Source organism: Tympanuchus pallidicinctus, unplaced genomic scaffold (assembly GCF_026119805.1).
Source record: "Tympanuchus pallidicinctus isolate F22 unplaced genomic scaffold, pur_lepc_1.0 scaffold3, whole genome shotgun sequence".
NCBI classification, from domain to species: domain Eukaryota; kingdom Metazoa; phylum Chordata; class Aves; order Galliformes; family Phasianidae; genus Tympanuchus; species Tympanuchus pallidicinctus.
Genome location: NW_026294747.1, coordinates 102,173,814 through 102,305,997, shown reverse-complemented (window position 1 = coordinate 102,305,997; position 132,184 = coordinate 102,173,814). Strand labels below are relative to the sequence as shown.

The 132,184-nt window shown below is 43.9% G+C and overlaps 6 protein-coding genes and 2 non-coding genes across 9 annotated transcripts; 4 read left to right on the top strand and 4 right to left on the bottom strand.

Annotated features, from left to right (window-relative positions):
- Positions 1 to 6,503: 6,503 nt before the first annotated feature.
- On the bottom strand, positions 6,504 to 8,451 carry CCR4 (C-C motif chemokine receptor 4). Its single transcript, XM_052694320.1, has one exon. It carries the CDS (start codon positions 8,419 to 8,421, stop codon positions 7,345 to 7,347), a length of 1,077 nt encoding a protein of 358 aa, XP_052550280.1. The 5' UTR covers positions 8,422 to 8,451; the 3' UTR covers positions 6,504 to 7,344.
- Positions 8,452 to 23,512: 15,061 nt separating this feature from the next.
- Positions 23,513 to 33,107, bottom strand: CX3CR1 (C-X3-C motif chemokine receptor 1). The gene is made up of 2 exons (XM_052694315.1): positions 32,829 to 33,107; positions 23,513 to 24,738 (listed from the first exon to the last, which is right to left on the bottom strand). The coding sequence occupies exon 2, from the start codon at positions 24,722 to 24,724 to the stop codon at positions 23,660 to 23,662; it is 1,065 nt and encodes a 354-aa protein (XP_052550275.1). The 5' UTR covers positions 24,725 to 24,738; positions 32,829 to 33,107; the 3' UTR covers positions 23,513 to 23,659.
- A 9,163-nt stretch (positions 33,108 to 42,270) lies between these two features.
- LOC128086084 (C-C chemokine receptor type 8-like) lies at positions 42,271 to 44,482 on the bottom strand. 2 transcript variants are annotated; one of them, XM_052694313.1, is made up of 3 exons: positions 44,321 to 44,482; positions 44,168 to 44,230; positions 42,271 to 43,444 (listed from the first exon to the last, which is right to left on the bottom strand). In XM_052694313.1, exons 2-3 carry the CDS (start codon positions 44,219 to 44,221, stop codon positions 42,365 to 42,367), a joined length of 1,134 nt encoding a protein of 377 aa, XP_052550273.1. In that variant the 5' UTR covers positions 44,222 to 44,230; positions 44,321 to 44,482; the 3' UTR covers positions 42,271 to 42,364. The 2 variants fall into 2 exon arrangements, with proteins under 2 accessions (XP_052550273.1, XP_052550272.1); XM_052694312.1 differs by having other exon boundaries at positions 44,168 to 44,482.
- A 1,007-nt stretch (positions 44,483 to 45,489) lies between these two features.
- SLC25A38 (solute carrier family 25 member 38) lies at positions 45,490 to 52,367 on the top strand. The gene is made up of 7 exons (XM_052694318.1): positions 45,490 to 45,602; positions 45,853 to 45,974; positions 46,194 to 46,278; positions 47,053 to 47,232; positions 47,648 to 47,816; positions 48,425 to 48,591; positions 49,760 to 52,367. The coding sequence occupies exons 1-7, from the start codon at positions 45,582 to 45,584 to the stop codon at positions 49,880 to 49,882; spliced, it is 867 nt and encodes a 288-aa protein (XP_052550278.1). The 5' UTR covers positions 45,490 to 45,581; the 3' UTR covers positions 49,883 to 52,367.
- A 7,096-nt stretch (positions 52,368 to 59,463) lies between these two features.
- RPSA (ribosomal protein SA) lies at positions 59,464 to 64,140 on the top strand. Its single transcript, XM_052694317.1, has 7 exons — positions 59,464 to 59,565; positions 59,786 to 59,953; positions 60,487 to 60,605; positions 62,001 to 62,246; positions 63,074 to 63,202; positions 63,417 to 63,585; positions 63,999 to 64,140. Exons 2-7 carry the CDS (start codon positions 59,821 to 59,823, stop codon positions 64,091 to 64,093), a joined length of 891 nt encoding a protein of 296 aa, XP_052550277.1. The 5' UTR covers positions 59,464 to 59,565; positions 59,786 to 59,820; the 3' UTR covers positions 64,094 to 64,140.
- Positions 61,202 to 61,360, top strand: LOC128087430 (small nucleolar RNA SNORA62/SNORA6 family). The gene has a single exon (XR_008209845.1). It is a non-coding gene; the product is annotated as a small nucleolar RNA SNORA62/SNORA6 family (small nucleolar RNA).
- On the top strand, positions 62,410 to 62,565 carry LOC128087431 (small nucleolar RNA SNORA62/SNORA6 family). Its single transcript, XR_008209846.1, has one exon. It is a non-coding gene; the product is annotated as a small nucleolar RNA SNORA62/SNORA6 family (small nucleolar RNA).
- An 11,087-nt stretch (positions 64,141 to 75,227) lies between the features above and the next one.
- TMC2 (transmembrane channel like 2) lies at positions 75,228 to 104,830 on the bottom strand. Its single transcript, XM_052694300.1, has 20 exons — positions 104,785 to 104,830; positions 104,458 to 104,505; positions 102,241 to 102,562; positions 101,496 to 101,648; positions 99,735 to 99,825; positions 98,782 to 98,863; positions 98,388 to 98,494; positions 96,269 to 96,367; positions 94,119 to 94,261; positions 93,044 to 93,191; positions 92,344 to 92,532; positions 90,507 to 90,686; positions 89,529 to 89,678; positions 88,703 to 88,831; positions 85,531 to 85,598; positions 84,494 to 84,733; positions 82,828 to 82,953; positions 78,696 to 78,774; positions 77,050 to 77,170; positions 75,228 to 75,484 (listed from the first exon to the last, which is right to left on the bottom strand). Exons 1-20 carry the CDS (start codon positions 104,828 to 104,830, stop codon positions 75,228 to 75,230), a joined length of 2,778 nt encoding a protein of 925 aa, XP_052550260.1.
- Positions 104,831 to 132,184: the final 27,354 nt, after the last annotated feature.

Genomic DNA, 132,184 nt, shown 5'->3' with positions numbered 1-132,184 from the left:
AAAAATACAACCATGTTGTGTCTGTCCTGCAAGGTGGATGAAAGAATATTCAGGGGTTCCCACCATTTCTGCTGTCTCTGTGTCATCAGTTCAAGGGCTTGCCCCATCCGTGTAGCATATAAAAATGCTTTTGTCTTAGAAGCTGAGGATTTCTGTCATAAATTAAGTGTGCATTGCTCAGCCCACATCACTTGTTGTCGTCTTCTTTTTTCTGATTTAACAGCAGTGTGTTTTTTCATAAAGGAATAATGGTACTTAGCATGATGAATTTCTATCTCTGAACTTTCTTTGAAGGTGAGCTTAGCAAGTAGTTTCTCTCTAAGCTTATGCACCTGAAACTTTCAGGTAATGTCTTTTTTTTCTTTTCTTATGAAGTCGAGGTGGCATTTGAGTACTTTTATACTCTTTTCAGTGGAAAGGACACAGCTTTGACTGCTGATTTAGCTGTTTCGCTCAGTTGCCTTGACTCAGTTTGCAAAAAGTCCCCCAAGCCCTAAAGCTCACACTGTGTGGCACATACTGGCACTGAGTAGATTCAAGATTACTTCAGAATATTACCTCTTGTAAGTGCTTTAGTCTGTGCTCTGTTGTATGTTTTGGTTTTGGGGCTTGTTTGTTGTCAGCCTGGATGTCCCTTGGTGTGAAAATCTGATGCTGCTTTTACATGGAAAGAATGTTCCTATTCTGCTCCTGTTTTAGTGCATTCATGCAAATTGCTGAAACCCCCTTATGATTGCAAATGTCAAAATGTGAAGTAAATTGGGCAAGCAAGTCAAGAAGGGGTAGGGTTTTTGTGTGCAAACCTCAGTGATTCAGGCCAGCAACCACCTATTGACGGAGAAATTTAAGGAAGAAATTGCTCAAAACCAAAGGCTTTTTTTAGAACCATCCCTTATGAAGTTGTTTTTATCTTCTGTGGAAGGAGGTGAAATTTTGTGTGTGTAGTTCTTGATGTCTTGGTGCAAGGCAAGACAGATAGCAGTGAACACACAAATTTTTGTCTCTGTAGTAATAAATAGTTTCACTATAGCATTCATCTACAAAATGCCTTTGTTTTACAAAGGGGGCACAGTCTTTATTTCTGTATAGCAGTCATAAGATCTAAATTGTCTGACATCCATGGCAAGGCTGAAAACAGAACCTTAAAAGCTCTTTTTTTTTTTCTTTTTTTTTTTTCAGAGAGATGGAAAGGATAAGGGTGCTGTAGTCTGTTTTGGTCATATTGACTCTGACAGGTAGCAACAGACCTGGTTAGGCTACTGGTTTAATTCTGCAGCTCAATACACTAAGACAATGGAGACAAGGAAAGCTGTCCAGTAAGCAGCACTTCCCGCTACCCTACCTATTGGTGCCTTGGCAGCTGCTCTTTTTGGAGCAAAAAAATCTAGCTTGTCTTGTGCTCCACTAGGGAGATGTGACTCTTGCTGTGAGGGATTTCTCAGACTGCTTTTTTAAACTGTTTTGTTTTTGCCAAAGCAGTAATTATGGGATCGTGCAGCTGCAGGTCTAGAAAACATGACAGATTTTGCTAGGAGGCACTACTAAAATAGACATTGTAACAAGCTTTTTATTTATTCCATTATTGTTGGCTATCAACTTTTCTACAGCTAATTATGTACAAATACTTGACATTTCTGGAGCTCTTTTTACCTTTTTTTTTTCCCCAGGATCTGGGAAGCCAGCGTTTTATATTAGCATGGCTGTTAATGAATTGGGCATAGGTAAGGGCATGTACCCTTCAGAAAATCCAGGCTACATTTACTCATATTATATAATATGATTTAATGTTATATTGCGGTGAAGACGGCTTCAGTCATACCAAATACGAATCAGCTTTTTATTATGAATCACCTTACAGAAAAGTTGTTGACACGATTGATAGTTGTCCTGAATCTGTGCAAAACCATTCCTTGTGTTTCAAAAAAGAAAAAAAAAAAAAAAAAAAAAAAGGAGAAAAAGCTCCCACCCCCAAAAATTTTCAGAAGCTTATGTATCTCGTGCTAAGCTTGCTTATTCGCGCATACCTGTTGTGATAGGGCACGCAAGGCTCTGTAGGTTTTTTTTTTACGTGAGTTTCATAAGGAACTTTGAAATTGTTTCCCTCCATCAGAAGATAGGAATTGGGAGCAAATATGTTGAAAAATTAGCTGCACTTCTTCTAAAATAGTTTGAAACAAAATCAAGACAGCATAGTAGGATTAAAAAGTGGTGGTCTTTCACCAGTGCAGATCCATTTATTGCAGATCCATTCTCCCCAGTGCTCAGATGTTTATGAAACTGCCATTGGTATGCAAAACGTGCAGGTAGTGCGGTCACAACACAAACATCCTGCCTGTGTGAGCACTGCACAGGGAGAACTTGAGCGTTAGCTGGCGAGGAGGTGAATGGATTTACTGTGACCTCTGTGTGACTGCGGTGAGGAGGGCTGTGGCACATGCGTTCATGTGAAAAGCAAGAGCGTGAGCAAGTAGGAACCAGCTTCCCCATGGGGGATTTTGGTGGTTCCCTAGTATTTCTGATGATAAGGATCAGGTACTGACCTGAATGATGTATGAGTAAGTCAACAAAGCAGAGCTGAGAAAGAAACATCCAACATCCGAACTTTATTCTTTCCTTTTGTAAGCTCTTCAGGCCCATCTCTGTAGTAGCATGGCAAGTTTGTCTAACGCTTTGCGCTCAGTTTCAGATCCCTAGAAGCGCAAACAAGATTTCTGAAAGCAAGGGTAGACTTCTGCTGTGCAACTTCTCAGCGCTGCTCGTCTTCAGGACCTACAGACAGCACAACTGGTCCTTGAAGCCTTGTTTTCTTTCCACTTCAGTCCTTCTAAGTGTGCATCAGGGAACTGGAGTGCATAAGCAGCAAGAGAAGCCATTCTTCTCTCTTTGTTCTCTTCATGTTCTTTGCACCTTCCCCACATACTTTAGGAGCGGAAAAGACAAGTCACTCTGTCTGCGGTCATGGTCTTACTTGTGGTCAAATTTCAGTTTACCAGTTATGAGTAAACACAAAGATCTGTTGTGGTCTTTCTTTGATTAAGATGCTTTCGTGCTACAGCTAGGTGGTACAACACTTTCTATTTGTGTGTGATGGAAACTGGCTAAAGTGAGAGGTGGATCTCCTCCCCTACCTGTCCCAAACCTCGATACTTCTCTGGGGAGCTTAGGGGGAGTGCCCCAGTGCAGAAGAGACAAATATGCTTTTCACACAGGATTGTGCAGCTGCTGTTCCCGTCACCTGTCCCAGGTACTTAAATCTCATCCTGAATTTGGCTGCTTAGAGCTTCTTGTAAAATGCTGATCAAATGCTGCTGACCTCTTTGAGAAAAATTGAATCTGGTAACGTCTTTGTTGTCTTACAGGATGCTAGTAGCATTGAAAGTGTCTTTTATGAGAGTTTCTTATCTGCGGAAACATATCAGATTCTTGATTACTTACTTTCCTTGCAAAAGCAAGGAAAAAGGTTTTTTTGTTTGTTTTGCAACACTTGAAACTGTGAGAAGCTTGCGGCATGCTGTTACTGAGCTCTGTATACTGACTGCACGCTGTTGCTCAGAAGCAAACCCAGAAAAACTCAACCCCAGAGAAACTTCAGCCCTTCCACGATGACCTGAAACAAAAACACCAGCAGAAAAACTAAAGCAGCATGATACTCTGATCAGTCATGTACTTGCCTTGTGTTTACACAGAGGATATCATTTATTTTTTTTCCTTTCAAGTTCGTTTGCAAACATTAACCCTTGTTCTCACCTATTTTGAGACAGATAACAGCCTCTACATCAATTAAGAACGTGGAATCATAGAATCCAGTTAAGAACATAGAATCATTAAGGTTGAAAAAGACCTCTAAAATGATCTAGTCCAACTGCCAATCTATCCTCACTGTGCCTACTAACCACGTCCTTCAGTGCTACATCTGCACATTGCTTGAATGCCTCCAGGGACAGTGACTCCACTGCTTCCCTGGGCAGCCTGTGGAAATCATTGTGAGCTCCTGGAGTAAAGTGTGTGAATGTTGACCACTGGAAGCATCCTGGTAGCAGAGCAGCACAACAGGACCTTTTGAATTGCACTGTCTTTCACACCAGGTGTCCAGACCTGTTGCTGGAACAGTGGCAAACAGCAATAGGAAGAAGAAAGACGAATCCTGTTTCTTTCCAAGGCTGATTCTAATAACAAGAGGAGTACTCTGGGAGAAGGTGGCCTATCATGATGCCTTCTCTGCACGAAGGGGATAACGCCATGCTCCAGAGTAGCTGATTGTAGAATTATTTGACTTGAAAGAGACCGTTGAAGGTCAACTAGTCTGTCACTCCAAGATAAGTGTGTAATTCTTATGCTTAGGGAATGACTGCACTGACTTACGTGTTGTGTGAAAACAGGACTATCAACTTTTTTAAACCTTTTCATTGTTATTTATAGTTAATGTAATTATGCTTTTTTTTTTCCTGGTCTGCACTTCTGTGGCAGCTTTGGGTCCTCTCAGTTGCTCTGAATGGCCTTCCAAGGAACCTCAATGTAAAAAATGTGGGTTTAAGAATGAGTCAGCTTTGCTTCACTCAAATACCTATTTATTGTTTCTCATAGTTCAATAGGTCTGTCTGTACCTCATTCATCACTTGGAAACTCTTCTTCAGCTAAAATTATACCTTTGATCATCTGACATTATGAAAATCCCTGCTTTATTTTCGTCTGTGTTAATAGTATTATCTCATCCTTTCTCATCAGCGGATTTCAAAGCCCTCTTTCAAAAGAGGAGTGGTGTTATCCACAGCAGCTTGGTGCCTGGGGGAGCAGGGTTTGTTCCAGGTGGCAGAGAAGCTTTGGTGAGCTGTGGATTCCTGAGCCCGCCGCTAATAATGAGCAGCTGATTCAGGAAGCCCACTCAGAGCACAGCTTCCATCCTGGTGGCTCATCCTTTGAGGTAGCTGTGAGTATTACTGGGAGGGTTGGGAAAGGCTCAGTGGGAAGAGAGGTCACTGTTCACTGGGGGGGAGCTTGGCCTGCAGCAGGCACTGCCCGAAGCACAGACGTGCACAGAGTATAGGGCAGAAAGCCTTGCAGTGACTAGGAGCACCTCTGAGTTTTGTGAGAAAAAGGCCTCCTTGCTGTCTCTATTTAGAGAGGCGTTGGGCAGCCCTATAATTCCACACATGAATGGACTCACGTCCTCCCTCACTGCAGGGTGTGTGCCCAGGGCTGCTGCCATCTTGGTGCTGTTCCTGAGCATCCTCCGAGCTCCAGGCCTTTCGTATCTTGCCATCACCAAGAGCCTCTTATGGGTTGCTTTTTGCTTGCTGACCTTCACTTTTGCCAGTCCAGCACAGGGAGCCTTTGCCCTGTTCTGGAAAGCAAGATCTCAGGTTTATCTAAAGGACCTGCTTGATCTTACTGACTAGAAGGTCACAGAATGGGACCAAGGAGAACAAACTACTGTATTGCACCGTATTGCTTCCAAATTAGTGTAGGCACTTGACTGATGTTTAGCTCAGCAGATCACAATGCCACTGTGTCACATCTGTGAGGTTGACATGTCATGCCAGCTCACCAGTGATATCATTATGTTCAGTGGCATCCATGAGACTTTCCTAGACCTGATACTTATAATTTGTCTTGCTCTTCCTTATAAAAATGGGTAATAGATGGACTAACCCACTCCTTGAGGCAGTTTTTCATATCTGATATATTTAGTGACTTGTACCGAGTAGTGAGAATTACACACTTTTTGTAGCAAGGAAGATATCTTCTTAGTGCAGTAATGCCTTCCACAGCTATTCTCATTGTCTGCATTATTGCAGTTCCTTGCCCAAAGTTGCATCAGCAAAGTGCTGATGGCAATGCATTCCCCACAATGAGTTGTGGAGGATGTATGTGTGCTTGAGCATTTAAGAGTGCTGGTTTTTACTTTGTCTGTTTGTTATATCATGAGGGATGTGATGTGGAGGTGAGCTTCCTCTTATATTTCTAATTTGGAGTGAGCATGACAACAGAGCTACTATATATATATGCTTTAATACTATATATGTACCTTAATGCTCCTTCTCACTGCCTGCCCATGGATATTTTTAAGTTTTGTCTGCCATTTGTAGCCACGTTTGAATGCTGGGTGATTGTTTCATTACCGATGGCCTAAGAAAGATGACAGTCTGCTGAGTAGCTGTCATTTAGCAAAAAAAAAGGAGCCATCAGGAATATTTTCCATGCAGGTTTTCCAACTCTTACTTTGGCTGCTACTACATCACTGATTTTTGCCTTTTAAAAAATCATTTTTGTGCTAAAATCTAGATGTTGCTTTGAGACTTTTCTTCCTGTTCCAGACCCGACTAACAATGTGTAGATCTACAAGCAGCTACTGTGGCATCTTTCTTTGCCTTCTGCTCTGCAATCAAATGCAACTATTCTTTGTGTGGTTTCTAAATTATGACAGACCTTCCCTATACAATCTGTCTTTGCTTTCTTTTACCTTGCCAGATGTTTATATCGTAAACACAAATTCAGTCTCAGAGTTAGGTATTTTTCGAACAAAGAACACTCATTTTAAAAGATACTTTTAAAAGATGCTTCAAATGTGTTAATGCATGCTGGAAAAATTATCTTTTAAAAGATTTATTTAAAAACAACAACAAAACAAAACAAAACAAACCCACCACATTATCAATGTTAATTAAAAAAAAAAAATTGCCATCCTGAATTATGGTAATTAAATCATTCAAAAATGCATATATATATGTATGCGTAGACAGTTTGGATACCTGAAAGAAAACAAAGCTTGATTATAGCACAGGATAATGCACTGGCTTTGCATCTTTGTACGCAGTGTGTGTTCTGTGTCCTTTTTTTCTTAATGGCAGAAGATGTAGCCTTCCCTGAGATTAAACTTCTAACAGCAGCTGCTGTTGTTAATAGATTGCTACATGTATGAGCAAACAAAAGCTGCACAGATCAGCTGAGGATAAAAAATATTGTAATAACCACCTACTCCTTGAATAAACAAAGATACTTTTCAAATGCGCTTTGAGATAGCAAGTTGTTTCTCCTCTGCCCTTCATTGAGTCCAGTCATTTCTTGGTGCTGGTGAAAAACACGCAACAAGCGTAGCACTCGTGAGTTAAGGCTGCTGTGAATCTGAGCAGTGATTTCTAATTGCAGCAGATGCAGCGTACGGGTCCGACTGCCAGATCTCACATCTAGGACAGCTTCTGTCATAGTATTCAGAAAATCTAAGAGGCAGAAATCAAAGATGAAGTTATTATCAAAGACTAGCTGGCTTAAATGCTTGTGCATTTTCTGAGCTTTTTGAAGTTCCTGCTTTTGTCATTTTATTTTTGTCAGTCGGTGTGGAACACGTTACAGAGCTTCTTGGTCCCCGGTTGACTGTGTGTGGAACGATCCTGTAGACTCGGTGTGGTAAGTGATATGGAGTCCACACCACTTACAAATAACTCCAGGTAACTGCCAGTTCTTAAAGAGCATCTTCAGGTACTTCTTAAATTTTTCCCCCATGAAGAAATAGATGACTGGATTGAGGCAACAGTGAAGAAGGCCAAGGGTTTCAGTTACTTGAAATGCATAGTCCAGGTTCTTACTTGTTTGACAGTTTCTAATGACTCCAGTAGCTTCCAGCAGTTGTAGTAAAATTACGATATTGTAGGGGGTCCAGAAGAAGAAAAACACGATCATGACAGCAAAGATCATCCTCACGGCCTTATTCTTTTTCTCATTTCTGCAGTGTAGTAAAGTTTTAATAATCATGGAGTAACAAAATGCCATAACTATAAAAGGGAGTAGGAGCCCAAGAATATTGATTTCCAAAGTGTAAAAGAGTTTCCATGTCATGTAGTTGCTTGGATATCTCAGCTTGCAAGTAGTATAATTTTGTTCAACGAAAGATTCTCTAAATACAAGTTCTGGAGCTGAGGCTAAAAGAGCTACCAGCCATACAATAAGACTGGCAATCAGGCCATGGAAGGCAGTTCTTGCTTTCAAGGAAAACACTGCACGAACAATTGCCAGGTATCTGTCTATGCTCATAAGCATAATAAAAAATATCCCACTGTAGAACCCAACCAGATAGAGCCACGAAATAATTTTACACGAGGGAGTTCCAAAAACCCATTGGTCTATCATGAAATAAGACCAGAACGGCAGGGATAAAACAAAGAGCAAATCTGAGATGGCGAGGTTTAACAGGTACACATCAGTCATACTCTTCAGTCTCTTGTATTTAAAGAGGACCACGATGACCAGAGTGTTTCCTATTAGCCCAACCAGGAACACCAGGGTATATAGAACAGGGAGGAAAGAGGCTGCAAACCTCTTGACGGTTTCCTTACTGCAAGGTTGTGGAGCATCATTATAATTAAAATAAAATTCATAAAAGGTTGAGGTGTCAGCTTCAAGGGACTCCGTACTTGATAAAGTCATGGTTTTTTCCCCCCAGTTCCTGAGAATGAAAGAATATAAAAAGGTCAGTCACTCTCTGCATGATGATGATCGTGTGGTTACTCAGCAAGCCTGAATCGTGTTGGGAAGTCTGCAACACTCAATGACTAACTTGCAGATTCTCAAACAGTATTTAAGTATTATAGGATTCTTACGCAATGCTTGCAAAAGTACTGTCCTTAGCATGCATGTCCTTCCAAAACTGCAAACAGACATGTCAAGAATGCTGAATGCCACTGAAGCTGCAAAGAAGAAAACAAACAGGAACGAAAGATACAGACCAGAGATATCAAATCAGAGAGAGAGAAATTCTGTGTGGAGTAAAGTAAAAAGCGAAGCCACTGTTCATAGAAGTTTGAGATGCTACCCATCTTTCCAATCAGACAAACATTACTGAAGGCAGACAGAAACAGAATGCATCTGACCATCCTAATAAAATGAAGCTCACTGAAAGGTGACAGCAGTTCTCAGTAAGTGCTGTCTGTAGTAGCAAAGTGAATTTGTCATTTTCATATGTATGTTCTTTTCTGATAGACTGAGAGTTTTAAGTGATGTTACTTTGAAGTTGACTAGATCACATAGTGGGCGCAGTGCAAATATGTTGTCAGTGTGAGTAATCACAGCACAGCAAACTTCATTTCTTAGCCTAACACATCAGAATTTTTGCAGGCTGGGATTACGGCTTTCCCTTTTGTCTTTATTTTATGAATGGGAATCAGAGGAAAAGTGAATATCATCTCTTTATTTGTCTTCACACTGTATACTGTTGCTGATTAGCAGCAAACATAGACTGTCGTTAACCTGTCCCCTTCCATGCATAGTAACTGTCGTGACACCTTTCCAGGCTACAGCTCCGTTCTGTTGTACACAAATATAATGTGAATTACAAATCATGGCTACAAAACTATTTGGCACCAGTGGCCTAAAGATGCAACAACAGCAGCTAAACATACCTGACTCTAATACACCTTCAGAATGGCTACTCAGGTATTTTAAACTGAAAACATATGCTTACATAATGCACATACACATCATTCTAATTATGCAGGATTTCTGAAAATTGCTTTTAAAATGGCTAAGCAGCAACTAAAGGTAGAAGCATCTACAATCATATACATTATAAGCAGGTATGACAGACAACTGCTTCTGCCACTACATTTTGTAAACATTACCTTTTCTCCTCTTTCTTTTCAAATGATGCAAAGAAGCTCCTCAGTTCTGGTAGAGCAGAATTGCTTGCTTCTGACCAGGTATCTCTGCCAGCGACGTGCTGCCTACGCTGTGATAGCCAGCAGCTGCAAAAAGCAGATGTCAATAGGTAGCTGCGTCTGTCGGCGGAAACTCTGTATTTCCTTGCAGATCGTATCACAAGTGGTTCTCTCGTTGATCCTCCTTTAAATGCAGAACAGAAATAAAATGCATTTTACAGTGTGTAAGGCCACACAAAGTTTCCAGTGAGAGCCTGATTACTGAGTTGAAGCCGCGTCATCTTAATGATTAATAAAAGTAGGTGCCACTGAGGAGCTCTTGTTCAGCAGAACTTTCGTTCTTTTTTATGAGTTGTAAAAGTGTACCTCAAACTCAAGTAATGAGTTTGTAGTGCGTGAGTAGTGAGCAGTGAGGAGGTGGGCACTCAGTGGTTGTGTGGAGGTGTTTCTAGTACGATAACCAATTCTCAAAGTTATACCATGTAGCTGCAGAAGAAAAGAGCTGTCTAGACTTAGTGTAAGGGAATCTCTTTTTATTCATTGTTCTCCGGTCTTCCTAATGTCTGCTTTGTTTCTGCTAGGGAAAGAAATGAAGGCATGCCAGTTCGTGCCTTTTTGCTTGATGTCTCCCACAGCAGGTTTTATATACAGCAAAGCTACTGCTGATCTTACACAAATGCTGATAATGGTCAAAATACAAATGAGAAGTAGGGTGTGTGCGGTGTAAGGGCAGGGGGAGCCGAGGTTTCCTATGGTTCTTATTGCGGCAGGAAGCCCAGCTATTGCAACTAATTTCACTATAAATCCCCCAGCTCTATTGTGGGGAGTCTTGGGAAGGAGAAGAATGCACAGGACGTGTGCTGGCTAAATAGGATGGTTCTGAGTCCCTCTGGCAGAGCAGCTGTGCTTGCAGCCTGCAAATGCTGCTCTCCGTGTCCCACAAAAGGCCAACTGAGCAAAGGTAAAAGCAATTTCTCAACAGGGAAGGCTGCTTGCTGGATAAGATAAGAGATGCTGGATAAGAGAAACGAGAGTCAGAGTTAGAAGCAGAAACAAGAAAGCTGCAGAAGTTGTCTGGGAAGGGAAAAAGACTTATAGATCCCAGCAGAGCTGATGTCTTCTATGCCAAATTGTTTTATTCTGGACATAGCTTTACATTCAATTATTCTATCTGCTGCCGTCATATCTGCCTATGACATTGTTACTCTGCCCAATAACTTACATTTGGGTGAAGTGTTTCCTCCATACAAGCTTTACTGCTTTACTGTTCTCCAGAATAAAACACTCATACAGAAAGTAGCTGCTCAGTCATCTTTCACAAACTGCATCTGTGGAGCATTAAATTTATCGCTGGGAGATCACCGGTGCAGGTTCATGTATGTCTTCTCTTCGGTGTGCTAACAGCCCTTTAAAGATGTGGCTATCAGATGAGCAGGCAGCACTGTGGCACCAGTTTCATCAGCCCTGTTCTCAGAAAGTAGAGGCTGTTCCTCTTGCTCCCTGAAAGGGCCTCTTCTTTCATGTGTTGTTTCCCATGGTAACACTGACATAAAGCCTCATTTTTTCAGTGATATGAGCATCTGCCACAAGTCGATGGGGCCAGATGGGATCCACCCAAGAGTGCTGAGGGAACTGGCAGAGGTGATAGCCGAGCCGCTTTCCATTATCTGTCAACGCTCCTTGTTGACTGGTGAGGTCCCAGAAGACTGGAGGCTTGCCGATGTGACTCCCATTTATAAGAAAGGTCGTAAGGAGGATCCGGGGAACTACAGGCCTGTTAGCCTGACCTCGGTGCCAGGGAAGGTTATGGAGCAGATTGTCTTGAGGGAGATCATGCGGCATGTGCGGGGTGACCGGGGGATCAGGCCTAGCCAGCATGGGTTCATGAAGGGCAGGTCCTGTTTGACCAACCTGATCTCCTTCTATGATCTAGTGACCCATCTGGTGGATGAGGGAAAGGCTGTTGATGTGGTCTACATAGACTTCAGCAAAGCCTTTGACACTGTCTCCCACAGCATTCTCCTGCAGAAGCTGGCAGCCAGAGGCTTGGATGGATGCACTCTTGGCTGGGTAAGGAGCTGGTTGGAGGGCCAGGCATAGAGAGTGGTGGTGAATGGTGTCAAATCCAGCTGTCGACCGGTCATGAGTGGTGTTCCCCAGGGGTCGGTGCTGGGGCCTGTCCTCTTCAATATCTTTATTGATGACCTCGATGAGGGCATCGAGTGCACCCTCAGTAAATTCGCAGATGACACCAAATTGGCTGGAAGTGTGGATCTGCCTGGGGGTAGTGAGGCCCTACAGAGGGATCTGGACAGGCTGGAGAGCTGGGCTGAAGCCAATAGGATGAGTTTCAACAAGGCCAAATGCCGGGTCCTGCACTTCGGCCACAACAACCCCAGGCGACACTACAGGCTTGGGGCGGTGTGGCTGGAGGACTGCGTAGAGGAAATGGACCTGGGGGTATTGATTGATGCTCGGCTGAACATGAGCCGACAGTGTGCCCAGGTGGCCAAGAAGGCCAATGGCATCCTGGCTGGCATCAGAAACAGTGTTGCAAGCAGGAGCAGAGAGGTGATTGTTCCCCTGTATTCAGCACTGGTGAGGCCGCACCTCGAGTGCTGTGTCCAGTTTTGGGCCCCTCACTGCAAGAAAGATATTGAGGCCCTGGAACGTGTTCAAAGGAGGGCAACAAAGCTGGTGAGGGGTCTGGAACACAGGGCTTATGAGGAGAGGCTGAAGGAGCTGGGAATGTTCAGCCTGGAGAAGAGGAGGCTCAGGGGAGACCTCATTGCTCTCTATAACTTCCTGAAGGGAGGCTGTAGTGAGCTGGGGGTCGGCCTCTTCTCTCGTGTCATCAGTGATAGGAGCAGGGGGAATGGCTTCAAGCTGCGGCAGGGGAGATTCAGGCTGGACATGAGGAAGTATTACTTTTCAGAAAGGGTGGTCAGGCACTGCAATGGATGCCCAGGGAGGTGGTGGAGTCACCGACCCTGGGGGTGTTCAAGGAAAGACTGGATGTTGTGTTGAGGGACATGGTTTAGTAGGAGCTATTGGGAATAGGTGAACGGTTGGACTGGGTGATCTTTTAGGTCTTTTCCAACCTTGGTGATTCTATGATTCTATGATCTGTTTTTAAGGAAAAGAAAAAAAAAGTGCATCTCCTTACTCTGTAGGTTCAGAGTTATTATTCATTAGCTTTGGCTGCAGTGCTTTAGCCTCAATAAACCACCGAGCACCTGCATATCTACCTTGCCCTGTGATTATTTTCCATTCCAACAAACTGGTTGCTGCCTTTGGATTTCTTCAGTAGTGACTTTTCTGGATTTCCAGATGAAGCAGTGAACAGAACTGAATTTAATCTCCTTTCTACCTTCCTACAGCCCACCTTGGCTAAGGGTTGATTTCCCATCACCAGTAACCTTCTGAGGACTGTCCAGCTCTCATTAGTACCGCGTCACACTTCAAATATGTTTTTGATCTTTCAATCACATCAGCAGGAATCAAGCTTGCAGCCTTCAGATTGCAAGTTTAACATGGCACTGGCTTGAAGAAAGAACCTGTTGGGCAAATTATCTTTTGCCCAGTCCTCCCTTAGAAAAAAAACTTTAAAATAGCAAATGCTTCCTAGCTCTCTGCATTTTTCATACTTCTGCTCACTCTCTCAGGTAAAGGCAGGAGGGAAGGAGGAATTGTCTGTCAATTCAGGAGGAGGGCAGCACAGGCTCCTTGTCAGAGTACATTTCTGTGGCTGCGGGGAGGGCTGGTTGTACTACAGCATCTTGTAATGCAGCAGCTGCACTGCAGGAGCCTACTATATCAGTATTTTTCATGTTATATTAGCAGATGGCAAGGGCTGTTGGCGAGGAGACTTTGAGAAAGAGCGTGTCTCCAGGAACAGGAATGCGGAGCTACAAGAAGAGCAGAGAAATCGTGGCTGCTTAGGATGTGTGAACTCCAGAAAAAGAAGCTAAAAAATAGCTGCCAGTTCATGATAATGGAAAGGATAAAAATGAACTCTGAGACACCTGTTAGTCTGTTGATGAAAAGAATCCCTATGGGAACCTGAAAGGAAAAGTGCAGAAAAGCTGGAGAAATGCATGAAATCTCTGATCAAGTGAGATGATGCAGAAAATGAATGAAAGTTATTGCTGTTGGAGGGTCTGCTGTGACTTGGAGAGCAAGAGATAGTGCATAGCAGGGGAACTCTGAGGTCCTGGATAATGTGTCACGGTGTCTTTTTTCTGCTCCTCCTCAGAGAACCTGGCAGGGAGTGTCAGGAGACCACGAGGCTAGGAGGAAAGGGAGAAGGGATCTCCGTGAGGATGCTGCTGTAAAACTAAGAGGTTGGCAGGGGCAGGAGGAAAGAAAGAAGAGGTCTTACCTCTTTGCTAGATGGTATGAGGTCTGTGGTGCCAGCCAAATAAATCATAGCAGCACAGAGAAGGGGTCCCAACCTGATCAGTCTGAGTGGGAGGAACCAACCCTTTATATGAGCGTGCATTAAAGCCAACAGAAGGGAACTTATTAAAAACTAAAAGCAGAACAACACAAGCCAAGAAGGCCTTGCCTCTTGCCAAAGATTTCAGCTCCACCCCCCCTTTTGTGGAAAGCCTCATCTTTGACTTGCCGCCTTGCAGGCTGTGTGCACATCTCACCAGAGGAAGGACTGGAGATAGATGTCTGTCTGACCCAAGAGCTAGATGCTGTCACTGAGAGGTGCTTTTCTGCACCAGTGATTCAGCATTAGACACAGGCAAACCAGAGAAGTCCTTGTACAGAAGGGCCTTAGGAGAGAGGCAGGTGGCAGTGACTAAAGAGAAACTGAAGTTAAACCACTCTTTTCATCCAAACTACCAGAGCAACACCACGCAGGCAGTGAGAGGCCTTTTTTGGTAACCAGATATCCCCCTCACAAAGCCTATTCTCCCAGTCACTCTCTTGCAGTTCAAGTGAATTGGAGTCACAGTTTGCTTATCTGTAGTGCCAAGCCTTTCTCGTTAGCAGAGTGCCTGTGTCATCTGTTTGCTGTGCAGGTGTCTGCCTGCCTATTTTCACTGTAGTCCAACCTTAATGCACCTGACTAAAGCTGAAGCAATCTGACAAGTGAACTAGAAGCGGAAAGTGAATTCTTTTCATAGTGTTAGAAATAGCCACCATCTACACTTTTCCCAGGTACTTCATCCATAGTTTATCTTGAACGCTTTGAATGCAAGAATTCCTTTTAGCTAAGACAGCTGCTTGTGCTGGCATACAAAAGATTTTAGGTCTTAAAGAATCATGACTGTTTTCTGTGCTTACCAGTCATAGAATCATAGAGTGGTTTGTGTTGGAAGGGACCTTCAATATCATCTAGTTCCAATCCCTCTGCTATAGGCAGGGACACCTCCCTCTCAACCAGGCTGCTCAACAAGGTGAAGGTTCCAATTCCCTACATCATTCTTTTCCTTTCACTGGTCTGGTCCTTTGCATTCTGCTGTTTGTATCCATTGTTTTTCTTGGCCAAATCTGTTCACTTTTCCTGTCCTGTGCTAGCATAGCTGCTATTTTCAGAAATCCTCATTAAAAAAAAAAAAAAAAAAAAGAACTGAAACTTTAAACCTTAAGCATGACAAAACAGTCACTGTGTATACTGAATTCTTCTTAAAATAAAAATCACTGATGCAAAAAACCATGAGTTGTTTTCTTGTTAAAAGTGAAATGACGCTACAAGGAGCTTTCTTTGTCTTGTTCAGTGATCTAGCAAATGTTCCCAAGCTCTTTCTACAGGAAGATGACAAATTTATGCCTTTTCCAAGTCTGAAGAGCAGTTGATACCTGAGACAATTTTTTTCATACATTTCTCAGCTGTCACCCAACCGCCGCCGTGATGTCCTGGCTACAAGGTGGTCTTTCCAAGGGAAAAAAGGCCAAGGCAGCAGGGAACAGCAGAGATCTCCTCAGGCCAGTTTGTCTAGCATTTATTGTAATGAGTTTACATTAAAAATAAATAAATAAAGGTGATGTTCTGGATTAAAGGCTGTGTTTTGTTTGCTTCCAAGTCTCAAATACTGTAGTTCTTGGTAGTCTTCAAAAGCTTGCCAAAAGGCTACCCTAAAGATTTACACAACTGATCGCTTGACACAGAATGGCAGTTGTAACATTAATTTAGTTAGAAAAGAAAGTATTCACAGAGGATCAGGACTAAGAACCAAAACTTGCTTTTGTCAGTTGCTACAATAGCCACCTTTCTATGTTTGTAAGATCCAGGCGTTCTGACATCACAAGAGGAAAGCTTCACTGGCGAGCTGTATCAACAGGTTATGCAACACTCATTTCACTTTTCATAGAAGTGGAAACTATTCAGGCTGCAGAAATAAAACTGATGGGAGCAAAAAAAATGGTCTGGATGGCTGTTATCAGTTTTCACTTGAGTTTATCTTAAGTCTTTGTGATTTAGAAGATATTCGGGTGTGCTTTGTGGTTAATTTAACATCCACAAGCTTTCATTTGCTCGGTAGCAATGTGCACATTAGAGAACTGGGAGAAATTGATGTTTCTTCCTGCAGCAAGGTTTCATAGCTATTTTTGTTCTTACTTCTCTCAAACATATTTTTCCTGCTTTGTGCTTGTTCATCAGTGACTCTAGTTGCTAGATTGTGGTGTCCTGCTCGATCATGAATGATTTTGAAGTACGTGGAGTTGCACAGTGCCACCTTGAGGGTGATATGAAAAGACTGCCTTGCCACTTGAGATGGGCAGAAGAAATGATGAAGCAAGCTCAGGGCAGAGAGCCTTACAAGGCAAGCGAGAGTGATCACAAGGATAGCAAGAGACTATGGTGACTGTGGAGAAGGCCTTTAGTCTTGTGTAAAAAAGATGCACGCCACTGCTTCCAGTTGCCTTGTTTGAGTCTGTCTCGATCTGTAAACTCTGACTTCTGTGTTGAGTGTTGTCTTTGTTGTAGCTTGTATTTTTTCCTTCCCTTGCATTATGACATCCTTAAACCCAAGCTTCCAGGAGGCTCTAGGGAGAAGGGGTCATCAATAAGACCAAGAAGGAACCGAAAAAGAGACCGAGAGGTAGTGATCTTTAATGATTCAAATGAGGGCTCCCTTTGAAAAATGATCTGACTGCAATCTGAGGAAACCTGTTCCCTAACAAAGGACCCTGAGGAGAAAAGGGGCTGGAATAACGCAAAGACTCACTGGAGAGGAGCTCTGAAGCTGGTGGGGGGCATATCCCTGCCAAATTTTAGTTGGCTGTAATGCTGCCCTGCCACTGAACAGGCAAATGCAGCCCTGAGCCTCCTCAGACAACTTCCCTCTGTAGCAAATATCTTGGTAGAGGTCCTTGGTCTGTACCAGGAGGCCTACTGAGATGTCAACCCTGTGAAGACAGCCTGCAGTAGCATGAAAGACCAGGGAATCTGCCCCCAGAGTGCTCCTGTGCAACACATACAAGGCTCTGGGGACAGAGAAAATGAATGTGTGGGTAGCAGCCCACATTCATGGTATCGCGAAGAGACTACTGTCCCTGGTAAAGCAGAAATGCTATTCATTCCTGCTCTTTCAAGTCAATTCATATGAGGCTGCAATAAAAAAAGGTAATAAAATATCAAGAGACTTCATATCTCTTGGAAAGACAGTGACAGGATTGGGAGCGCAGGTCTTGTTCTCCTCTATCCTGGTTGGAAACTGGGACGTAGGAAGGAGAAGGTATCAGTTGAGTGGATGGCTGCATGGATAGTGTCACACTCAGGATTTTGGGTAGATTTTGGGTACAATGATTTTGGAGACACCCTTGAAAGAGTGGCCATATTGACATAGAATGACAGCTGACCGGGAAAAGCAAGAATGTTCTGAGAAGTAATCTAGTTGGAATGATCAGTAGAGCTTTAAACTAGATTTGATGGGGTAAGGGGATGTACTTCTGAGCCGTAAGCTACAAGGGAGCTGCATGGCATGTGCCACCTACCACGAGCCATGTGTCATGAGCCACAAGCACTCTCCTGTGAAGAAAGACTGAAGGAGCTGGGATTGTTCAGCCTGGAGAAAACTGGGGAAAACTGACTGCAGTCTTTCAGTGCTTGAAAGGAGATGATAAACAGGAAGAAGACTGACTTTTTACAAGGCCTAATAATGATAGAACAAGGGGGAATGGCTTTAAACTAAAAGAGGAGAGGTTTAGGTTGTATGTTAAGAATAATTTCTTTACTCAGAGGGCGGTGAGGCCCTGGTACAGAGAAGCTGTGGTGCCCCATCCCTGGAGGTTCTCAAGGCCAGGTTGGATGGCAGCCTGCTCTGGTGGGTGGCAGCCCTGCCCACAGCAGGAGTTGGAACTGGGTGGGCTTTCAGGTGCCTTCCAAACCAAACCATTCTGCAATCCAATGATTCTATGATCAGGGCTTCAAGCAATTATTATTATATTATTATTATACCAGCTGTACTGGTAAAGTCACTGGCAGAGGAAATTGCCCGTAGAAATAGCAGCTCGTCTCTGTCACTCAGGAGAACTGACTCATCATCAGAGGCATGGAGCCATCTACTGTTCTCTTTCATTGGCTTCATCATTATCCTCTAGCCCTGCCAATCGTGGCCATCACAGACTTTTTCTTTGTGCTGCTAATTTTAATTTGTATGTAGCATTTGTGGGCTAAATTAAATTACCTTTTTTAAAATTTTATTTTATTTTATTAGCTTCTCTCAGTTGCCCAGGTATCTCAGCAAGTGGATCTGTAGTCCTAATGCTTGGTAGCCTAACTGTTGAGCTGCAGCTGAATATGAAGCAGTGACAAATGCGTATATCAGATCAGAGACTTCCAGTCTGGGTGGGATGTGAAGACGACTGTTGTAACTACAGGTGAGGATGGCAATATCTCCTGTGTAGTGGAAGAGTTTTGTATGCCCAGAGTCTTTGCTTGCACTCTCCATCCCATTCACTGATGCTGCCTTCAGTGGCATAATGTTAGTGTGCTGCTTCCTGCTGATCAAATGGTCACTGGTGGAAATATGGTAAATACAAACCTCAAACCATTCTTCACTAGTAAAAAAAGTTTCCATGGGAAGCTGTTTTGCAGTATTTCAGTATTTGTGTACTGATTATTAATGGAACAAATTTATACAGGAGCTGTTGGTGGGTATTTTTTGTATTGTTGTAAAACAATGTGTTAACTCTAAGTCTGCAACACCCACATCTTGAGGCGTGGGTGTGAATATGTGTGAGTCAGACTCTTAGAATAGTAGCCAAGTCAATTAGCAGCCAATTATTACAGCAGCAGCAGAATTGTTACCAGGTTCAGCAAAAATTGTATCTATGCGACAGAGAACATCTTTTAGCTTCAAATACTAGATTTGAATTTGAATCATTATTCTGGAAGTCACCGTTTTTTTCCAGAAAAAAAAAGAAAAAAGAAAAAAAGCAGTTGTTCTGTCAACCTAATAAACTGGGGTGCAAAACAGTAAATCTTTGAGCGGGACTGGGTATGTATTTAACGCAGAAAGTACTTCATGCACTGCTAACATGTAGCTATTTTGGAAGTGGTATGTCAATGGCCTTTGGCAAAGCATGGCACAGTGCTGGGGCAGTGACTGCAGAACAGAAATGCTAGCAGCTAGGAGTGAAAGCAAAGGCGAGCAGAGACAATGTGGTTCCTACAATTCAATTTTGACAAGAACGCAGCTGATAACTTGAGTTTTTCTTTGGAAAACTCTCCCACAGTTTTTAGGGATGACAGAACTTGGGGCTTACATGAAGGGGACTTGTCCTGTCTTTGGCAACAGCGTCCTGCTAGGACAACAGTTTTGTGTAACCTGCAGGAGTTCAGTGAGGCATCTTGCAAAGGTGATAAAATGGAAATGATAGAGCTTAATCCATAGCCAATGCATTTATAAATAGTTTCTCTGTGGAATGTGGCCCTTAAAGCTTCAGGGTACCCCAGAACCAGGAGTTCTGACCCACTCCCAGCAAATTCTAAATCCAAGGGAATATGTAAACAGCATCTTCTTCTGATGTTGGTGCTGAAAAGTCCAGCTTTCACCCCTAAGCAATTTCCCAGCTCAATGTGATACTCTGACCAGTTGCATTCCCAAGGTTTTTGTACAAATTATAAACCCCAAGAGTTGATGAAAAGAATTAGAAGCTGTCATCCTTTGCTTGAAAGTAAAGACAATTTAGATGTGATTATAGGACTGCGATGTGATATTTGAATGAGCAGGATTAGATTTTTTGATGACAAAAAGTCCCCAAAACACAACCTTCTACTGAGCCCAGAGGATACCTGGCCTCCATTTTGCAAATCTTTTCAGTCAATAGATATTACAGGTGTGTGTGTATTTTCATCTGCAAACTGTGACTGGCCAAGTCTAATTTTTATGTCATGCAGACCTTTGGCTTTTCAGAGAGCACAGAATCACAGAACTGTAGGGGTTGGAAAGGACCTCCAGAGATCATCGAGTCCAACCCCCCTGCCAAAGCAGAGAGCAGTGAACGTGGTGGGCAGTGTGTGTGTTACATCTGCAGACTGAGCCCCCTGACCATGGTTCCTGGGAGGAACTGTGGTCTCCTTTTTGGTGGATGGGAAACAGCTCCAGAATCTATTTTGACTTTTGGGACTCTACGATTACGCATTCCCAAACGTATATTATTTTTCACCTAAAAATTGATGGAGGGAGAGGGGAACTGAGGTGATGAAATTCAACCAGGATCAATACAAGAAACACTTGGAAAAGTCTATGATGTAAAATAGCTGAGTGGTTAGAAAATACCATTTTCCTGCTGCAGAGGTTTTGATAGAGAAGTATCATCTCTGAGTCAAGGCTCCAATGAATTGGAAGTCCAGCAGAGGGACACGAAGAGACATCAGAGGGCTTTCAGTCAGGCTCAAATGGTGGAAAAAATACCTCCAGGAGTGCAGTGTGCAAAATAAGCAGAAACCTGGGGAAGTGGTATGGTTCATGGAGGCTAAGATGTTTTTTAAGGGGCATTGCAACAAAACTCTTCCTGCTAATGCAAACCAAGCAAAAATGATGATCTTGGTTTTTATCATGTTTTCGAAGTTTTACCACTTCTGCTCTGAGGAGGCGCCTCAATAGTTCTGTGTAACAGAGCCAGGAAACCCCCACAAAGCTTACAAGCATTAAAATGTCATGCAAATGCTAAAAAAAAGAGCAAAAAGACATTGTGCATAAACAGCAATTTATATATAATGACTTGCAAATAAATGACATAAAAATTGAGCAGAGAAAGACCTGGGTGTCCTGGTGGACAACAGGTTGGCTATGATCCAGCAGTGTGCCTTTGTAGCCAAGAAGGCCAAAGGTATCTGGGAGTGCTTTAAAAAGAGCGTGGCCAGCAGGTCAAGGGAGGTGATCCTCCCTCTCTCCTCCGCTCTCGTGAGACCACATCTGCAGTACTGTGTTCAGGTCTGGGCTCCCTGGTTCAAAAAAGACAGGGATCTCCTAGGAGGAGTCCGGCCGAGGGCCACAGAGAGGTTGATGGGCCTGGAGCATCTCCTGTACGAGGAAAGGCTGAGTAACATGGGTCTGTTCAGCCTGGGGAAAGGAAGGCAGAGGGAGGATCTGAGTAATGTTTATAAAGATCTTAAGGAAGGTGGGGGCCAAATGGATGAGGCCAGGCTCTTCTCAGTCGTATGTAGCAATAGGACAAGGAGCAATGGCATAAATAACTTGAACACAGAAAGTTCCATACAAACATGTAGAGGAACTTCTTTACAGTAAGGGTGACGGAGCGCTGGAACAGGTTGCCCAGAGAGGTTGTGGAGTCCCCTTCTATAGAGATATTGAAGACCTGCCTGGATGCCTACCTGTGTGACCTACCTGCTTCAGCAGAGGGGTTGTACTCAAGGGCCCTTTCCATCCCCTGCCATTCTGTGATCCTGTGATATTATTCTGACAATCCTTACGTGCCCTGTATCTCATGGTGTAGCAAAGGAGACAGAAGAAAAGCAGGAGGAGCACATGCAGTTTGCACAAGGTATCGTTCAGAGAGCCCAGGCTTGCCAAAGGTTTGACTCACAGCAGAAAGACTGCTTTGCTGGGGCTGGGGGGCATGTTAGTGGGCATGGTGGTGATGTGTCAGTGGTTGGACTAGATGGTCTTTGAGGTCTTTTCTCACCATGGTGATTCTATGATGAACGTGCAAGGTGATGTGCTGTGAGGTGAATGCTGTGTGCTGAGTTCCTGTGAAACCTCTGAGGATGGACAGGAACATGCTCCCCTTTCCCAGAGAGCTGGCCAGCTGCTGGGGCTTGAGCTTGTCATTCTGGATCGTAGTTAAAGCTGCCTTTTACTCCTTGCACTCAGCAGCTTACCATTTTCTGAAAAGCAAAGCAAAGACTGAACAACCCAAGTGAGATTGCAGTGCTCGGCCCTGCAGTAAACCCTCTCCAGGCTGATTTCATGCAGACGACTTCTTGTTTGGTCTCAGAGCACCTTCCTCTTAATTCCTGCACATCTAAGCATTTCTTAAAATACCACTAGTAGGCAGGGAATCACTTGCTGGGGTGGGGGCAGGGGGAGTTTTCTTGCCTAGGCAGACTGAATTCTGAAAAATAATTTAATTCTAATTGATGCTCGCATTATTCTTATTAGCCAAGAGATCTGAAAGTTCACCTATAGCTGAAACTTTAAAAATTGAGTGTGTATAATCTGTACACCTAATACAAGGTGCTTTATGGAAAGGCGTTGTTACACTGTAGACTGTGCTGAAAGTTCAGCAGAAAAAATCTTGATCATTTCCTATTTGCTGAATGAATGCTTATGGAAAATTGGTCAGTTACCGAATGGAGAAGCTCAACTCCAAGCTTTCTCAGAAAATTTTACTGAGGCCCAGAAAGAGCCTATTCCTCTCACTGATGCTCTTTTGTGTTACTCAGGAAATGAGAGGGCTTTGTATTCATTGGTTTCATCAGTGTGTTATAATGTGTCCCATTGGCATGGATTTGTTTCGCAAGATTGATCTTTGATTTTTCTTTGTATGGTGATCTCAGCATAACAGATGGCAACAGGCCATTTCCCATTCCCATGTCTCCTGCCCACAGACACTAGAAAATCTCACCTGTGGCAGATAATGGCAGCAGCTTTCCAGGGAAGCCCTGGTAAGGCACATTCTCTTGTCTGATTGACATTTACCACCCTGACGTGCTGTCATTGCATGGGTAAAAGACATTTGGAGGCCAGAGAGCACATATGGTAACATACATCCCACAGTTGGTGTTTACAAAGTGGGGCAAGCAGAGTGTGGTTGTGAAGCACACACCTGCTCTGTACTGCAGTGGCCAAGCATGACGACCCCCAGCTACACCCCAGTGCCACTTGTGCCAACATTTCACCAACTCTGCAGGCACTCACTCTGCAGAACTCTTGAGGTTGTGCTATGTGAAGTGCTCTGCCAAATGATGCCCAAAGAAATCAGGAGAGGTGCTGCTGGTGCAGATGAGCTCCTGGTTGGGTCCCGAGCTCTTCAGGACAGTCCTTGCTCCGGTTATTACATGTTGTTGAAAGTATGGTTGGCACTAAATGCATATTCAGAAAGAACTCTGTTTTTTAGGGTTTTATTAGTTATGAAAGCACTGGTAAAACATTTGTTGCAATCAGTAACTCCCCAAAATTTCTTCCACATGGACATAGTTCAATATATAGCAACAAAAACAGTCAGCTACTACTAATTAAAGGGATTATTTTCTTAACAAGGAGTTGAGGTCTATGTACATTTATACCACATGCACATACAGACATGGAACTGTAAATGACAAAACTGTGTAACAGTGTCCTTATCCTGAATTCTTCTCCGTTGCTGTTCTGGGCAGAGGATAGCTTTGCTTCTACTTTACCTCTCTCTTGATTCACTTCAATGTTCAGCCTTGCTTTAGAATATTTAATGCTTAGCAAGAAGCACGTCAGTAATTCAGTGCTGTCATAGGTCTTTCCCAGTGGGTAACATCAGCCTCTTGGCAGTGCTAGCCCTGCAGAAGGCGTATCTACAGAGATTTCTTTTCCCAAGGAGGGATTTTTGCTTCAGAGGAAGACAGTTCCATCCTGATCACTGGTGTTGAGGGTAATGTTGCTGTTCACCATGCTTTCTGCATAGCTGGCTGAAGGGCGGACTTCATAATGATTGCAGGGCCCACAGAAGCACAGGCATGGGCAGTACTTGAAGCAGACACGGTGAAGATACTTCCTGAATTTTTCCCCAGCAAAGGCATAGATAAGAGGATTAAGGCAGCAGTGGCTGAATGCAATGGTTTCGGTCAGGTGCATTGCATAGTCCAGTGATTTAATTTGATTGCAACTTATAAACAACTCGTAGTGCCTTAAAGTCTCAAGAAAAATCAGTACATTGTATGGCGTCCAAAACAGAAAAAACACAATCACCACAACCAGAGTCAGTTTTATGGCTCGTGCTTTTTTCTGGTTTTTGCAGTACAGCAGGGTTTTGATGATCCCGCAGTAGCAATAGCATATGATGCAGACTGGGATGAAAAAACCAACGGTGTTCAGTTCCACATTGCAGAAAACTGGCCAGATGTTCATCAGCACCTGGGGTAACACGGGGATGCAGTCATTTTCTAATATCTGGGAGAACACAAAGTGTGGCACCGAAACAAGAAGTGCTGTTGCCCATACCCCGCAGGTTATCAGAATGCTGTGCTTCATCGTTCTGGATTTCAGGGAATACGTTGCCCGGACAATGGCCAAGTATCTGTCGATGCTGATCACAGTGATAAAAAACATGCCCCCAAAGAACCCGATGTAATACAGCGAGGACACGACTTTGCAGGGGATGGTGCCGAGGGTCCATCCCCTCACCGTGTTGGAAGCCCAGAAAGGGAGAGAGATCACAAAAAGAAGGTCAGAGACAGCCAAGTTCAGGAGATAAATGTCAGTAATGCTCTTTTTATTGCCTTCTTTCACGATGGCCAAAACCACCATTACATTCCCTGCAAGGCCAACAGCAAACACGGCGATATAAAACAATGGCAGAAATATTTTTCCAAACGCTTGGATGTCAGTTTCATCACAGGTGAGAGCAGTTTCATCGTAACTGTATTCGGTTGTCACTTCAGGCAGTGCTTCTGTCATGCTGAATTTTCCAGCTAGAGACAACACAAAAAGGGGAAGGAGAATAACATTAGAGAGAGATCCTGGATGTGGTGTGAGAGGCCTCACCAACGCTCACTTTGGGGTTATGTCACTAGTTGGGTTAGTGAGAGTTTTAACGCTGTAGAGGTGTGTATGGGAACTGCTGAATCACAGCCTGAGCCTCTGATTGACCACCTGAGGCGAGCACTGAGTCAGCCATGAGCACAGGTGAAGGCAATTCAGCTGTGTGATGGAAGGGCTGGAGCCTGGCTGCACCTCTCCTAGACCCATTTAAGGGCTGATTGCCATCAGGGAAGGGTCTCTTTTGGAGGTCACTCTTCTTTGAGTCTTCTCAATGAGCCTATCACAAGGGTAAGCTTTCCATCTATCCATTCTTCTTTACTGCTAGATCCTGTTTAGCCTATTTTTTTGATATACTTCTTAATTATAAGATCTATATGTTCATTGATTATACGTGGTGGTAGATACTAAGATAAGTACGCTCTTCTCATACATGTACTTCATTAAAAATTAGTTCTCTAGTGCAAGAAAAAGGTGAAAATGTTAAAGGGTGCACGAGCAGCTGAGTAGCAGCAAAACAAGCAGTGCAGATGGTGCATCGCTGCGTGACAAATGTAGGCACTCTCCCACTTTGCTGGGCAGCGTTCAGCAGGAAGCAACATTCTAAATGGAACTATGATCAGCAGGAACCAAGCCTAACCCTAAATGCTAACACCAGGGTGGAAGTGTGGTAAGACACTCAACTTGGCCATGTCTGAGCAGATGCATGCTGATGTGGCAGGAGCAAAGATTGGGAGCGAAGCAAGTGGAATCCCAGCCTAGGTGTCCGTGTTCCCCTGCCAGCAATAACTGCTCCAGCCTGTTTGCAAAAAGCCTTGCGTGGCTAAGCATGAAGTAAAAATGCTCCAAGGTGCGAGACAGTCCTTGCCTAAGAAGTTTCATACGATGCAGTGGTGACTACAACAAACTCCCCTACGGATGGTTGATCTGACTATACTGGTATTTTCTCCAAATGCCTCAGTGCTAGAGTGTCATTTGTGGTGTGGCCCATCAAGTTCTGCCCTCTCATTTTGTAGTCATTACTCAAAGGTGCCAGCTGGCAACAGGCAGTCTCTGCTTTAAAACACTTTATTCTTTGCTGTCCCTCAGGCACCTAAATGAGAAGTACCCACAGTCATTAGCAAACAAGCTCTGTGGTTTGGCACAGGAAAAACAGGGCAGGCAGAAGGGCTGTCTCAGCATGGGTGCTGTGGGGCACTGGCAGAGGGCTGGGTTGTGTGCAGCCTGCAGGAGCACCCACGGCTGCACGGCATCTGGAACTGAGCCTTCTGCCTGCTGCCTGGGTTGGTTCTCCGATGGCAACGTGCAGAATTCATGGCAAACAATGAGAAATCAAGGTTTTAATTTTCTACTGGTGATATAACTAATTGGAATTGCCTGCGGAGATGGGGGAGGTGTTGCCTATCTCTTCCTGCATCTGCCTAGTTACTGCTTTATCTACTCTGCTAAGGGGTACAGGAACAAGCAGCAGATGCAGTATAGAATCGTAGGTCTTTTCCAGCCTTGGTGATTCTGTAAGTTTATCCAGTCCAACCATCCACCTGTCACCAGTAGTTCTCATTAAACCATGGCCCTCAACGTAATGTCCAAATGTTCCTTGAACACCTCTGAGGTCGGTGACTCCACCACCTCCCTGGCTGGTGCTTTTCCATGCTGACCTTTTCTTTCATCTCTTCAGAGACTAAATGTCTGCAGCAGGTCTCTTTAAAATGGAAAAACGTGTCAGTGGTGCACCAAGGACTCTTGTGCTGCATATGAGTCACTAAGAGCCCACCTGGCTCCTTGCAACCTCTCTGCACTGTCCCACAGCATCCTTCTTGCTCACAGCTGTCTCTTCACTGATCTAAATGGAAGAGGCTGTGCACAGGGTTTGATCAACCTTGGCAAGAGATAAATCAAAGACTCAAGGTCCCAGCCTGTCCTGACACATCGATAGCTCTCTTATCCCCTTAGCAGCTCTGCTATTCATGCACCCAAGGAGAACTGTTTGGTGGTGCTGGAGTGTGAACTTCAAGTGGAAAGAAGGAGCTCACACTGTGTTGCTGTCTCCTCTCTGAGGGCCCCTACTTGTGCTCATGGTTCCCATGCTTGCTGCCTCAGTTCATGCCTAGAAAGGCAGCTTGTTCCTTTGGAAGTTTTCTATATGAGCCATTGCATGTCAATATATCATGCTGGGCACAGGGAAGGTCTCATACTTGTCAAGAAATGCAGCTTCTGCCATGGGATGAACCTAAGCCCTGGTGGTCTTCTCTCACTGCTAGTCATCCTGCATAGGTAATGTGGTCAGCTCTTTTTGAATGTTTAGCTTGTCTGACACCACTTTGCTCAGTTTAAGCTTATATTACCCAACAGATGGGCTGCAACCAACCAAAAGCCTCACAGGAAACAACTGATATGTCAGATGTGCATAATGCAATAAAATTTCATTGCATTCTGGATTGAGAACCAGAATATGGCCGCTCGCATCCTTCCCAGCCAGGTGTCCACTGCCAGTCTTGCAGAACCCACCCCACGCACTGATAGTCTTCTCACTGTCTGACTCAACACAAATTACTCTCTTGTGCTTACAATAAATGTTAAAATAAGGGGAAAAGTTAACTGAAGGCTGCAGAGCATGCTGAGTAAGAACGATGTGGCTGCGATGTATCTCTGCCAAGCATTCTCCCTTGCTGAATACAGGAAATAGTAGATTCACTTCTGCTTCTCATGGAGCTGTTCAACTGCTTTTCTCTCTCCAGTCTTACGCACAGCTTTGGGCTCTACTCCCCACAAACACTTCTGCTTTTAAATATGTTTCTAGCTGTCTAAAAGACGATACTTAGCAGGATGTAAACCGTTTCTCAACCCAGATATTCCCAGCCAATTTCTGTCATGTGCACTGTATATAATATATAGGGAAGTGAAATTATGAGAGATTCATCAAACTCCCCTAAGCAACAGATGTTGTGTTTCAGCCTTCAAACAGCCTTGACATTAGACTGGGTGACACAAGAGCCAAATCCTGCCTGCACATCTGATCCTTCTCATTATCAGCCGGATGCCATGCTACAAGCTCTACTGTCGAGATGCCAGATCTGCTAGTTCTTTGGCTTTCCGCTGTGCCTCTGCTGTGATTGAAAGAAATGAAGAAATAACCCAAAGCAGACCTCTGCCAAAGAGTCACACTACAAATTTGCAAAATAAGCTGATGAAGTATTCAAGATTTTTCACACCTTAGTCAGCACTTCAGGGCGAGGTTGACTTAACTTGCTTTTCCCATGTGGACAGGGCACGCTCTTGGCCCCACGCACCCAAGCTGCACTGCAGTGATTCAGCCTGGTGCTGGCCTAGAGAAGCTGATAGGTTTTGTGGGCACCCCTGTGAAACCCAATCAGCACATTTGCCTTTCTCACGCCTTGATCTGAGCTGACACCACCCTACCCAAATACAAACATCACTGCTTTTGTGCTGTTGTAGCTACACCCATCAGCTTCACACCTGCTGGTGAGTCTTGGCAAGACTGTGGGCATGTCCTCCAAACGGAGTAACCTAACTACTGGTGGCCCTTCTAGCACACACCACAAAGATTTAATGGAATTAATTGGGACTGGATGGAATTGAGCAGGAGGGAAGCTGGCTGTAAGCCTTCCTAGCACTCTAGGTGACACTCTGGCACCACTCTGCATACAGTCACCAGGATGCTGCAGATGCTGCTAATGGTAGTTTGGATGGTGCCTAAAACAAAACTGAGATGTGAGAGTAACGCACTGAGCGGGGATAGTGCCCAGTTTCTAGTCTTACATTCAACTGGTTGGTGCAATTGTTGTGATTCAGCTTTCAAAGCTGGGCGGCTCTGTCCTTAGGGGATGCTGTCTAGAGTTACTTGGTAACGTGTTAGCTAGCCAGGGTCTGAAGCAGACCCAGCCCAGCAAGTGCAGTTACTTTAAACTGAGTCTTTTGTTCAGTCTGGAAATGGGGACTCTTTCTACAAGTTCTGGAAGGAGACGAGAATGCCAATACTGAAAAGCAGGAGGCAAGATAGGACAGTTCATACAAGCTGATGGCAAAATAAAATTTAAACAGTAAAAAGGGAGAGTGCAGCTAATGCCACTTCATGTGGTTTTATAGCAAAAAACAACAACAACAGTTACTTTGATTTGGTCGTCTGATGAGATAACAAAGTTCAGAATAGATGCTGTGCAGGAGATTTGCAGCTTTAGATTGCGCTGCCTGCTGTTGTGACTGACACTCTCCAGCCCAAGGCAACACAAGTCTCATACAGCAGTATGATTGGATTTGGACTGATGGGCTGTTGAATTTAAAAAAAAAAAGTTTCAGTGAAAGAATCCTTACCAAACTGGATATATTGGATATATTGTTTGTAAAAGCTTTGTGAATGAATTCAAATCCAAAAACTCTTCAGTGCTACCATCGGCGGAGTGAAAGCAGATTGGGAATTAGAGCCAGTAGGGTGATCAGACAACTAGATGTTGGGCAGCAGTTCAGCCAGCTCTGAGTAATCTGGGGTTTCTGGGATGATTCACCCTCATGTTTATTGTAGCCAACATTACGTGCTGCAAAGATGAACGCCACAAACCGTGCCTGGAGCACAGGGTCTATCCACCAGGCAGACGTTGAACTGAGCATCTGGCTGGATGTCTCAGTACAAAAAGCTGATGCAATCTTTGGGTGTTACAGCTGTACTATGTGAGAAGGAGCACAGGAGGGAAAACTTTATTGCTGTAGGGCTCACTGCTGGGGCTGTAGGCATGCTTCAAGTGTGCGAACTCATAAGGAGTGGAGATAATAGAGGAGAGAAAGCAAACCACTGGGACACTGTCAGGTGCACCCTTGCTCTCTGCTCCCACAGTCCTTCTTGATGACTTTAAGGTGACTTTCTTTGGATTTATTCTTTATTCTGTGATTTGTTATCAGATCATTTGGACCATTTCTGTGGCCAGGCAGAGTTCTGTAAACTTACTTATTGCTTATCAGTTTGAGTGCTTTAATTTATGGAGGCTCCCCCCAAGGCTCTGAGGTTAAGGTTTTCAAAAGCAAGTAGTGCTCAGGGCCACTTCGTTCTTAGGTTTTTCAACTCAGTGTGAAGATCAAGGTGAAGAGGAAGCACACTGAGTGCTTTCCAAAAATCAGGGCACTTAAGTTACAAAATAAAAGACTTAGAAATGGAAGATGATCAAACCACTTCAGATTAAGATAAACCTCGAAATTGCAGAGGCTTGTAGCCCCTTAACAAAGACACTTAGGTCAAAAAGATTTAAAAAGAAGCCCCTTCCCTGAACTAGTTCTATAGTTTTTATGTCACCGTCACGTTAAGTTAGAAGCAGTAGATTCTGTAACTTAAATTCAAACCAATAGCTGGAGATGAGCAGCATGTAAATACAGAAACTTAAACCAATACTTCTGGGTAAAAGGAATGTACTTGAAAAATCTGGGCTTGGGTTATGGAGGAAAGGAGGGGATAGCATTGAGTCCAGGATCTTTGTCACTGTAACCTAAGGCTTTATAAAGCAACTGGAAAATGCTAAATCTGGAGATAACTGCAAGGCAGCAAGAAACTAAGGCACAACTTTCAGCTTAACCACTGCATCAGAATTAGCTATACTCTGATTTTATAAAGCAAACAAAACAGAAACATGGAACTCTTCCTGTTTACCAATGGGGAAGGCTTCACCACCTGTGCTGCAGAGCAAACACAAGGGTCTTATTTCGACCAAGAGCTGGAGATGCTCATACCCTGTTCCCACCCAGCTGCTGCTCATGCTAACTTCCTGGCAAGGGGACTGAGCCTCGGTGCCAGGACTTTGTGCCTCCAGCCACATCCCGCTGCTTGCACCAGGCTCTGTGTGGTTTCTGGGGCTGTGGCAGCTCGCCCCTGCGGTTATTGAATGTATTTATAATGCAAGCTGTGAGATGAGGCTTTTAACACTTTGAGCTCCCTCTCTCAAAGTCCCCCAGAGGCTGTGGCCGTGCAGGAAATATGGTGCCCATGTGCCAAGGGTCCCACGTGCTCCCAACATCTTGCTCTTCATATTTTTTCCAGGCCATTCTGAGGGTCTTCTGTCACGCTGTATCCTCAGGGAGCTCTTTAAACGTTCAGATGTTTTGCTGGAGCATATCAGTTGTTGTTGTTGCTGTTACCCTTTAGGCAAAACTAGAAATGAACGTGGCCTTGATGGAGTGGGATATGGGCTCAACTTTCATGACATGACCTGTAAGGGCTCTTGAGCAGCTGAAGTTGCAGATAACCACATCAAAGCATTTTACTGAGATGCTGTCACTATTGGAATAATTCTTCTAATGGGAGCTAAGCACTAGGGTACTTCCAAGAACATCACAAGGCACCAGTCTGAGCCTTGGCAGTCCAACTACTTTAGAAACGTGGCTCTAAGAAGCTCAGAGCACTAGGTATCTTTTTCAGAAATGACTTAGGAGATTGTGACCTGACAGTGTGACCCCAGATCCTATGTCTCCCATGGATCTTACAACTGAGGTTCAAAAACCATTGAAAAATGTTCTGAATTTTCCCCCCGTGCCTCTAAGTCATGGCTTTGTGGTCCTGATGCTGATGAATTGACCCACTGACACAGATGCTGGGGTCCTCTGCAGAAGCTCTGCACGCTGAGCAGACTTCAAGGCTGTGTACAGTTCCAGGGACCTGCCACAGGACAGTAACATATGTGAACTGTGGGCTGGAAGAACCATGGTTTTGTCCTCTAATTTTTACATGTATTCTGCCCTTGTTTTCTTTGAACTGCTCTTCCCCAGTATTTCTTTTTCCCAAGCCTTCTCTACTTGTGTGGCATTCAGATTTTCTTTGTATTTTCTGTGGGAGGGACTGTGGAAAGAGACAGTTGTTTGCAGCAGCGTGCACTGTTTGTGCCTTGTTTACAGTTACTGGTGGCACCATCCTCCCCTCACCTTTATTGTTGTGCCTATGTATTTCCTGTCCCCTTTTTGTTATTAATAAGATCTTTTAATCATGGAGTCTTTGAGAAACTCGAGAAATGTGAGATCTGTTAAATTATCCTCTTCACTGTGCTTTCAGAGGGTAGCACACATTTCTCTATGACAATGTCCTGATGAATATTTTCCTGTCAAGACCACGCTATCCCCTAGCAGGATTCCCAGCTCGCTGCACGTTCTTGCATCCCCTTTTCCCAAATTTAGGTTTATTTATCCCCCTTTTGGACTTTTTCTGCACTGCCCAAACTTTCAGAACTCATTGCAGTCGCTTTCCTTCTTTCATCCTGTTGCCCAGTTCACTGTCCTGCACCCAAGCTTTGCCCCAGCAGAATAGATGTTGGGAGCAGCTGTTTCTGCATCTGTATTTATATCACACGAGTACTTAATGGGCTGCTGCAACCAACTCTACTACACGAATGTCTCACCAAAACTGATTGTGTAACACCCTTCCCATGGAAGGCTGAGTCACAGAGAAATTAAATAATGCGGTCATACAGAAAGTTGATTTCTCAAATTTTGGGATTTCTGTCATTACCTTGCCAGTCTGCCCACTTCCTATCATCTCTAGCAAAATCCTGTGTTGGGCTGTTTTTCACTGCCGTTGATGTTTCTGCTCTTGGTTCAGGAGCCAAAGCCAAAAGCAAGCAGTGCTGGAAAGTGTAATGTTTGAGAATCCCTGCAGGCTTCCAATAAAGTGCACCTAATGAAGTAGAAGGGCTGTATCCTCCTGGTCCGTCCTTGGGTGCTGATGCTGCACACTGTTCATCTCTCAATGTTTTGCTTTAACCTTGAGGGATCCTAGCAGGGTGAACGTTTCTTTTACCACAAGATGCCATGAAAAATCAGCCACCAAGTAAAATGCCTTTGCTCTGATTTGCTTTGACTGGTAAAAGTGTTCTCCTTTCTGCCTTCCTGGCTTGTAAGCATTGCCCCATCACCTTAATCCACAGTAAATCTCACTTAGATTCCCAGAGTTAAGCAGTGAGGAGATTACCTAAATCATGAGGTGCCACTTGTCATCCTGACCTGTCAAATTATAGGTGAAATAATTGTCTCTTACCTTAATTCGTTGTTGACTTGAAAACCAGTGTTTTCTTCAGGCTGAACCTGATTGTTTTCAGATGTATATTTCCTCTTCTCTAGCATTTATGCCTGCCCTATGAAACCTGAACTTTGGCAGAGCAGCTTCCTGGGCTGAGCTTCAGAGCTGAGCTGGGTACTGATGTGCTCAGCTGTGGTCCCGCTGTCGTGTTGTGAAATAGTGAGGCAGGACACGACTAGCCTGTGGGGCTGAAGTGCATGCAGAAGCACAGCAGAGGAGACAAGAAATCCTTTGGGATCTTCATGCCTTTCCCCTAGTGCACAGTGCTAAGGGTGACTCTTCTGAATGCTGACCCTCTCTGTGAGGACAGTTGGGACCAAGGAGATGGCATGGACCAAACCTCTCAACAGGGGATGGTCTCAGATGCCAGGGGCTGGGGGAGTGTGGGCAGCAACTTTTCTCCAGCGATGTTCACAGCTTGCTGTGACACCTCCATATCACCACTAGAGTGATGCCACCAGCATTAGGACCCAGAGGAGCAGGGGAAGGAAAAAGGCTAGAAGGTACATGCAAAATAATTTCAGCTGCATTCGTATTCTTTCTTCTTCTGCAGCCAATAGATCTGGAGTAATGTTTAGAGCCTTGAGACTACCTTTATACTCACAATACATTGTGCTGCTTCTTCGCCCACAAATTGGATTTTGAGCACATCTCCCTGCAGCCCTCTGGGCTGTAGAATTCTGAGAGTTTAAGCATGTTCATTTTTCCAGGAGCCTTTCTGGGTCTGGACTTGAGCATGGGATGCTCAGGGTTGTATCAGAGGTGTCATGGTTTAGCATGTTTGGGGTGCCAGCAGCTCCATTCTTTTTCTTCTTTACAAACAGAGATAAGGAATTCTGCATTTTTTTTGCAGGAAAGTATCCAAAGCTGGTTTCTCCCCACACACTGAAAGTAGAAGCTCTGACTGCCAAAATCACAAACTTTCAGCTTTCAGAAAGATGATTTCTAATATACAGCATTAAGGAAACCTCACTGCGAGAAATGCCTGATTGAGAAAGATGAATTAATCTTCCTTGTTGCCAACACTGCTTTGAAGTTATTCCTGCAGCACTACAAATGTGTCAAAAGAGATACCCACAAAGTTGTAATGCAGGGCTTCAAATGAAGAGAAACTAAGTCATGCAGACTTACTTCCTCGACAGATCCCTCCGGGGAGCAGAAAAGACTTTTTGTTGTACTCTGATGTCAGTGATAAGCCTAGATAAGAGTGTTACTCATTATCATAGCATGCATTTTCAGTGTAACTTGAACACACATGGAGTGAATGCTGCCCAAAAGACAACTGTGCATTAAGAAATATCTTTCTGTTATCTGCCTCATTTCACGCACTGGTGCTTGGGACACAGCTCAGGGATAAGAAAAGCTGAGAAAGCTGTTGGAAAAGCTCTCATCCTTTCCACACGCAAGGGGGAAAAGCACCTTTTGCTTCTCCAAGCTAAGAAGAAAGGCAAAGCAAAACCCAGCAGAGGGAGCCTCGTCGTCTTCTGTCACTTGACACAGTAGCTTTCCAGCCTGCCGGTAGGAGATGCAGTTGTTCTTTGTTGCAGATCTGGAGAGGCAAAAATTGAGAGAGATGGAGAAAAGCTACATCTAGGTGTGGAAATGTCTTAGCTCAAGGGCTAGAGAAGGGAAGAGCCACAAAAAGCTGGCACACTTTGTGCAAGCAAAAAGAACCTCTCTCCTGAAATCTGCTCTGATGGCCGTGCCCTGATCTGTTGGTCTGCAAAGACCTGCGCAGCCCTTGACTTGAGTGGATGCTGGTGTTGAGAGATCAGCACTAAATGGGTATCTCACCTCAGATGGTGATTCATTTCATTTTTCTGAACCAGCCTCCACAGCAAGCAGTTGGTAAGCCCAGCATCAGCATTCAGGTTGAAGGATGAGTCAGACTGCGGCCATTCCTCCATGGCACCAGGCTTCAGAGGGGACTGGTGGGTCTCTGAAATCGAGAGGAGCCAGGGTGTGCTGTGCTGGTATCAGTGCTGGATTACTGGGGTGCTGCATGGAAGTAGAGAGGTGAGTGGAAACCCACAGCTCTGCTCTGTTTCTTGGTCTGTTTCAGACCCTGCTTGGCACATCTGAGTTGCCACAGTTTACAGGGTGCAGGTTGTGCCTTACATTTTTCACAAAATATCCAGATGGTAAAAAAAATCCCTTCTAGTCTTCAGTTCTCAACTACCTCTACATTTTTCTTTTGCTGTCTACAGGGAGAAACCTTTCCAGGCCTATTAACCTACTTGTACACAGATTCTCTACTCACATGTAACAGGATGCTCCCTAGTTTTCATTTTTGGGTGTTTTCTTTCCTTCGTATTTTCATTGAGTTCACCCTCGGTCTTTTTAATATTTTCCATATGTCACCATTGCTGAACCTGCTGTCACTTCCTAATTTACAGCTCAGCGTTATTTTACAAATTCACCAGGGTAATTAAAAAAATATAGCTTTTTTTTTTTTTTTTTTTAATTGGGAATGATTTGCATCTTCAGCTTCAGTCTCAGGTGGGGAAGTGAAATTATCGAAGCATAGTTATAGCTGTGGGCTTTTTGTTGTTGTTGTTTGGGTTGTTATTCTTCCAGGAAAAAATATCCACATCATCTTACTCCAACAGTAAGATACCGAGTCTGTGTGCAGTTAGAGACTTGTCATGTTTTCAGTCAAATAAACCAACTGTTTATTTCCCAGCACTTCAACCTTAAGCATCTCTTTATCGATGACAACAGTTTCCAGTGTGATCCCACCGAACTCATCTTCAATTGGTCACTTTCAACCAGTTGCAGAGTTTCTGTGGAAAGCTGAGGGCTGAGGAGGCGCTGGCTTTGCTCTCCTTGGAAGAAATGCGAGGGAAATGCTTGGCTTCCTCTTCATCAGAAGATGTTAGTGAATCCTTTTCTTTATCCATGCTGCAGCAGCATCCCTAATTGCTCCTTGATCTTGTCGCAGAGGATGAGGACAAGGACACAAACTAGAGAGAGCTTGCATCTCTCTGCATAGCACCTCCTGTTTATGCCATCAGCAAAATGCATTTAGTGTCTTTTTCTAGTTGGACCTACAAGCAGCCTCTGGGACACTGCTGACATTGCAAACCAAAGATTTAATCTGATATTTCACTGTTAAACAAATGAACGAATGAATGGATGACTAAAAGGATAAGACAACAGAATTGGTTTATTATTCAAACATTTCATTTCCAGTACCAGTAAATAAATAAACAGATAACTAGGTAAATAAATAAAATGACCTGAGAGCAGAGGCTTATTACTCAAACATCTTTCCAGAACTATCTATGTCCTCTCAACTTATGAATCTGTAACCTGTGCAGCTTGATGATCCTTGTGGGTCCCTTCCAGCTCAGGATATGCTATGACTCATTTAATATTCAGCAGTTCATTTCACGTGTTCTGCCCACACCTTGGCACTCCATTCTTGTTTGCTAGAAAGATTGCGTTTACTTCCAAGTGTGGGTCAGCAAAGGGGTAGGACTTTGGGGCATCATTCCCTTGCTGCTCTACATCAGTAAACAGCCTGTTTTTGTTTCATTTGCTTTCTCCTGTACAGAAAGGAGAAAATAGGGGACCACTGTTATATGCTGGTCTAGCACACAAGTCCCTCCTGAACCTGTGCTGCAGGATCCTTGAAGTCAGGAATAGATGCCCAGGCAGCCAGTGGGGGCAGATGGGATGTGAAGACCTCGGGGCTGAAGTGCCCTTCCTCTCAAAATGCATGTGCTTTACCTTCCCCAAAACCAAGCGTGTAGATGATTTTGGAGGCTCTGAGTGTTCTTGGAGAATGCGAGGTGAAGAAGGGCTGTGTGAATAAATCTTTTTGTGATGTCCATGTGCAAGCACATGGCACATATATTAATGTCAGTGGAAAGTCTGCCTGCATAGCAGTGCACGGAGTGGAAAAATACCTCAGTGAGAGATATTACAGCAGGCCTTGCTGTTGCCTTGGTAGCACTGGTCTTTTGGAGGTATCTTGTCCTACATGGTGTCTGACAGAGGTGCTCACGACAGAGGTGCTCACACCAGAGCTGGCCTGGCGTTCTCTGACTGCACTAATTAGCCCTGACTGCATCAATTAGCCAAAAAGCACAGTAGACCCATGCAAGTACCAGCCAGCTCTGAAATAAGAGAGGTGTTGGGTGGAGACGACAGCTCAGCACGAGTCAGCACTCTGTGGAAACCCAACTCACGTTTCCACTGTGCTGAGTGAAGATTTCTGTGATGTGCCTCTGCGCATTTTGGCATTTTAGCTCAGCGAAGAGAAACACAATTTTATGCAAAAATGTTCAGTCAAGCAGAAGCACACCGTGCAAGTTGTGCATCGGAACTGCTGCGGTTCAGCAGCTGCTTTGCTTTGGTTAGCATTACTTGCCCAGACTGCAAGGCATACACCCAGGAAGAGCCCCGTTACAAATGTGAACCATCCTATCTCTGGGCATAGCTGGATGTTACCACAGCAGAGAAGAGATGGAGAAGCACTTCTAGGTAGGAGGAGTCCTTCTGGAAGGATCATTTCTAGTAATTCCCTATAGTGGAGCCATCCCACAGAGTGCATGTCTCAAGGAGAGGCATGAACAAAGTGATACCTCAGGCTGAATTTACTTTTAGGGTGGATACTTCCTAAGGAAAACAAATAAACTAACAAACCTTGCAAAACATGGGGCTGCACACCTTCACCAGAATCCCAGCAGTCGTACTTCTTCCTCCCTGATGGTGGTGTGAGGCACATGGTGAGCAGCTCACAGATGTGTGGGGCAAATCGCAGAACTCTTCCATTGACATTCTACAGATCTCTTTGCTGACTGAAGCTACATTTCAAGATGAAGCTGAGGTTGCTGTTTCTGTATGAATCTCAGGTAAAAGAACCAAGCTCATAGATTTGTGGTTGGCACAGGTCTTCAGTGAGTCACTCCTTGGCTACTACCCTGCTAGCTGAGCACAGCAGCACATTCAGAAGCTTTGGTCTGCACCTGGGTTAACAGTTTTTAAGAAAGCCAGGGCCATGACTGACATCTATCTGCTGAACATTGTCTTTTCCCTCCCCTTCTTGGCTCAATACTCCATTTTGGTGGAATATTCCTTCTGCTTGGCTGCCTGCCCCAAGGAAGCAAACATCTCCTGGAGTAAGAGTGATGTGGCTGGGCTACTGGTGGGAAAGTGGTGCAGAGCCCACCCTCAGCCTCACAGCCACATTATGGATAAGAGCTAATTTGGTCAGCATGCTGTCTGCAACTTCCCTGCTGCTCCCCTAAGAGGGTGATTGAAAAACCGTACAGGCATATCGAAGATACATAGGAGGATACAGGTTACCAGTAAAGTCAGCCTCCTGCACAGGAGCTTGTAAAAGGAGTTACATTGGGCATAGACATATTTCCTCCAGGAACACAGCTTTTACTCACTCCTTTTTACTCTGTGTTTTACACATACCAATAGTGAATCAAGAGGAAACAAGACTGAATGTGAGTGACTGTTACTTTTATCTCGGTTTTAAGATGATACACATGAGAATATCTGACTATGTGATGTGCCCAAGTTGTTCTGACTTCCCTTCAACCTGTCTCACTACAGCAAAAAGACCAAGATCAGGATGTAAAGCTGAGTAGCAGAAGTGAGTGGGGACCAATGCTGAAACTGTGGCGGGCTCCTTTTGAGCAAACAAGTGACCATGCACTGTGTCTGTGCAGAGCAGACGAGCTCAGCCAACCTGAGCAGCTGCTGGGACAGCCCTGCAAGTTGGAGTCACTGTGATGCTGTTCAGGCTCAAGGAAGATGCAGAGGGTTTCTTCTGCTGTCCTGCGCTCATAGTGCCCTTGAACGCAGCTCAGAGCAGGCAACTCCCAGGCCTGTCCTTTCAGAAAGGAACACAGAGAACTGCATGTTCTGCTGCCCACACATCATCAGGATGTGGGTCTCACCTCCGCCCCTGCGGCAGCAGCAGCTCGCAGCGCCAGGCTGCAGCGGGGAGCTGAGGTTGGTCCGACTCCCAGCGCTGCTGCTGCAAGGAGGGAGGCAGCTGCCTTGGCAGGAAATCTTTAGCGCTGCAGAGAGCTGTGTGCAAGGAGAAAAGCAGCCCCCTTTCAAAACACAGAGAGCTTTGGTGAAGCCCATGGTACTTGACATCTACCAGCTCCTTCATGCAGCGTAACATCGTCCTGACTTGGTTTCTGGTGACCTGCAGCATGACATCTCAATCAGCACCAGAAATTAAAATTTTAATGACAGCAAAATGAGCCCATTTTTGCTACACTGTGGAATTCCAGCTGGGAGGATGCAAAGGAAGAGCACAGCAAACATACCAGCTCACCTGAGCAGCAGAGGATAGGCTGCAGGAGCACCGTGGAGGCACTGTGGGTCTTTGAGTGGTTTCTTTGCTCGAGACTCACTTGAGACTAACACTATGCATAGATCTAAAAGTTCACAGTCACCTCAGAGCATATCACACAAATACAGCACATCCAGAACAAAGAAAACCCCAGCACCCAGGGTGAGCTGCACCCTGTTGTCCTCTCCTCACACCTTTCTGCTCTGCGGCAGAGCCTCACTGCAATCTGTGCACCTCTCATTTTGGTCACCATGCCTAAGCTACCACCTCCACACAGCTTTTCCTGAGATGCATGGAGAAACAACTTCTTGTTTGATTATTTTTGCTATTACTGGAAATTGTCCGCTGGGAGCACGACCTGAGAATAAATAGCAGATATTACTGGGCTTCAGAAGAGCGAGCCTGATGTGGTCCAGGGAGGGAGGGATGACTTTCTGTCAAACTTCGAGACACATACTTCAGAAAAAAATATTTTGCTCTCAATCTACGTGGCTTGGATCCCTTTTAGGCCACAGGTTAACTTGCTGAAAGATCTCTGTCCTGTTTTTGCTAGGTCAGGGGCTGCTTTACTCTACTGCAAATGATGTCCGTTTCAGATCTGACTGCAAAACCTGATGTGCAGGGGCTGGACAAGACAAGTGTTGGTGAAATTTAGCAAAAAAAAAAAAAATGCTTTGTTCATACATAGAGGAGGAAGGGGAAAACGTGGAAATGGACAACAAGCATTTGATAAGGAGCCTCCTGTTACTGAAGGGACATTTTTCCAATGCAGATACCCAACTCCTGAGCCTGCTTGTCTGTGGGTATGAAGGGGGTATAGCTCTGAAGGGTGGCACAGTGGTAGCATGGGCAGACAGAGAGTGTAGGCAGTGAGAAGGGATGGAAATGATTCTGCATTTCCCATTATTCTGTTATTTGAAGGTACTGCTATTTTCCTGCAGTGATCTTGTGATGGAAATTGAATGACTGTGCCAGCTGCTGGGGGGAGAGCTGTGCCATGCAAGGAAGGCTTTTGTCTGCAAGTCAGTTTTACAGAATCCTTTATTGCAGGATGCATGCCATGAAATCCTGCAGTGGTGCACATACAAATATGTGCTGTGGGAAAGCAGAGGTTGTTGCCATCCTTGTGCTACGAGCAAGGTATGATATAGAGCACTACTGCTGCAAACCTCCAGGGGATAAAGATAGCTGGTGCTGGCATCCTGTTCACCACACTTCAGCTTCAACCTTAATTTCTGTGAAACCCATTCTTGGGCATTTAAATGCTTGCGCATACAAAAAAAAGAGTCATGTTGAACAAAGGTGGCAAGTTGCCCAAATGGCAGGAGCTGCAGTGCAGAGCTGGTATTGAGGAAGTGGTTAAAACTCATCTTTTCACAGTCTTCGCTTTATCATTTGGGGAATCTGTCACTGCCCACATGAAGGAACATTACCTGTAGTATACATTGTTATCAACCTGTTCTTGTAAAAGACTGCATTTTGCAGATCACCAATATGGATGCACATTAAAATAAACACTATCTGACGATCAGCAGCTAAAGAGAATTGCCTTCTGAGTTTTGTTCTGATCTTCTCTAGGAAATAACCTCAAGGGTACTTGAAAGGTGTGGGGATTTTACCAGGGGAGGCTGACTTGCTAGAAGATAACCTGCCTGAAGACAACCTGCTCTCAGTCTCTTTCTCCCAGGGAGAAGGAAAGAGGGAGAAAGAGAGAGGAGGTGGCTGGAGAAATGGTCAGTTATGTGAATCTGCCAGGGCAGATGAAAATGTGCAATCTGAAATAATCAATGATAGGACAGGGGAGTTCCTCAGATCTTGCATTTACACTGCAGGAAGAATCTTTATTATAAAACTTAAAACAGGGTGATATCCTGTAGAGAAAAATATACAAGGAACAAAAACTTCAAAGCACCATTGCATTTATCTGTCAATATTTGTGCTACCTCCTGCAGATCCCCAGGAAGATTTTACCCATCACTCTTACCATATAACAGTAATTTATTTGCTGCTTGCCTAATTCACTCATTCACTAAGCTCTATCTGGAAACTTTGCTTAGATATCAGGTAGGAGCTAAGCCCTGGAGTGATTCCTTAAACTGAGGGACTGTTTCCCTTCACAAAGCATGCTCTCAACCCTGCGATGAGCACAGTCACCACCTGTAGGATAAATCCACTCTGCTGAGACAAGTGAAAGAGCTGCCTGCTGTCCCAAGCTTGGAAATGAGAGCTATTCCTCCCGACACCAGGCTCTCATCCACTCTCCAAAATTAGACATTTGTTCATGCAGACCAGAAGACGGTGGCTTTCAGCCCCAGTGCCATAACCATCATCCATTTGGTATTAGTATGCAAACCACTGACCTTTCCTTAGGGGAGACTTAGTTGTCTCCCTCAGAGTGGCAGCTCACTCAGGATGCGTGAGGAATTAAATAAGCATTAAAAAAAAAAAATATTATACATGCATTTTGTCAACATCTAGGTGAGGAATACTGAGGTGTGACTTTGACACCCTATCTGCATAGAGAGGCTGCGTATTCCCATCCTTCAAGGTTTTCATCATTTCATTAGGAATATTGGAGGACCGTGTGTCCTGTGCTGGAGGGACAGGGCATTCCTCTTGGTGTGAAGTCTGTTAATAATTTTTCAGCCTCACTTCCACAAAGTCGATTGGGCAGAAGGAGCTACTGGAAGGGGAGGAAGATGATAAAAAAGATGCTAAAAAATAAGAATCCCAAATAATACAAGCAGGCTTAAGCAAATGATTCTACTTTTCTGGTACCTCCTGTCCTAAAAAGTTGTCTGAACAGTGCATCCCCATACTTCCCTGTGATAGAGACAAAAGTCTTCTTTGATAAACTATTCAGCTGGTGGGCAGGGGGTACCTGATGAATTTTGCAAGGTGATTTTCAGTGTTTGAAGTTCTCATTCACATTTGCTAAGCATGGGACAGAATAGTGTCCCTGTTCAGAATGGTGTCAGAGTACATGAAAGAGCAAGGTGCACTACAGCTTGCTCTGGTATTGTGTGATTTCCTAGTCTTACTTTGATAACAGGCCATTGCACTGAAACCTCCCCCTACAAGGAAACAGAAAGACTGTTTTTATTGAAGTACAGGGAGAATTTCTCGGTTTCAAATCAAGTCTAAAGTACGGAGCTTCTGCCTTGCAGCTCTACAAGATGCTGCCGACGAAAGAGGACTGCGAGGATGCTGTGTACAGAGAGGTGCGTCTGTCCGTGTTGCGTCTGTTGAAGGCACTGTGTCCTTTGCAGATCAAGAGAAAATGGGTATATTTGCCAAAAGCCTCACAGAGGTACTTCTTGAACTTCTCCCCAACAAAGGCGTAGATGATGGGGTTGAGGCAGCAGTGCACAAGGGAGAGTGTCTCGGCCAGCTCCAAGGCCAGGTCAAGCCTTTGGCTAGTCTGGCAGTCATCGATGATATGCAAGCTCCTCATAGAGTCCAAAAAGAGCACGATATTGATGGGGGTCCAGAACAGGAAGAACACAATGACAACGATAAAAACCAATTTCATTGCTTTGTATTTGTTCTGAGTATGGCACCTCTGCAGGTTTCTCAAAATGTTGTGGTAGCAGAAAATGAGGATGCTCACAGGGAACAGCCACCCCATGATGTTGACTTCAGAATTACTGAAGACCTTCCAGCCATTACCGCTGCCAGGGTAGAGAGGGATGCACAGTGTCTTGTTATCATCATCCACTTCCTGGAAGAACACAAGGCCTGGCACTGATGCTAAAATGGCTACTGCCCAAAGGACCAGGCTTGCAATGATTCCATGGGTGGTTGTCCGGACCTGCAGGGCATACACAGAGTGCACAATGGCCAAGTACCTGTCAATGCTCATGATGGTTATGAAGAAGGCGCTGCTGTAGAAACCAATGAAGTAAGCAGAGCTGACAATTTTACACATGGCGTTGCCGAAAGTCCACTGGCTTACCAGGGAGTACTGAGTCAGGAAAGGGAGGGAGAAGACAAAGACGAGGTCAGAGATGGCGAGGTTCAGCAGATACACGTCAGTCATGGCCCTGATTTTCTTAAAGACTGTTAGGACCCAAACAACCAAAGCGTTTCCCGTGAGGCCAACCACAAACAATATAGAGTACAGCACTGGAAAAAATGAAGATGCAAATGATGGAATACTTTCAAATTCACAGTCAGTGTCCAGTTCAGGGTAGTACATGTTATCATAGGGTGCAGAGGAATTAACTGCTGGTGACAAATGGTAATCCACCTGTTCAAGGACAATGAAATTTGTGAGATCCTAATCTCAAATTACATTCCTAGTAAAAATATAGTTCATCTCACATGGAGCCCACAAGTTAAAATCAGGTGTGCCTTGGCCAGGTCAGATGACACAAATGGGGAAAATGGAGAATGAACATGTGTGATGGCTCTGCCCTGACAGGATGAGGGTCTTGAGCCAGAGGGGCAGGGAAGATGAAAGGAAATGCAGCTGCTGTGGTAAATCAGCCTCCTTCCACAGCTTCTTGATGTGCCTAGTTCCCATGTTTGTATCCAGCCTGATCGGCTGGTCCAAGTGCTGGAGGGAGCACCACCAAAATAGCAGTCAAATGGACCAGGGTGCTCAGAGAGCCCTCAGCAGAGGTTTTGCAGCTCAGCTCTATGTTCTGTCGAGATCTTTGTCCAGCTCATGGAGTCAGCTGGGTGCCCACGGCTCCAAAGCCATGCAGCTTCCTGGCAGTGCCCACCACAGCCTGCCCAGCCCACTGAGAGTGGTGAGGGCACATCTCCTGCACAGGGACTTCCCCTGTGACTCTAGGGAGGGCTGTGTGAGCCCTGACAAAAGCAGCCTCCTCTGCAGAAGGTGCCTTCACATACGCTGCTTTCAAAGAACCCCAACCACTGAGATTTGTTCCACATCCTCACTGTCCCCGCCAGAATGACCTCTCCCAGTGACAGCCCCTCAGGAACAAGCCCAGATGCATCCACTCACCAGCAAGTCCTCCTGCTTTCCTCCGGCCAGCAGGCTCCTCAGGTCCCCATCCATAATCCAGTACTGTGTGAAGTGCCAGAAAAATGTCTCAGTGTATAAAGCACATCTGAGAGGTAAGTGTATCTTCATACATATATAGTGGCAAGTGCTTACCTTAGTTTACCTTTCAGCACCAAGCCGCCAGCAAAGTCTTTACCCTAACAGCACAGAATCTCAAAGTGCCTCTTCCTCTGGGTGACAGATGTTATATTCAAGGTGCACAAACCCACAAGGCAGTCAGTTCATTCTCTTCAGTTCATGCTTACAGAAAAGGAAACGTGTGTCAGACTTATCTCCTGGATGATCAGTACGTCATTTCACATGAGCAGGAACGTCAATGAAAGAGCTCTGTCACTCACCCCACGCGTCTGCCAGGTGTCCTGTCTACCACTGGGCGCCCAGCACCGTTGCCCTGCATCACCGTGAGGGGGAAGCAGCACTGCTGTTCTTGCACACCAGGGACTATCGGGGAAGATGTCTGTGGGGGACGTCCCAGTGATGCAGATGAACAGGAGCCTGCATGTCACCCTTGTCAAAACCTGCACCAGTGGAGGTGACCCCACTGTTACTGTCCCCATCGTGCTGGGTCACCTCCTCATTCATCGTGATCATAACGAGAGAGCAAAGCTCCTCCAGCCCCACAGCAAGGTGGGCACCAGGATGCCACAGTACTGCCAGAGCATCCAGCTCCTGCGTGGGCTGTGAGCTGCTCGGCTGCCATTGCCGCAGCCTCTGGTTGGCTCAGCAGGTCCCGGTGTCTGCAGCCGCCCCACGGATGCCCTGGTGGCTCCACGTGGGGATGAGGACGGCTCTGCCAGGGGGCAGCACGGCTGTGGGGTCTTTGGAGCCAGGGGCACCCAGCTGCCGCCATGAGCTGGACAAAGCAGCCTGACGCACCACCCCAGCACCACAAAAACCTCCACACAAACGCACCTCACTTGGGTTTGCCAGCTTTATTGGAGGTGAAAGCTCACACCACTAGGCCAGCACTTTGAGACACGTGTAATTCATTGTGTCCTCAAAGCAGGAGCCAAACAAGGTGCCGACTCACAGAATCACTGATTCGTGACCCCTCAGAACGCGGGGTCTCAAACCAGAGAAAGAAGCCCAAAGCAGCTTTCTAAACACAGCGCTCATCTCCAGGCCGCTCCACCACACACACCCGTGCTTAGTGATGCCCGCAGCACCGACCCATCACACGCCCGGGATGCAATAAGCCATAACTGACGCATCCCTCGGCACGCTAAGGGTTAAGCGTTGCGCATGCGCGGCTCGATCCCGCCGCCGTCCGAGCCCGCGCTGGGATTGGCCGTCGGCGGAAAGGTCCGCGCGTCATTGCCGCCCGCCGCGCTCACTGGTTCAGCGGGGCGCTGGGATGCCGGGGCGAGAGGACGAGGTAATGACGTGCGTCCGGCCCGCTGCGGCGCACGCGAAGCTCGCCGGGGTCCCGCGCGGCTCCCCCTGCATGGCAGACGGGGGGGGCGGCCCGCGTCGCCCGCTGCCCGGCGCCCCGTGTGCGGGCGGGGTGCGAGGTGCGGGACCCGGCCGCGCGGCCGCGCCTGAAAGGAGCGATTTTCCGCCCTTCCCGTTCCTTGCGACGCGGTTTAGAGGCGGATAAAGCAGCCATGTCCCCCGTTCCCCTCCAGATGCACCCCGTGCTGAAGGCCTTCGTCTGCGGCTCCATCAGCGGCACCTGCTCCACGCTACTCTTTCAGCCCCTCGATCTGCTGAAGACCCGCCTGCAGACCTTGCAGCCGGCCGTGGGAGGGTGAGGGCTGTGGGGTCGCGCCGGGCGCCCTTGGAGGGTAACTGGGTGGGTAATTGGACGGGTAACTGGTTCCGAGGCCCTATGGAGCAGCGGCGTGTTCTGGAAGGAGCGGCCAAGGGGCCACGAGGAGAGTATGAGGGCCGGGGTGACACGTGGAGGTGCGGCGATGGGCCCGGTGGTGCGGGGAGGCATTGGAGTGCTGTCTGGTATTCCTTCCAGGTCCGGTCGTGCTGGGATGGTGACGGTGCTTTTCAGGGTGGTTCGAACTGAAAGTCTTCTGGGGCTGTGGAAAGGCGTCTCTCCCGTAAGTGGCTCTTCCGACCTTGACTTAATAATTACATGCACAAGCAAACCTGCCGTTTATTGATAACTAAGGACTGGATTGAAGTGTCTGGCTCCTGTACAATTATGAACGAAATCATGTGATGTGGATGGTTAAATCCCCTTGTAAGAAGTTAATGGTTAATGTGGTGAGTGCCACTGGTGCATTCACTGCGCATTTGCAATCCAGAGCAGCTGAATGCACGAATAAACTTTGTAAACATGAGTGGCAGCTGCACCAACCTCATTCTGTTTTGGGATACTGTCTTTACTATGAGAGTGGTGAGGTGCTGGAACAGCTGCCCAGAGAGGTTGTGGATGCCCCGTCCTTGGAGGTGTTCAAGGCTAGGTTGGATGGGGCCCTGGGCAGCCTGGTCTGGTATTAAATGTGGAGATTGGTGGACCTGCATGTGGCAGGGGGGTTGGAGATTCATGGTTCTTGAGCTCCCTTCCAAACCTGGCCGTTCTGTGATCCTGGCCCCACTTGAACCCACTGCATCTAAGTGGCATTAGTTTTTCCTCCTCTTCTTTCCTTAGCCTCTGTTGACTTGACTCCTGCCCATTAGATTTATGAACAGTGATGAGATCCTTGCTCTTTCAGCCTTTCTTCATAAGGGAGGTGCTCCAGGCCCCTCATGACCTTTGTCACCATCTTTGTGACACTCTTCCTTATGCCCCAGGAAACCATTGGCTTTTAGTGATATGTTTTGTCTAAAGTATGTTTTTTCTGTCTTTCTTTGCTTCTGCTTCTGTGAAGTCCTTTGCAAGATGTATTCCTGGGGTCGGGATTTACTTCAGCACTCTGTACACCATGAAGCAGAAGTTTCTAGGGGACCGTTCACCCACAGCCCTGGAGTCTGTCTTTCTGGGTGCCACTGCACGTGCAGTATCTGGGATTTGCATGTTGCCAGTAACAGTGGTGAAGACACGGTATGAAGTGAGTATGACTTTCTAATTAGTTCACTGTTAATGATGTCACATTCCTTTCTCCTGATGACAGACATTTTTGTCAGGAGGAAATTGCTGCCCCTTGGTACAGCCAAGGATTGTAGTCGTGGTGTCATCCTGCTTCACACATTAGGCCACAATTGCCAAGCCACACCACTGATAACTAGGCAGAAAGTGAATGTGAAACTCACACTGAGATTTTCAGGTTCTGTTTGTATGCAGTGCCTCTGTAATTGTAGGATACTTTTTGTTTTACCTTCTAGAGGCTGAGGTAGGTGGAACACAGTTTTTTGCCTTGGCCTGTCCTCTCTACTGCCATCTCTTGTATCAGATGAGAACACTGGCCTCAGGGTGTGAGTGGAGCTCCTTGGCATGTGATGACTGACTCTTACCTACCTCTGCAGAGTGGAAGATTTGGCTATGGGAGCGTGTATGGAGCTCTGAAGAGTATCTATCAGACAGAAGGGGCTCGTGGCATGTTCAGTGGGCTCACTGCCACCCTGCTACGGGATGCACCTTTCTCTGGGATCTACCTGATGTTCTACACGCAGACCAAAAAACTCACACCTCAGGGTAAGGCTGAACTTTGGAGGCTGTGACATAAAACATTGCTTTTCTCTCATTGTGCCCTAAAATTCCCTGCTCTGCTTATTGCACGCATCATCAGTAGTTCAGTTACTCTGTTGTGGGGCTTTAGGTGAGATGTTTGCCTTTTGGTTGTGGAGAGCTAATAGATCTCATGTCAGTATAGAAATGGAAATTGGACCAAGATTTACTGTCTTTTTGAGGACTCTTGCTTAAGGTAGGTGAGTGATGCATAAGTTAGGGTAGTGAAGAACTGAAAGAGGGGATGTGTTCAGCAGTGGTTTCTGCTGCTGGTTGTATTGTATACTGATTAGTTTCCACTGAGCTGGGGTTTCTGCTTATGGAACTGGCTGAGGCAAGACTTAAACAACTTTTCCTTATCTGAGTTCTTGTTACATTCAGTTCCTTAGCAGTGAGTGCTTTAAACTGTTCTAACTTGTAGCCATTTTTCCCCTTCTGCTCTACCCTCAGGAGATTTTAACTTCTGTCATGTTCTGCCATTGATTCTATGGTTCAGTAGATTTTCACTTCATTACGCAGTGAGGGTATTACTGGCCTCTTTTGTATCTGAGTGGGTTCCCTCTTCTCTGTCACAGTCCAGCTGGATCCAGTGCTCATGCCTGTGGTGAATTTTGGCTGTGGGATCTTCGCGGGAATCTTGGCTTCACTGGCAACGCAGCCTGCTGATGTCATCAAAACACACATGCAGCTGTCCCCTAAAAAGTACCGCAGGACAAGCCAGACCATTGCCTTCATCTACAGGGTAAGGCGAATCTCTTCTAATTGGTGCAGCTGCAGCCTTGCTTCTGAGTCTTTGTGCCCACAGCACAGTTATGCTGAGTAAGTTGTCTGTATGCTCTTGCAGTCTGGCTATTCAGTGTGAGCGTTTTCAGAAGATGAGGGGGGACATTCTGGGGGAGTCTGAGGCTGAATCTCTTGTTACTGTTTTTTGCGTGGGGAATTTTGCTCAGGGAATTAACTGGATGGGTGCTGTGGTTGATGGTTTGAAGGCAGATGTTTCAGTCTGTTCCTTGAGTTTCTTTGTATTTAATAGGCTATTAGCACTACTCAGATTATTTCCTGCTCCTCTTGAATGGATTACAAGGGAGTGGAACTTGCTCCCCAATTACTCTTGCCATTCCCAAATCCTTTAACTGTTTGCACAAAATTACAGAAGATAGGCAGTTGAAGAGTAAGCTGTGCCCACCTTTGTGCTCTAATTCCACGAGTATCTCTCCACACAGATCTGCCTCATGCATCAAGCTGCTGAATGATTACGCTTCAGTTGTCTGCTATGCCTTTGTCTTAACACTGGTGGTTACTTTAGCATGGAATGTGAGCTTGGAGTAGCTGTGCTTGCAGCTGCTGCCACCTGTGTAGGCACATTTGTAATTACCACACTAAGGCAAAGGGTTTCCTTAGAATGTAGTAGATCTTAGCAGCTTTGCTTTGTTTTCTTTCCTAAACAAGAATCTCTATTTGTGTATGGATTTTTTTTTTTTTTTTTTTTTTGTGCATGAACTGTTTCCTCCTAACAGATGTATTTATTTTCAGTACTTAAAAATTTCGGTTTTTAAAGAACAGTTATGTTATTTTTGTGTACAGGAATGAGCACTAAAACAAGGACAAGTCATTTTCCTGAAGCAGATTGAAACGATTGCTCCTTGACGTTTTCTTTGTCAGGCTAGAGTGTGGCTTTCCCTGTCCTTTGTTATTTTGGCATACCCTTCTCCTTTTTTCAGTGGGTGCCCTCTAATTGCACAGTGTTTTGGGTTCTTGCTAAAGGTTGAATGTAATTTAAGCCTGGATCTTTCAGAGGCTGATCTGAATCTGAGCTGAAATACATGCTGGGCTGTTCCATGTAATAAATGATGAGGATTTAAAATGCTGGAGGTAGATGGTAATGGATTGCTGTTTGTTTTCTGCTGCAGGACTTTGGGTTGGTTGGCTTCTTCCGAGGCGGTGTGCCTCGTGCCCTCAGGCGTACTTTGATGGCAGCAATGGCGTGGACTGTATATGAGCAGATGATGGAAAAAATGGGCTTGAAATCCTGACTGACTTGCACTGGAACTGCCCAGCCTCACTCCTTCTCCTGCTTGCTGTGACCAGCTGGCACTGGAAAGCTCCCAGCTCCAAGGAGGAATAAGCCTTGCTCAGCTGGGAGGAAGAAAGCCCTTCTGAGGCAGAGGATTAGGCCTTTAGGGAAGTAGAAGGAAGAAAGATCAAATCTTTGCATCTTTTGATCAGTGCATTCCAGAAGGACTGTACTTGGGACTGCCTTGGGCAGGGTTTCCACAGCATGGTATCTATGCTGAGAGAAGCCCATTTGAAAAATAGCTCTGTGCTCGCCGCCTTTATGCAATGAGAAATTGCTGAGTGTCTGAGGAGAAAACAGTGAGGGCAGTGTTGACTGCTGAACCTGCTTGTGTTTTCCTTGCTGTCTGGCCAGTAAGGCCATCATGGTACACCATCTGATGCAGATCCTTCTTCCTCATATGCTTTGTTCTCCCCGGGAGCACTGCAGACCACAGTAGGAGACTGGATATGTGTCTTGATGTTTATAATGCAAGAGTGGATGGAAGAGAAAAGAGGCCCCGAGGGAAAACTAGGAATACATCTTCTGTCATTATTTTTGTACTGTGCTTGATAGCAGAGAAGGTAATGTGCACCTCCCTGCTGTGTTGCCTCATTTGGTAACTGAGCATCTTAACACTTCAAATACATTTCTGTAGCTACAACAGCATTTGCAGTGGAATTAGAAAGAGTAAGGCACTTTAAACCAGAAATAGAGAGCGCATTAGTTGCTACCAAAGTTCTCCTGATTCCCTGAAAGACATTTTTCCTGCTGGTCAGACTATATCAGGAAAACTCAAATGTTTTTCATCCAGTTGTACTGGAGACTTACTCGCTTCCTGTTGCTCATTTGCTGATCCCTCTGCTCCTTAGACGTAGCTTTTAAGATCATAGCTTCTGGAGCGTAAATGTATGATGGAAGCAGGTACAGATACTGACACTTTAAATTCCCCTGAGAAGCCACTACTGACTGCATGTGGAATATCTTTGGTTTGAGAGAAGAGGCTGTTCTTTTCTCTAAGCTTTCTCCAAAGTTTGAGGGGTTTGAGTGTTTGGTAAGGACAAAGAAACCCTGGACAGATTGTCAGACGTTCGTTTTCTTTTAGCAGGTAGCCTGTTCTTATTTTAGTATTCCTGAGTTTAAACTTGGAGATGAAATGTGTGTGTGTGTATATTCCCTATGCATTTTAGTTGCTGATGTAGCAATGGGAAAGCACTGTACAAATTGTGCACATAGAGGCATAATGAGGCACGTGAGCAAGGAAAGCTAGGTGACAAATCTTGTATTAAGTTATGTCCTCATTAGAAATCTAAAATGCAGGAATACTTCAGTGGCTTTTAGGCCCTCTCCTTCTGCCTGGTCAAGTAACAAAGACCTGAAGAATCTAGTTGACTGCTGGTGTCTTCAAAGTCAACTGATTTTTATCTGGGTTCTAGGCTAATGCTGTGTTAGATTTTTCTTCTTCAAAGCCCTTCCATTGCCTGCACTTTCTGGAGAACGAGGAGGCTCTTCATTGTTGCAGCAGTGTGAAAAAGTGTGTGCTTCTGACATGTGAACTAGCCTGGGCTCTTGGCGTTTAACAAACCTAAGTTTCACCACCTGTTTCATCAGTGGTTGGTGTTGTAAATCCAAAGACCTCTCTAGACATGAGCCAGTGAGTTTTGTCATGCGAGTTTGTTTTTATTATTTCTCTTGTTGCTTCCCTTACATATGGGGTAAGAGAGAGCCTGAGGTTCTGCTTTGCCATCTGACATCTGTATCAGTAGGCAGGAAGACTCAGCTTCCTCAGCTCTGATCCTTACTACCCCTCACCCTTTTACTCTCTTCAAAAACATTCTATTTCTAGAGTGATTTGTTGAAGTTACTTTTTGATAGTTATACCAAGTCAAAAACAATTTTTTGGGTATATTGCTTGTGATGTTCTGTGCTTCTAATGAACAACAAATTATTGTTGTGCAACTTAAATGCAAATAAAAACCAAAGAAAATTCCAGAGGCAGGTACTGAGTCTCCTGTCTGCATAACCCCTGCAATTCAGTGCTAACAATCCCAGCAGATAATCACTGACAAAGTCATTTTAGCCTGGATTTTGGAGAAGCTAAGGTGACAGTGTGAGCTATTTAGATTGCCAGATCACCATCAGACCCCTCTCCCAGTGACCTCACTTGTTGGCAATTCAATGTTAGTGAACGTGCATTGATTCTGTTATTCCTGCAGCTGTGCTCTAAGAACACAACTGGTTAACAGATGGAGGCAGTCAGTATTTACTTGAAAATTATAAAGATACAGGAGAAATAGTCTGATTGTCTATTGATTTTGTGTTATTTCCATGCTGCCTGTAGTGTTTTTGTTTTTTTTTTTTTTGACTGGAGCTTTGGGACAGTATTTTGAGTGTATGTTTACATGAAATATTTATGTGATAAGGAATATATTTATATTAAAAGCTGTGGTTACCAAAATTAACAATGTCTTCTGAATATTTCTTTCAAAAAAGAAAATCTAAAGGGGTGGGATGGAGAAGAGGCTTAGGAAAAAAGCAAAAGAAGCTTCCCAAGGGAACTGAACTATTGGATGAGCTGAGATTTATGCAAGGCAGTGAGTATTCTCTTCTGGGGGCATAGTAAACACACCTAAATTGTTTTTTATTAAATGGAAAGAAATAATACATAGCAATTCTTGTCTTTCTCACACCATCCTATGTCTGCCTGTTGTGTGTGTCAAAACTGATAAGAAATTTAATCTCAATATCCAGTGTTAAAAATGCTTTCAGATGCTGGCATTCTGAGCACGCTGGGTAGAAACTAACTTTTTCATCTCCAGCCAACCTGAACTGTGCTATTCAGGCAGTCTGCTCTTAACAAAAGGCCGGAAATTGTGCCTGGGATTTCATTTTCCACTGCAAAGCATGGTGCAAGGAGACAGCTGACTGCTGACCTCCTCTTGTCATAGTGCTGACCTGGGATTCATAGCATGCAGAGCTCCCAGAGCTGCTGCCTTGCAGACCCACATTCACTTCAGAGGGTGTTTCTGTTCGCACCACTGCCAACTGTCCAGCTGGGAGGAGAGATAAGGGACAGGTTTGTCAACCCTGGGGGGGGGGGAAGGGAAAGGGAACAGCTGAAGTCCTTGTAATAAAACATTGCCTTTACTCTGCCCTCTACTAAAAAAAAAACAGGCAAAATGAGGCTAAAGATGAGACATCTGCAACTTCTGTAGAACTAGAAGGCTTTGTTTCTCCAACATGTGAAAGAAAAGCCTTTGGAATGCAGGCCAAGCTGGAATTCATGAAGATAATACTAGTAAGGCTCTAACAGATAGCAGTTCTAACTTCAGTAATGCAGTTGTGTCACATTTTTCTCCCATGAAACTGCAAGCTGAAGGGAAAACTGCATCTTCAGAAATAGAACCCTGCCTCCATGCACTGCATGAGTTGTCACTGCACTGAGTACTAACCTCAGTTTCATGGAGGTTTCAGCACCTTTCTGAAGAAAGCTGTAGCTGTTCCCAGAGCCAGTTTCCACAGAAGTATGTAGCATGATATGCAATGACAAACAGCCTCACAAAATTCAGTCACTGTGTTTGCATAAAGGCAAGTGGGACCACCTCTGGACAAAAGCCACGCAGCTACAGGAGAAGGGTTCTTTCTTTTCCCAGTGTGCCATGCACTCAGTTAAACCTGTACCTGGAAGGACCTGAAGTTCACCTGTTAGGTTGTGCACTGCATGTGTTAATGTCTGCAAACACTGCTTTTGTACAATACTGCACAGCTTCACTGGATATGGGCCCTTCTCCACACATAAAAATGAAACCAAGGTGTAAAAACAGATATGGGGTAATGAAGATAATCTGTTGCTTCAAATAAAAATACCATCAACTTTAAAAAAAAAGAGCGCAACACAAAACACCTCCAGACCTCCATTGACCCTGGTTGCCTTCTGCCAGTTGCCTTTTCTCTCTGTTCTAACAGGATAAGGGAAGCAAAGCCCTCTCCTCCCTTCCCCATGGGGGCTCACCCTGGAACAGACTCTTCCTCTTCATGGTCCAGGGACAGGGGGAAGGGGACCCACAGACAACGTGAGATGAGAAGGAAGGACTCACACAACGTAGAAAAGGTAATGTGTCTTTTATTGACCATAGGAAGACTGTGTTAGCTGGCTAACACCTCTGTTTCCCACCTGTGGGATGTCCTTCCTGAAGCAGTGTGAGGCCGTAATCCTCTCGGCTTGACTATTTCTGCACCTTTGTCAATGGGATCCTAGGCATGGTGCTGCACAACTGTATCCCCTTCACTGGATGCTCATCAGTTCCACTGAATGGAACTGGCAGACCAGAACTTTGTGGGACAGGGAAAAAAAGGCTTAAACAACACCTGTAACACAGTAACTCCATGGATAGCAGGGAGGCTGTGCACAGGCTGGCTGAAGCCAGTGCCTTCACTCTCCATTTCCTCAGTTGCCTTCTGGCAGTGGACCAAAGCACCCTTTCGAGGCACTGGGCCAAGGCATCAGAGAAGCCAGGGTCTCATTCAGCTGAGTTCCCACCTCTTCATTGAGGAATCCTAGGCAACATGAACAGTGCAAACCTTTGTGGGAGATGGCTGTGCATTTATGTTCTCATTTTGGTCTTAGTGCGGATCTTCCTCCACTGACTCCATACTATCTCCTGCATGACACCTCCAGACATGCTAGATGGCAAAGATGGAGCCCAAAGATCTGCCTTCCTGATCCTCTCTCATGTCACCCACCAAATAAACCATTCAATCCATTCTTCAGAGGATCCCTTCTGCACAGATGTCTGTGCAGCAGCCAGGTGGCTTTCCCTCCACTTGGGGATTCCATTACAGACTCCTTGCTCAGAGGTGGCTCCTAGCAAGGGCTGTTGCTCTTCCCAGCAGCCTGGGTTAGCTGCCAGGGAGATTGTCTTTCTGAGGCTTTGTGAGCACGCCAGGAACCTCAACCTTGCTGATGGACTTCTCAGAGGTTGGCACTAACTCAGTGATGCTTCTGTGCCATCCTGCCTCAAGTCTCATTGCTGCTGCAGAAGTGACCATATGCTGAGGACTCCTTTCTGTGGATTCACTCCCATGTGCCATCTTGCTTGCTAAGGCTACTCCTATGTTCAGGAAAAGCCTTCTGTGTCCTGTTGGGCATCCTGGGCTCCAACTCTGCTGCTCTGCACAAGGCTTCTTCAGAGATGTCACTGCCTTGCTGGTACTGACAGTTCAAAATAGCCCCAGACCACACAGATCTGAAATCATAGAGTGATTCTGTGAGCTAGAAAGGACCCACAAATCAAATTCCTGGCTCAACAGTAGAGAAAGTGATCGCATTACTACATTTAATCAGCACACTGCTAATATTTGAGAATACAAAGCAGACCTGAATTAGGCCTCCATTTAATGGGAAATAATCCAGCAGTTGTGGCAGGGGTGTTCTGTCACAAACTCATCCAGTCTAAAACTTAAAACAAAAATATCTTAAAGCCATAATTAGACTTCAGCAAGCTCTGTAATGCTGGGAGCATATTTGTAATAGCCTTGGCCACTTCTCCCAAGCCACCACAGTATTTCATGACTTAGTTTCAAAACTCACCATGAAGGGTCCTGTGTCACCTTTGGCTCAGTGCCATCTGCATACAGATCCCTCCCGTACTGTAGCTTTCTGCACAGAACACAACATACAGCTGTAAGTGAGCTGTCTGTTCATGCTGACACACACAAAAAGTGAAATGAAAATTAGCTCCACTGGATTTCATTAGCACAGATCATAACAGCTATGAAGGTCTTACCCTCATAAAGAAATATCCCAGCTGGTGAAGAAGCAAACTTACTGCAGTAATCAGGATAAGTTTCATTCTTCATCACATGAGAAACATGCAGAGCTGACTTAAAGCAAGCTATGAACAAGAGCTGGAGATCACTTTGAATAGCCTCAAATGCAACACTTATACAGAAAAGCTGTTCTTTCCCAGCTTTTTGCTTATGCCAACAAGAATTTAGGTGAGGCCTCCTTCTCTTTTCCTTCTGTGCTAACTGCCGCACTTGTTGGCTGCACTGAGGGTTTCTAGCACATCCACACCTGTGGATACAGGGTGTTTGTTCTGTGCACCAGCTTTCTGCATCTCAAGTTAGTGACAGGTTGGAACCACACAGCCACAACAGAAACAACCACACAGAAACAAGGAAGCACTTCAGAGCCACAGCTACTGCCGTTCTTCACCTGACTGGTATTAAAGGTGCTGTCATATTTAATTTTTATCTACACATCTTACCCTCCTGGTTTCCATGGATTTAAATCATTGTTAATTGTTCAAATCCACAACCACTGATCTCAATGGTTTTATGACACAAACTTATGTTTTGCTGAAGGCATCTAAGTCTACAAACAGAAATGGACATACACTGAGTAAGAGCTGAAGTCCTGCAGACAGACCTGATCTATGCAGGAAACCTTCTCTAGCTCTGTGGTTTTCTGAAGCCATCTCGCTGCCTAAGCAGTGGACTGAGCTGCAGACTTCAGGCTGCCAAAAACTGACTGCAGCCATTTTAAACTCCTTTAACATTGTCCTGCAAATGGCATCTGGTAGCTGGTGTCCTATCTGCCAATCCTATACACAGAGAACAAAAAATGTATTTAGTTTGTATTTGTGCAAAGATGGGTGCTAGGTGCAAATTTCACAAAGCTAGCACACCTTCAGCAGACCCACAAAATAGTACTTATATTAGTCTGTAGTTACATAGACATTTACTACAAGAAATAGCATTAGATATATCTACTTGTTTTCTATTGGCTCTATGTACCCAAACTAGCATGCATGCTCCCCGCTGTGGAGGAGGCATTTTTGGCTTTAAGCTGAGTCAGTGGTCACCATCTCCATTACACAAGCTGAAAGAGCTGGGTCGGTTCAGACTAGAGAAGGCTTCAAGAAGACCTGATTGTGATCTTTCAGTATCTAAAGGGGGATGATAAGGTAGGAGACATACTTTTCAGCAGAGTCTGCTGTGGTGGTTTCAAACTGAAAGAGGGAAGGTTAAGACTGGATATAACGAACTTATTTATTTATTAACAATAAGGATAGTGAGACATTGCAAAAGGTTGCCCAGAGAGGTGATGGATGCTGTCCTTGGACTCACTCAAGGCCAGGCTGGATGGGGCACTGAGCAGTGATCTAGCTGCAGATGTCCCTGTTCACTGCAGGGGAGCTGGACTAGGTGGCCATTAAGGGTCCCTTCCAACTCAAATGATTCTATGATCTCCCCCTGCCACTTAACCTTTCCCCCAACTACCAGCTGAGAGCTGGGGCTTTTCAGCCTGGAGAAGGCTCCAGGGGGACCTTATAGCAGCCTGCCAGTACCTGGAGGGGGCCGACAGGAAAGCTGTGGAGGGACTTTTTATAAGGGCATGTAGCAACAGGACAGGAGAAATGGTTTTAAAACTCGAAGAGGATAGATTTAGAATAGATGTTAGGAAGACATTATTTCCTGTGAGAGTAGTGAGGCACCTGAACAGGTTGCCCACAGAGGCTGTTAATGCCCCCTCCCTGGAGTTGTTCAAGGCCAGGCTGGATGGGGCTCTGAGCAACCTGGTCTAGTGGGAGGTGCCTATAGTAGAGGAGCTGGAACTAAATGTCCCTTCCAACCCAAACCATTCTATGACTCTGTGATTAGTGATTGAGCCATTTTGAAGTGTCTCAGTACACAAAAAAGTGAATTTTCAGCTTGCTTAAGAAAATAATTAAAAATACTGTCAAGCTTTATGACCCTTCCAAGGCCTTTCATGAGTTGTGGAGCAAGAGCTCTTGCAGATGGAAGAGCTAGTCCACCTGAAAAGGCCCAAGGTGCAAGTATAAGAAATTAGAGATTGCAGAGGAGCTTGGAATGCTTATGAGCAGCACTCATTTGATAACACTGCATGTACTGCATTTTCTCTACTAATCTTTCAATCGTGTTCAAATAAACTTCTAATGCAATTTTTAAAATTATTATTCTTCTACAGTGTTTTCCAGACCAAGCATACCACGCACTGCAGTAACAGCACCTGTCTCCTCCCACCCAGAGTCTCCTTCTGCTAGGAGATATATGTTGAACTTTCGCTCTCCACATAGCAGGAAATTTAGATTAGTTGTTAGGAGGAAGTTTTTCATTATGAAGGTGGTGAGGCTCTGGCACAGGCTGCCCAGAGAAGCTGTGGATGCCCCATCCCTGGTGGTATTCCAGGCCAGGTTGGATGGGGCCTTGGGCAGCCTGGTCTGGTGGGTAGCAGCCCTGCCCACAGCAGGGGAGTTGGAACTAGATTATCTTTTTGGTTCTTTCCAACCCAAGAAATTCTATGATTCTATGATTCTTGCTCATTTCAGCATGGCGTTTTGTTTTACATACCTTTGTCACCACCACGTGGCAAACGTATGAATTACTCTCTTAAAGAATAGTGACAAACAAATCATGTAGTTTTGGTAGATACTATCATCCAAGAAGCTGAAGAATGAAGGGCAGCTTTCTATAAATTTATGCTCTGCAGCACGGTCATAACTGCATTCCTCTTCACTCTTCATATGCTTCACTCATACCAGTCAGGTAGTTTGTTTCATGGTTCTAGCTGCAGTGCCACTAAAGCCATTGCTAGCCTAGTGCATGACATTGTCCACAAGGAAATGTATTTGTCACGTGAAGTTAGGCATTGCAGGAACAGCCTCGCACTGTGGATGAACACTCTTTTTGCTGTAATAATCTTCCATTTCATTGCACAAGTAAGCTGAAGCACTTCTAGAGCTTCCCAATTCAGTATTCTATTCGTTCTATTACCATTCAGTAATAGAATGACAGATTTTTTTATTGATTCAAATGAATAACAGACACTGGTACAATGAAAGGAACATCAGTTGGTCACTGATAACATATTTGGTAAGGCTTTGTAGAGTCTCAAAAGCTCAGCAAGCAGCAAACCACCTGAAATACCAGGTAGAGTGCTGCCAGGCAAATCAGTTGGCACCATAAAGGGGTGAAGGGTAACCTTGTTCCATGTGAACCATCCACTGGACAGGAAGACTGAAGGATTTTTGATAGGGAAAGAGGAATTTATATGCAGAATGATGGGCAAGGTGTTGTCACAAACAGCTGCTGGCTGACCTCTGCACTCCTCAGCCTGCCTTCAGGGTGGCAAAGATCACTGTGAAAGAGCCAAGGGACGAAGTACATAGAAACATGACTACAAGCAGAATCTCAAATGCTTATTAAAGGAAATGGCAAAATTGGAAGCCAAAGGAATGTGATGAAACACTAGTGCTAAGTGTGACTTATTTCACCAGTGACATATCAAAATGCCCGCTGCTCCTTTTTGGGGCGAGGGCTGTGGTTAGACTGTTCGGTGAGCACATCGCTACTGTTCCAGCAGCGCTTAAGGGTAACACGAATCAACCCCTCCCTTCTCCTGCCGCAGCTTCACCCATGGCACAGACGAGCCACGCCCACCCGCCCCGCAGTCCGCCACGACACACGCAGGCCGCGGGTCGCTAGGCGCCTACTTCCTTAGCAACCCGCGGAGCCCCGCCCTTTCCGGTGAACGCGTCGCTGCCATTGGCTGTCGGGGAGGCTATATATTGACGTCATACGGCCCGCGCCTTCCTTTTCGTTCGGCGCCCGCCAAGGCCTTCACACGGCGTTGTCCGCGTGAGTCGTGGCTCCGGCGGGGCGGTTTGGGGGCTGGTGGCGGTGCGCGCAACTTGAGGCGTTAATGGCTCTTAGCGGGTGTTCTATGCGTGCTCCCCTCAGCGGGCCGAGCTTCCTCGGGGAAGCAGAGGGGGATTGAAGGGTAGGCCGCCGGCGCGGGCAAGATGGCGGCCGGGGCGCCCGCCACGTGAGGGACTGAGCTGGGTGGTTGTGCCCGCAGGTTCCCTGTCGTTGCTTCTTAAGGGAAACTCCACGATGTCCGGAGGTCTCGATGTCCTGCAGATGAAGGAGGAGGATGTCCTCAAATTCCTCGCTGCCGGGACCCACCTGGGAGGCACCAACCTCGACTTCCAGATGGAGCAGTATATCTACAAGAGGAAGAGCGATGGTAGATCGCTGGGGTGGGAGTCCGGGGTGCAACTGCTGGGCTAGCTGGGAGTTGATGGGCAAAACAGAAAAAGCTGAGTGCTACCGTTTCTGTTTCCCAGTAGATCGTGGCCCTGCAAAGTACAGAAATCCAAACAAATCGCGTTCCTCAAAAAAGTAAAACAAAGCACTTCTGATAGAACACAAAGGAATCAATTGGATTGAGGCGTCTCTACTAGTTCCTGACTGTAGCAATGTAGCAATAAGTGTAGTCTCAGTAGTAATTCGTGCTTCTTGTGCTGTTCTTAAATCTAAACTTCACCATGTGAAAAGGTTCCAGCTCATAACAGACACAGGTCTGTATTTATGGGTTGGACCATAATGGCTACAGTTAAACTATCTTAAAATCATGTTGTTGGATTTTTCTTGGAACAGCTTTCTGCTAACTTGTGTTTTGTAGTAACTGCAGCTCTGTGACAAGTTTACTAGCAGGCGAGCGCTGTCTTGATTTAGAAATTTCTTTACTTGTTATCTAAATTGTTTTGTCACCTGTAGGTATTTACATCATCAATCTCAAGAGGACCTGGGAGAAGCTCCTCCTGGCAGCCCGTGCTATTGTGGCTATTGAGAATCCAGCTGATGTGAGCGTCATTTCTTCCAGGAATACTGGACAGGTATGGGAGTTCTTTACTTACCTGAGGCATTAAGTCTTGGGGGCAGGACTGTTGCCCTGTAGCAGTGCATGCCATTGGCAGCTTGATTATAAACAGTGACCCAACAGCTTCAGAGGTGTATTTCTTTTGCTGTGGTTGAAGTGTAGAGCAGCTCTGTAGAGGGTCTGTGCACAGCCCCAGATCCTGTAGATTTCAGGGCAGATACGAGCAGTTGAACGGTATTTTTTTTCCTTTTAGCCTTATTTGAATATGTTCTGCTGGACCTCCTCCATTTTTGGGTTCATCAGTGTGGCTTTTGGGAACAAAAAGCAGCTGATAGACCTAAGTTTTTTTTTCCAGAGAGGGAATAATGTTCTTTTACTAGAAGGGGAATTGTAACAAGGAAACAAACATTTCAGATTTTTCCTGTAGATTTTAAGCAGAGAAACTTTCATAGAAAGGGATGCACCAGTCAAATTAAATCTAATTGTCACTGAGATTTACTGCTGAACTTAATTTCTTTGTCCTAATCTAGGTAGTGCCACAAACATAGGAGAGAATGCAGAATGACGTTGAGTGGATTTACAAAAGAAAGATGGGAGCACCTACTTATCCAACTTGCACACTGTTAAAGCTTGATGCTGAGGTCAGTTCCTGACCAATGAGCTCTCAAGTGTCGGAAGTGTGCTACAACAAGGCAGTTGGCAGAGTGCTTGCTAATGCCAGGAGAGGAGCTGCCTCTGTGATTGGTGTTTGATAGCAGCTCTGCCACATGCTCTGTGGCTTACGCTTGAGAAATTAGAAACTATTGCAAATGAGCAGGAGCTAGCAGTTGCAATCTTAGTGGACACTGTTACAGTTTCCATATATGTACTAGTGAGCCTTCTTTGTAGTTAATGAATGTTAATGCTACTGCGTAGTAAACGGGTGCAGAAATAATGGAGGAGAATGGCTTTTTTTTTTTTTTTTCTATAAGACTTGAAAACAGTCCAGGGAGAGCAGGAATGTGGTTTAGGAATTGAACTTTGTAGGTCACTTTGATGGTTGGACTTGGTGATCTTGAAGCATCGCTTTCCAACCTAGATGATTCTGTAATGCCATTTGTTTAATCTACCCTTTTCATGGTTTGATGGAGGTTCTTAACTTTGGAGTGGAGCATACAACACAGTTTAATGGGGGGAGAGAAACTTGTTCTTCACACTGACTGCACAGCCTTGCTGGTGGATGTGTTCTTATCACTCCTTTCTGTGGTGTAGTTATCTTTAAAAGCGGTATGATTTTCACTCATCCAGAGAACTGGTATGTTGAGCCCCGGTGCCATAGGAATGGAAACAAGTTTACGTGGTTACTGACAGCATACCAGGGTGAGTTGGTTGAAACTGAATTTCCTAGTTCACCTCTTGATTTGTTTTGCAGCGTGCTGTTCTGAAGTTTGCTGCTGCCACCGGGGCTACTCCTATTGCTGGGCGTTTCACTCCTGGTACTTTCACAAATCAGATCCAGGCGGCTTTCCGTGAGCCACGGCTCCTGGTTGTTACAGATCCCCGAGCTGATCATCAGCCACTGACTGAGGCTTCTTACGTCAACATCCCCACCATTGCACTGTGCAACACTGACTCCCCACTGCGCTATGTGGACATTGCTATCCCCTGCAACAACAAGGTTACTGCTTTGTAGAACGTAAAGCTGCTTTCTCTAGAGTGTGCTGTAGGTTGCAAAATAGATGTTTTTTGGTAGGGAAGATTAGTGTGTATATGGTGTGACTCCCAGGGTGGTTAGCTAATAAATTTCTGCCAAGCCAACAGGTAGGTGAGGAGGATTTGGGCTTGCACACTGTTGGAGCTTGGAGCTGAGGCCAACTTCTGGCCAAGGAACTCTCAAGCGTAGGATGTGTGCTACAGTAACATGGCAGGACTTACTGACAGCCTGAGGGTCTTCGTGTCCCCGTGAAAGGAGTTTGGTAGTCAATCTTGCCACAGTTCATGAGCCTGAAAGAAAAGTAATGTGACTTTGTGAAGAAACTGTTATGAAGTAGATTCTTACTAGCATCTGGAAGGTAAAATCTAGGGAAGTGGTAAACTAGCTTTGATCTCTGTCTAGACACTGCTACTAACAAAACAATGTAAGCCAAATCTGAGCTGGAATGAGTCTGTAAGATTAATTTCTTTGTAATAGCATGTGATATGGATGTGTAATCCTTGTTTTTGGATAAGATTTACATGGGACATTGAATAGGAGTACTGATAGAGGCAAATTCAAATGCAGATGACTGCAGTGCTGCAGAGACCTGAAAATGTTGCTTTGAATTTGAATTTGCTGTGTCCTGAGTCCGTGGACATCATAGATCTGTCAGGGATTCTCTTGCCTGAAAAGAATTTTGTGTGCAAATAAGTTTCCCTTTAAAGGTGTGTGAGGGCAGGGGAGGGAAAAGGCATTTAAAGGTGTATATTTGAAGCAGATCTTAATGTAACTTCGTGTTCCTGTTCCAGGGAGCACATTCAGTGGGCCTGATGTGGTGGATGCTGGCTCGAGAGGTCCTGCGCATGCGTGGCACCATCTCCCGTGAACATCCATGGGAAGTCATGCCTGACTTGTACTTCTACAGGGATCCTGAGGAGGTAAAGACCTGTGGGAGGGAGTGTGAGTGAGATGTGCTGCTTGTATACCTGCCCGTGGTTCTCTGTGCTTGCCCCTGAGGGCAGATACTTGCCAGTCTGATAGATTTGAGAGTTAGTGTCTAACTTAATTAGTTATCTGTCAGCTGGTACATGTTTTCTGGTGTGTGGTGAGGAGTGTCTTCCTGTGCTATGTTGTCTGTGTTCTTCATTGCAGATTGAGAAGGAGGAGCAGGCTGCTGCTGAGAAAGCAGTGACAAAGGAGGAGTTCCAGACCGAATGGACAGCCCCAGCTCCTGAATTCACTGCTCCTCCTCAGCCTGAGGTTGCTGATTGGTCTGAGGGAGTGCAGGTCCCATCTGTGCCAATCCAGCAGTTCCCCACAGGTCAGTTTTGTGAAGGGGTGTCTTGAGGAATTGGGATCTAGAGAGCAGAAATAAATTGTCACTGTGTGATCAGCTGCAGGGTTGTGCACAGTGCTGATGTACTGATTCATCTGTCTTTAACAAGTCACAGATGCTGGTATTTTGTAGGGAAAATTGAGGAGTATACTTCACTTGCTTTATGCAAGTTTTTGCCAGCAATGTCTTTAAGCAGTAAAATGATGCATTTTTAAGGCAGAGTGGATGTGAGTGCATACCTTAGTTACTGCACTTGGAAGTCCCAACTAAGTTGATTTGGAGTCATGAGAAGAATACTGGTTTGTGTACTTGCATATACCTGTACAAGAATGGCAGTGTGCACTGTGTTTTATGGATAAAAAGAGTAGGAATGCAATGAATTTTGTTTGTAATTTCAGAGGACTGGAGCGCCCAGCCTGCCACTGAGGACTGGTCAGCAGCTCCCACTGCCCAAGCTACAGAGTGGGTTGGGACTACCACAGAGTGGTCTTAACTTCAGAGCCGCTGTACTGTCAAAAATAAAGATCAGTTTAATATCCATTCTGCTTGTACGAGTGCTGGTTGGTATGGGTTTTTTTTCTTCAACATGCTGGAGGGTTGGGATGTCAGCCAAAGGCCTCACAGACTTGAGAGGTGGGCTTGTGTGAACAGTATGAAGTTCAGCAGTGTCAGGTGCAAGACCATCCACCTGGGTCATGGAAATTCTAGATGTATGCAGATAGGGAGGAAAAAAAATCAGTGAGAGCAGCCCTGCAGAGAGGGACTTGAGTGTTCTAGTGGACAAAAAATGACATGAGCCAGCAGTGTGCTTTTGCAACTTGGAAGGCCAACAGGATACTGAGCTGCAACAAAAGAGGGGTGGCCAGGAGGGTGCTGGGGCTGATTGTACCTCTCTGCTGTGCCCTTGTGAGGCCCCATGTGGAGTAGTGCATTCAGGCCTGGAGCTACAGCACAAGATGGGGGGGGGAATCTGTTGGAGTGGGTCTAGAGGAGAGTCATGAAGATCATCAGAGAAAGGAGCACCTCTATGGAGGAAAGGTTGAAGGAGCTGGGCTTCAGCCTATAGAAGGCTCATCAGTAGTTGATGTGGGATTATGGTTTGGGTTTCAGGTAAAAAATGTTGATAATGTTAGAGTTTTCTCTACTCAAAAACAAAGGGTTTTTCTGCTTTTTGTGTTGCCCTGCCATTGGAGAGGCTCAGTTGCACAAGGAGCTGGGAGGGCAAGATGTAAAAAACATACTCTGCACTGCAGCTGGGGAGAATGGCCTCACCTGGAGACTGTGGTAGAAAGCACCAGTGGAGACTCAAAGCCCACTGCACTCTAACTGAAAAGAGATACTGGCAGCATATGGAGGGGTTTGGGCTGCTTCAGAAGTGGTTGGTACTGAAGTACAACTCATTTGGCACCCTGACTACCTGGGCTGGGTGGGATGCAAAGTGAGAGTCCACTGCATGCATCATGCAACTGACACTACAAAGACGGACAGTAGGGATTTATGAAGTTGACAGTTTTTTGGTGGTGTGAGCTCAATTCGTGCCATTGTATTTGTACATGACTAATTAAGGGACATGGTTTCTTGCTCCTGGTTGTGCAGATCCCTCAAAGTGAGCTGCTTCCCCCTAGGCTGCTAGTAAAGCGGGTGAACCACAAGATGGCGGTGTCAGCAACTCAGCCTGGCTGGCTCAGAGATGGGTGCTGTGATTAACCCCAAGCAGGGGAAAATTGCATCCTTGAGTCTCCAGGGAGCATCTCACCACTTTTTTTGTTTGCTTTTAATCTTGCCTTTGTTCTATGCCTAGCACTCAGGGAATGGACAGCAGGATCCAGCAGCTTCTGCTCTGCCATATCTTCAAGCTGTGGCTGCTGGAGGTTGTGCCAATGTCTCGGACAAGCCTTTACCATAACCATATGCCTAGGCACTGCTCATTTCTGTGCCATGGCTGAAAACTCCCAGGCTGCACAGCCGAGAAATCTGACTGAGCATCACTGCCTCACTTGTGATGCTGAACTCGGTGGTGTTGCTCAAGTAGTTGGTTCTGCCAGAGTTTGTTTGCCCCTGGAGAGCTGAGGGGATGAAGGGTTGTTTGCCTTTTGGGTCGGAACTATGGGGTGTAGATCACATGATGACCACGCCAGCTTTTCAGACGTGCTAACACAAGGGGCTTCTGGCGGCAGGCAAAATTCCGTGCATCGTTTCCACCTGGCAGGGGTGATCACGATGAGCTGCTCTGCTGCAAAGCCCGAGTCCTGAACATTTCCGATAGCCCGGTAGATGGGGCTGTTAGTCTTGGTTTGTCCGACTGCCAACTGCCCCCAGGCCGGGCAGGGCTTGTCCAGCCAGTACTCTCCTGCCTCCCCTGGCTTTTTCGTTCCCTGCAGCAGAATGGTGCACTTTCCCTCATACTACACTTTTCACAACTGTGTGTAACTACTGGTTTTGTATATAAACCGAGTGTTAAACTTGCTGCCTCCCTGCTCAGCTGCAAACTGTGATTGTACTTTATAATTCTTTCTGAGGGAGCAGCTGTGGGATGCTGTTGGCTTCCAGCAGAGGAATGCAGTGCTCCTAATTTAAGATGCTTCAGAAACTTTCTAGCTCATCCATCTTTCTTGGCACATCACCTCCAGCATTTCTGAAGGGACTTGTCTCCTCCTCAAAGCAAAGTAGCAAAGTCAGGTTGTACAACTTTGTCCCTATTGGCTTTACTTAAATGAGGAGAGATGAGCAGCACATGTGGAGAGGAAAGCAGAGTGAGTACCACTTCCCTTTACTTGTGTCTCATTCCAACTTTTAGGAGGCAGATGAGGTTCTTTTAATATCTGTATACCCGGCATGAGATTAAGAAACAATGATTCATATGTTGGTCCGACCAGTTTATTACAAAACCTAATCAGGGAGACGGGGAAGGGAAGGAAGGCGATAGAAAAGATGGGGAAGAAGCAAGAATTGTGTAAAGCGGGGAGAGTCACCAGCACGATCCAGCAGCGGTCCGTCGCACGGCGTTTGAAGGTCCGAGGCAGCGGGGGGCGGGGAGCAGCAGCGCGGCGGCCTTGGGCAGCGAGCGGGCAGCGGAGGCGGTTGCAGAGGCGAGCCTTGAGGAAGCAGCAGCGCTCAGGCAGCAGGCCGGGGGAGTTCGACAGCATGCAGGTGTCACCTCACGAGGAATGTGATCGTCAGGAATCCTTGATCTTCTTCACGAGGAATCTGTTGCCAGAAACCTCTCCTCATGGTTTTCGGTTCCTCTTTTTATCCTCCTCGTTCTCCTGCCTACGTGACAAGGAGGGGCCTCGAGCAACAGTCATTGAGTACCGCCGGAGATGGCCGTCATCCTCAGATAAGGCCACACAAAGGAGCACTTCACAGCCATTTAGCTGCAGCTCAGCTTTCTCCTTGCCCCCAGCCTTGTCCATCTTGTCCCCCACACAAAGGATCTCAGAACCTTTGCCCAGGACTTGTCCATCAAAGCTCTCCAGAGAAAGGATCTCACAGCCTTTGCCCACGACTTGCCTGGACTTGTTCATCTGTGTCCTTCAGACAAAGCATTTCACAGTCCTTGCTCGGGATTTGTCTGCACTTGAACAAGTCCATCTGTGTCCCCAGCAAGCTTTGAGACACAGACGTTAACAGAACAATCTCTTACAACTTGTTATTTTGCTATTAGAGGCTCTAATAAACAAGATTACTGATAAACAAGACTAAAAACATACATATAACCCTAATGCTCCCCTCTCAGTGCATGTTTTCTGCAGGTGTTAAGCCTGGTTTCTTCACCCAGCTGGGTATGGCTCCATAAGTGCTAGAGCACTTCCTCTCCTTTCCCACAAGGATTGCTGTGAGGGGAACAGGTGAGTGCTTCTGATTTCTCCTTTCTTTTGTACAAAGAGCACGTTTTATTTGAGTGGTGCAAACAGCCAGTGCCTGTCCATCACATAGCTGAGAAATGCAGTAACTGGTTTTGCTGACTTCAAGGGTTCAACCCTTTGAAAAGTTGTGAGCTTAGCTTTAAACGTGCTTTTGTTTGCCTGAACGTGGCTTGGATTTCTCCTGCTGGAGTTTGACTTCAAGGCTCTTCCTACACGTTGTTTTAAACTAAGAATTAAGATTTCTTGAACCACGCCTCAAATATGAAGCAAGGAACTCAATGAAAATGTCAAATGTGAGACTTCTGATATAAAATGCTGCAAGTTTCCAGCACCGCCTGGTGCACAGGTGAGACCTGCTCTGGAGAACCATCCTCTTGTGGCTGCAAGTTGGTCTGCACTGGCTGAAAAGTAGAAATGCAGGAATCTCTGCTCCATTGGGAACCAGGAGGTGGAGGTTTGGGTAAGTAACAAAGTCTTTATGTTTGTTTGATTTGATTTTAAATCCTGACTGTCTGTTCTTCTAGAACTACACAAAGAGTGGATAGATTTGTTTTTGCGTCTAATGTTTGCTTTGTAGGTACCTGTGTTAGAACTGAGTCTCCTGGCTGGATGCAGTGTGGGAAGGGTTTGGTGTGTGTGTGTACAACACAGCATCTGTTCTGGTATAAGAAGGCTGCTGTTGTACTCTGCTGTGTTCTGAGACAGTGCTTTTGTGATTAGTGACTTCTGAGGCTCTTCTGCTAACAATAAATTGTAACACAAAATACAAAGCAGGGCAACAAACGTCTTCCATGGGGGTAATGCAAAGTGGAGGTGATGAGGATAGGGTTTTGGACCTTATTGGATTAGATGAGGTATGATGGAGACCACCATGGATGAGTCTCATGATATGGAGCGTCCTATGGTCATCTCTCAAGGGTTAGGGTCAGAATAAGTGGTTACTGCAGTATGTGAAGAGCTTGCTACTGAATTAGTGCTGATGCCTTGGAGCCACTTTGGAGACACTGTTTCTGAGAAGCCTCAGTCTTCTGCCTGGTGCCTTGATGGACCCCAAACCTCCTGGGGCTCCCTTCTCACCCACTGCCAGGTGGAACAATAGCAAAAAATGAAATGGGGAAAGGCAGCATTTCCCATTCCTGGCAGGACAAGGAGGATTAGAGTATGGCTGTGAGGTCTTGCTGTACTTCTGGTTTGAGTTACAGTGAGGAGGTGTGAGCTTTGTCCAAGTCAAAAAGCTATCCTGGCTATGTGCACCTCCCTGTATCTTTGGATGGATATTTGATTTTGTTCCTGAATTTCTTCCTTGTTACTGGCATTTATGAGGATGGAAGTGGCCTGAAAGAAACATCCCTGATATTTGGCTTTCCTATAGATGTTTTACATCACAATTCCACTGCCTTTGTACAAGATAACCAGCTTTGTCAGTGGCTCAATGCTGAGGGCAGTGCAAAGGTTTCCCCACTGCCAGCTTTCTGCTGCTGTGGAACAGCCTTATCCCAATGTGGGGGTGATGCACTTCCAACATGGCTGTAGCAACCCTGTGCAGCAAATTATTTTGGGATGCCTTTACAGGGTTATCTCAGCAGATTAAGGGAACATCTGTTGGCAGCACTGTAGTGCATGACAGGGTTTTATCGACGAGGAAATGGATATCCAATACTAGTATTTTGCACCTCTGGGAATGACTGAAGTTCATGTCTTGCGGTGCTCACTTGGTGCCACATGTGCTGTTGTGGCAGTGAGCTGAAACATAGTGACATCTTTGCCAAGGGAGGGACAGTGGGGCAAGAAGTAGCATCTCTTGGGAATCTGATGCTGCTGGGTGTGATTCTGGTATCTGTCAAAGCGGTGTGTTAGTGACCATCCCAGATATGTGGTCCCCTCTTCCCCTCCCTACAGTGGTGGTTGTGCTGTAGCTGAGTGTGAATCACTCAGAGTAGGAGAAAAGTTGATGGCAATGGGCCAGGATAGGGTGAAGGGACAGTTTCTCACCCATGCACTTGCCGTCAGCATGAAATACTTGGTGTGTGTATGTTCCCAACTGTTTGTCTTATGTTCCCTGAATATTTATCATCTGTCCTTAAACTCTTCTATATTTGACATATTTGCTCAGATTCCTTCATTTCCTCTAAAATGAACTTGACTTTCGCTATCTTGCCTTTGCCTTTAGTGAATGGAGCTGTTCATACTCTATTTATCCCGTGACCAAAGGAGGGGCTCGTGATGGCAACTGATGCACAGCACCTGCATAGCCTCAGCCAAGCCCAGAAAGATAATTTATAAGCATGCACATACCCCCTCTGCATGGTTCCTCCTTGCCACCTCTTACTCTTTTTCAGGAGTCTGCTATCAGCAGAGGGCAATGGTGCCCTGCTGAGCTGTGGCTGCTTGTGGTCTCCATTAGTTATTTATTTTCACATGTGCAGGGTGGAAATGCTTCTGCAGCTTTCCCCAGCAGAATGCTGGGCTTCCTAAAGTGCAGCAGCTCTCTTGGTGCTGGGGTGCAAAGCAAGCCCCCCGGGCTGCCCACTTCAGCTGCTGCCCATGGAGCAGGGGGCAGCTGTGATGCACAAGCTGCTGTGCCAAAGTGCTCTATTTATTGAAGAAACAATGTGTTTTTGTTGTTTTTTTTCCCTCTCTACCTGATTTTCGATGGTCTTCCTTACACCTAGTTTTAATTAACCTGATAGTAAACTTCATATTTGGGAGATCCTAAACAACTTAGTGCTTAGACACTGGATTATTCACTGTTTCTGCAAGCTAGAAAAATCTAAATGATAATAATAAAGTGTCCCATATGTGTAAAATGCTTCCCATTGAGAGCAAGGTTTGGTTCTGCAGCCTTTTTGCAGAAGTCTTGGTTCCCCTAAACAACTTTGCGCAGTTGGTTGGAATGGAAGGAGAGAGGCTGGGATGACTGCAGCTGCTGTTCCCCAGTGATATGCTATGGGTTACTTACTTGGCTTTATTACTATTTCATCTATTACTCACCTTATCCATGCACTCAATCACTATGATGGTTTGCCCAAATCCACACTGTCCAGGTAATGGTTCTGTGTCACTATGGTGGATTTATTTTATATGAAAGTTGCTACAGGAAAACAGGAGTGGAACCGGGAGTGGGAAAATCACTCAGATGGACTTTTCTGTGGAAGAAATGTTATGTGGATCTGTGTTTGCCCTTTTTCTTTACTACAAATATGGTTTCCAAATTCTAGTGATTGTTGCTGATTTCTTAGGGAAGTCATAGGTTCCTTCTGGAAGTGTGGTCATCCATGGAAGGACCCAGTTATGAAGATAATTGCAATTGTGCCAAAGGCCCTGGGGGACGAAGCTGATTTTCCGATCCCACGGTGAAGACCTTGGTCTACATCTGAGCACACAGAGGAGATGAGTGTCCTTAAATAATGCCGTGTGATACGTAGAAGATTTAGAGACAATATTCGCCATCTTGTCAGCATGACTATAGATGGTTGAATTGAAGGGGAGCAGGGGAATTGGATTCTGTGATTGGAAATGAGTAATTGCAGCAAAGCCAGAGCTTCCAGCATTAGCTTGCTGCAGCATCACATTGATGTGGTTCATTTCAACACACTGCTGAATTCAGATTCAGCAATTATGACTTTATTGTGCGAGGCATGGGCTGGGACCTAGAAATCCTCAGTTTGTGGAGCTGCCTTTTCCCTAGGAAAAAATAATGTTTGAGCATTTGTGAGTGATAAAGTCTTGGCCAAGGATGAAACCAGGCTGCCACCTGCACAGGCTGCTGCCTTGGGGCTTAGACAAATGGTAAGGAAAGTGCAGCGGAGAGGAAAAAAGTCCCTGCAGCTGTCAGGCTGGAGAGCTGATAACGATGCATGCAGCATGACTCAGAGCCAAATAATTGCTCTCTAAAGCCTGGCATCAGCCTTTTGGTGAGCTTCCTTCCCTTTCTTTCCCTGTGTGGGACACAGCCAATCTGAAGAGATGTGGTTTGGAGATTTGGCGAGGCCAGACTTCACAAGTCCCTGTCTGCCCTGCCTTGGAGGCAGCGGAAGTGCTTGATGTATGGCTGCTTCTGTGGCAGAAACTGCGTCAGCATCACTAGCATCTTGTCTGTGGAGGTGTAAGCTCTTGTCCTTCTCTGTCAGGCATATTTATTTACTTATTCCACATCTCTCAATGATCCCTTTAGTAGTGTTTACTTTTTTTGGTTCACTGTAAATATAAGAACCATTTTGTCTTGCATCACTGTTGAGCACTGTATGACAAACAGCTTAACAACGTTTTTGACCCTAAGTATAAATGCTGATGTCCCTTCCAAGGTTCAAGCTTAGCCACGTGTTTTGCAAAACTGCTATTTAAAAAAATAATTTCAATTCTTTTTATTTTTTTTAATTATTTTTTAATGGATTCCGATTCCTCGTTGATATCAAACAGATGATCGATCTTTACCTGCTCTGTCTGCTCATACAAACTAAGTACTGATATCCCTGGGAGATGCCCGATTGAAAATAAGGCTTCATCAAGAAGAATAAGAAAATAATTAAGTTTAGGTATCTCCTTATTTTCTACCGAAACCTTTTGGATACAGCATTAGAGCTAGCAGTAGCAAGACATATGTAAAATTTGCAATGCAGAGCACAGTTCTAGCAGCATATGAAAGCAAGCTCTGTACTGTGCAAGATGTAGTGAGAACTTTCTAGTAACACACCACTGAGTTGTTTTTCTGCATTTTCCCTTGAAGTGAGCCTGGAACACATGGGAATTTTGGGATGAATGCCAGGGGAAGAGATGAGAAAAATCAGTGCTGAATTCACAGAAAAATGCTTGTTGCTGTTCCTTCCTACCAGTAGAAAAATAGGGATGAAACCAAATGCTACTGAGTGCTCCAATGAGTTTGTGAAGACTAACCTTATTATATGTGAGTAATTAGTAAATAGGCTCAAAACTTGGAGTCAAATAGTCGTGTCAGTCAATGGGATGTCCAAGGGGTGGCATTTTCACACCCTTTTGAACTGCTGTAATTGAAAAGAGGTCCCTATTTTGTACTGGAGCCAAGGAGAAAGTTGTCACCAGCCTGCAGATATTGTTGTCTATCTGTTATTATTGCACTTGTCTCCTGAGGACGCTGAGCTTACACACAACATTGATCAATGGGTGAACCTAATGTATCATAATTAGAGACAAACTTTTAGCTAATGAGCATGCATGATCCAGAGACAATGAAGTGCTTTGTAATGCTCAGTGTTATTGCAAGACTCTGGGGCCTGATTTGGAGAGCATCCAGATCCTAGAATAGTTACTCAATCTTGATCTAAGTCTACCTCAGTTTTCCAGGTTTTCAAAACCTGTCTGTAGTTCTCTTCTGCTCTGGCTTCTTCATAAATCTTCAGCATGGCTGAGCAAGGGCCTCCTGGTCAGACTGAGGGGAGGGGAAAGTGGTAAAGCAGTGGAAGCAGGGATGAATGACCTGGGAAGAACATAGGGATGCTATTCAGATGTGCAGGAATGGCATCAGGAAAGCCAAAGCGTAGATGGAATTGAACTTGGTGAGGGATGTGAAAAACACCAATAAGAGATTCTTTAAATATATTGAGATGGAAGACAGGCAAAAGAGCACGTATCCCTCTAAAAATGAAAAAGATGGGCTGGTAATAATTTCTCCATGTAATAATTTCTTTGCCTTGGTCTCTATTGCCAATCAGGCTTCACATGTCTCTTGTGTCCCTGGACTCCTGAGGGGTGTTTTGGGGGAGCAAAACTCTCCCAGCATAAGAGCAGAGCAAGTTCTGACACAACCTCATGAGGGTGAATGCATGCATGTGAAAGGAGCGGGATGGTGTGTATCCCAGGATTCTGAAAGAGCTGGCTGATGCGGTCACCAAATCTCTCTTCATCGTATTTGAAAAATTGTGGCTGTCAGGCAGAGTCCCCTGTTAAAAGTTTCCCTGGAAAAAGGGAAACTTCACTCCAGTTTTCAAGGGAGGGAAAAAGGAAAACCCAGGAAACTGCAGGCTGACGAGCCTCCCATGTGTGCCTGGGAAGATCACGGAGTGGATCCTCCTGGAAGAGATACCAAGGCACATGTGAGATGTCAAGGTCTGAGACTTTATTTGTGAGACCCAGCTTAGAGAAACATCCCTCTAAAGCCAGGAATAAATCTGATGAGTGACATCCCATGATGAGGTTCTCTAGGGGACCAGCTAATGCTGACCATCATAAACCCTGGTAACAACCAAGCTGACTCTGAACCACAATGTGGTGGCAGCTATTTTTATATATATATATATATATATATATATTTTATACATATACATACTGATTTGCCTTTTTGTATTTGGAAGCAAAATGCGATGATTCATTTTTTGAAGAAATTCTGAATCCTCCATCTATTTGATTCTCATTTGAATCTCCTGGAAGTACTTCCTTAGGGCTCTGTTCTCTTTCATAAGCCCCAGGCATCAAGAAATGAGCTGGATCTCTCTCTACAAATGTGCACTGCACAATGTTTAAGTTGTTAATTTCTATGAAGAGTCAGATACCTAAATACGTTTGCTGATTTGGACCTGAAAAAGGGAATAATTTTCGCTATCTGCTTTCTGTCCAAGTGAATTCCATCTCTTTACTCAGTTCCTTCAATGCAGACATTCCTGCACTGAATGTCAATTGTTTTCTCCTCTGTCAGACATAGAGGAGAAGTAAGTTGCTGAGTTTCCTGTACTCAACTCATCACACAAGAAGACTTACTGCATTTAGTGAGGAAAAATTAAGGTGGGCACCTTTAACTCAAAATATCTGTTTGCTGTTAGTGAAAAATCTTCCTAGAAGTATGTATGGATTTCTTTTTACTGAAGAAAATGAGTTTATTTGTATAAATTTTGTGAGTAATGCCAAGTGCACGAACATCTTCCTCCAGACCCAGGCTGGCTGGGATGAGACTGTGGCAACTGGAACAAACTGAAGATGTAAAACAGGACAATTGGGCAAAGTCTTGCTGTGTTGCTCTAGAAAGTCATAGGTTTTCTGGTTACAGTCAGAAACCAGTCCAGAGTACTTATAGTCTCTCTACTGTGCTGGCTGATCTTACTAAATCAGAACTCGTGGTGAGGGATTGAAATAATGGTTCAAGCTATTGTAAGCTGACTGAAAAGAGGAGCAGAGAGAGAAGACAGAGAAACTGGAGGAAAGATGCACAGCAGGGCTCAAACGGATGAAATTTTAGAGGATGCAGACAGGAGGAAAGCTGTCAAGAAGGACGAAATATTGCTGACAATGTCCTTCTGTGCTGGCCTACTAAGTGTCCTCTATTCCCAATACTGGCTGCTGTGCAGATGGAAAGGGTTTTTTTTGTTTCTTTTTTTTTTTTTTTTTCTAAGAATACTTAATTCCTCAGATGGGAACAGCAAAAGATCTTTGTTGGAATGTAAAATTGTTCTATTTTTATTAACTGAAAGAGACTTTAAGGGGCCTGATAGATGCTCACTCCACCAAGTGTACTTGCCACACAGCTATTGGTGGCCACAGGGCTGTTGTCTATGTGGTAGGCTAGCAATGCCATGACTGAGTGTCAGCCCAACACCTCCCATCTCCTTTAGGATCAAAATCAGGGCAGCCACAAGGGGCTGCAGTAATTCCAAACCTCTAAACAAAGCTTTTTAGACAGAATCAGCATCGGGTAGATACAGATAATCACGAGTGACTGACCAACAAACAACAGTCATTTCCTATGAAAACTACTATAGCTTATGTAACGCTTCCAGGAGAAACGTTGCTGAGTTATCAGACAGGGCGCACGTATCGTGGCTGTCCTCTCCCTCGTCCAGGGAATGGCCCCATTGGGCGTCCTCCTGGCCAGGGCTGTCTTGGCTGAGGGTACGGTGCCCAAGTGCCTGGTGTCAGCGGCCGTGTCACCAGTACGTGTGGTGGTGGGATGAACGCTGGTCTTCTCCCAGCGGTTATGGGGCTGCTGTTCAGGGCTTCTGCTTTTTCTTGTTTCCCAACAGGGCTGGCTTGACTGGGAGAATCTGTTTTCTTGTCTAGAGTAAAGATTATTACTATTATTTTCCTGAAAGCAAACGCTGCCTTTCTTCCTCTTCCCCACTGGATGCTGTTTCTTCTAGACGCAACAACAGTCTCTGCTGTCCAAGTACTTCTTGCATGTTCTTACCAATACATTTAAAATACATCGTAGTCCTACAGACTACATTAGCTCACTTGCACCTTTCGTGGTTATGGATAATTACTGATCTCAGTCTTTATTTTCAGTGCACCCCCAATGTTGCAAACTATTTCCATTTAAGTGAGCGCTCTGTGTCTGCTCCCTGATCGAACCTGTAAAAGGTTGGCCAAAGTTTTCAGCTTGTTTTGGTCTCTCCAGAAAACAGCCACCCATTTAAGTGCAAGAGGGCTATGGTGGAACTAATTCAATTTTCTAATCTGCTTTGAGATAAAATCTTTTGCATTTGTTGCACTGCTTTTTACAAATGAGAGCAGAAGGTTTTGGCGTTCAAGAAAGGTATGGTTCAAACAGAGTCTGGAGGATCTGTCTGATGCCAATGCCATGCCCTGCACATTTCCACCTAGACAGGGATAACCTACCAGAACCTAGAGCTTGCATTTGTGTAGGTTGCTCTCAAAGTAATGCCTCCTACTTGACATTATGGAGATTGCCTCAGATACAAAGAGCACAATAACACTATTTGATTGATCAAATTCCCATCTACAAAGCACTATTTCTCAACATAGGCTCCACTACTGGCTGTGTATTTTCACCATCAAAGAACAAGAGCCTGCATGGTACATTCGTCAAAATCTGCACCAGCAGAAGAGACCCACTGTCACTGTTGCCACTGCTGAAATGCACCACCACTGCCTTACTGTGCTTACATCCACTGTTTGAATTCCATAAATGTTTATTCAATGAATGTCAATGAGTTTCACTTTTTCCCATGGAGGAATTCAGTGACACACCTTTGTTTCAGATGCACTTCTATGTCAGATGCCATTTTGTCAGCTTCCTCTTTAATGCCATCTGTTGCACAGCAACAAAATCTAACAGAATGTTGGTGGGAAGACTCAGCCTCTGCTACCATACCACCAGCACCCACCTCTAAGATCGTGGGCCAATGTAATAAAGTAGGAGGCATTACTTTTGGAGCAGCCATTTTCTATGCCCTAAGACCAAGGCAGTTTTGAAAAATGCCTCCACCTCATTCATAACAGGTTTTCCAGTGAACATCTCAATTTAAAAAAAAAAAAAGAAAAATTTCTGGCTCAATTCATCAGTCTAGAAACAATGCCGTATCTTCAGCATTGTTTCTGAATTAATTGTTGGTTTCATGACTGGTATGACTGATAGCTGGGAATTGAATCATAATTTTGGATTCCAATTCCCATGCCTTGATAAGCATACATTTGACATAACGTAGTCTAAAAGCCTTCCTGAGTGTCCAATGGATTTCCATAAGGGGACAAAATCTTCTACTCATCTGGTCCCACACAAATTTGTATTGTCCCAATATCTCAGTCCTTCCCAGTCATCACTGTAAGACAAAAGAGATTTTTTCCAGGGGAGCTGGGGGGGGGGTTGTTTAGTTTTTACCTTCTGCTTGTTTGGGAGAACTTTCACTCTTTGTACTCGGTGCAAGTAAATCCTCCAGATCTTGCATCATGGAATTAGTGCTGGCTTTGTTGTTCCTCTTGTTTTTCTCTTCTTCACGTTGCTGCATTGATGAAAATCATGAGTTTAGCTTGAAACTGAGGGTTTAATCTGTGAAATGGCGGCCTGGTGTCATGCTAAGTGTTTTGTGGTGATGAATGCAATCTTTTTGCCAAGATCAAAGTACTGCTGAACCTTGGTCTAGTGATCAAGATTTCAAACAATCTTATGGAGAGAAAGTACACCCTGGGCAGGATGGGGAGCCTTAGAAGAGATGGTTCTGCCTCTGTTAGGGCAAGGAATGTGCTGTTAACATGATTTAGATCTGCCTGACTGTGTGTTTCTACTGCTGCCTAGCTGCCCCCACCAGGGTTTTGGTTTGTTTTAAATTTGTATCTTGGAGGGTGTATTGAAGGACTGGTGATGAATGCCAGAAGAAGGGGAGGAAGGGACAATGGCATGGCTGGGGAGCACTGTCAGGCTGCCTTCAGTTTTACTTACCCGTATTTAGGTCTTGAAAAATTTCCATTTCTATGGCAGAGGGAAAGGAACATCAGGGAGATGTTTCAGATCAGGACAAGCACGCTGTGTGGGGAAGGGAGAGCTTCCTCTTACACAAAGAGAAAGCCCAGACAGATGCCACTCTGGCTTCTTCCCTCCTCCAAAAAGGGCAGTTCCTCGAGAGAGGAGCCTGAATGCTGGAGCTGGGTAGGCAAAGGGCACTTGTGGTCTTGCTAGAGCTGAGAGATTCCAACCTGCAGAGAGGCCTCTGTTCTGCTGGGCAAACCTTGCAGGCTTTTGGGCAACGGCAGCAGATCACAGTGAGCTCAGTGGGTTCTCACACTGAGCCTCTTTCAGTCTCCCACAGAAGTGCAGCTCTGCTCAGAGAGTGTGTCACGAGAAACAACAAAGCTGTCCCACTGCCATGGCTGTGCTGACCCGATAGTATTGGTTTCTCTCTGAGCAGAGCTGCACTTCTGTGGGTGTTTTGCTTCTAAACTTAATCCACATTACTTTTGGGGTCTCTGCACTGTGGTCCTCTGCATGGTGCTACCTCCCTCAGTTCTAGATGCCACAAGGTCCAATCCGACCCTATAAATTCAGGTCATTACCTCTGTCTGTATCTTGCTCTTCTAATCTGTATAGCAGAGACAGAAACATCAGCCTCCTTTCTAAAGGGCTTTGAGAATTACTATATGTTACTGCCATGTTGTTATTTATGGATCTCTGCTCTTCAGCCTCTACAAAATCAGGCTGCTGTGTTGCTAGGCTTATCGTTGTTCCCAGGAAAACTCAGGCTCCAAAACATTACTTGAACTCTGAGGTATTTTATTTTTGTAGGTGGAAAGTGCAGTTTATGGGAAAACTTATTGTAGTTCTGATGTCTGAAATAGAAGCCTATTATGGGATGGCACTGCTCTGCAGTTAGTCATTAAATGCCATCAGAGAGGAATGAGCTAGCTTTAAATGCATCTTCCTCTTGTGTCACTAACATGGTCTGAAATGAACAGCAATTTAAAAGCATATGTTGCACATCAAATTTGAAGTGCATGGTATTTCAAAGATGACTTTGCTGGACAAATACTTACCAGTTGCATTTTCTTCTTCAACTCTGCGTTGGCGCGCTGGTATGCTTCAGACACAGCATTTAGATAATAGATAGCGAGGCTACAAAAATAAATGTATTGCTGCAGTATTCCCAAAGTAATTCCCAAAGCTGCTGCCTTCCTGAGAGCAAAAAGGCCTAAAAATCCCACTTGGTTTCCTGTAGGACCTGTTGCCCCCCATACAGTGAGCCTGTGCACAAGCATCCCGTGTAGGATTACATATAGGGCTTAATTAAACTTAATTGCTGAGCCTGGACTACACGGTTACTTAAAGACTCACAGAATAGTTTGGCTTGGAAGAGAACTTGAAGATCATCCTGTTCCACTCCCAAGAACACAGTCATCTTTCTGAGCTGCAAGTGCACACTGTTGGCTCACATGAAGCTTTTCATCTACCAACACCCCTGAGACCTTCCCCTCAGGGTTGCTCTCAATCCACTCTCCTCCCAACCTGTATTTGTGCTTAGGATTGCCCTGACCCAGGTGCAGGACCTTGCACTTTGGCTTGTTGAAATTCATGAGGTTTACACAGGCCTGCCTCTCAAGCCCATGAGGGTCCCTCTGGATGGCATTTCTTCCCTCCTGTATTTTGACCATACTGCACAGTTTGGTGTAACCCACAAAACTCCTGAGATTGTACTCAGTCTCGCTGTCTGTATCACCAACAAAGATGTTCCAGTTCCAATACAGCCTTTGAGAGACATCACTTGTCACTGTTCTCCACCTGCACATCAAGCCATTGACCATAATCCTTTGATGTGACCGCCCAGCCAATTCCTTATCCACAGAGTTGTCCATCCGTGAAATACGTTTCTCTCCAATTTGGAAACAAGGATGTTGTGTGGTACAGTGTCAAATGCACTGAGTGGGAAGAAGAAGGGCTTGAGTCTACTGTTTAAGTTTTAACAACCTCCCCTTATGCAGCTTTCCTGACAGCTGTCTGCAGACTGCCTTTAGATGCTCAAGGCTTAGGAAAAACTCAAGCTGCCTCAGGGCGCAGACAGATTAAGTGCCCTGAGCAAGTCCAACAGCTCAGCTCTGCTCAAATAAAAGAAAAACAGTCCTTCTTCCTCTGCCTTGTCTGGCTTCCTCTAGGTTAGCCTTGGTCCTTGGAACATTAACTGATGGTGAGACCAGCGTATTCTCTGGGTGAAAACCAATGAAACAGATAAAACACACAGGTCTTTGCTGTGGCTTACAGGAAACCAAACATGAGACAGAACAGTTACTCGGGGAGGTTAGAAAAACTAGGAAACTAGGAAAAACAAGGCAGAGGAAGGCCTTGAACCCACTCCTGTAAAGCAAACTGTTCAAGGCAGGGTCCGCCTGCTGTAAGTGAGCAGAGATTAGAACTAAGGGCAAGCAGGAGCCAGGCTGGCACAGAGACACTGGCTTTTGTTTAGATTCCTTCTGCAAAAAAGGCATGCCAAAGCAGGGAAAGGAACCAGCTATGCTGGAAGAAACTGAAAAGTGACTGGGATCAGAGAGGGCATGCTGCTGCCAGTCTTTGGCACTTGATGAGGTGCATGCTTCCAAATGTGCCCAAGTGTCTGAGGCTGTCTCACCCATTTATTTTTTGGTTGTCAAAACTGTCTCCTCCAGCTTTTGTAGAGAGCTTTTGTTCTTCTTAATTATAAACATCATCTGCTCAGTGACTTCGAGCCTTTCCTGGGAAAACCACCACCCATTCAGTTCACTGCTATTGTGTGTGTGTGTGTGGCTTTTTTTAATAACCAGAAAATTCAGGTTAGACAAAAAAAGTGGATTTTTTAAAATAAGGGTTTCCTTTTCCAGCTTTCCAGTCAGTTTCCTGAATGCACGGCTATGATGCAGGTTCAGCATCCTCAGACTGGGCTGGAGGGTTTTAGCAGTGTAAGTTCAGCCATTTTGGTTTCCAGGAAGAAGATTGGAAGGGAATACTTTGGGTGGCCTTTCTGGAACCTTTCATCTTGGTTCTCTCTGAAGGAAGCACATTTACTTCTTTTTACCTAGAATTAAATCTTCAGTCAGTCTTGGTGAGATAGGCACTCTGCCTCTGAAAAAACATTTTGGATTCTTATTTTTGTTCTTCTGAAGGATTTCTTTTACGTATTATCAGACTGATTGCTTGGGAAATATAAAGAGAATTTGTAATCCACGGTTTTGAGGCTGCTTGCACCACAGCAGAAAGAACAGCAGAAGGAAGCAAAGCCAGGGATTACTTATATGACTTATAGTTACCTACTTTCTGAATAAAATGGTGAAAGACACAGAAACCTAAGCTTCTGACCAGTGGTAGCAATCAGTTACAGGACTGCAAGCAAAAAAGGATCTTGCTCTTCTGGCAAGATCTAAATTGAGATAATTTTATCTCTCTGTATATGTAGGTCATTTCCAGTTATATCGTGAGAGGCTGCTGTGGATTGTTAAATAGGGCCATGCTTCTAGATAGAGGCATGTGACTTTTGTATGTGAAAATTGTGTATTAAATGGGATTTCTTCAACTGAAAAGTTTCCAGGATGAGAGAGATGAAAAAAAGCCTTAGAAAAAGTCCTTCTATGGTAACTACCCTCTTCCAGGATAACTGGAAGTCCAGTATCTGATATCTTTCCAAGCTGCACAGGCCATATATCTGGGTAGGAAGCAAGGATGTTTTAGGCGGTATCTCTGTTGGAGCTGGAATCAGGACAGAGACCAAATAATGTATGTAGGAGAGATGGGCCCATGGGAAGGCTGCAATATGTAGATGAGGAATAGCCCAGATGGGGAAGGGCTGATGAAAGGAGCATCTTCAGCAGGTAGATAAGAGTTCTGCCATGTCCTGACCCAGCTGTCAGTGGAGCAAAAGATTGTCGCTGACCAAAATATTACCTTCAAAGATCTGTCACATTTATTTGTTTATTTATTATTTTTGGAGGGATTGCGTTGAAGGCCCCAAAACCTGACATATAGCCCTTTTGCAAAGGTTGTCCATTTGGGTTGGGTAAGTTCTGCAGTCTTCATATAAGCTGTAGCACCTGATAGTGCTACTGTGAGGCCTGTGGAGCTAGAGCTGATAGCTCAGTAAAGTGTTTGGCCATATTGGAGTTGTGACATTAGACTTCTTGTCTTCTGTGTGATTCATATCGGATTCTTCCAAGTTTGGGATGTTTTGCATGTATTACAGTATCTAATAATCCTTACTTCGGTTAAAATGAGCATGGAGTTTGAGACAGGGTGAGGGACAATTAATGATTTTCAGTTTAATTTGGATTTTTATCAGGCTGTTCCTGTTAGAAACTCTGTAACACATGAACTTACATTTGATTTAATTTAATGGCATTAACTTCTGTGTAACCTACTCACAGTGAATGACCACAGTGCCCAAGAGAGATCAGACCTGAAGCCAACATGATCACGTGCCAAAGGAAGCGTAAGAGAGGCAAGCCTGTAAAATATGCTTTCCAACCCTTCACTATCTTCAGCTGTTTAGTCTGATGTGTTTGAAGCTGCCAGTAAAATTTGGCCGCAGCACTCCCACTCATTTTGATAGCTCTGGAAACCTCAAGAGTAATGCCAAAAGTCTCTTAATGTATATGTGTAAATAAATAAAATGAGAACTGCCCTGGTTCTGATGCTGCTGGAGGCATCAAGGATCAAGTACGGCTTCTGATGTAGCTTCAAAGCTGAAATGATCTAACAGCAATGAAACAAATTTCAGATATATTATTTGTAAGAATAGAAGAAAACATACTCTGCATATTTTTGGAACGTGCAATTTTTGAATGCCCTGGCTTGGCAGTGCTGTGAAAGCCACCAGCTGTGACAGAAATTGCTTCTCCACAAGGCACCAGGCTGACACTGCCCATTTAGTTCCTACTGGCTACTGAAAATTTTTTAAATGGAAGCTGTGACAACCATGAGGCCTTTGTCAGCAATACGTTTAATCTACAAGGTTGTGTTTAATTGGGTTGGGAAATTAAATGTTGGGAAACTGGGTCAGGCGAGGATTTGGGGAGCAGGACGTGTGTCTGTCTTCATCTAGGCTGTTATCTCAGCAGATGTATGTAGACGTTGCTAAAATCCCAGGCATTTTTAGAACTTCTTTCTCACCTCCCACCATATTGTGATTGTAATATTGCAAGGAAAACTTACACCATGAGCAGAATTGCAGGAATGATTAGTCCTGGATTTGCCACATAGCCGAAGATCTTGGCAACAAAAAGTGGAAAATCAAGCTCGATGGTCTCTTGAATGACATCATACATCCTTTTCTTTCCACTGGAAAGACAAATGGTCAGTTAAGAAGTGTGGAGAAAACACAGAGGGACACAGTAATTCCCAATTTAATGATGCTAAGTAGCATGTTTCCTCTCTGTCAGTGAACGTCATCTTGCTGTTGATCACTAAGGATTTGGAAGTAAAAATTCTACTGAAATGACTTCATTCCAAATTATCTTTTTGTCCATTTCCCCTTGACCAGCCCCACCACTGATTATAGGAATGATCTCTGCTGAACCAACTTGATCCCAAAGATTGTACATTTATTTCAGTAGGCAGGTCCTTTAAGAATTCTATCCATTTACCATTCTGGAACGTATAAAAATCTGCAGATTGCAATAATCGTACATTTCTGATCAATATCTTGTTAGATGTGGCCTTCTCACATTAGAGATGACTTTCCTTATGCAAATTCTGCCTTTCTGAAATGATGAACCAACTTGAAGAGCTGTTAAGCAATGACAGAAATAGCAAGCTGTGATTATCACTTAATAGGAAACTCAGAAAAAGAGTGATTTCAAATTGGATTGATAAAGCAGATGAGGGTATTCTATGGGAAAGTAGAACAAAACTGTAAAAGCTGAGAATTTGGCTGGATTGTGTAATTGACCTTCTCCCCCAGCACCTGTGAATTCAGCCCATAAGTGCTATTCCTCATTTTTAGGCCTTCTTCCTCCTTGCCAAAGGAATCCAGAGTCCCTTTGGATTCTGCTTGAAAAGCGTTGGACTCTGTCCTTATGATGAGAGACAAGATTAGCTAGATGGGCTTCCAGCTTCCTCGGCTGCCTTAAGCCTAGGAGAGTTAAGCTTTCAGTCAAGTTATGGGTGGAAAGTTGTGCTGAGGGGGTGAAATAGGCTGAGTGGATTTTGAAGAAGAGACAGAGAATTAAAATAGCTCTCTCTTTTCAGGTTAGTCATCTCCAAATGATAGCATGCAGGCAACTAGCTTCCTGTCAGATCTTCTGACATTGCTGCTAGACACCTGTCCTTGTTACAGAACAGAGGAAATTTTGGTTTCTTGCCTTTCTCCCTGAATCTTTTATTATCATTCTCAATCAGTGGATAGATAACCCACAGGAACAATTTGTTCCAATCTGGCTCCATACTGAGTCAGACTCAGTAGGACCAGGAAATGGTGTTACTCGATCAAATTAGACTTTATTGGCATGTTAATCCAGTCCACTGAATGCTCTGAGCAGTGCTAATCTAGGAGAGGAAAAAAAAAATAGGCTTTTCTTTTTAAAAGCAGCAACTCTTCAGACTCGGACCTATTCATTTCCTTCAATTTCCCATCAAAATTAAGCACAGCTCATGGCGTGGCATTTCTTGGTTATGTGGAAGATCGTGGAGGGTTTAGAATCCTGTTCTGCTACCACAATGTTGCTGGGAGACTTAAGGCAGAAATGAGCAAGGCGTATGGCCTCATGATGGAAATTGGAGGTATTAAACCATCTCTGCTGGAGACCAGGCCTTCAAACTTTGTGGAAATAATCCTTTGCACCAGAGCAACAAACAGGTATTTTTGATATTTTGCTACTACCTGAATGGTCCGCAGTCGAAGGAAGGAGGCAGGGACATGATGGTGTAAGCCACGGGCAGGAGGCTGAGGAACAGGATCAACAGCAGCAGTCCCATGTAAAAGTTGTTAGACTTGGATGCTTTGAATACTCGTGCATGAGGAACATTGCTACTCATGACAGCCCAGCACTGAAAATACATGGAGGTTAATAAGCGCAGCACGTTTATACCCACGAGCCCTGGTGCATAAAAGGATCCCATCCTGAAAAGGAAACAAGAGGAAAAGGTACCAATTTTTGACAGACTGGAAGGTTTTTTATTTTCAAAGGAAGAAAAAATGTTGTTAGTGTGGTGGAAGTTTGCCCACAGCTAAAGCCTGAGGGGGCTGGTTTGTGACATCCTTGTACTTTTCAAGGAGAAGTGCCTGTGCCCATTTTATAGTGACCACCAGACGGGCCTCAAACCTCAGTGGCTGCAAAGGATTTGCAGTTTGTGGCAAAAATTGCATGGGGATAGCTTGGAAAATGTCAAGTGGATGTACTCAGCAGGGAGGCATCCTTCAGTCTGCCTTGAAGTAGAGGAACGTTAAACTCCGGCAAATGAAATCTTGTTCCCAGAGGAAGTGAAGGTGTTTGTGTGGTTGCCTTGTTCTGTCACAAGAGCAGCTCTAGTTTGCCCTCCTTTGGGGCAGTTTTGGGTTGTGCCTCTTTTGCCTGACGTGCTCAGCTGGCTCCATGGCCACCCTTGTGCTGACAAGGTGAGCTTGCAGCTTTCCCAGAACTCTTCCTAATCTCTTCCTCCAGCTCTTAAGTCATTTTGAAAGGATAAGGAAATTACATTTTTACCAAAAAATGACCTTAGAAAGTGAGACTAGGGCAGAGTTTCCAAAACTGTTCCCTGTTTCAGCAGACAGCTGTTCTTTGGCAACTAAACTGACAGTTTTAAATTTCTGCTTTTGTAGCCAAGCAAAACAATGAGAGAAATTGAAACCCAAACATTCTAACTCCACAGGATAGCTTTTGTTCAGTAATTCAAAAACCAAACATGAAATTATCTTACCAAATCATTCCTTGGTTGAAGACCAAACCCAAAACATTGCCACTGATGTCAAACTCTGCATAGGAAGGCTGTGTGGGAAGAGAAAAGAATGCAAAAAGAAGTGAATGTGTTGTTGCCAGAGGTACCTGCTTATTGCATGCTATTGCTCTGGGTGTAAGGACACTTATTCAGACATGGCATGAAGGGATTTCAGGGAAGGCTCCCAGTGTGTGCATGTTGCTTGAGAACAAGAGCTGTGAAAGCAGAATTGGAGCTATTGTGTTGCGGGCTGCTTCTCTTCTTCTGGTGTGCTTAAAATCACATGGATGTGTGGAAGTACTGAAGTTGCTCCACGTTTGTATCTCCTCCCTACTAATAGAGGCTATTCCAAGCAAAGGAATCATGGCACGAGACTGGATTTTCTACCAGCTGGTGTATCTGGCTGCAGACTTGCAGTTTCACCACAGTAAGATACTGAATATTAAACCAGCCATAATGATGAGCTGGCAAGCAAATGATACACCAGATATGTATATGCGTGTCCTTCGATCCTGGGGTAGCAGGCTGCTGTAGAGGAGAAACACAGAGCACGAGAAGGGAAAACTGGAGGAATAGTTAACCTGGTCAGTATCAGGCGTTGCACTGTGTTAGTCAGTAGTTAAAATACTTTCTGTGAAGCAACCTGTTTGATATGAGTGCTAAACTCAGAACAGGCAGCTCTAATCTATTGATAGCACTTGTCATTTTGTAAGTTGTTATTGTGCCAGGTTTACTGTCATATAGCTACTGGTCTTCATGGATATGCTTTAATACATACAAAACCTAGGTCAATTCTGGCAATTTATAGGTAAAGTTCTGTTTTCATGAGTGACATTTATTTTTCCATTACAAAACAGAACATAATTCTAAAAAAATGATGGGTAATGACCTCATGTGTTTGAAAAGTCCAGTGTAGCATGTCTGCTTTTGACCCACTTTGCATGTACTTCATACTGTTATGTTTTATAAAGTTGAGTTTTAACAAGTGTGACTTTTACGTTGAAAACTCAAAAGAAGCTTAGTCAGAGCCATGCTGAGTTCAATGCTCACAGCTTTGGGAAGAAATGGGTACAAAAATAACATTTTTTTCTCTCTTTTGATTCTGGCCCACTTTGACTTGAAACCTTAAGTTAGATATTGATACTTGCTTGTTTTTTTGACATGAAAAGTTTTCAATGTCTCTTGTCTTCTGCTTTGAGGGAAGCAAAGACTCTGTAGGAAGGCCAGATTAAGCAAAAGCCCCATTCACTTCATGCATTAGAAAACACAAGTATGATTGTGCAGTATCCCATAGGTTTGTTTAGATGGCTGCTGCCAAAACATCCAGTGTCATTCCTGAGCTGGGGGGTGAAAAGCATAACCCTACTTGAGCTCTGTTGGAGTTACACATGTAGCACCAGGAGTAATCCTCCAAAGATGTAGGAGAAAAAGAACAGTAAAATCACAGTAAGATTACAGTAATTCCGTATTTCTGTAACTACAATGGGAGCTACATGGCGTGAAAGGAGAGTTTGTCTTTTGCCAGATTGTACTGCAAACCCTCTAGCAGTGCTCCATGCAACATTATTCTGCTGCTCAGTCCTAGTAAGGGCCTTGCCATGCTCCTTCTGAGCTTGAGTGGATTAGATGGCTCATTTGCAAAAGGCAATCTGATGGAGCATGTTAGTTGGCTCATCTCCTGGTAGATGCTGGATGGGTCTCGTATCTGAGTGCAGCATCACCTCACAGCTTGCTTGGGCTGAAAGCCAGGGAGAAGGAGAGGGGGAAGTTCTGAAACAGATCTTTTCCATTTCACTGAGAGGTAGAAAATGGATAGCTATGTTTGTTATTGTTATTTTATTTTCTGTATAAATCAAGGAATGCCTGCAGTACAGAAGAGACTTCCAGCTATTTGTAAAATGGAAATCTTCTTAAGAATGAAGAAAAAAACCCTAAAACCCTTTGTGGTATTTCCAAAGGTTGTTTTGAGGAAAGCATCAAAATAAAATTAAAAAAAAAGGTGTTTAACAAAGAGAGGCAAAGGTTTAGCCTGGAGGAGGAAAACAGAAGCTTACATGAGAACAAGATCTGTGAGCACGTGCAGAGGGAGCTGTCAGGAGGCTCAGAATTCCATTGTCCACCAGGGAAAATGTTTTTTGCCTCCTCCAGAATAAATTCAAAGAGCCCCACGGGCAGCAAAACGCCCACTACCAGCTCTCCTTGTCTTACCAAGGCCCAGTAGGCACTTGCAAATCTCACCTCATTGCTCTTCTCTAGACCTCTCCAGGAAACCCTTCCAGCAGGATGGGTAGACAGCTGGTGCTCTTATATAATTGCATTATTTCCAGGTATTTGCTTCTCTATCTTAATCCATCTGTTGTTTGTTTGTTTGTTAATAATGTGAAACAACGGACCTCCTCTCCTTCTCCTCTCCTTCTCCTCTCCTTCTCCTCTCCTTCTCCTCTCCTTCTCCTCTCCTTCTCCTCTCCTTCTCCTCTCCTTCTCCTCTCCTTCTCCTCTCCTTCTCCTCTCCTTCTCCTCTCCTTCTCCTCTCCTTCTCCTCTCCTTCTCCTCTCCTTCTCCTCTCCTTCTCCTCTCCTTCTCCTCCTTGTCTCTTTATTTTTCATTGTTTTTCTTTGTATCTGTGCAGCTCCAGTGCTGGCAGTTTTGGTAATATAGCCTTTATGAGTATCAAAGGGTTCAGCACTCTTGTGTGTTATGCATGGGGAGAACAGAAGGAAGAGTTCCTTATTCTGCTGCAGCAGAAATAAGGCCAACCTCCAGCACAGATTAGAAAACTGTGTTGTGAATAAAGCATCCTACTTCTTACAGAGTACAGGAAGATATGAGGCATTGAGAATTGTAGATGGACTCAAAGTTTTGGGGTTATAATGACGGTATGAATATTATGTTAATATTTTTTCAATTCATCTTCATGTTTTCAAGTCCTGCTATGGGAGAAAGAACCCTATTTTTGTAGGGTATTTTCTGGGATCAAACCGATTGATCCAGAGAAGTGATGCAAAGACTTCATTCACTACATCAATTAAATTAACAATTAAGACCAGATAAAGGCTGGAAGCATTCAAAATCAACCTATTTGCCATATTTGAACATATGGCCCTACATTACTTCTGGCTCCTCAACTATAAGACCCAACAGGACATTGACTTACAAATCCGGCCTCTAGGTCCCAGCACCAACAGTAATTCATGAATCTCACGAAGCAAGCTCGGACGAAATCTCCCACCAGGATAGTTACAAAGGTCACCAGGATATCAGACACGGTGAGCCTTACAATCTCCTGCAATTTAAAGCAAGGAAAAAAACCATTTAGCTCTTACAATTTCAGCAGCGCATTCAGGACTTCATCTTTTATTGAGACATTTCAGTTTTTATGACAACAACCTTCAGAAAGGCATGCTTTGTGCAGATGCCCTACTTGTTTTCAGGCACTCAGCTGTGCCTAAACTTCACCTCTGTGGTTGGGAACAATGAGCTGTGTTATGGCTGTTCGCCCCAGTAGTTGATGTTAATGTTATTGACTGCGCTCTGTGTTGTGGCAGCACGTAAAATGAAAGCACAAAGCCAGTGCTGCAGTAATGCTGGTGTAGAACATAAATACGTGGAGAATAATTTTAATTGTGCTGTCAAAAAAATCTCTGTATTACTATGGTTGGATGTCTGTGATTGATGTCTATTCTTGCTGGAGTTTCTATTCTGAAGAACTGCAGAACTTCCTGGTGCCCAAAGCAGGAGAGTTGAAGGGTGATTTCTTTGTGGAAAGTACACAGTACTACAGATGTGTGTGTTGGAGGTTTCATGGCCATAGCTTGTGAACCGTGGCCAAAGATTTTTGTTAGCGTGGTGCTACTATGTGAGAGTTGGGAAGGACAATGCTATTTGCAAGGAAAACACTGCTCCTGGAAACATCAAAAACGTCAACAATAAAAACCCATCCTGAAAAATCCCAGAGATTTTCTACTTAACAAATTGCTTACAATGCCGACGGTTGTCTCCCAGCAGGGTCCCCTGGGCACGTCTGCAGGGTCGAGGGGAGGAGGGGTAGCCGTGCTGTTCTCCATGGATGAGTTATAGTGGCCAAACAGTGTCCAGCGTGTGATGTTCTTCACAACGTCCTCTTCAGCCAGCTGCAATGGAGACACACCTCAGCCAAAAACATAAGTACATGGGGTCTCCAAAGGATGCTAACGGGTTCCCCTCTCTTCTCTATTAGTTACTACCCCTAATACAAGAAACTGCTTACAATAGCTTTGCACCAGAATGTAAACTAACAGCCCTTCCAGACCAAAAGCAGCAAGTTTTGGGGAGCCAGCAACTTGTTCCTTGCATATGGAAGAGCCATGAGCCATGGTGTGGGGCCACAGCAAAAAAGAGACCAGGACTGTCAATAGGTATGTGGAGGGACCTCTGTGCAGTCCTCCTTCCTTGCTTTGTTCATTGTTCTTCAGGGCTGAGCAAACCTCCTTGATTCCTCTTATTCTTCTCTGCTTAAAATGGAGTCATTTTTTTTCTGTGGATCAGTTAGACGTTTATCCTTTCCACCAGTTATCTGCCTGCAACACTCTACCAGGATCATGCTAAGGAGGGGAGGGCAGGGGAAGAGGATTATAAATCATATCCTTAGGGTCTGCATTAACAGAAACTGCAAATGGTGTCAGAGAAAAAAGTCAAATTACCTTATTAGTCTGTGATTACAGAAGACTATAGCACCTCTTTTTTTTGTGTCTATAAAAAGAAGTTGGAGGCTGGTTGGAAACAGGCCTATGAATGTGTCCTTGAGTCCATCACCTTAACCTGGTATTCCCAAAACAACTCAGCCCCTCTCTGGGACAACTTAATGTTTGAGAACAATAGGGAAGAGAGAAGGAGTTGCTGCAAAGGATGAAGAGATGGGCTGCCATCACCCTTGGCTCCAGAAAATGCTAGGAAACTTGGCTGCTCATCTCAGCCCTTACTTTTTCGTTGACATCATCCATCAAGGCCAGAAGGAATGTGTAGAGGTTTCCCAGGAAAAGGGCAAAGATGCGCCCCAGCTGCCACTTCAGACCGATGCGTGGATGGTAGTTTTCGAGTGTAGCAATAGTTTCAAACAGGGGAGGGCAAAACATACCCAGCAAGGACATCACAATTTCAACCTGTCAGATGAGAAGGTTACTGCTAACAGCAACAAGAACGACTACGTTAGTGTGAGCTGTTATCAAAATTAGGCGTGCTAGCTGTTCCTATAGCAAGGCCACTGCTTCCACCAGGGAGAAAGCTGACAAACATCTTTACCATCAGCAAATGACTTTCTATTAGAGCAGTGCAGCAAAAGTGGCATTGGCGTGTAATGGGGAGAAAGTTGTGTTATGTGATAGCGTGCCGCCAAATGAGTTTCTGCTCTTTCCTATTAACAGCAACCAATTACAGTAATAAGGTTTAGACCGAGGAACACATGGAGCTGCCAGCAAATTGTCGGCAACTGTCTGGGGCTTCTTGAAGGTTTTATGAAGGAGAGGGAGTCAGAATGAGCTCAACTCCCAGCTTGGCTTAGTGTGTCAGCTGCACAGCTCCTGCGGGAGCACTTTTGCCCTTATCTCAAAGGGACGAGCTCTGAGGAGTTTGTTCCTGGTCGGTCCAAGCTCATGCATATTTAGCTTCCTCGCATCCTTCATGCTATTGCCTGCATCAGCTCCTAGTTGCTTATTTTAGTTTCAGAGGAAGCATGAGGCTTGGCTTGTACTTGTGCATAGAAATAATTAGTTGATGCTAATGCTTATTTGCTGCATTCAGCACCTGCGCTTTTTTGATAGGCGGTTATGAATGTGAATGCAAGTGCATCAAGGACTCAGTGCTGCAGTCCAAGAAAATATGTCCTAGTCTCATTTTTGTTTGTCTGTGAGTTGCAAAGCATTGGGTCACTGTGGTCAGTGAAGTCACTGACACGTCAGCATTAGCTCAGGCGTGACTTGCAGGCTCTGTCTTCTTTTTTAAGCCATCCAGTGCCCATTGGCCCGCAGAGGACCACAATAGCAGGTTCAATCTCAGTCACTTGTTTCTTTTAATTTTTCTTCCCTGGATGGGGGACAGTACCCAGCATTGTGTATGTGCAGATTTTAAGTTATCAACAGAAAAGTTGCAGTTCCTAGTAATTTTCTTTTTCTTTTGAAAATGTTGACTCAAATAAATCAAAGCATTTTGTGAGCTGTCTCAGAGTTTTCTGAGGGAATTAGGAGAAAACATTATTTTAAATTTGATTTGACTTTGATATATAGATACATGGTAAGAAATTGTGCATTGAAACTAAGCCTTTCAGTAGGTAGAAACAACTTTTGTATTTCATTCCAAAATCAGACACAGAAAGATTTTTGACAACTGATTTTTTTTTCTGCAGGTTGTAAAACCCTATTCAATAGAAATGAAGATTTGAATTTAACTTATGTCTGATTATAGATGTTTTCAACACCCAGAGAGCCTTCTAGTACAATGGGCAGTGAGGTTTGTGAGTAGTAATATGCAACTGGAGGTTGAAGCATTTATATTAGTAATGTGATTGCTGAAGTTGCACCGACTTTTATTGCTATTTATTGTGAGAGCAGTTTCCCTGCCTGCAGGAGTTGTAGATTTGTCCCAGAAACTCTCAACGAGAGCAGACTTCTTCCTGGCTAACACAAGCATGAAGCTACAGAGGGACTTCAGGGCCATGGCAGGGAATCTCTCTGCTTGGGATGCCATCTTCAGGCTGGTGCAACAATTATGCTAGTGTTCAAGGAATGCTTTCATAGCAGTAAACTGGCATTACATTTTCCATACCTCATTTCTTTCATACCATCCAGCATTCTGCATTTTTGAAAACGTCTGGGAGCGTTTCACCACAAAATAAATGAGGTAGCCACTGCCACACAAGCAGCATATGATGAGGACATTGGCCAGGACCCGCAGGAACCTCCTCAGATGAATGTTTTCGTCCTTGTTGCTTTCTTGCTCATCCACAATAGATTCCTGGAAAACCAGAGATGCTCACAGAAATGGAGTGTGTGTGTCATAACACTGAGCCTAAAGCAACATCAGGTGGTTTCCTACCCTACAAAGTGTAAATTAGAACTATGATGGCTATGTTGAAGATGGTACTTTAAGAGCAATTTCTGTAGCTAATGTCTACTCAGGATCCTACGCCTTAGCTGTGTTACACTCCCAAAACTTGTTCATGCATGTCAGCAAAAATCCTTCTGGTTTTATCTGTGTGCAAGGGTGCCATCAAGTCCTTGTTCTCTGGGGCTTTACATGGAGCATTAGCTCTGAATGAGGTTAAACTGGATGAAGTTACTTTCCAGATCAAGTAGCTGGATGCTGACTGACGGCTCTTTTATTTATTGCTTTCTCCTTACGTGAGCTGGTATGAATGTGTAAAGGAAAGCGTGGAGCTGGTGGTTGTTGGACCAGCTGTTCATGCTTTCAAGAGATGCTGGGAGCATTTCCAGAAGTGAACAGAGAAATGCTGGTTAGGGATTACCTTGAAGCTGGTGGTGATGGATGCAAACTTGTTGTCTGCTGTCTCTGGGTTGCCAATGAGGTAGTCCCAGCTCGTGAACATTTTCCAGCTGAAAACAAAGTTGTCATCGTCCCCATCTGCTGTGCTTTCATTGGCATTGCGTGCCATCCTGTGAACATTTAGGACAAACTGAACTGTCTGTTGGGGTTGTTGGAGGTATACAGGCCTTATATTAAAATCTGTATTGTGTACAAAAACTACTATGGATGATGAAAGCAGGCTAGGGATTGCTTCCACCACCTAGTGTATGAAGAAAGACTATTACAGCACCTCTGGGCCCCGGGGTGGGGTTAAATGATAATGACTTTAGCTAGTTAAATTTAGTCAAAAACCACTGCTGTTGTCTAGTGTGCTGACTGCAACACAGCATATTAGTGAGATTTTGGTAGCTGCATACTCTTGAGTCAAGATTGCTTGCAGCAAATCATGCAAGGAGAGGCAAAAGATTATTCTTACTAATCAGCATAGGAACTGATTATGGCTTCTGTTGTTTCCTCTCTGTTGTTTGATCTTTGAAATCCTTGTGTAACTCCTGCTAGAGCTCCCAGCACCAGCCCCTCAAGAAAGATGAGACAACAGATGCTGCCATTTCGTGGCAAATATACAGCAAATCCCCCTGCCCTGCTCCAGCCAAAGGCTCATGTGGCTCTTTCTGCAGTATAGCAATAGGGCTTGTTTTGTTAGCAATACAAATCTATTGGCTTCTCCTTCCTTGCAAGGGAAGAATAACCTTTCCACAGTGTAGCCTCCATACAGACAGAGGGGTTTATTTTTGGCAGAGGTAGGCTCAGCAGCAGTTTCAGCTGCATCCCTGCTGCCCTGGCACCTTCATGTACAACTTCTGTCGGCAAGGCAGCCCCGCAGTAATCTTAGAGGAAGGGATGAAGCAGACTAAAGAGGAACCCAGCAGGCATGAAGCTGCTTTCTGTGCTCTACCTGTAGAAGCTGGACCTGGCTGAGTGCTGTACTGTTGGAGGAGCCCAGCTAGGAAATACTCCCAGTGGGCTGTGCAGGGGGGCAACTCTGCCATACTTACGATCTGATAACAACCATCAGGCTGTAGCCAAACACGCTGATCCCAACCATGAAATATGCCATTGGCAGCCTGTATTTTAACCAGCCAATTGTCCGCTGGTTGTTGTAGTAGCCATAAAAGAGCGCTGAGTATTTGATGTACCCCTAGAGGAAAAGCAAACACAAACCTTTGTGAAAGCCATGTGGCTGTTGCTCTGTAGGAATGAGCTTTCTGATGAAAATTGAAAACTTAAAACAAGGCAAATCAGCTTGGTGGGTTTTTTTTTAGTGTATCATTCAGAGTTGTTTGCTGCCCCATCATCTCTGAGAACCATTGATGTGCCCTGCTTACCTTCCTCCAAGAGAGAAAAAGAGAGGGGTTGCGTCAGAAGATACTGGATCAAAACTAACATCCATTTTTTGTCTATTGCTGTTTCATCCTTACCAGAAAAACCTCCTTATTGCTCTTTGTGTCTTAGCCCACCTGCTTCTCCAAGTCGGTATCAAACACTCAAATCTTGTAGAAATGCTGTAGTAAAGGGGCTCCCCACCATGAGATGGAACTTTTCCTGTCAGCTGGGAGGCAGCAGATGCTCGGTACCCTGCAGATTTAATTCCTTTTACTGGCCACCACCTGCTGGGCAAATTCAACTAAAGACTAAAATCAAAGTATTTCTTTTCTGCGCAAAGCAGAGCTCAGACACGATAACAACCACCTTGTCACAACTAGACCTATTTTTTTCTGCACAAACTATGGGACATGCAAAGAGTATGCAGTTCTCCTAGCCTGATCTCTCCCCGTTTTTCTGTCGTGTCTCGTCCAAGTTGGTATGTATCACTGCACATTGTGCCTTTCAGCTTGTAAGTTAAGTGTAGATGATTAATCTGCCCATGATAGTTGAGCAGGCTCTCTTCCAATCAACGTTTTGGAAAACGCAAAATTGAGCCATCGCTTGAAAAGTGTATTGGAGGCTGTGCACTGGATCTAGTTTAGAGGTGTCTCCGGTATCCCTGGGTGCAACATGAGCTGCACATTTGTCCTGCACCAAGTGCAATGTCACAGGAACAGGATAACTGCATGTTTTTCTTCTGGTGCTGCTGCTGACTGCAGCTGCAGGAAATAGAGCATGCCTGTGACTGACAGACCCTCAGTACGTCTCCTTGGGATTTGGAGCATGTTATGTATAGTGTATGCTAGGGAGCTGTAGTGAAAAAATCTCCATGAAACACAAAGATGATCTTTCTGGAAGGCACTGATGAAGGTTTTTCTCAGCTTGGAACTCCTAACCTTTATCTTCTTGGTTCATCAAATTGTGGGGACTAAAAAATGAATCTCTCTACATGTCATCCAGCATGTTCTTTAAGCTCCATTTGTGAAGCATGGTGTCAAGGGAGATTTATTCCTTTTCCCTCTGGAAACCCGTGATATGATCTCCTCCAGCCAAAGCATGCTTTTTCCTGGCTCCTCTCAAAATGTATATTTCAGTTTCACTGTATTGGCTCATCATTTTACACCTGCTCTGAAATATGTTTCCCCATTGCACCTCTTCTATGGAGCATGCTGGACTAAGCATCCATTTATTTTTAAAGGGCAAGCATCTGTTCAAGGGCATAATTTGACATCTTCAGACTGCAGAGGGTTCAGCTGTGCACTGATGACCCATAGTTGAAGGCTGCCTCTCAAGCTTGCCAGATGTGGCTGTACAGCAGGTGTTGGCAGGACCAAGACCTCACTGTCTGCATGGCCATGCAGGTGGGTGTACCCAGCCACAGGCATGAGGTGGGCAGGTCTTGGTAGCTACTCCTTAATGTGATGGTACAGCCTCATTCAAGATAGCTTTTTTTTACTGATTGTATATTTCATGGACTCTCAGTTAAAATCAGCAACATCCCTTCGCCCTGGCACATAGGAATGGCAATGAAGAGGGGATATTCCCCTTCCAAAGGCTGTGCTCTCACGTAGAAGGAAGAATTCAAACCCATACTATGTGCCTGCATTCTGGAGATGTGTACAACCTGTCATTCATAGCAGCTGGCATCTCTTCATCTTCTAAAAGAAAGTTGTATTAGTGATTTAACTGGGGACAAATTCATTTCTGTAGCTCCTCTAGCTTCAGAAGGGTTTTACTATGTACTCAACTGGTCTCTTATGATTAACACTCTTGTACTTACCTCAAAGTCCCAAAGAACAGAAAAATCCATAGCTGTTGCTTGTTCAGCCCGAGGTACAGTTTTTCTTGGCATGCTCCCATAGGGCATTCCCATCAGGACCTGGTAAGCATTAATAACAGTGATGCATGTTCAGTAAGACACTGTACAGATATTGTTTTTTCAGTATTTTTTTTTATTAACAAATCCCCATTGATTTTATTTTGATTGGTTTTAGTATAGATTTTATTTCTGAGTACCTGAAGAGCAGTTTAAAATATTCATAATTAATTACTAGAGTTATTCCCTTTCCTTGGTCACATCCATTGCGCAGGAAATATTTTGCCAATTAATTACATCCCTCCATGAACACTTCCAGCTTAAATGTCCTTAGTTTAGCACAAGGCTTCTTTGCTTGAATTTCATGGGTCTAATGCAATAAAGGGATTACTTTTATCTATTTATGCAGGACTCTTCCTTAGAGAGAAGTCGAGAGCATTGGGTCAAGCTTGCGGTAGATTCTCTATTATACAGTCTGGAATTGAAAGCATGGTCTTGAGGTGAAGTGAAGGGCAGTTAGGTTTGGGGAAGGAGCGTATGACAGAATGACACAAAGAACAGTTTTCATGACACAGCTCTCCTGATGGCACCATGCACATCAGGCCTTGCAGCAACTTCAGCAGCTAAGTCCACAAAGAGAGTATCAAGGGCTGTGGAGAGTTAGTAACGTATTTACTAGCAGACTCTGACTGGTGCCCATGCCAAAGTATCTCAGCATTCTTAGCCCAGAAAGATCCTAGCATATCGTCTATTACTTAGTTTTTAAGGCTATTCAGTTAATTTAAATCATTTATGATTAAATGTTTATTGCCCAGCTTCTCTCTGTATTGTAACAGCTCTGTAGGCAGTGAGTAACAGTATGCATTCTTTAAAGACAAATTACATAAAGCTATTTAGTGTTCAACCATATGCATATTTCTCCAGAAAATACATTTGTATTTTTCAGTGCTAATAGCTATGTCTCTCCATTCTGTGAGGAAACAGAGCTTTAGCTTTTGCTAGTGGTGAACAACCACATCAAGGAGAACAAAAGCATGGTACTCAGGAAGGACTCTGTGCTGAATTTTACTCCCTAAAATTCTGCATTGAACAGATCACATGCCACTGTTTGTGAATTGCACAGCCTTTGAGGACTGTACCAAATAATTTAACCAGCACTATAATAGCTGTATTAAAAATTTCATCAAGAAATGATCATATACAGTTGGCTACGAAATGCTTTTCCTTCTCCAAGTACAGGGAGACATGCAAGAATCTAAAAATGAAACATCCTTGTGAATCATCAGAGTTAGAAATATAGAAGAGAGATAGTTCCCAAACAAAGTACTTGGCAAACTACTTGGGACATCAGTTGTTCCTCCTTTTTCAGTGGCTCCTTTTTCAGGACATAGTTGTGGTCATCATCTTGGGGTTGTGCCCTTCAGAGAGCCGAAAGGGGCTCCTGCAAGGACTTTGCCATTGGCTTTTTCCATCAGAGACCTGGGCAGCTTTCCACAATAATCCTATGCTAGAGCCTGTGAACGCTTGTGCCAAGGCACATTTGTCAAAACTGGATTCAACACATCTAGTGAGGACTACATTGCATGCATGTGATGGCTCTGATCTTTCATAATTACATAGGAATAACTGATCCTACGTTGTTATTCTACCACAGTTTGTACAGTGCAAAGAGGTGGAGGAAATATTTGGAAGATTCCATACTGTCACTGGGATTTTCTTAATCTGCTGAAGACCGCAGTTGATTTCTCTGGGCGCTTGCAGATCTGAGCTTGCGCCTAGGAGGATTCCTTGGTGGTGCTTCTCACTTTAGTCAAAATGTAGCAGTAGCCTCATGCTAGGTCTGTGAGTTCCTGTGTTAGCTGCTGGATGGGCCAAATCTTGAGTAGCATTTTAGAGCTACTGATTTCAGTGCAACTTTTGTTCTGTCTCCGTAGCCTCCTTGGAAGTTTTTCTTTGTAAATAATCATCCTCACGCATTTTGTTGTTCTAAAGCTTTGTCTGTTACAAACCCTTATTTAAACCATCAATCTAATGTTCGTATTAAGCAACGGGCAAGATATTAGAGACAGAATTAAGCACTTACCTCTGGAATTATAACCAGTCCAAATATTAATCCAAAAAGGACAAGATTTACACCGTACATCCATCGCAGAAATATGAAATACGAAGCAACAGAGGAACCAAAGTGACCTTAAACAGAAGATACTTTGTGGTTAGGAGTTTAGGAGGGTTAAACTGTCTTCAGCAAGACTTAGAGCTATCTACCCACAGCTCTTCCTCCATGAATTGCAAAAACCCTCCAGATGGTGAAGGGAAGAAATGAAGGAGGAGGCTGGTGCTGTTCGTGTGCTCATTTTGTGGCACCAGTGCCCATGGTGAGTGAAGACCTATGGACCAGAGTGCGGTCTGAATGAAAGAAAAGCTGCCTTACAAAATGCCTCATTGCCATCTCGCTGCATGAAGTGACTTCTACTTACTCTCCACTTCTTTTATCTTCATCTCCCAGGGTATGCACTGGGTTTTAAAGTTGTCAAAGTCTCTCTTAAATTTCACCCATTTCTGAAAAAAGACGAGATGGCTGTGAGCAGAGAGGTACGAAGAGGGAGGCTGCTTGGTCTGGAGGGTGTTTGTAATGCCAGAACTTGCAAGTACTGCTAGAAGTGTGTGTTTAAAGTCCTGAAGTTGAAAGCAAAATCTGTTCTGAGTCTGATCTTTTGGATTACTTCAGAAACTGCTTTTAAACCCAAAGTCCCCTAAATTTTCATGTTCATTATCTGGATTTTTCCCCCTCCCAGCCTTTTAGAAAATTATGGTTGCCCTGTGATTTTGCCATAGGAGTGGAAAATTCAGATCAAGCTCTGGGCAGAAAGTACTAATGCAGAACCAACCCAGTTTAAAACAAATTTTAGTTTGATAAAAGATTGAGCTTGGATCCTTCCTTATCAAACCAACAATAAAACTCCCATCAGCTCAAGCCTGGCTTCTTTTTGCCCTTCTCAATATAATCTCCATGACAACATGCAACTTGGTTACCAATACAGTCTTAAAATACAGTCTGCATTAACCAGGGGGATGACATTTTACAGGAGTCCATGGGGTAGTGCAGGGCTTTTGCATGGCCCCTCTTGTCTTTAGGGGTCTCTCAGTTTAACATTTTTGGAGAAGGCAAGCAGAGGGCTGTGCTTTTTGCTTCTCCAATCCCTCCCTCACTTCAGGGAAGGTGGCAATGAAATTAAGGCAGGGGAGATTTCCCCCTGTTCTTTCTATAATCACCACAGATTTGAAGCTGGCTAGTATTTTTCTGAATGTGGACAGGAAGATTTATCCATACATCTTTGTGTTTCTTTTGCAAATTGTGAGTTAATAAACTGATGACAGTATGTTGAATGCATAACCAGTTTGCACTCTTTAGCATCATTTCAGTGCTTACCTTTGCCATCATCATCTTATATGCATACAACTTCTTGCCTTTCCCTTTTCCCAGGGCTCCCTCAAACTTTTCAACGAAAGCTTGTGCCTCCCTAGTTGGAAAATAAAAAAGTGCAGATTATTGAAAGAGCAAAGGAGGTCTTCAGCTTTTCACCTCTACCTCTCCAATCCCAGCACGTCTGTGACAGTTCTCTAGCCTAGTGCTTTTGTCAAGAAGAAATTAATTTCTAGTGAAACGACCCAAAGAGAACACAGAATTTCCCTCTGTTAACACCTCCACAGACATCTGGAAATGGCCCAACAGTGCCAGAGAAATGAGTGCATGCTGGTCTGGAGTAAAATCAGACTGGAAATTTAAATCAGTTTTAGAAGAGGTTTCCAAGGAAAACAGAGAGAAACAAACAGGGTAGATGGTATTGGGGTGTGATGAGTTTGTGAATAAAATTATGCTGTATATTGGTGCGTTGAAAAAAAAAAACAAAAACAAAAACAAGAAGAAATTAAATTCAAGGACTTGGGAGATCCTTTTCAATCCTAGGCTTGTGAAAAAGACAGACTTCTACCTGGTAGAAACCATCAGCAAATTCAATTCACAACTTTTGAAAAACCACTTGTGACATTAATTTCAAAGCTAATGTCAGATTTGGAAGTGTTGAACACGTTGTTTCACTCTCTCTATGCATTGCATTCCTTATCAGCACAATGAGGTTAATCCTTTCTTGTCTGTGGATGAGTTTATGCAACCAAGATGACTATGGATATGCAGCCCTCAGAGAGCTCCCTGTACAGGCAGTGCAACAATTTTGGTTAGGTTCGTTGGAGGGAGGCAATGATTACCATTATCCAAGGATAAGATGGAGGTACAGTGCCAAACATAATCCTTGGCAGAATTTTAGATAGGGTCTTACCCCAAAGGTAGAATACGCCCAAATTAATGCTCCTGTTTTTATTTGTTTGCTTTCTTTTTTTGCAAAACTTTAGACTCTGAGGTGTACAGAGCTTTACCCAGATTTTTAGAAATAATTGTTGGTGTTCACAGCTCGTGATGCTAAGGGAAGATGGAACAGCTCTTGGCCTTGGGTGTGTTAAAGAGAAGCAGAGGCACATGGGGATTGCCCTCCTTTGCAGCCCATCACAGCAGCTCTGGGCAGCCTCTTGTCAAGCCCCATGGCCCTGTGGGGCTGCGTGTACCTTACATTGTCATTTTGGAAGCTGAAATTATCTGCTGGTGGAAAGGGGATTTCAGATCAGAAGATCTGGGATTTGCCTTTACGCAGGAACCATTCGCGACGAGCCCTTTCCTGTTGAACTGTGGGCAGCAGTTATCTTTGTTTGACAAACATCTGCAAATAATACATTATTATTATTTTTTTTTCCAAGCAGCACCATCTCAAACTCTGAAGTAACATGTCACCCTGCCGCTTTGATTTCTGTCTAACAATGGGCATGAATAAGCAAAGCAGGGCGCAGTTTGCTTTAACAAGCAGACTGACAGCAGTGAGTCATTTGGTTTTAAATACAAGGGTAGAATGACCTGGCAGTGGATATCAGTTGAACAGATTTGCACCTCGTCCATTCTCTGGTTACAGAGACTGAAAATCAAATTCCACATTTTAACTCTGATCCTTTAATCCCAGATAAGGTGACCAGGTTCAGCTGGTCACTTTTCCAAGTCTGGAGTGTTATGGTAACATCGGCAAAAATGCCGTGTCTGGGAGAGGCAAAGTGCAGCTGACAGCAGCTGAGTATGGGTTCCCAGTACCTGAGCACAGAGAGCTTCTTCATCATTCGCCAGGGCTTGTTTCTCATGGTAGAGATGAGTTTTTTCTTTTGCTCCACCTCCTCCATCAGCATTGCAAGCTCTTCCTCTGACAGCGATTCCTCATCGGAAGAGTTGGAAGAGTTGGAAGAGGCACTGGGAGAGACATAAAATTAAGGGCACAAATGAAAAAACTCACAGGAGTTAGAATCTCGCAGATCCCAGTACAATGTGCAGAGCCAGTGGCAAGAGTGGGATTTTGCCCCCTTGGGGAACGCCGTCCTTACCCAACAACCATAACTCACCTGACACTGAGCTTTGGACCTCACCGCAGTTGTGGAAGCATTGCCTAATGCTACAGCTGGCTCTGGAGAAATGTTTTTCATGCTTTGGATAAGCCAGATGTGGTTTGGAATAGCAATGAAAATGTGAGAGATGCCTTTTAACCTTACTGTTTCCATAGAGAAACAAAAAATGTACCTGATGTGAGACATTTAAGCTGTCTCGTTTAAGAGTGCTTTACTTGTAGTGTGAGTCTGACCCTGGCTGAGAAAGAATAATAAGAGAAGAACTTGGAAAGGGTTTTGCCACATGGCATTTCACACTGATGTTTTCCCCCCTTTTGGGAAGCAGTAACATGTTTGCAGTTTATTGGTTTTGCTGTTACGACCCATATGCCTTGGGCTCATGGTGTGCCCGTAGAACTGCACATCTGTCACCCGGCACTACTCAGGGATTGATGAATTACCTGTTTTTCCTGCCTTTCTTCTGCTTGTTCTCCTCCTCCTTTCCTTTCATGTTTATTTTCTTTTCCTTATTTTCTGACTCCTTTTCATCTTTGGAAGAAGCCTTTTTGTCTCTCTCTCTTCCCTCGCCTTCCTTTTTCCCATCACTTCTTTTCATTCGGTGATTTTTCCTCCTAGAAGCTCTGCTTTGTGGAGGACAATCATCTTCCTCTTCACTCTCATTTTCTTCTTCATTTTTCTGTGACTTTTTCCTTTCAAGTCTGTTAGCTCTGACTATTTCCCTGCGGGTCTGTTTCTTGGATCTCTTGTCCTTTACTTCATCTTCTGCAAGGGATAAAAAAACAACACCCAAACCAATGAAACAACAAGCACTTTGGGAAACAGCTTTTTGTGCTGACACCAAGAGGATTCACCAGAGAAGTGCCATCAGGATGCCTGGTGCAAACCCCAGAGAAGTCAGTGTGCAGGCTCCCATTTACTTCGGTGAACTTTGCATTATGCCCTGCCCAAGGCCACATCCAGCTGCCTTTTAAGACAGTAAGGCTCATTTGTAGCATGTGTGACCATTAGAAAATTGGAAATTAGTTACAAAAGCAAAAGGCAATCCATCAGAGAGCATGAGCACAAATACATCTTCTTGTCTATAAGCAAACCTGGGCAGTGGAAACAGAAACTGCAGTCAGTTAAACAACGTGCTGCTGCTTGGTGAGAGCTCCTTCAGAGATGTTTATTTTAAACTAGAGAAAAGGTACAGCTTAGGCAGGATCACCTTTTGGTTCTCTGAGTTTTTCCTTCTATAGGAAGTCTGTATCCAGAGAAGAAAAAAAAGAAGATACATTTTTTGTTCTCTCTGGCATTGCAAGCTAAGAATCCAATTTGTACAAAGTCTGAAGCGCTTCCATTTTGAAGGGTTGAAGTGGAATGTGATTCAATTGCAAAATATAATGGAAAGGGGAAAAATAACTTTCAAAAAACTCCATCCCTTTTGCCACCAAGGACATTAAAATCAGTAGTAAGGTTTTCAGATTCTTTTGGTTTCTAGTTTTCCAAAACTTAACTAACAAAAATAGAACGTTCACATCAAAAATAGAAGTTACAGTTTCAGCATGGATTTTTTTCTTCACAGTTGGAGAAATGGATGGAAGAGGAAGATTGGGTTAGGGTGGGATTCGGAGTAAAAGATGAGCACCCTAAAAGAAGAAAATGGAAGGAGAGGATTTACATTTTTTCTTTTGATGATTTTACAATTAATTTTAATTTATTTATAATTTTAATTTATTTATAAAATTTAATGTACAATAGCTTGCATTTTTCTTTTGGTTAACAGAAATTAATAACAAGCAAATTATTTTTGCTTGATAGTCATAAAAAGATAGTAGGAAATGGTAGTCATACTTGTCATTGGGCATGAGAAGGATCTTTCAACTCATTTCTTAAGGTCCAGTAGATTTCACTTACTATGTGATAGTAAGTCTTAGCTAATCTAGATCAAAAGACCAACTACCCTCTTTGAAAAACTGTTCATTTTGTGCAGTCAGCTATCACTGTTTTCATTTGCAGCCTATCAAATACTTGGGTAAATGTGGAACATTCATTTGTTGCTTCTGTCTTATTTTCTGGTTTGACTGTATGGCAAAGGTGAATATGATTTATTAAAAAAAACACAACACTGTCATTTTTCTAATTAATTCCTCATGCTTAGTGGATAGTGCAGACTGCACAGACATGACTGTGACCATTTTTGCAGTTGTCCATCCGTTCATATCATCTGTGTTACGATCTTACCTCTCAGCTGTCTATCTAGTGTTATAATCCTACCCCTTAGCTATTCCTCTTTGTTAACCTCTCTCCGATACATTCTCATTTTTACCTTCTTGTGGTCAGGACTAATCAAGACACCCATGTATTACAGTGGTGTGCATTGCAGGCAGGATCTCGGTGTGGTGCAATGCAGTTGCAGGGCAATGCGACAACTGTTCTGTTAGGGTAATGACCAAGAGACATGGGCTATAAGAACAAGGATGAGGGGGGTAGGCTGTTCAAGAGTATTGCTTTATATATCACTATTGTAAGTCAAACCTCAAGAGAAAAGTCTGGGTGCTTACAGACAGCTCACCAAATGGTTACTGCTGTAGATTGTGCCACAACACAGAGAGAAAAATGAAAGATATCACCTCTTGTATTTCAAGCAAGACAATGTTTTTAAATCTGTAGGTTACCTTCACTCTCTGAGTCACTCTCGACTTGTCCGTCGATCTCCATTCCAACTGCAAGACAAAGAACAAAGAATACTTTCACTTGTTGCTGGGATTTGCACATGCATTGCTTTATGCAGGGTTCCTAAGCACAAGAGAAGCTTGGCAGAGCATTCCTTATTGATTACACGTTGTATTTTTTTCTAAAGCAATGTTCGTAATATCTCCTTTAATTCGGAAAATTGACAACATTTCCCTTCGTGAGCAAACTGAAATTGCACTATCTTTGAGAGGTGCAAAATGATACCGTTGGAAAGTCCCAAGCTGAAATCATTTCTCCATGATACCAACCATGTTCCATGATGTCCCGCAGTTTGCATTTCTTCCTCTTCCCCATGATGGCCTCTGCCTTCTGCACAGACGCAGCAGCCGCTATGCACCCCAATCATAGGCGGGTCACTCCCTGTTCCAGTTCCATGTGCTCCCCTCCTGGGCATGGCAAACAGATGGACACGTCTCGCCAAAGCTGAGCTGCAGCATGAGAGCCGTGCAGGCACACAGAGCAGAGTGCAGCTCTGCCTCAGCCCACCCAAACACTTTCCCTTCTTCTCCCCTCTCCCTCTGAAAGGCAGCTGTCAGCATTACATTGCATTCCATGATTTAAACATGAAGGAAAGCCCCGGGGTGGATGCTTGGCAGTATCGTATGAAACACAGACACAAGTCACGTCTAGTTCTGGCATAAGCCCGGGGCTGAGGGCTTTGAAGGTATCAGCTATCTTCATGCCATATTCTTTACTGCCCTGCCTCAATCTGTGTAGCCCTGTTGGTTTTTCTTCTGCACCTCGTCAAACACTTCAGTGCAGTGCCTCTCTTTGGTCCTACCGTCCTCCGCCTGTGGCCTCTATAGGGGTCTCAGGAGTGAACAGGCAGAGAAGAGCTGGCAGCCAATTCACGGGCTCTTTCTTTCCTTCCCTCCTTCTGCTCTGTGTGACCTTTGCAGACTCATTGTTCTTGCTGGTAAAATGGGATAGCTTTTCCTTCTAGGTGCTCCGATGCTTAATTAATTAATGCGAGACCCTCATTCGGAAGGTCTTTTTGTGCCACGAAGTATTGTGTTGCATCCTGCAGCTTGAGTCTTTCGATGGGCTCCATCGGTGATAGGTTTGTCTGAGTTACCTCTGCATTAAAACTCAGTGTCTGCCCCAGCAACAGCCTCAGGAGGGGAACTCAGCAGCAGCTTTAGCTTTCACTTGAGTCAGTGTCTCCTCAGCAGTTTCTGGGAGGAGACCTTTTGTTGCTGAATTTTGGTCCACAAACACCATTAAGTATTTTAAGCCTGATCTGATCTCATGGATAGTTTGATTTACCTCTGACTTCAGCGTAGCTCGCCTGAGCTAAATACATAATGTATGGTATGTGCCCATATATTATTAACTGGTCTGGCCCTACAGGTTCATTACACAGGGCATTTCCAGCATGCATCCCCACACATTGTGTGGATCTGACTGGACTTGACATCTTTGAAGGTCTTCCCCATGGAGAAGTTTCACCTATGATTCTACCTGTTAATGCAGTGGGCTAGAAAATTATTGAAGATATGATTACTAGCCCATTGAGTTTATAACGCTGTGGGCAAGACGGAGCAACCTGCTGATAGCTGGAGGCTACTGGGGCAAGTTTTCTGCAGGCCACTTCAGGTGCCTCAAACCTCAGTCCGAAATGTCCTTTGCCCAAAGGGAATGTCATTTCCCTTGTCAGCTGTAAAACAGGTTTCTGGAGAACCAGCACTGCTCCCATTGTTGGCACAGCTTTTGCCAAGTGGCACCCTCCTCCTTCAGCATGGAATATCTGGCACTGTTTGCATGCTCAGGGCACACTCAAGTAAGCATCTCATTGCTGCAGGTATTCAAAAGGCTTTAGGAAGGAGCAAGCTGCGTTATCTGGTTTTCTGCCCCACTGTGTGAGCAATCATTCATCCATCATCTTGGAAGAAAGCCACAAGCTCTAGGACAAGCAGCTTGTGTGACTTGGCATCCCCACAGATCCTTGTTACGTGATTTTGGAAGGTGATAGGGAATGAAGATTCATTTTGTTGTGGATTCCTGTGTGTTGAAGGTCTGTGAACTCCATTCCTGAGAAGCAGTGCTCAGCGTCCAGTGCCACCTGCTCACGGGGTGCCAATGCAACCCAATGTGTGGCCAAAGTAATTCTGTGCTCAGTTGAAACGCCTGCCCTCCGATGTTACAATCTGCACTCCTGTTTGCAGAGGTGGTGACAAAGTTACGATGTCTTTATGGCAGCCATATGTCTTGTGGACACTTGGAGGAAATCTGCAGCACTCGTGTCACACCTCTTGCTGCACAGGATTGAGATCCCATCATACTGTAGGAGAGGATGTTAATGGGGAGTCCCAGCATACAGGAAAGAGCATGAATGTTATCTTTAATGTTATCATATCTTATATGTATTTCATGTAAGGTAATGCATGGACATGGCTGTTTAGTTGCTCAGCATACTTGCAACAAGCTTTGTTCAGATGCTGTTTTCCCTCCACTGCACCAACACTGCCAAATGTAGCAAAGTTGACCATGACCAAACAACCTTTTCAGGCTGGGGAGCAGCATTTTCCCTTTTTACAGGTGAGAATCATTGTCTTTCACACTGCCAGCTTCACTGCAGTCACTCACATGGAGAGTGGGAGGTGTCTAATCGCTGGCAACTTGAAGAGGAGAGAGTTATTAAAATAGCTGACCAACACCTGAACCGTAAGGTGAAATCCCAACATTGTTTTTCAGATGTGACATATTATACATCAGTCCCTTTGCACAAGAACTACTTCTCCCTTTGCCTGAGAACCTCAACCTAAACAAAAAAATTGCACCCCAACTGATGCTGCCTTCATTCTCCAGAAGCAGCAGTCCACCTATGGCAGTTTTGCAGTCACGTGAGAAAGACAAAAACAACTCATGGTCTTTGTCTTTTCTGACACACATTCTTGCAGGGAGAGGCTGAGGGGGAGCAGGCAGTGCCAGGTAATAGGATTCAAGAGACAGGCTGAGACGGTGAGCCTGGGAAACCTCCAAGGAGCAAGGTTTAATGCAGTGATGTGGTGACATACAATATGACACCCAAGAAAAGTCTAGTATGGCTGGGCTAACCAACAGATACACCTGCCTTGTTTTCCCCATTTTCATTATATTTGTACGTGCTTGAAGATCTGTAATTACGCTCCAGAATTAGGCTGGTGGAGATATCCCTTTACCTCTGTGCTATTTTTGCCCATGTGATATGGTATCTGTAGTGCATTTCAGAGAGGCTGGAAGCCAATGAGCATTGGTTAAAAAAAAAAAAAAAAAAGAGTGAAGAGAAGAAAATTTTACTGCTTACATGCAAAGCTGGATTATTCATGAAGAAAAAAACAGCTAAGCTGCAATATTCTACAGAACACTGTATTTGAAGTAGAAAAACTGTGCTTCATTTCACGTCCTTCTGACACACATCTTTCTGTGATGCTAGAAGAAACTTCACTGAAGGAAATGTACACAAAAACACTGCAACAAACACCAGTACGGCAGGCCTGAGGGATCACCAAGAGAGAGACATCCCGTGTGCTATGAGAGAGGATGCGCAGGAGGACCTTCCACGCTGGTGTGCACGCATCAAACTGGTGGCAGATCCCAGAACAGCTCTGTGTAGCACTGACGTTAGCTTATATGTCTCTACAGCAGGGAAACGCTGCTGGTCTCAAGCACCAAATATGCTATCGTCCTCAGCTTATGAGTTTGATTTTCCTAAGAGGATAAAGTGTCTTGCGTGGTTTATGATTTCTTAGGATTACAGACTGGGAGGGATTAATGGATTAGTCTGTTACCTCAGAGTTACTCCACGCAAGGTATGAATAAGTAATGCACAATCATGAATCCAGCTATTACTTATGTAAATGTCAGGCTTTTATGCAGAATGTGAGCAATTTATGGAGTTCTGGAGCTAACTTTTTGGTCCTACGCCATTTAGTTTGTTTCTCCTCACGGTGATGACTAATGCTACACAATTTGACAGTCTCCAGCTTTAACATATAAGGACATTAGTCTTCTCACACACCTCCAAGTGTTAAATAAAAAGCAGTTGTGTTATGGAGAGAGGGTAACTGAATCCTGGAGGCACATACAACATGCTCCTAAATGCTTAATGAGATAGTGTTTCTTTCTTGCTTGCTTTCTGATTAACATAGGGCTTTAGCTAATTAATCCATGGATTACATTTGTTCAATATTCATCTCATCTATAAGTAATCTTTACTTGAGAAAATCTTTCAGTAATAACAATAATACCAGTGCTGCATGTGGATATTTTGATGAGAGCCAAAAAATTGCCAAGTATAGCTGCCGATTCTAATGATATATCTGAGGCAGACATTTAAAGTCAGAGATCTCTTCCCAGCACTGACTCAGTTCTGCTGGACTGTCTGTTAAAGACAGCTACATGTTTTGAGTAAGGACATAATCATGTTTTCAAGGGTCTCTCAGACATGCTTGATGAAATTACTTCCAGCTCAGCTGTGATTCAATCTGTCTGTTGACCAAAATCTGCATTTTATTTTACAAAACAAATACTGACTAAGCAATGGATCTGCAGTCTGGGATACACATTAAACCTGAGCATATATGCATGCAAAGGCCATCCTCACCCCCATGAAATCCCTGCCATGCTGCAGTGCTGCTCTGTACCTTGGTACTTGGAGTGATCTCAGGTAAAGCAGCAGGAAAATGCTCAGGACGCAAGGATTCATCAGCAGTGCTCGCTGTAAATACATGGGTAGGCAGTCTTGTTAGTTTAACATCATCTGGCAAGAAAATTTCTCAGCTTTTTGCAGTCTCTGAAGATAATCTCGTGCAGAACAGTGGGCCTAGACTATGTCAAACGTAGATCCTGTGCTGTTGGTGTACTATGGGCATTTGTTACTTTCAATGACCACTGAAAGAATGTGTGTGAGACTAATCCCAAAGTGTTTGAGATGCTCAGCTTAATGCCTTGCCATCTTGCGCTCTGCCAATGGAAATAACCCACATCTGAATAATTGCAAGCCAGGGTAGTGAGCACAAGGTTCTCAGAGGCAAGCCATCACTTTTCTTTCATTTCTTTCTTGCTGTTATTTCAGTGTTCTCCTTTTGGCTTTCACTTACCTGATGCCTGAAGGCACAGCTGGAAGTTTCCTGGGAAGGAGTGCAACAAGCTCTGGACATGCTGTTAGTCTGTATTTCTGCTGAAGAACACTTACTGCTGGAGGGCTGCTAATTCAGGTGGCCTGTCAGGAGGAATTAAAGAAAGAAGAGAGAGGAAGTGCACTGGCAGGTCCTGGAGCTGTGCCAGGAAGGAGAGATATCATTGAGCATCAGATCAATCACAGAGCACAGCCCTCAGACTTCCACTTCTTACGGTGCAGAAGCTAGTAATAAATGTTACTTTTGTTTTTGGTTTTAAATGTTTGTTTGTAATGATACTCCCAGTTGTGTGAAGAGAGACCACTCCTTTAGCAGCAGCCTCATGGGGGAAACTGCAGTTATTAAGACCCTAACCTAGGACACAGGATGGTGTCTGCCTGCTTGCAGCTGTCTTTGCTGACCCCATGTCTCACATTAAGAATGTATTTGGAATTATCTTTTTCTTGGGCTTTCCAGTTCAGTTTTTAGAGGGAATAAAATGCAGCATAAAAGCAGCATCAAGATTGTGCACAAACCTCACACAGCATGAGACAAGCTAAGACAGAAGAAAATCAATTTGTTCGGGGAAGAGAAATACAATCTTTAGGCATCTTAAATTACTCCCAAATGCATTTATATCATTACATAGTCTCAGTTACTCTCTGAGTAACGCACAGGTACCACTGATAAGACTGCTCCTAAGAAAGAATTGCTTGCATGCAGTGTGCTCCTAGTATAATCTTAGCTAGGTCAGATCTGGCCCAAGTCTATGATGATATACAATACATCACAGTGTCTTCTAGCCGTAGTCTAGTGGCTGGTCCCCAGGAGTGATTCACTCATCTCATTCTGGTTTATGATGGAAGGACAAAGAGCGTTGGATGATCTTCAGGGCCAAAACCAGCAGAGATGACCTCTATTGGCCTTCCCTGTTGATCCTGAAGCACAAAGGTGGCCCAAGCTTTTCCTGGCCCTTGAACAGCTCCTCTTCAAGGAAGAGATATGATGAGGTGACATGGGACAGGACAGTGCCTCATGGGGTAGGTGTGCTTCCTATGCAAGATGAGCCCCAGTAAAAGGAAGATAATAGTATGGCTATCAGGCTTTCATGGCAGAGGAGTAAGATGGCTTGGTGATCTGCAGTCCCAAGCTGTGCCAGGGAAGGCTTCAACTGGATATGAGGAAGAGTTTCTTCATGGAGAAGGATGGTCAGGCATTGGAATGGTCAGCCTCACCAGAGGTGGTGAATTCCCCATCCTAGGTGTTGAAGAAATGTGTGGACGTGTGCTTAGGGGCATGGTTTAGTGGTGGGACTCAGTAGGTGAGGTTGGACTGTATGATATTGAACACCTTTCTCAGCCTCAGTGATCCTACCTTTCCACGCTCAATGTAGCTGAGGTGGGTGAGCCCAGTTCAGTGCAATGGTGCCTCCCTCTCGTGGCAGCTACTTTGCATTGCAAATTGCTCCTTTTAGCAGATTTGCCCTCTCTTCTGGCTGAGGTGGCACGCTTGTGTATTTATTTTTTTCCTTCACGCTGTGTCTGCTTTCTGTCTCATTACTGAGTCAGCAGAGGTTTCATTAGCATCTGATTCAGAAAGAAATCTGGTGCGGTAGACCAGGCGTGGTACTGAGTTGAAATATCACAATTAAAAAAAGTCCTTTTTATGCTTGCCATAATCTCCATGGGTGTTTCTAGAGAGAAATATCTGTGTTTGTAAAGCATCGTCACATTTCGCACCCCCGTGCCTCCAGTGGTGTTGTATGTGTTTTATTAAGAGAATATGCTCCAAGTGAGCACCTCTGGGCTGAGGCATCCTGTGGGACTGGAGCTACAACCAGGACTGTGTGATGTATGGCTCTTTAACGTGGCTGCCAAGCTGAGAAACTGAGTGGAAAAAAGCTGCCTTGCTTAAACACAATCTGCATTTCAAAACCGAGGGTTTTCTCAGTTTATTGAAACATCAAAATAAAGGAATTTAAAAAAAAACAAACAACGCTCCAGAACTTTAGGCCAAGGCTTTCCTTACTTTTTATGAAGTAAGCATATATATGTATTACTTTTTATGAAGTAAGCATATATGAAATAGCACTCCATTAAAATGATGCTGTGTTGGGTGCTTGCAGTAGAATGACCAAGAGTGCAGAAGTGTAGGTGGAAGGGAGGTACGTCTCTGCCCTCCTCTCCAGACAGCTCCCTGGGCCAGCTGCTTGTTTCCTTTATGAGAGCCAAATACAGACATCATTTTGTATTCTGCCTGCATGTTTTTGAGACTTTAATTCTCATATTCAACACCACATGTCTCTGTGCAGGGGTGCCCATGTCAGTAACTTCTCTTCAAATACTTTGACTTCTGTCTGAAGTGAAAGTGCTGAACAGCATACTGAGTAGCTGTTGGGAAACGTGGGGAAAATTTTGGGTGAGGACTGCAGTGAATGTATATTTTAAAAGTACAGTTTTTATTAAAGCCCTCAAAGTCTTCATCTTCTTATCTCTCAGGCAGAACTGTAATTGTGATTCTGGCCATTCTGTGATTCTGTTATTCCCAATTAAGTCTCAGCCTTGAAAAACAGAAGACAAGCAAAGAAAGCACAATGGGCTTGAACATTCATCATATCCTAAATTACACGAGTACATAAAAATGAGATCTTTTATAACATACTGTGTTAGGTCCTAACTAGAATACTTTTCATACTTTTCTATTTTCCTCTCATTCATATATTTTAAAGGAATAATTGCTAAACTTCTTACTATTCAAGGATATGTTTTTTTTTTCCTTTCAATTAATCTGTGATTAACAGAATGCAGGTGGGCTTGGGATTCTTGCTCAGTAAGAAAACCAAGCTGGAAAATATCCTATGATAAGGAGTAACTTACAGTCACTTAGTATAAATATCTTGAGGGAAAGCCCCAAATAATAGGGGTGGGACTAGAAGGAAATATAGAGGTTGTGTTCTTGCAGGTTAATGTAGTGATGAAGTATGACCACAGCTGAACAGGGCAAACCAGGCAATCTGTGGAGGGAGGCTGAGCTCATGGCCTGAGGTGAGTAATATAGCACAGAAATGTATGTAGATGTGGAATTAGAGATAATGTGGATATTGGAGATAAGAGTGTAGGGGTTTGTTTTCAAATAGTGGAATAATCCAGCTCATTTCAGCCATGTTATTTGAGGTGTAATTTTACAAACTGTGAGACTGAGGCTCTTATGGAGCCCAGAAGTGTTGCTCTGGCGCTTTCTGGTATATACCTTGTGATGCTAGGAAAACTTATTTAGTGGTATCTGTACATCTTGCTGGGGTAAGGAAAAACTTCTGGGCTGTCTGCCTCAATTTTTTGAGATTTGTTTTTGTGATTTTTTTTTTTCTTTTCCCCTCTCTTTCACTGAACTACTATTGTAGTACATTATCAAAAGTCAAGGCTAGTTACATGTCCTGAACAAATCCTATTAGACGCTCATTCACAGCAAAACATTTCCCAAATTAGATGGAAGACTTTGTTGTTGCTTTGTCTTATGTGTAAATCAAATACCTACTCAGCTGCAAAGGAAGAAAATCTCTGACAGGTCACATGTTTTTGAACTTGTAGATATTTTCATGCATATCATTATCAAGTCTGTGTATTATTAAATACCCACTGTGAAAACATGCTAGACAAGGGCTAGCCTTTGCCAGCCCAGGCTGTGTTGCTGCTATCACTGGCTTATGAAAAGTTGCTGCTCTTGTTTGCACTTATTTAAAGTCATGGTATGTCTTCATTCCCTTTGTTGGACGACTTGTGAGGAAGATCCTTCTCTTTAGAGATGCAAGAAGAGTTAAATCTGTTCTTATTATAGATGCTTCTGCATATAAATATGCCTGTATGCGACTGCCCATGCAGGTATGTGTATCTGCTTTTGTTCAGACTACTGTAGTGGTGGCGTCAATAAGCTTTGCTGTGCTCCTGGGATGACAGTTAACCTTAAGCTATAGCTCTCAGAATATGTGAAGAAATTATACTCCAGTTACCAAAAAGCACCTGGAGAACCTGATTTCCACTGATTTAAAAGACAGTCAGTACTTAAAGTTCTATGTTTTAATGTGCTAGCACAGGAGAGCAGTTAAATGTGTAGGAAATTGTGCCTAATACATTGTGGACCTGCATGGAAATAACCTACTTGGAGCTCATATACCATTTCAGAGCAAAAGACAGGCTTTCCCTGAATAGTACACAGAGCAGAGTCAGTTCTTTTCACACTGTCACCATCTTGTACAGTTTTTCATCCTTGCATTTGTGTGTGTAGAAAAACAATTGGGATGCTGTTGCTGTCAATTAGGTAAAAATCACAGGAATCTCAGGGCATTCATTGCTGAAGATTTCAGCAGTCCCAACCTGGTTGTGTTACACAGTAAGTTCTGTGTTAGGACCAGATGCTCTGAAACTTCATGTCCAGCATTAAGTGTACAGTGTAAAACACACCTGCGTGCCTGTTCTACTGTATGGCTGGGAGAATAGCATGTCAACATTCTTCCTGTTTTACAAATGTTCACGTTGACTTCCACTTCCAGAGGATCCATGTGTTGGGGAAATCCGGTGTTGAATGATCTGGCATGGATGAGGTTTTTAGTATTGCAGTGAAACTTGTTTCCAAGTTCCCCAGAAGGCAATTTATTAGGAAATGCACACTTGCAGTGACACTGTGTGGTCATACTTTTAGCCTACTAACAGGCTTGTCAAAATCAATGCTTTGGCCATCGGAGAAAGAGAGCAATCTGTACTTACTAAGACCAAAACTGACAAAATCCTAAGCTCTCTGGTCTGAATTCAGTTGGAACCCCACTTTGAACAGAGGGTTGGACTACAGATCTTCTGAGGTGCCTTCATTCTTTGATATCTTGTAATTGGAAAACACTACGGACTTCTGAGCTAATGGGGTCTCTTCTGCAGGGAAGGAAGAAGAGGCAGATCAGACTTAGTCTAGTCCATGTATCTTAGAGGTTTAGTTTGGGGTCTGAAATCCCTCCTTCTCTTTACAAAAAGGATGTGGGTGCTCTTTGTGTCAGAAATTCAGACTGCACCTTTTTTTTTCTTTTTTTCTTTTTCACGGTGAATGCTTTCCCCACGTCCCCAAGCACTAGGCTGTTTGTTTACCTTGGCTTTATGGAATACTTAAAGAGATTTTGTTGAAGCTTGCACATATGAAAGGGATTTGAAAGGCCTTTTTTCTGACCTGCTAAACTCTGTGTCCCTCTGGGGCTTACCTGAGATTTGAACTTTTATCTTATAAAGCTATGCTAAAAGAGCACGGTGTGGCATTTTAAGTTACAAAAAAGCTACTGTCCTTCTATTTCATATTTCTGAAGGGAAGTAAATATGAATTGTTCCTTAGGAGAAACTTAAATTTCTCTTGTTTGCTACAGGGAAAAAAAATCAGCATTACAAAGATTTTTGCCTGTGGAATGGCTGGGGTGAGGATGCAAACTGGTTAGAGCCAAGCATTATTTTGGGATCAACAGTATTAGCAGTATCTGATTGTGGGCAACAGGATACACGGACGAGCAAATGGAAGCACTGTCCTGTGTCAGAGCCAGGAGCAGGACAGGCTGACCCCACCGCTCCTCCCTGTCCTTTGTAAGTTAGTTGCTAGGACACTTGTCTGGGGTTTGGGAAATCCAGGCTGAAGAACCTACCCTGTCTGAACCATTGAGTGCTTGTAGGTGCTTCTGCTGCTCCTCACTTCTCTGAAGGTTTTGATTTCTTTCTCATAACAAATATTTCAATAGGAGTACCATCAATGCGATGTTACATATTCACTCCTTGTGCTAAAAAGTGATGTGTTCCACAAAAGCCTGTGTATCATACCATTGTAGTGGTGTAAAAGCAAGAGCTCTGGTTACCTTTGCTGTGAGCAGGAAGAGCTTGGGAAGTCAGCGCATGAAGTGTGAATGGATGCAGGGATGTCCTGTGAGCTGATCAAGAAGATCTTGGCATTTTTAATTTTGCTTTCTTGTAGTGGTGGGATATGTTATTGCATTCTATGCGTTTACTTCTTCCTAAGCAGCTTATCATGAATTCTGGCATGCATACAGCCAGGTAAGCGTGATGCAGGCTTGCTTGGAAACTTTTTTCAAAGCTTGCATAAATGCATGAGAGAAGTTATTCTTGAAAGTTACTTGCTATAAACACACATATCGTGCTTGTGAAAACAGACTTATGATTTGTATGCAAACATGAGAACCTACATGAGGCCAGAAGGTCCAAAGAGTGTAAGTGAAACAGCTGGTCTGGGCAGCTGAAGTCCATTGTTGTTTCTGTCCACTGCTGGAAACCTGGCTGAAACTGTACTTACAGAGATCCGTGCTCCCTTGCGTTGTCTGTGCATTCTCTTCAGAAAACGTGTTTTAGAGATTCTGTCCAGAGCATCTCTGCTAATGCTTGTTTGAATTCAGAGTGAAGTCAGTGAGTTCAGAAGTATTATTAATGATTTGTTACAAAATATTCAAATCCATGGTTTGTCTAGGCCCTTTTTTTTCAATACTGGGGGAAACTGCAACACAGCTTTCCAGCCTGCATTTAAATACAGGGACAGCACACAGAGAACCAGTTTGGTATGTGGAAAGCTAGGGATGTTAGTTCTCTCTCTCTAGGCACTATAATACTTGTACACTTGCAGCCATCAGTAATTTTCCCTCCCAGCACCATATGAAACAGAGGACTCCATTCTCCAAAACAAAGACAAGTTGAAGATTGCTTTCTTGTCTTGTGATGCTTAGGTAAAGGGCACATGGCAGGCTTGGCAGTGAGGTCATGGCTCTCTGTGGGCTGACCAGGCAGCACAACCCTGATAATTGCTGCCACCTGGGGCACAGCCTGTGCCTGGCCTCTACCATCTTTGAGGCTGTCAGCACAAACTTGGAGCCTTTCTATCTGGCTGTGCTTCCTTTGACTAAAGTGCTGAATTTTAAACTAGCAGCCTGGCTCTTCTTGCTTATCAGGGAGGGAGTATTTGTGATGTTGCTGCTTTGATTGTCTGATGTTTTATTTCTAAAATAAACAAAAATAACACTGATGCATCACATGTTTAAAAATATGTCCTGTGATGAGCTTTCTTATCTTCAATAGTGAAAGACTGAGCATCTGGTTGTAGTTTGGAGCACTTAATGCAGATGCATCTCTTGGGAGAAGTTTCTGTTTGGCTTTTGCAGGTGGGAGAGAAAGAAAAAAGGGAATTATTGGAAAGGCTCCTGCAACAGCCTGCCTTCCTTTCTCTCCTCAGTTGTTTGAAAATAATTTGTGGGGCGGACAAATTGTTTTTTGTTTTGTACGGTTGCTGCCATGGTAGACCACAGAAAGATGACATACTCCTGGTGTGAACCCACATTTGTACCTCTGCATGCTGCTTAAAATTGGAGAGGGGGAAAAAAAGCAAAAATGGCATGGCAATGCATGGACATGAACACACAGGCTTTTTATGCTTTCAAATGATACTACTGCTTTTTTTTTTTTTTTCTGCTATTGTACTTAGAAGCTGACCTGGTTGGAAGTGCATTATGCCAGGAACAGAACAAAAAGTCTTTGCCTCAAATCATTTGGGTCTAAAGGCAAGTGAGGGCAAACCAGTCATGCTGCAGGAATATCTGTAGTGCTAATTAAAAAGGGCGGCCCTAGAACTTGACCCTGATCAACTGCCATTATGGGAGGGTGGAGTCAGTCTGGTGGCTGCTTTTGACACCCAACATCATCTCTACTTCCACAGTGTTGAAGATCGCGGGATGGAAGGTGGTCAGGGACAGACTGCTTGGAAATGCAGGAGGGACAGTTGTATTGTGGGTAGCTTTCCCCAGTAGCCAATGCATGTAGAAAAGTAGCATTTTGGTCAGGTATGCTGAGCTGAAGCTGATAGTCATAATGAGAGGATGTGCATCTGCAGGCTTGTAGGAGAAGGCTGCGGGCTGCTCTTCTGTGTATGAAGCCTTTCCCAGAGCACTGACTGCAGTGTGGATTTTTGGATGCTGAGCTCAGGATTTCACCATGGTCTATACTAGTTCAAGGTCACACACAATGAAGCCAGCATTTCGAATTTTGAAACTCAGCACTGAAATTGTTGAAGAAAATAGAGTAAATTGGGCATTTGCTGCTAATTTTGGAGAGTGATGGGCTCAGGGCTGCATGCAGATGCTGCTAATCTGAAAAGGGAAGTTTTTCCCCTGTGGAAGGCTGGAAGCACATTTGAGAAGCAGCATATGCTGGCCACGTCAGCACTGTGTGTATAGTATTTGTGATAGTCAGCTTTCATGCTTTCTTTCACAGTCTTATAAAAGGTATAGGCTTCTTGTAAGCTAACAAAACATGCTGTGTAGCTTAATTAATTTCCTAGGGGAGGGAAAATCCCTGTGGACTTAAATTATGTGACGACTCGTGCATTTAAACAAACACTGTAAGCACCAAGTGGGCTCTGGAAGATCTCTTGACTCCGAGTTGCACAGGATTGCTTCCATCCATCTCCTCAGCACTCCATCACCTGCACTGCCTCCTGGTGCTTCATATTGTGAAGGAGATAATGCTTTGTACCCCAAAAGCTTCTGTTCCTCCCCCACAAACATGTCTTCATGACAACTCTGCTGCCTTCCTGAGCAGCTGGCAGCTGACTAGCATTCACTGCATTATTAGCAGTTAAATCCAAAGCTGCCTGCCCCAGGAGGCTTAGAAAAGGTGGAGAGAGTATTTGTTAATTTGCCTTGGGCTGCATGGCTGCATATTTACCTCTAGCCATGTTAAATATGGTTTGAAGTCATTAGTGCCATGCAGCTGCTGCCACATGAGGGGCAGAATGCATGGAGCCTAGAGGGGCCTGCCTGCCCCACTATCCTCTTCTGGTGGTTCATGTCCAAAGCTGCTATTCATTCTGGGGTTCTGCATGCTGCTCCTTGTAATCTCACTTCTGCTTCCCTATTAAGTGATGGATTTCTCTGAGCAGTGGTTAAAAGTTGAGTTCTTGGGGTATTCATTCATGGAGACACCTGAATCCAGTTTTGCATCTTATTTCACTCCAGTTAATAATTAAACATGTAGTTACGTACTCAAAAAAAAAAGACACATCTATGGCCCACTAGAAAAAGCTGAATATTTTTTGCAGAAACCTGCATAAATGTAGCATATGATAGATTTTAAAAATAGTCTCTGTGGGATTGACATAAATTCTGGATCCGTGCAGCTCCCAGCTTGTTGAGAAGCAAGAGATTTCCAGATCTGGGATGCTGCAAATCAAAATGAATGAGCAGGGAGGTGCTAAACAAGTAAAAATCCTCTTGGATCTCTTCATGGAGGCTTTCAAGTGCAGGAGGAGGCTAAGGTCCACCAACACCTGAAGAACCTCTTGGCAGAGGGTCTGATTCCAACTTGCAGCAACACAGGGACCAGTAGGTTGAAAGTTGAAAGAATCACTATAATCCTGGAATCTGACTTTCCCTGTCAAGTAGGTAACAGAATTTCATTTTTGTTATTAGCTCATGCCTGAAATCTTTGACCCAACTCACATTTGAAATGCCCTGGACTTTGACTAAGTAAGAGCCAGCACATGGAAAGTTACCTTGTTCTCTTGATCAACATAAAAAGAAATTTGTTCCTTCCATTTAATTTGTGTTTGGTCAGATAGATCTTGTTGTCAGTTTTGTTTGTTTGTTGTTCCCCCTCACTTTATGGTAGAACACTTAAACAGTTCAAGTCTAGGTATAATTCTGGATAAATTCTGTAGTTTAACTGCCTCTGTTTTAAGCTATAAGGTCAATTTTTTATTACTCTTTTTTTTTTTTTTTTCCACCTTACAAAGCTATTGTTTTTGCCAACTTTGGTCAATTAATAATTATTTGGAATGTGGGTGGAAGAAGTAAACTTCCTCTTCCACTGTCTCCTTTGGTGGTGAATTTGCATTTATTTCTACTTGTGGTGTTCCTTCTCACCCACCCAGATCTGTGTTTGCTGTCTTTATCAGTGCTATGGTGTATGTGGTTCTCCATCTTACTTTCAGCTTTGCAGAGTTGGCAGCTCTGTGATGGCAAATTGTGGCTGATTGTGCAGGCAGTCCTGTGTTAATCTCCATATAGTCCTGATATAATCTCTGTGTTTTTGCTAATGATGACAACGATTGGTAGGTGGTGCTGAGTGACTAAGCTACCTGCTTTATGAGCTGCATAGCATCCCAGTCATATCCATGACTGCAGTGCCTTGTGTTGAATTCTGCTCTTGCAGGATGAACTGAACTTCAAGCAGCTTTGGAGGTGATCATAATTTTAGAACTTAAACTCCATGCCATCCTTGCGCTCTCTCATTCTTTTTTTTTCTTTCTTTATTCTTTGTCTTAATATGGGTACAACTGGGCCTTTTTTGAGCCTGTGCCCTATGGAAGGGGCAACTAAGTTTTCTCTTCCTGTGACACATGAAAGGGAATGGATGGATGCTGCTTTTGCACTCCTCTGCGATTGCACCCTCAGAAGTGCCACCTCATCAAGACAAATCCAGCCCTCTCATTTGGGACTAAGTGGTAAATTGATGCAGAGGGCCATGAAACAAGCTCATAAATTAGTCCACTTAAAAGGCTGCACTTTACATATTTAAGGATAATTGGGTCATCTAATTGATGACTAATACATTGAATGACAAAATCTCAACAGGAAAGTAGCCATCTATGTTCACCTCCTATCCTTAGATTAAATAGCAGGAAATCCTAATTTTCTCCCATCCTTTATATCCTATTGGATGTGATCATGGGACCTGTATTATTTTCTTAATGTAAAATGGTCTTTCTTAACTACACTGTAATGGCATTAAGGAAACAGATGTAAACAAGAGACTTACTATTTATGTGGCCTTGTACATGACATACCAAGGGCATCATTCCTATTGCATCCTGGCCTTGTTCAGCAGTGAACTAGGAAAAAAAATAATGCAACAGCTTCTTCTGTGAACAGTGCAGCAATCTTATTTGCAGGGAGAGAGCTTTTGTCGTTAGTACATTGGCTGAATCAAGCTCATGACAGTCTTGAAAACAGATACCTATTTTGCACAGTCCTGTTTCTATGACAGTTAGCCAACAATTCTGTGATGGGGATAGGAAGGCAGCCTTCCCTTGTGGAGCACCTGGTTACCTACAGTTATCCCCAGAGAGTATTTCAGATTCCTAATTGTTTGCCCTTCCATGCAGATCCAGAAATGGACTCCGAAAAATTCTATTACAATCAGCATGCTTTGATAAGAATAAGAAAGAGCTACAAAATAATTTTATCTTACCGCTTTCATACCTCTCTATAGACTGATCCTGAGATATGATTGATATTCAGCCTTCAATTAGATGAGAATTGGCAGAAAATTAGAAAGTGGGAAGGAAGCAGAATAGTAAGAACCTGAAGTTTCTATGCCTTGAGGGCAAATGAGCAATCTTGCTGGTAGTCATCAATATTAGTTAAGTAGTGTATGATATAAAATATCAATGACTTTCTTTACCGTCTTGTTTTTAATCACTGTGGTATCCTGGAGGACTGTGTGTTCAGCTACATAAGCAGATGTAAATGGAAGTTAACAATGGGAAGCTACTTCTGTCTCCTTCTGCTGATGCAGTGGGCTGACTGATGCTGTGTACGTCCTACCCTCTGTCACCCTTTGGGGTGCTTCATCCTTCCTCGTGCTCAGTTGTCTCAGTGAAACAGATGTTCTCTTCCATGAGTGGGAATTCACAGATCTGGACAATAGCATGGGGAAAACAAAACAAGCCAGAAAACTCCTGTAGGTTGGTTTATTTTATTTGTTTATTTTATGATTCAAGTTGTCTTTTATTTTGATTTTTCTCCTTTCTTATTTTTAAAAGTAGTCAAGATCAACCATAGACAATAAACTGAAAAAGGATATTTCAGGAACCAGACTCATCCAAGCAGATGGTGGAGACAGGACGATATACCCAAGTATTGTTTTTCTAGCCTGGAAGCTAAGAATGAGCAGAAAAACAGGTGTTGAAGAAAAATCTTATTTGAGAGCATCTGACAGGTTCAGTTGTATTTATTTGTCTTCAGAAAAAGATAACCAATAAGAACGCTCCCCTCCCAACTTTTTCTGGATCTATTAAATATGTCAAGCAAGCAGGATGATGCTTGTTTTCCCATTTTTCTGTATATATTTTGTCTCTCACCTCTATGAATGTACAAATAAACTTGATGTCCATCCAGCTGCCAAATAAAACTAACTCAAATCTGTGCAGTGATCTCTAGACAAGCTGATGGGGTCCAGTTTGCTGCAGGGTGTTCTAGTGCCTAAAGCTCCACCTCTAAGGCTAGACTTCAGCTGTCTCCCAACCTCTCCTCTTGCTACAGCACCTGGCAGCATGAGCTCAGGCATGAGACAGCATACTATGCATACTACCACCATTTTAGAGCTTCTCATGCAATAGCTTCCTACCTCTGTGAGCTTTGTATTACGTTATCTGACCCCAGTGCACCCCTAGCTACTTTCCCTTGTCTCCCAGTTCTGTAACCAGATTTGAGTCCTCACACCTTCCTTTCTAATAAATGGCATCTCACTCTGACTTGCACTATTATTATTTTTATTTTTCTAATGTCCATTATTATCTTCCTGGTCTTTGTTGCATGTCTCCAAGTGGCACGCTGTAAAGTCACTATCCTCCTTGTCTTTTCACATCAAGTTATTCCAACTGATTTATTTCCTCCTGTTTTGCTTTTTAATACTTATTCTTCTCAGCCCACCATTCTTCAGCTTTAACGCCTTACTTCTCCCAAGCTGAGTCTTGCATGTTCTCCCTTGCTTTCTCTCCTTGCATATTCTCTGCCCCTAGATCTTGCTTTTGTTTTCCAAATTGAATTGGTATGGCTGGCCTTTTTCATGCTTCCTCACCAGGTCCCAGTACCTTTTCCTCTGGTTGCAACATGAGCTAGCTGCCACCTTTGGTAAGAGTAGCAGTGTGTCTCCAGCTTCCATAGCATAGCCTTGCCGGTCACCCCTCCATCTCCCATTTTTGAGTGACATTTTTTCCTGAGATATGAAACCTGCTCATCAGCTTGTGCAACTTGATTGCTGTAAAGGTAACGAGGAACCATGCTGACTTGCAACTCCTGAGGAGTCAGCCCCTGCTGCTAGTGTATTTTTTAAGTGATGCGAATGATCAAAGTGGTTGACTTTATGCTTTTCTCCTCATAGCTGTCATACTTTCTCTGCAGTGATATGATATCACTTTAATATATTTAAATTATATAATCCTTGAGAGTTATTTATTCTTCCTTAATTAATATTAGACAGACGTGTGTGGAAATCTTGTGAATGATGGTGAATTTGCTTCTCACAGGTGTCAAGTTTAGCATGGCATAAATAAGAAAAACTGGGAGGCACCTCTGCCATTACTTAGCATTGATATTGAGAGAACAGGGCTTCACTGCAAACCAAACCACCTGCAAAACGAGAGCTCCCAATGTGCCCTCGTGTATCTTTTCTGGAAGTGCTTCAGAGCATCCATTTTCTTCCAAAGTGATGCAAGGTCTTTTGGGACGAGGGGCGGAGCATCAGCCCCAACAACCCCATGATAGCTGCTCACTGGGCTGTGACAGCAGATCCCTGCAGGAGCCGGGGAAGCCTTTGCTGTATTTTCAAGCAGTCAGACACAAGGCAGGCTCCTCTTTTTGTGAAGTGAAAGGAAATTGCTCTCTGAGGCACAGCCTTGGGAGCATATATATTTTTTTAAATGAAGAGCTCATGTTATGAGAACAAGTGATGCCATAGGTAGAAAGTGATGGGCTTGTTGTCATGGAAACCACTCTTTCTACTTGAATAGCAAAACCAATAATTGCTGAAAACCTACACTGTGTGTTTGGAGTTTGGACCTTCTTGCCCTGTAGGTTTTGTGAGAGAAGATACAATGGATTCTGAAAGAAAACAAAATCCCTGCGGCTGCTCTGTGTTATTCCTGGCCTGCCTCAAGTGCTGTAAAGTGATATATTAATGCCATGCCTTAAATTAAATAGAAGCTTTGTCCTGCCATGCCAGAGATGTGATCCTGTGACTCCTGCCTTTGTTTTAGGGGCCCAACACCCATTCTTTTAGGAATGGTAATCTAAACAAGGGCTACTGGCACTGGTGGCAGTTGTTGGCATTGTTAGATTATGTTGTCTGACTAAGATGTGAGAAGTGTAGGGGCTACCCAGTTCTGATGTGTTTGACTCGTTTCTCAGGGAGACTATATATAGCTTTGAATCCCTCCCTATGGGGCAATTTTGGAGTGAACTCCTGATCCAGGCTCTTCCTTGCTGTAGCTCTCCTCTTAGGGGCAGCATGAGAATTGGCACTGATCTGTAGTCATGATACCGAAATAAATAGTATTTTGTATTTATACCAGAAACATGAAAGGATACGTTGATTTATATGTAAACATTTTTGTGTTTAGCAATGCGATGTATTCAGCAAAATGATTTAATTATAACAGAATATAATCCATGAGCGTTTACTCCCTCTACTACTTTCAATCGTGCTGGTCTTCCATGCCTTGGAGCTCCCGGGATCTTATTAAATCCTTTGGTTTACAAAACACATCAACAGCTTGAAAATAAACAAAAAAAGTTTGGAAGACAACTTGGATATTCTCCCTTCCCATCACCAACAACTTGTTTGTAAGCTTTTTGTTTTCTTCCAGAATGCAATGTATCTTAAGGGGACCATTTCATTCTTGAAGTGCCTTTGGTGTTTTTTCTTGTTTGTTTGTTTGTTTTTTTTTCCCCTCTTTAAGACAGAGCAGATTTTCTTCTTATTTTAACCATGAGGAGTCTGAGAAACACAGATGTCAAGGTCTGGGATGCCATTAGAGCCACTACACATTCTGATAATGCAGACGTAGGTGTTGTGATGAACAGACCACTACAAAATTGCATCAGTAGACTTCTTCCAATTGCTAGTTTTCCTGAGGCATCTTCTGGGCATGCCAAACACTTGATGTGAGTCATCACTCAATATCTTAGCACATACTGGTCCCACTTTTGCCATACAGATTTAATGTAGTTTGTAGATGGTCATCGATTTGACATCTGCAATTGTAGGATACTGCTAGTGAATCTATGAAGAATTTGTTTCTGGTCTCTTAAATTCATGTCAAGTAGTTTTGTGAGTTTGAGGTTTATTATCTTCAAAGCACTGAGACAAGAAAAACGGCTTCATACTGAGCAGGCGACTGAAAATGGCACAAAAATAATCTCTGCATTTTAGCGCATTGTAGGTAATCCATTTATTTCATGAACTGGCAAAATTTGTAAATTGGAATTTACCTTCCAGAAGGCAACTCGGTCACAGTTCTAAGTTGTTTAGGGCATTGTTGTACCTATGTTTCGGGGAAAGTTGAGTTCTGATTTCTTGTACAACTTATTGATGGCTGATCAAACTTCAGATGAGACAAGTCCTTATCTGCAGGGAGCCAGCAAAGATTTCAGCTAGAATAAACCCGTGTCAGAACCATCTTTGTAAGCCCTATGAAGTCAGTAATGATTTAAGATGCTCTTATTCTGGGTGGGCAAAATATATCCAGAAATCAGCTTTCTTCAATGAATAGGAGCAGAAGGATTATTTGTTTCTTAGCTCATTTCCTCCTCCTCCTTAATTTGAAAGACAAAAGGACTGCTCCATGTTTAGTGACTTTTTTTCTCCACTTTCACATTAAGACTGCCATTCCTTTTTGGTTATTTACAGAAACATGCTTGTTTCCAACTTTTTGGGTGCCTGTCTGGGGATAAGCTGACCTAAACTGGTGCCAGGTCCTTCGTGGCAAGTCCCCTGTCCACCTTCCTTCAGAACATCACTTTTTTTTTGCCAACAAAGTGTTATGGAAGGTTTGCCAGGAAGACAAACAAAACTCCCTGACACAAAACCGTAAAGCTGATGTGAAAGTGATGATCTGTTCTTTAAACTGTGCCCACATCCCTCCACCCTGATAACTGGGAATAACTGGGGTTCTGATAGATGAAGTATGTTACTCTACTTGCTCATTTCAGAGCCTTTTGTTTTTGTTTTTGCCTACTTGAAATTCACAGAAATTCTTGTTCTTAAGCCTTTTTACTCTGCAGATGATGGATATGTACTTGCCTTGCTGTAAAATGCTTCTGCAGTTTCGTTTCTACTTTATTTATTGATCTTTATTTATTTATTTATCTTCCATCTCCTTTGTCTTGTTAGCAAAGAGTTGGTGGCTGGAACAGGCTTCGTTTCTGGGAGTGATTAACTTTGATTTTCCTCTTATATGCTGTAATCACTGCCTGCACAATGGAAAGCCATCTTTTAGCCTCCAAATCAGGATGGTTACAATCCTTGTTGCTGAGTTGTTTCCAAGCTTTCAGCACATTGTGGTAAATTAGAGAGATTCTCATACAAGTTGGTGCAGAGGATGAAGCTAGAATCAGGCAGGCCTATTTTTTCACACCTGCATGGGATCCTAACGCATCGACTGTTTTATTATTTAGGACTATCTGTACCCTGATGTGCCTTTCTGTATATAGCAAAATCAGGGTGCAGACAAAGCTGTGGTAACCTATCAAGAAGGCCAACCAGTGTTCACTTGTTAATACCTTTGCTTATGGGAATAACAGAGAAACTTGAGTGACTATTTATCATGCAGTAGCACAGTTTCACAGGGATTTCCTTAATTTCTGCAACCAGCATCCCTGATATTTGGGGACAGGATTAATTAATCACATGGGAATTCACGGTGTAGCATCCTGTGACTCCAAATCCAATACACATTATTGCTCCTTTGTAACACACAGTCCACGCTCAGTGGCCTTTTTCAGTTTACTTGGCAGATGAGGCAGTGACTCCCGTGAGGATACAATATGATCACCTTTCATAAAGTGATGATTCTTCCTCTCTTGTCACCTTTACAGAATGCTTCAGCTCCTGCTCCCCAGTGTGAAAGGAGGCCTTGCTAAGGACTTGTCCTGTTCTTGCACTGTCTTGGACACTTGCTAGTGAATAAACCATTTGGGGATAGTGGCTCTTTGGTCCTGCACAGTGCGGCCATCCCTGTGTCTTATTTTCCCTCTCCTGACCTACAACTGCATACAGTCAGCACACAAAACAAAACTTTATAGAACCACAGGTCTGAGCCTCTGCTTTTACAAGTGACTACATTGACCAGTCCCCACCATCAATAACTCTGTGTATTTAAATGCACAATCTGGTGCTCTTTATCATTATATTTCCATTAGTCCTGTCTTTGATGCTGCCTAGTTTTTTAAGGTAATTTTATTATTTTCTTCCATGCTAGTAGTGAGTTTCTACTTTAACATCTTGGTAGGAAATGTGCTGATGACGCAATGTAATTAATTAAAACACTGATGAATGTGAATAGAAAAAATGAAAAGATTGATCTATAATGAATTCTGCTTCTAATTTGCCTCTGGCCTGATGAAACCTTTCTTCAGCCCAGCTGGTTGCAGTCACTTTAACCACTTGAAATTTCCTGCATTAATTCTTAATTCATTTAGTAAACCTCTGTGGTAGCATCACAAAGAAGTGCAAGGAAGATGCAATGCACCAGATCTCCTTTCTCTAGAAAATAAGTTTTTCAAAGAATGACAACAAGCTATTCTGATGTAACTGGGATTGGAAAACTACATGCTAAATATTGTCTCTTTATGTCTTAAGTTACTCTTTTTTTTTTTTTTTTTCCCCCCCATCACAACTTTTTCTGAACCTCTATGTGCTGTGAGGCCAGGTTATCACACTTTGAGGTTGTCCTCAAATCCCTCCTTCTCCCTTTTTTAATAAAGGAAGTTTTCTGTGTTTTCTGTGCTTCCATGCAGGACAGCCTTCCAGCCAACTGTGCTGCCTTTGCCTCTCTTAACGTGTTTGTCCTGGACAGAAATTGGCAAAACCATTTCGTCTTAAATGTTTGATGGAACCTCTATTTTTCTTCATCCTTATGGCCTCTTACTTCTAGCAAGTCAAATACTCTGCTCTTCTTCCCACTGGGAATCATTTCCCACAGCTTTCTACCACAGCATAGACTGAAAACTCCAAGCAGGACTTCTTTCTTTACCCTAGATGCATGGAAATGTCAAGGCTCTTGCAATTCAAAGGCTGAGATTTTTCTCTTCAGCTTGTATTTCCAACAGTTCCCTTTATTTCTCTGTTGTGCCCACAAACTAACACTGATTTATCTCTTTAATCCTCTTGGGAATTAACTATGCACTTCTCCATCTCAGACTATTTCCTAGAAGCAGCTCTTTTATATTGCCTTCATTAGGTGACAAAAAAGGAAGTTTAAATTCAGTATCATCTCTTGTTGGCTGTAATGACAGTGCAGTCTGTTGTCTGTCAGCTTGCATTCAGACCATCTCCAACACAAAGAACACATGGAGCAAACTCTTCACCACTGTGCTCAGCTCAACAGCCAAGCTTGAAAATTGCAGATGTTCAGGTCCTCAACGGGACAATGACACAGCAATTATGTCATTAGTAGTTGTTATAAAGCAGTGTGTGTAGCTGATCATTTTCCATGCTGAGTATTGGAGGGTATTGTCCAGAGCAAAGCATCTCAGGTTAAGGGCAGGAAATAAGGCAATTCAGTGATGATATCCAACAATGAGTAAACAAAATGTCACAGCTCCTTGGCAAGGCTGCTGGAGCTAAGTAACAGCAGTGGTTAAACTATCTTGAGACTGCCAAAGTTGTGAAATATCATTATGGTAATTTGGTAGAGGTGATAACATTAACTGAAGTCTAGGATGACTCGTAGAATTTGTCAGATTATGGCAATTTCTGGATGTAATTATATTTTGATTCATTATGACTTTGGCTTGGAGCACTTAATTTTATCTGTTTATTTAATTCTGCTTTGCAATTGAATGTCTCATGTTGCATATACCTTGCTTAGGTTTATAAGCAGTTGCGAGAAAGAAGATGTAATTTTTACACTTGCCTTGGGAATTTTGGATTTTTCCAAGGCTCTTCTGTGATTAAGAACAAAAAACACTATTCACTTCTGGGGTACTTGGTGTTGGCTGAGTGCTCCTGAAAAGTCCTCTGCATTACCAGTGATGTATGAATACTTACTGCATTCTAAGTACCTTGTGGCATACACAGAGATGGATCCACTCCAGCACAAGAAAAGCATTCTCATCTCCAGGCAGCTCTGGCTGCTTTTCAGGAAGCAGATGCCTTGTGATTCCAAGGCACAGAAAGCCTGGCACATGTACTGCAGCTTTCTGGATGATGGAGTCATGGCATGTTGTGCAGAGCACTGGGCATGCTGTCAGCTGGTCCTTTGTGAAGAGGTTCTGTGTCAAGGGGGAAGTGCAATTGTCTTTTTGCTTTTCTTCCCTTTCCTCCTGGAGCCTCTTGAAATAAGAGATTTCAGGGTGCTATAAAGCTAAAGCATCCTGTTGCTCTGAAATAGAAGTATGTGCAAAGGCAGCTTGCACTGTATCCCTATGTGGGTACTTTCTAGAACTCCTCCTGTTCAGAAAATTCTTGTCGATGCTTTCAGTCTGCTTTGTTCTCACTCCAGATCAAAGCTGCATGAGATATTCAGTTTAAAAAAAAACAAAAAACAATCAATTATTTTTGCTCACATTGTTCCCTAAGTTGAGAGTTTGGCTCATTGAATTAAGGAAATCCTCTATGCTATGAGGGAAGAATTTGTCATCAGAAGAGTCATGGAAAACACACGCACGTATCTGCTGGATCCTGCATGCAGCCACGGTTGCAGCCCTGGATCTAGTCCATTTTTCTGCAGAGAAGCTCTTCTGCCACTTCTGTAACTGAGTATCTGAGAATGAACCAAGAATTTACGTTTGCTCTGGGACTTGCTTTGACTGAAGCTGCAGTTCCAGGGAGTTGCTAACTTGAGGTCCTTTGACCATTCTTCAGAGAGATGGATCAAGAGTAGGAGTTCTATTTTAAAGTATTTGAATTGATATTTAGATTCTTAATTTCAAATCTGCAAAGGAACCTGGTTCCCAGAAAAATACACTCAAAATCATTTTTCAAAATCATTCCACTACCTTGAAAGGTAGGTCAGAATTTGGTACCTGAAAGGTGGAGGCATCTGAAGTCAAGAAACTTTGTTCTGTGTGCTTTTTGCTTTTTTTTATAGTGCAAAATTTTCTGCACGGAAATCATTTAGTAGAGGGGGAAGAAAGAAGGCAGAATTCTGTAATGTTCTCATAGAGGTATCATCCAACCTCATGTGAAAATCTCACAGAACAGTTTAGTTCTACATTGATGCCCCCAGGTAATAATTTCTCTTAGGAGCATTTTTATGGTCATACAAAAAAATGTTTCTACTGGAAAAGAAGATCAAATAACTCTGAATCCTAGTTTCCGAGTATTTCAAGCCTGGGTCTGAAATTTGCTGGATGTTTCCCTTTGTTGCAATCCACAGTGGTTTTGATGCATGGGGACAGATTGATGCCCTCGTGTGCCCTCCCTGCCACTGCTACCTCTTCAGCAAAGCATGCAAGCTCTGCCTGTTCATCTTCCAGCAAAGAGAAAGGCACTTGGCTGCAGTGTCACTTCCTCCCATCCTCCTCCTTGTTTGCTACGAGTTCAGTAAAACACTGATGGTAGGAAAGGTTGTTTTACCTCCTGGAGCGGTTCTCACCTGGCGTGTGGTGAGGCAATATTTTCAGTTCAGCATGGTGGACCTCTCTGATGTGATTGTTACCTTGAACAGTTGTGTAGGTTTGCAGCATATGGCTTCAATGCCTGCATTATTCCTGCATGCAGGAGGTCTACTTTTCTGGGAACAGGAGGAGAACCTGGGTGTGTTTGACTTTAGACCATGGGCTACTCTCTTGACAGATCTGTTGCTGCTAACATTTGCATTTGACTCACATAGCTGCTTTTCTATGTCCATTAGAGAGATAAAACCTGCTTTGAAGCCTGCTGTTGTCCAGTCACTCCCTGTCTGTGGCTGTGCCTATGGACGACATTCTCCTAAAAGCAGTTTTTCATATGGAGGACTTTTGTAGAGACTTTTCCACATCTTCCCCAGACTTTCATGTCCTTTGAAAACATGGATGGTGAGCTCTTCTGAGGTTGCATGGGGCACCCTTATCTTCTCTGGGCAGCTGTGCCAGGGCCTCACTGCCTTCTGAGTAAAGAATTTCTTCCTAACATCTAACCTAAGTCTCCCCCCTCATAGTTTAAAGCTCTTTCCCTTTCTTACTATTCAATTACCAGTTTCTTCTTACATGTTCCTTAAGATACTACCCATATTTAAAGATGTAACTTTGCTCCTTTTGTTTCTCCTGATATCATGCCCCATGAGAGTAAACAAGCACTTAATCTGGGGTTGTTTACCACCAGTTTTGCTACATCTCCAAGTTGATCTGGTCTCTGAGAGTCTGCATCATCATTGCTGTTTCTGGTCATACTATTCATCATGGAGTCATTACCCTCAAATTATCTTCCTCCCTGCCTTCCAGGATCTCTTACTTTTTAGGACAGAGTTCTCTTGTAGTTTTCTGCAGAAACAGTGCTTCATTGAATCTGTCAGCTATAACTTCTCAGTTTTTCTCCCATTTGTCAAATTTGTAATCTGAAGTTTCAGCTACTGACACCACTTTACTTGGCAGGATCTGATGTTGCATTCTGAAGGCTTCTGTATCTGTGGATTTTGTGTAGTTATATAACCTTTACCAAGAAGCAGATTATAAAAAGTAACTATATTCTTGATGACACAACTTTCTAGTTAATGATGAATATATAGTTTTTATGTAAAGTCTTAAATATTTACTGGTCAAAAAGAACCTCTAAGTACTGAGAATTAGTGAATCCAACTCTCCAGTTAAACAATCAGAAGCTGGTAACAGAAGTGGATGATGTGTGTTGCAAGATAATTGTAGAACCGTATGGACAGAGTTCATCCCCTCTGAGCTGTTGGTGCCTGAAGTATTGCTGTTTACACCTGAACTAGTCATTTTTGGCTTCGTTTCTAGTTAACAAAGAGGAGCTGATACTTCAGAAGGAGAATTCAAGCTTGCCATCACGCTGACATCTCAGGTGTGCCAGGGGTTCTGGCACCAGTGTCTTGCTTTCTCTGCAGATCATGAGGTGCATCCTCAGGTGCTTGCTCAAATGTAGGCATCCATGGAATGAAAGTGTAAACAACTGAGACAAATCCTATTCTAAACAGGTCTTTAAAACAACACAGCACTTCTCGTCCGGATTGTCTCAGAACTCCTCATACCCAGAATCCTGCCCTTGTCTGGTTGGTGGGTCAGTGCAGGGTGCTGTGGTTATTGACTTGGCAACAAGGAACGTGATTGCGTCTCTTCAGACACAAATAGCGAAACAGATATGTTTGCTTCAAATGCAGTAGGATAGGTTTTTTTTTTAATCAGAAGTAAAGTTAATAGTATCAAAGCCTCTCTTCTTGGTGTAAGTTTCCAAGTTGTACATTTGTATATGTACAGGTTCTGTTCTGTAGGTAAATCCAGGTGGTCACAGATAGCTTAGTGAGCCTTTGGCTTTTATTGCATTTGATTTCTTTCAGTATTGATATAACTAATCCAGTTGTAATATAGTACATACTA

What these genes read in the sequence shown, in the direction of transcription:
- CX3CR1 (XM_052694315.1), bottom strand. Translation starts at nt 24,724, where the DNA reads ATGACAGAAGCACTGCCTGAAGTGACAACCGAATACAGTTACGATGAA.
- RPSA (XM_052694317.1), top strand. Translation starts at nt 59,821, where the DNA reads ATGTCCGGAGGTCTCGATGTCCTGCAGATGAAGGAGGAGGATGTCCTC. An exon ending in CTATCCCCTGCAACAACAAG is followed by an intron (nt 62,247 to 63,073) that starts GTTACTGCTTTG and finishes TTCCTGTTCCAG; the next exon opens with GGAGCACATTCAGTGGGCCT. An exon ending in TCTACAGGGATCCTGAGGAG is followed by an intron (nt 63,203 to 63,416) that starts GTAAAGACCTGT and finishes TCTTCATTGCAG; the next exon opens with ATTGAGAAGGAGGAGCAGGC.
- TMC2 (XM_052694300.1), bottom strand. Translation starts at nt 104,830, where the DNA reads ATGGGGAAGAGGAAGAAATGCAAACTGCGGGACATCATGGAACATG. An exon ending in GATGGTATGAAAGAAATGAG is followed by an intron (nt 90,687 to 92,343) that starts GTATGGAAAATG and finishes CTCATCTGACAG; the next exon opens with GTTGAAATTGTGATGTCCTT. An exon ending in TTCAACCAAGGAATGATTTG is followed by an intron (nt 84,734 to 85,530) that starts GTAAGATAATTT and finishes TTTCCTTTTCAG; the next exon opens with GATGGGATCCTTTTATGCAC.
- CCR4 (XM_052694320.1), bottom strand. Translation starts at nt 8,421, where the DNA reads ATGACTTTATCAAGTACGGAGTCCCTTGAAGCTGACACCTCAACCTTT.
- LOC128086084 (XM_052694312.1), bottom strand. Translation starts at nt 44,296, where the DNA reads ATGAAGATACACTTACCTCTCAGATGTGCTTTATACACTGAGACATTT. An exon ending in GAAAGCAGGAGGACTTGCTG is followed by an intron (nt 43,445 to 44,167) that starts GTGAGTGGATGC and finishes GTCCTTGAACAG; the next exon opens with GTGGATTACCATTTGTCACC.
- SLC25A38 (XM_052694318.1), top strand. Translation starts at nt 45,582, where the DNA reads ATGCCGGGGCGAGAGGACGAG. An exon ending in TTGCAGCCGGCCGTGGGAGG is followed by an intron (nt 45,975 to 46,193) that starts GTGAGGGCTGTG and finishes TATTCCTTCCAG; the next exon opens with GTCCGGTCGTGCTGGGATGG. An exon ending in CAAAAAACTCACACCTCAGG is followed by an intron (nt 47,817 to 48,424) that starts GTAAGGCTGAAC and finishes TCTCTGTCACAG; the next exon opens with TCCAGCTGGATCCAGTGCTC.